Raw genomic sequence first — 140,949 nt, 5'->3', positions numbered from 1 at the left:
ACGGTGAGGCATCTCACTCTGGGGCCACATGAAGGCAGTGAAGGAGACCACAATTACTTGCTGAAGATCCTCTCACCAGGGCTGTAATTGGGCACCGCATGCTACCCAGTTTTAGCCTTAATGACGAATAGCCAGCTCGCCATTGAGTGTACAGAAAACATCCTGGAGCTAAAGGATGACTTTTGAGTCGATTTCTCATAATGTAATCAATAAAATGCATCTTCACAATCCACCAAATTCTCTAGACATAACTAGGAGATATGAATGATGCTTTGCATTAGGCTCTTAGATTGCCACAAAAGAGCAAATGGAATTCTGAGCTTACCACTTATGAAAATCTACAGACAAGAAAAAAATCTTACCTGCACTCCCCAACTGGCACATTCTTCCATGACAGCTCAGTTTTATTTACTCTCTCGAACTGCCTTTAATTTTGGAGAAGTGGTGTCTCGTCGTGTCAAATCTGCGTTTCCTTGAAAACCTACCCTGATTTTGTTTTAAATGTAGGCCCTGAGAAACTCTCAGGGGTGTAAAGTGTACTGCATTGTAGCTCTTGCCACTTACAGCTTGGGGAAACAAAGCCCCACAATTCCATGCTTGTATTTTTTCTCACCTCTTCTGATGAGATCCCAAACCCTAATTCTAAATTTCTTTTTATTTTTTGGTGTTTCCTCCCAGCATTTTATTATGAAAAATTTCAAATCTAAATTGTTTAAGTGCTTACTAAGAAAACCTGAATCCCAGACCAAAAGACTACTGAAAAATACTTAATGAGTCGGAAGGTGTGATTTGTTTCCTCTTCAAAACTATGAGCATGAAAAAATAATTTAGGTCACAGAGTCAAGCACATGGACTTTCCCTAGAAACAGCAAAACCATATTCCCTTGCTGGAGAAAGGGGTTTTCATCACTCCTTTCTTCCTCTCCAGTCACAGCTAAATTGACCAGCAGTGGATACCTGTTAAAAGGGAACCAAGATGTAAGCTGAGCAGAGTGAACCAGATTCCCTCTTGAGAACTTGAATTGTGAGACACAAGGGCTCTGATAATACGATCATAGGGGCAAGAATTATAAGAAAGGTCATGTTCAGTTGGGTTGGGGCTGCCATATTGAGCCATGTGATAAAATCATTTAGGTTTGGGAAGAGATGTTCAGAAGCAGGTATAAAAAGAACTTGCAGAAATAAATGTGGCTAATCACAGAAATTAAGTCTCAGAGGAAGTATCTTATTTCTTGAATTTCCAGTTCTAGTTTCTGTATTACCTTGCTGCATGTATTTGCTATTCTTAAAAGTTCACATTCTTCTCTAGCTTTCATGGGTTTTTATTCCTCATAAGCAATAAACTTAAAAAAAATAGAGCTATATTTTTGGCAGCTAAGGCTGCCAATTCACGTGTAAGGTCAAATAGCTTACTGATTAAGAAATAAAATATTATACAAGAGAGAGGTAAGAACAGGCATTTCTTAGCATAACGGGTACTTCCATTTTTAATGCACTAGGGAACATACAGAAGTCTTCAGTCATATTTCCAACCCTCCACCATTTCCCTGGAGAAGGAAATGGCAACCCTCTCCAGTATTTCTGCCTGCAGAATCCCATGGACAAAGGAGCCTGGCAGGTTACAGTCCATGGGGTAGTACAGAGTCGGACATGACTGAGCGACCAAACAACAACAATCACCATTTCCAGGCAGTTTGATGTTGTGTAGCTTCTAGACCATAGAAATCACATATTTGTGTCTGTATCTAAGGTCCTTTGGATAACACTGTCATAGTTAATTTTGCTATCTGGAGCTATTCAGTCTATTCCTGTGATCTCAACAAAGCTTTTGAGAAAAAGAATTTTTTTTTAAACAATATTATTCAGTTCATTTTCTCAACCTTTGGAAATCCCACAAAGATGGCATGACTTCTCTCAAAAATTTACCAATTCATACTGTCATAGGTCATATTAAGATAAGTGACATTAGAAGAAATTTTGGGCTCAGTCTGAAGAAAACAAGATGAAATATTATCAAGTTTTAAGAAATACTAGTTTTATATTTTTCTCTCCTACTTCCACCTACTGATACATAAAAACCTGTGTCATTTCCTTTGCAACAACCACAGTCTGCTGGTGAACCACTCTTATCTGCATGAGCCCACTACTCTCCGGGGGCTTGGGATGTCCTCTTTCACTTTTTCTTATCAGGACAGCCTGCTTGTTTCATTTCTTCCTGCCCTGTACACCTCTTACATTTTCCCCCTTGATGTTTCTCCATCTTATCTCACTTGTGCCTTACTTGATTAACATCCTCCGTATCCCAAAATGTCCAGGAAAAAGAACTAGACTAAGAGACTGAAGGCACAGGTACCAATCCCAGCTCTGCCGTCCATTAGGTGTGAAATTGTATTCCTTAGGTTTTCATCCATATAATGATGAAAAGTTCAAACAGATGACCTCCAAGAGCCTTCCTAGTTGTCAAGTTCTGTAACTCTGTTCTTTTCTTCCTGTGGAAAAGACTTTCAAAAACATTTCCCTCATTACTATGTCTTTGTATCCCCACCACTAAGCAGTGTTGAGTACTTGGAGGATGTCTAATTGGGTGAGGTTATAAACAAAACAAAAAGACAACCCAAAGAATTGGAGAAAATGTCTGCAAACAATGCAACCAATAGGAATTAATCTCCAAAATTTACAAACAGCTCATACAGCTCAATATATTAAAAAAAAAGCCTCAATCAAAAAATAGGCAGAAGACCTAAATAGACATTGTTCCAAAGAAGACAAACAGGTGGCCAAGCAGCACATGGAAAGATGTTCAACATCACTAATTATTAGAAAAATGCAAATCAAAACTACAATGAGATATTACCTCACAACAGTCAGAGTGGCCACCATCAAAATGTCTACAAAAAATAAATGCTGGAGAGGGCATGGAAAAAAGGGAATTCTCCTATGCAGTTGGTGAGATTGTAAATTGGTATAACCACTATAGAGAACAATATGGAGGTTCCTTAAAAAACTAAAAATAGAGCTACCATATGATCCAGCAATCCCACTCCTGGCATATATCCAGAGAAAAACATGGTTTGAAAGGACACAAGCACCCCCAAGACATGGAAGTAAACGAAATGTCCACCAACAGATGCATGGAGAAAGATGTGGTACTTATGGACAATGGAATATTAGTCATTAAAAAGAATGAAATAATGCCATTTGCAGGATCATGGGTGGATCTGGAGATGATCATACTAAGTGATAAAAGTTAAGAGGAAGACAAATATATGATACTACTTATATGCAGAATCTACAAAGAATGATACAAATGAATTTATTTATAAAATGAGACTTAGAGAATGAACTTATGGTTAGTGGGGGAAAGGATGGAGGTGAGGGATAGGAGTTTGGGATTGACATATACATACTGCTATATTTCAAATAGACAGCCAACAAGGATCTACGGCATAGCACAGGGAACTCTGCTCAATACTCTTTCATAACTGAAATGGGAAAAAAATTTGATAAAGAATAGATATATGTATTTGCAGTAATATAACTGAATCACTTTGTTATACATCTGAAACTAACACAATATTGCTAATCAACCTTACTCCAATATAAAATAAAGATTTAAAAAATAAAAAAATTTATCTTATCAATAAAACATGTACATCAAAACTGTCAATAAGGGGAAACCATGAAAGAACCACCTAAAATAGGACAGCATTACTCTAAGGAGTGAAGAGATTATGCAAAAGATGTTCACTCTTCTATATTGGATAGCTTTCTACCTGTTCAAGTTCACATTCAAAATGAATTAGCCCTGTCTCCTAAGCCTCCAACCGCTCATCATCAGAAGCCACTTCTTACAAAATCTAAAATAAGTCAAGTATATGCTGAGATGAGTATCAGTGAAATCATTACTTGAAAGGCAACGATCATGTGCCCTACAATCATATAAGTGGCTGGAAGGTGACAAGCCAGATAATTAAAGAAAAATGGAGTTATGCTGAGGTCAGCATCAAAAGGCACTCCTTTTCCCCAAAATAAAAACTTTTTTTCCTTGAATATAAAAAATAACACATTTACTGTAGAAAGTTAAACAACATAGAAGAGAAAAAGTAAGAAGGTTAAATGTCTCCTCAAACCTGCTAGGTTGCTATAACAAAATACCACAGACAGGGTAATTTAAACAACAGAAATTTATATTCTCACCATTATGGAGGCTAGTAGAAGCCCAAGATCAAGGAGAGCAGGACAAGTACTGGTAAGAGTAGTCTTCCTGGCTTGCAGACAGCTGCCTTCTAGCTATGTCCTCACATGGCCTCTCCTCTGTGCATGCAAAGAGAGCATTGTGGTGTCTCTTCTTATAAGAACACCAAGAGTTAGGTGTCAGGTTAGGGGTCCCACCCTAATCACCTCATTAAACTTTAATTACCTCCTTGAGGGCTCTGTGGAGAAGGAAATGGCAACCCACTCCAGCGTTCCTGCCTGGAGAATCCTGTGGACGGAGGAGCCTGGCGGGCTGCTGTCTATTGGGTCGCACAGAGTCAGATACGACTGAAGCGACTTCCCAGCAGCAGCAGTGAGCTCTGTCACCAGACAGTCACATTGGGAGTTGGGTTTTAACACAGGAATTCTGGGGGAGACAATTCCATCCATAAAATCCCCCATAAAAGCTTTAAGGATATTTAAATTCACACTACTAAACATAAACCTATATGATCATTTTATGGTTTATCTAATATTCCCTTTTATGGATGTACTATCACTTAAACAATCACGTATTTATAGTTTCCAACTTTTGTGAGCCTATTAAAAATGCTGCGATGAAAAGACAGGTATATGTCTGTGCATGTACATTTGCACTCTTTTCCAATAATCTCCCTGGGATGAATTCCAGGTAAAAGTCACTCTGTAGGAAATAAGGCTTAGAGAATTGGCAGTAAAGATGCTGCTGTTCTAGATACTGTTATTGCTGTGAGTAATCATGTCTTTTGTCTCTGACCTGGGCATCCGAGAACTGTGACAGCCTATCTTGTTGGTTTTGCCAGTAAGGTAGAATCTCAGATGCTCCCCAACTCGTGACACATTTCCTCCACTACTTAGGATAGTGTTCATTACCTTTTGCCAATTATCCACCTCAAACCTCATCAGGCTCAGAGGTTTTAAAACATAGAAACTTAAAAACTATTTGTAATTTTTGTAGGTTTATTGATCTTTACTATGGCTTTTTGGGGGGTAAATACCCATTTTCTATTATGTGTCTTTTTTTTTGTATAAAATTGAAAGCATTACTTGTATATTAAGAATATTCGCATTTTCCTTTTTGCCCCTTTTCCAACATTCAGCATGTCAAAGTGAGGATGTGGTGGGTCATCCTTGGGTGCAAAATTCCAGATTTCTTTGGGTCTTCCAGTTGAAGCCATCCATGATCAACTGTGCTGACAACACAGGAGCCAAAAGTCTGTGTATCATCTCTGTGAAGGGGATCAAGGGATGACAGAATAGACTTCCTGCTGCTGGTGTGGGTGACATGGTGATGGCCACGGTCAAGAAATGCAGACCTGAGCTCAGAAAGAAGGTACCTCCAGCAGTGGCAATTCAACAACAAAAATCATACTGCAGGAAAGATGGTGTGTTTCTTTATTTTGAAGATAGTGCAGATAAAAGCAAGATGGAAGGCTCTGCCATCATGGGGCCAGTTAAAGGAATGTGAAACAGGACTGCATCCAGTGCTGGCATCATTGCATGATTCTGTGGTGTATTTACAAAAAAATAAAAATTACTTGCTCCCACCACCAAAAAAAAAGAGTACTGACATTTTGTTAGGTTCAAAGATACTATTTTATAATATCTAAGTGTTCGTTGTAATTTTTGTAATCCAATCTAAAAATCTTTTTGCATTATGGGTTTTTGTCTTGGCTTCAAAATAAGTTAATATTAACTTGTGCCTTTGCAGAAAGTCAGGTGGACCACAGATTAGCAGGAAGAGTATGACACACACGCACACTCACATACACACACGCACACTCACATACACACACTTTCTGATTTCTTTACCCAATTTGCTAAAACGAGGTGGCTGCACAAAGCTCAGGCAAATGCTTCAAACCTCAACGTGGCTTCCTCTGCCCACACCCCAGAATGTCAGTGGCAGGGGGCAGAGAGCCCAGTGACACTGCCCTGTACATGGTGGGGCTTCACAGTGCTCTTCCACAAACCTTTTATACTTGGAACTTACATCCCTCTTTCATCATAGGAGTTACACAAACAGTTCCTGGGCTTAATTCCATTTAGGAGACTGTTTATCAAACCAGCTCTCTTGCAAAAATATTTGTCTATACCTCTGTCCCTTTCAACCCCCACCCCCTTTTTCTTTTGCAGAATTAAGCTATTTATACACTTTTACCTCTTCAGAAAAATTTAGATTCATTTTTCAAACTCCCTCATCTCACTTTTCACCCCTCATGCCACTAGTATTTTATCTATGATTGCATTAAATACACTATTCAGGGAGAAATGACATCTGAACATATTACACATGGCTGTACATTTTCTTCACAAATTTTCATTCCCCTTACATTTTCCCTTCATGTTATCTCATATTTTTTGGTAACTTTGATCTTTTTAATGTTGATTATTTTATTAGAGCAAGAAAAATAGATAAAAGGTACCCAAATTGGAAACAAGAAGTAAAATTGTCATTACTTGAAGATGACAAGATACTACATGTAGGAATACCTAAAGACTCCACCAAGAAACTGTTGGTGAAGTGAAGTGAAGTCGCTCAGTCATGTCCAACTCTTTGCGACCCCATGGACTGTAGCCTGCCAGGCTCCTCTGTCCATGGGATTTTCCAGGCAATAGTACTGGAGTGGGTTGCCATTTCCTTCTCCAGGGGATCTTCTCAACCCAGGGATTGAACCCAGGTCTCCCACATTGTAGGCATTTACTTTCTTTACTGTCTTTCTTTACTTTCTTTCTTTACTGTCTGAGCCACCAGGGAAGTCCTCAAGAAGACTCCACCAAGAAACTGTTGGTACTAATATATAAATTCAATAAACTTGCAGAATACAAAAATTAATATATATGTAATATTAACATATTATTGTTAATATTATTAATTATTGGAATAATAATTAATAATATTATCAATCCGTATCAAAATTCCAATGGAATTTTTCACAGAAATAGAATAAATAACCGTTAAATGTGCATGAAACCACAAAAGACTCAAAGAGTCAAGGCAATCTTGAGAAAGAGGATAAAGCTGCAGGCATTACATTGCCTGATTTCAATGTATGTTACAAACTTAGAGTAATCGAAACTGTGGTATTGGCATACAGACAGATATGTAGATCAAAAGAAAAGAATAGAAATCCCAGAAACAAACCCACATATATGGTCAATAAATTTACAACAAAAGAACTAAGAATAGACAATGGGGAAAGGCTGTGTGTGTCACTTCACTCATGTCCCACTCTTCGTGATCCTCTGGATTGTAGCCCACCAGGATCCTCTGTCCTTGGGTTTCTCAGGCAAAATACTGGAATGGGCTGCCATGCCCTCTTACACAGGATCTTCCTGCCCCAGAGATTGAACCCAAGTCTCCTGCATCTCCTTGCATTGCAGGTGGATTCTTTACCTGCTGAGTCCCCGGGGAAGCCCCTTCTCAAAAAATGGTGCTAGGAAAACTGGACAGCCACAAGCAAAAGAATGAAACTGTACTGCTAACTTACACCATATACAAAAATCAACTGAGAATGGGTTAAAACTTCAACATAAGACCTAAATCCACAAAACTCCTAGAAGAAAACATAGGCAATAAACCTCTGGACATCAGTCTTGTTTGTGGTTTTTGGCACCAAAGCTGTTTAAGGTAGCCAGATAAAATAAGAGATCAAAAACATTGTTATTAATTTAAGGAACAGGTAACTCTTTAAGTATTTTCCATGCAGTATTTTAAACATACCAATACTAAAAAAAAAATTTTTTTCCTGAAATTCATGTGTAACTGGGCATCCTACATTTTTATTTGCTAAATTTGGCAAGGCTAGCTGCACTGCATGGATCATGCCAAATAATATTGATGACAGCATTATTGTATTATTTCTGGTTTTACTAGGAATGATGCTATAGTGTTTCTCTAAGTACCCCCAGGGGTGCTGATCTTAACATTGTAAGGTCAACAGGGATAGAAATCACTTGTAAGTTTGTAAACTCAATCCCAATCCAGTGTTTCGCATATGTGTTTAATACATACTGACTGGATAAATGATATAGATATATTTCGCTATGCTAGTTAGCCAAGTTTAATAAAGACAAAAGCATACAGCTTAGGTTTTATTATTTTGTAAAACTATGTAGGGATGCTTAACTCAAGTGGCAAACTAGATGCATAAGCAGATGTGAAATAACACAAAAGAGCTCAACAGCAATGAAGAGTTTAGGTTCTAGAGTCATACCATCTGGGTTCATACATCACCCCCAGTTTTTACTGACTGCCTGATTCTGGGCAAGTTTCCTCCTAGCTTTAGATTGCACATTGATAAATGAGAACAATGATAACATCTACCTCAGAGTTAATAAGGATAAACCTGGTAAATTCATAGTAAATAATTAGCACAGTGCCTGGCCTGAAGATTTTAATAAATGCTACCCACTAATAATAGTTATTATTATAGCTACTCTCTATAAACACTCAGCAAGGGCTAAGTACTCTCCTAAACATTTTAAAAGTTATTTTCAGTTTAAACAATAAAATAGCAGCCTTCCCCTTTGAATCCATTCTCTGAAGTAAGAAAAACAAAGTAAGTGATTTCAGTTTTTCAGATGTCTCTAAACTGGTAATAAGAGAAGACCTACACAGTGGAAAATAATGATTCTCAAATTGTGTTCCTGGGACCAGCAGCACCCGTATTACCACGTGTATTAGATTTCAATTGCCTCTGTTAACAAGCACCACAAATTTAATAATTAATATAACACAAATGAGGGACTCTCCTGGTGGTCCAGTCAGGACTTCCCACTCCCCATGCAGGGGGCCCCGGTTGCATCCCTGGTCAGGGAACCAGACCCCACATGCTGGAACTAAGGGTTTCATGCCAAATAAAGATCTCGCAGGCCGCAACTAAAAAAAAAGAAAAAGGAAAAATTCCACATGCCACAACTAAGACCCAGTGCAGCCAAAGAAGTAAATAAATGTTTAAAAAATAAATAACAGAAAGTGTTATCTGTATGTCAGATACCTGGACCCGGCGTGGCTCAGCTGGTTCTCTGCTTGGAGTCTTCGTGAGGCCAGAATCAAGCTGTCATCAGGGCCGCACTTCTTCTAGAAGCTCTAAGGATGAATCCACTTTCAGAGTTATTCAGGTTGTATGGAGAAAGAAATGGCAACCAACTCCAGTAGTCTTGTCTCCGGGAATTCCAAGGACAGAGGACTTGGCGGGCTACAGTCCATGGGATCGAAGAGTCGTTCCGCCTGTGCGACTAACTTTTCACTTTTCAATCAGTTCAGTTCCTTGTCGGACTAAGGCTCCTGTTTCTTGAGCTGTCTGGGGCTTTCTGTTTCTAGAAGCCGACCTCAACCTTGCCTTATAGCCTCCCCCTCCATCTTTGAAACTAGCAGGGGCACGGGGACGGTTTCTCTGCGCTGACCTCGCCTTCCACTTTTAAGGGCTCACGTGATTACACTGGACCCACTCAGAAACTCCAGGACAACCTGCAGTCAGTTGATTAGTAACACCTGAATTCCCTCAGCAAAATCCCTTCACAGGGGTTCCTAGTCTGAAATTTGATTGAGTAAGGAGAGCATGGGATTGGGTGAGACAGCTTTAGAATTCTCCTTTATACCTTGGAACTTTCTGAAATTCAAAAATTCTCTGGCCTCAGCCCACGGTTTGCTGAATCAGGAACTCAGAATGGGGCCCAGCAATCTGTGTTTTAACAAGCCTGTCTGTTGATTCTAATTCATGCACACCTATGTTCAAGAACAACCGTGACAAGTATTAGGGTTGAAGTACATGGTTTGATTTCAAAACTTAAAGTCAAGTAAACCAGTTCTCAGTTTTAAAGTGAATCTCTAGAAGGAACTTATTTTAATAAATTTTTTATAATGTTAATACAGTGACGACATTAACTACATCAGCTATTACTGATTCCAGTTATTTTCAATGTTGATAAGGCAATTTATTTTAACTTCTTAAAGTTGAAATATAGTTGATTCACAATGTTGTGTTAATTTTAGATGTATAGCAAAGTGATTCGGTTTTACATATATATGTGTCAACTTCATTTTTAATGGATACAAATGAAATTTTTATTTCAGTTTTTTGAATGTATCTTCATGAAAAAGAATCTAGTTTGAGGGGAAAAGTTCTCAATTACAGAGGATAATGTGGAATTTCGAACAACTGAGGAATTCCATACAGGAACTTGGAAACCCTTCAACTTTGGATGGTTAGGGGGATCTAAGAAGTATGTTGCAGGCCTCACTCATCTCTTACTAATTATCTGCCTCCTTGATTTGCAGTTTTTTCATTTCTTTTGACTTCTTCTGAAGTCTCAGCTCTAACTCTCAAGTGAAATGAGATTGGTGCAGGGAAGTGGGGTAGTAGGGAGAGGAGAAGGAGAGAAGATAGGAGCTGGCTCCAGAGGATGAGTTTCTGAGTTTCTCAACAGGTCGAATTGTGTGTACCTAGTAGCAGGAGTGTGAGTCGCTCAGTTCTGTCCGACCCTGTGACCCCACGGACTGCAGCCCGCCAGGCTCCTCTGTCCGTGGGATTCTCCAGGCCAGAATACTGGAGTGGGTTTCCATTCACTTCTGCAGAGGATCTTCCTAACCCAGGGATCAAACCTGGGTCCCCTGCATTACAGGCAGTTTCTTTATCTTTTGAGCTACAGGGAAGAACTATGTGTGTAAATACAGTTGGAAAATATAGGTTGGAGGAGAATTATTTCCTCACTAAAATATGCTAAACAAACCCTTTTATCTTATATAACTATATTATTAATAAATGCTCTAGCCTGTCATATAATACACTTTGGTTCAGTGGTTTAGTCATGTCCGACTCTTTGCAACCCCATGGACTGCAGCATACCAGATTTTCCTGTCCTTCACTATCTCCTGGACTTTGCTCAAACTCTGGTCCATTGAGTCAGTGATGCTATCTAACCATCTAATCCTCTGTCCCACTCCAGTACTCTTGCCTGGAAAATCCCATGGACGGAGGAGCCTGGTGGGCTGCAGTGCATGGGGTCACTACCAGTTGGGCACGACTGAGTGACTTCACTTTCACTTTTCACTTTCCTACATTGGAGAAGGAAATGGCAACCCAGTCCAGTGTTCTTGCCTGAAGAATCCCAGGGACAGGGGAGCCTGGTGGGCTGCTGTCTATGGGGTCGCAGAGAGTTGGACATGACTAAAAGCTTGTGGAGGTGATGGAATTCCAGTTGAGCTATTCCAAATCCTGAAAGATGATGCTGTGAAAGTGCTGCACCAATATGCCAGCACATTTGGAAAACTCAGCAGTGGCCACAGGACTGGAAAAGGTCAGTTTTCATTCCAATCCCAAAGAAAGGCAATGCCAAAGAATGCTCAAACTACCACACAATTGCACTCATCTTACACACTAGTAAAGTAATGCTCAAAATTCTCCAAGCCAGGCTTCAGCCATATGTGAACTATGAACTTCCTGATGTTCAAGCTGGTTTTAGAAAAGGCAGAGGAACCAGAGATCAAATTGCCAACATCTGCTGTATCATGGAAAAAGCAAGAGAGTTTCAGAAAAACATCTATTTCTGCTTTATTGACTATGCCAAAGCCTTTGACTGTGTGGATCACAATAAACTGTGGAAAATTCTTCAAGAGATGGGAATACCAGACCACCTGACCTGCCTCTTGAGAAATTTGTATGCAGGTCAGGAAGCAACAGTTAGAACTGGACAAGGAATAACAGACTGGTTCCAAATAGGAAAAGGAGTACGTCAAGGCTATATATTGTCACCCTGCTTATTTAACTTCTATGCAGAGTACATCATGAGAAATGCTGGGCTGGAAGAAGCACAAGCTGGAATCAAGATTGCCGGGAGAAATATCAATAACCTCAGATATGCAGATGACACCACCCTTATGGCAGAAAGTGAAGAGGAACTCAAAAGCCTCTTGATGAAAGTGAAAGTGGAGAATGAAAAAGTTGGCTTAAAGCTCAACATTCAGAAAACGGAGATCATGGCATCTCGTCCCATCACTTCATGGGAAATAGATGGGGAAACAGTGTAAACAGTGTCAGACTTTATTTTTTTGGGCTCCAAAATCACTGTAGATGGTGACTGCAGCCATGAAATTAAAAGACACTTACTCCTTGGAAGAAAAGTTATGACCAACCTAGATAGCATATTGAAAAGCAGAGACATTACTTTGCCACCAAAGGTCCATCTAGTCAAGGTTATGGTTTTTCCTGTGGTCATGTATGGATGTGAGAGTTGGACTGTGAAGGAGGCTGAGCGCCAAAGAATTGATGCTTTTGAACTGTGGTGTTGGAGAAGACTCTTGAGAGTCCCTTGGACTGCAAGGAGATCCAACCAGTCCATTCTGAAGGAGATCAGCCCTGGGATTTCTTTGGAAGGAATGATGCTAAAGCTGAAACTGCAGTACTTTGGCCACCTCATGCGAAGAGTTGACTCATTGGAAAAAACTCTGATGCTGGGAGGGATTGAGGGCAGGAGGAGAAGGGGACAACAGAGGATGAGATGGCTGGATGGCATCACTGAGTCGATGGACATGAGTCTGAGTGAACTCAGGGAGTTGGTGATGGACAGGGAGGCCTGGCGTGCTGCAATTCATGGGGTCGCAAAGAGTCGGACACGACTGAGCAACTGAACTGAACTGAAAGAGACTTAGCAGCAGCAGCAGCAGCATCCTCTGTCACTCCCTTCTCCTCCTGCCCTCAATCTTTCCCAGCATCAGGGTTTTTCCCAGTGAGTTGACTCTTTGCATCAGGTGACCAATACTTGCTGTCCATGAAATTCCGGGGTGTGCAATCACAGTTACCTGCAAACACAGCTACCCACATGGCTCATGGTAAAGAATCTGCCTGTCAATGCAGGAGCCACAGGTTCAATCCCTGGATTTGGAAGACCCCTGGGGAATGAAATGGCAACCTACTCTAGTATTCTTGCCTGGGAAGTCTCAAGGACAGAGGAGCCTGGCAAGCTATAGCCCATAGGGGTCACAAGAATTGGACACAACTTAGTGACTAAATAATAACAACAACAAATTACAGCTATATATTAAACTTGACAGACGAATCATTAGAGAATGTTTCCCTGAATTTCACTTTATACACTTTGAAAAACTCAACCAAAGTCTCAGGGGACTTTGGTCATATAATTGATTTCTTTTATCATATCACACACCATAGGATCCAGGTTCTGGTCATATAATTGATTTCTTTTATCATATCACACACCATAGGATCCAGGTTCTGGATCAAATTCAAAAGTTATCACATTACTAGCCTTTTATGTCTACAAATGTAGTTGAACTAGTTTTTCACAATGGCTAGAGACTAGTTGAATTAATCTATCATAATTGCTAGAGTACTGGAGGTTTTTGTCCCCTTATATTCATATATTAGTTCCTAATGTCCAACGTGATGGGTTTGGGAGGCAGGGCCTTTGGGATGTGATTAGGTCAGGAGGTTGGAGCCCTCTTGAATGGGATTAGTGCCCTTATAAAAGAGACATTATGCATACATTAAGAAGATTGTCACCTATAAACAAGGGATAAAGCTCTCAACAGTCACTGAATCTGTAGGCGCCTTGATCTTTGACTTCGCAAGACTCCAGAACTCGGAAATAAATGTCTATTGTTTATAAGCCACCCAGCCTGTGGTATTCTATTATAGCAGCCTAAATGGACTAAGGCAATAATGTTTGTTCTGTTGTATTTTAAGTTTCTTAAATGCCTCAAACCACTCTCTACCACCAGCCTCAAAAGCTCAAGAAAGCATTCCTGTGAAACTCTCAGCAGAATCCACTCTAACTCAGGCATACATAGTGAGGACTATGGGAATGAGGGGCCTGATACACAATGAAAATTGTTGAAAGACATGATCGAGGAGTGGAGTCCATTCAGTGTTTTAAAAAACATTCCCCCTAAAGCAATCTCACAGCTAAACTTGCCATTTGAAGCGGGTGGGAGGTTGCTTAAAATGATACAAAATGGTCTTTGGTGCTACCCTTTTCCTCTCCCTTGTGCATTCCTGAGGCAGACACAGTTATAGTTCTATTTCAAGCTTAAAAAAAAAAAATAGGCAGATCAACCTCATCCCCTGGTAACAGACCTGGTTTATCACTCCCCCTACTCAGGCATTTACACAGAAGCATGGCCATTAATGCAGCATGTCAGTAAATGGAGACTCTCAGAGTTAAGGGTTAATCAAAATAATTTAGGTGATAGCAGTTGACTCCCGGGAGAATCGGAGTCCTCATCAGAAGCTGGCTGCATTTGAGAGGAAAGAAGAAAAAAATCGTGAAAGCCGTGGCTCTTTCAGCAGAAACCTCCAGGTCTCAGCTGGCACACAGGCTCAATTACCGGCTTTTAGCTTAGTGGAAAGTCAAGCCCCCCCAAGCCCACTGGTGCTCCAGGCATTTTATTGGCTCATTAAATATAGGATTTTGCTTTTCAGCTCCAGCCAAATGTGATGTGCTGTCCACACACAAAGTATGATGAGGACTGGAATAGCTGGCACACACTTCCTTTGCCCCTTCCCGGCGCGCCTCCCTTCCCACCGCCTCCTGAAGGCTTTATGACCATCGCAGGATTCACATGGAAATAAACAGCGAGAGGCTCTGCTCATAAAGACTCCCACCTCAATTCGCTTCTTAAAAGGTGCATTTTCAGCGTGTGTGAGTGAGCTTATGTCACTCAGACATATTTCCTACCCCAAAAGTAGATGACAAATGAGGAAAACAGACCCAGAGGACTTAGATATTACTGGAAAAGCTTCAATTAAACAAACTAAAAAGGCTTAGCATCAGAAATCATTCATGAACAAGAGAAAACACTGAGAAGCTGCTTGAGACAGGAGAAAGTAGAGAAGAGTTTTTGCCTCAATTGTTTATCCTAATGAAGGATGTGCGTGCATAGGGTTGGAATACTAGTTAAAATAAGTTGGTACAATGGAAGTTGGGGAGAGTGAAGAGAGATGTCCTGGAGTCCCTGGTTTCCATCCCAGCAGACCCTGGGGGCCCCCGCCTCTCATACTTCCAGATTTTTCTTTTCTCTTTTCAAAGTAAGCAGCTTAGAAAAACTGAAGAAATATATCTAAAAACAATCTGCAGCACCATTTGTCACACACATAAGCCTACTACATTATTTTTGAAATAGTATTAAAACAATAAACTGATACAGATGAAGTTTCTGTAAAACTGAACACATTATTAATATGGCACTGCTGGTATTTAAAGTGGTGAAACACTTAGCAGAGGAAACCATAGAGCAGCTGGTAATAGGCAATAACAACCAAAAATAAGTTTATACCTTCTAAGTGCACAGAAGAAAAAGTCATATACTGGAATTTATGTAAAAAAGAAATTAGTGAGCCCTGTTAGACCTCATGCTAAATAGTTATCCCTAACAGAGATGAATAAGAAATTGTCTTCAATTACAAACTTCAACCCCTTCCTCTAGTAGCGGAAGACACATTTCCTGAGACACATGCTGGGTATGGCAGTAACATAACACATACACATAGTATGTAACATAGTAACATAGTAACACACAGAGGAGGGAGTAACATAGTAACACATAGAGGAGGGAGAGGAAATGAAGGGGACTCAATCCCATACACACTGGAAGTCTGTGTCGGTTTCTGAGAGTAAGAGAGATAGTCCCAGTGATTCCAGGCTAAAATGGTGGTGTAGGCAATGACCCAAAGGATGAAGTAGCCTCATGTATTTGGAGAGCCAACGGCACCCCACTCCAGTACTCTCGCCTGGAAAATCCCATGGATGAGGAGCCTGGTGGGCTACAGTCCATGGGGTCACTAAGAGTCAGACACGACTGAGCGACTTCACTTTCACTTTTCATTTTCATGCATTGGAGAAGGAAATGGCAACCCACTCCAGTGTTCTTGCCTATGGGGTTGCACAGACTGAAGTGACTTAGCAGCAGCAGCAAATGTAACATGGTATTTCTGGAGGTAGATGGAGTGAGGCAAGAAGAGAGGCCAGGCTGTGGGGGAACTTGTATACCAAAAAGGCTGCTGAGACTTCACCCTGTCCTTGATGGAGGCTCACTGAAGGATTTGGAGAGGAATGACCGAGTTAGGTATGCATTTTACAAAGGTGATTCTGTTGCCAGTGTGGAAAATGAGATGGGTTGGGGTTGGAGGAGCAGCTAGATTGGAGGCAGTGAGACCAAATAGGAGACTACTGCAATAGCCCAGATGAGGAATCACCAAGGTTTGAACTAGGTGAGCACCAGAGGGGACAGAGAGAAGAAGACGAATTCAAAAGATCTGCTCCAGCAGGTCATTGCCATTCACAAGGGAATTATCCCTGCAAACTCCCAGAGAATGAATATGGTGGTGTCTATAGAAGTTCTTGACTTTCTCCCGGAAAATTTGTTTCAAGTTTCCTGTGCTGTGCTCGACAAAACACCATAATGACTTCTAATTATTTTATTAAATCTTTCTTTTCCATTGGAGTAGTTTTTGCACTCAAACTGGAATGTCCACAAGCATTCCTTTCACTTCACTTCTGCACATTAGCTTTACAATACCTTACATTAAATTTTGCCTCAGGATATAATGAAATAACACTTGTAAAGCAGTTGGTACAGTATCTGGGACAGAGGAAGCATTTAGAAAGTATTTAGCAACACAATGTAATTTAAGTCATGCAACTACTTTTTTTTCTTTCAGTTAATGGATATGAACCTCTACCTCAGGTCAGATAGATTTTAAATGAAATTTCAGGATGCGTACAAATATACAAAAATAAGGATTTTGATACAGAGGTATCAAATAGCTTATGTTAAAAACAATATAGTGTTCTAGTAAATAAGGATGCCCAATTGTTAAGTGAAGAGAGTTGAATATATAGCATGATTTTATTTGCATAAGGAAATGGAAAAATTTTGTCTTAAGAAAATATTAAAATTTGCCACTCAAAGTATCTCCTTGTATTTTCAGGAAAAAAAAGTGATGAAAAAATTCAAAATTGTTTCAGGGAAAGTACTCGTGCATTATTTTGGGGATACCATGGTTTATATTGCCCTACAACATTTTTGGAGACTTTTGTTGGCAACATCAGTTCTCATGTTGAGAGTGGTTAAGGATGACGTGCGGTGATTTCTCAGTTGCTGCTGAGGTGTTTTGAGGTCCATGCTCTGTAAACACATGTATTTATGGTGTGCTGTTTTTGTTTCTTAGTTTTTAATCTTTTAAGAGTTTATGTGTCTGCCAAATGTCATTTAATGTCACTGTGGTTCATGCAAACTGCAGATTCTACACCTACTCTACACACAGAGGTTATCACCCACAGTGAAACAAACTGAAAGGGTCACTTCCCCGAGGAGCTGCTTCGCCAGAGGAAAAGCAGCAGCGCACCGCTGTTAACATGGAAGAGCCAAGTCTGAAACGTCCCTCAGGGAGACAGACGATACGAGCAAGAATTCCTTGAGATGCAAATGAACATAAGTGAGAGTAGTACAGTTAAGGTCTTGTTACTGAAAGTACAGTTTTCTAATCAGCACCATCAGCATCACTTTGGAGACTCTAAGAGATACAGAATCTCAGTCCCTACCCCACACCAACTGGATCAGAATCTGCATTTCAACAAGATCACCAGGTGATTTGTGCTCATTTCACATCAAGCAAGGTCATGCTCAAAATCCTTCAAGCTAGGGTTCCACGGTATATGAACTGAGGACTTTCAGATGTACCAGCTGGATTTAGAAAAGACATCCGTTGGATCATAGAAACAGCAAGGGAATTAAAAAAAAAATCTACTTCTGCTCCATTAACTACACTAAAGCCTTTGACTGTGTGGATCACAACAAACTGTGGAAAATTCTTAAAGAAATGGGAATACCAGAGCATTTTACCTATCTCCTGAGAAACCTGTATGCGGGCCAAGAAACAATAGTTAGAACCAGGCATGGGATAACTGACTGGTTCAAAATTGGGAAAGGAGTATGTCAAAGCTGTACATTGTCACCTTGCTTATTTAACCTATATGCAGAGTACATCATGTGAAATGTCAGGCTGGATGAATCACAAGCAGTAATCAAGATTGCTGGGAGAAATATCAACAACCTCAGATAAGCAGAAGATACTACTCTAATGGAAGAAAGTGAAGAGGAACTAGAGTCTCTTGAGGAGCATGAAAGAGGAGAGTGAAAAAGCTAAAACTCAAAATTCAAAAAATGAAGATTATGGCATCCAGTCCCATCACTTCATGGCAAATAGGTGGGGAAAAAGTGCAAACAGTGACAGGCTTTATTTTCTTGGGCTCCAAAATCACTGCAGAGAGTGACTGCAGCCATGAAATTAAGATGCTTGCTCCTTGGAAGAAAAGCTATGACAAAATGACACAACATATTAAAAAGCACACATCACTTTGTTGAGAAAGGCCCATAGTCATAGTTATGGCTTTTCCAGTAGTCATGTAGAGATGTGAGAGTTAGACCATAAAGAAGGCTGAGCACTGAATAATTGATGCTTTCAAATCACGGTGCTGGAGAAGACTCTTGAGAGTCCTTTGGACTGCAAGGAGATCAAACCAGTCCGTCCTAAAGGAAATCAACCCTGAAAATTCATTGGAAGGACTAATACTAAAGCGGAAGCTCCAATACTTTGGCCTCCTGATGCAAAGAGCTGGCTAATTGGAAAAGACCATGACACTGGGAAAGACTGAGGACAGGAAGAGAAGGGGACAACAGAGGATGAGATGGTTGGATGGCATCACTGACTCAATGGATAAGTTTGCGCAAACTCCAAGAGATAGTGAAGGACACGGAAGCCTGGTACACTGCAGTCCATGGGGTCACAAAGAGTCGGATATGACATAGCAACTGAGCAGATGATTTGTGAGCACATTAGCACTTGAGGAAGCATGAGTTTAAATCAGTGGCTTATTTGGTCATCGTCATTAACTTTTTTTTTTTTCGTGGAAAAACATTTTATATATTCTTTTTTTTTTTTTTTAAGCTCACATTATTCCAGCATAACTATTCTATCCACTTGAACGTATACCTCTAATGCTGCTGTTTTTCTTATGGAAAATTCATTTGTATTTTTTTTTTAATGGCCCACTTTTAGGAAACTAATCATCACTTCCATTGAAAGAAGAAAATATTATAAGGGATGGACTTTAAAAGGAACCCAAGAGGGCTGCAAACCACAAAGTCAAAGATTTACTGGGATGCAGAATTGACTTGACTAAGTGAAATGGATATGGAGGCAAATGCAAGAGGAATTGTGAAGAGCAGCACCTTGATTTCTGGCTGAGGCAAGAGGATGGAGGCTGGAACCCTTTCACCAATGAAATATGCAAGGTTTTGGAAGGAAAAACCATATGTTCAATTTTTGGACATGGTGAGGGTTTGTACATTTTCCAGATGGAGATATAAAAAGGCTGCTGGATATAACAGGTCAGACTCAGGAAAGAACTTTGAGTTGATAAGAGGGTAGGGCCCTTATGATAGGCCCAGAGCAGTGTCCTACAGCATCAGGATTAAGGTCTGGTACCTTCACTTTATCTCTATCCAGTACCATCCATTTAATAACCAGGGTCCCTCTGACATCTTCCACAACGTTCATGCAATCCAGGACATGTCAGGACTGATATGATGTATCCAGAACCATATCATCTCTACTCCCCAGCAGTGGAGGGATCAAGTCCTTCTTATGAAGGTTGTGAAAGTCCCTCAGTCATGTCTGACTCTTTTGACCCCATGGACTATATAGCCCATCAAGTTCCTCTGTCCATGGGATTCTCCAGGCAAGAATACTGGAGTGGGTTGCCATTCCCTTCTCCAGGGGATCTTCCTGACCCAGGGATCGAACCTGAGTCTCCCACCTGGCAGGCAGATTACTTCACTGTCTGAACCACCAGGGAAGCCCTCTTATGAAGGCTATCTGGGGGCAACTTTAGGAAATTTGCACCAAAGTGGATTGGATCCATTGAGGAAAAATGCAGGTTTCTTATGTGATCCTAAGCCAGGTGACGACTGGACTTCTTCCTCAAAGCCTTCAGCCTAAAACCAGAGGTAGCTATAGCCACTTCACAGATAGGCGCAAGATGTGCATCTCATAGCTTGTGCACATCATGGTTTTTGAGACATTTCCTGATAACTGCACTGATGCCCTTCCTTCTGAAATAAATACTGACCTTAGACCAAAGCAGAATTTAGCCCTGAAAGGTAAAGTCTGAAAGCTGCAAGTAAGAAAGAAGGTAATGTATTAGATAGTGTTTTCCTAAAGTATGGAATCGTTAAAAAATCTTCAGAGAAAACTTAACTTTCTGTGTGTATTTACTTATAATTTTTGGTTTTTTAAAACCTGACAGTGTAGCAAGGAACGACATTGCTTTAAATTGGTACAATAAATTCGAATCATCTCAAAGAGGAACTATTCAGTGCATTTGGGTTTTTGAATTTTTCAAAAATTTCTCTAGTATACAATATCAAGTACAGAACTCAAGTTTATTGGGATAATTTTTCTTTTATAAATAGCACCACCTCTGGACAACAGGACTGCTGCAGGTGCAGAAGAAAAAGCACATTCATCCTCATTTCCTAATGTTTCTTTAATTAAAGGGGATATTTAAATTCTAAAAATAGACAACCTGATTTAAGCAGGAATGAAATAACACATTTCAGGGAGGAGCTTGTGTTTCAGCTGAGCTTGGCTATTTGGGGGACTGACTGCTTCTTTCTGTGTGGAGGCTATTTTCCAGAATCAGACAAGAGGTGCCTGTGAAAGGTAAATACCATTTCAATGTTAAAGCAGGATCTTTCATTTGGGCCCAGTGTCTTGCCTCTGATGCTCTCTAATCTCATCAAAACCAACACAGGAGGAGAAAGCAATTTAACAAAAAAAAAAATTTAGTGGCCACATGTCTTTTACATAAACTCATGGAAAGTATCCAAGTAACTTAATCATTTTGCCAGGTAGCTTTTCAAGTTACCATCCACTTTCAGTAAACATTCGTAGGAAACGCAAATGAGACCACAGAGATGGGAACGGGGACATGACCATTCACCGGCTTGGAAGAATCTGATCACAATAAAATCAGCTGCCCAGGCAGCTTCTTCTCATATTGGCCACAAAAGAAAATTCTCATGGATTTCACATAATTAATGATTCCGTGAGCTTCCTTCTTTAATGGCAGGCACGGCAAAATATGACTTCAAAGATTCGGTGGAAGAGATTTTATGGCCCTTGCCGATCAGCTGTGTTTACTTCAGACTCCATTTATAGAGCTGCTTGTCAGGAGCTGCTCTGTATCCTTCACATACGGTATTTCATTTGACCCTCATACTGTCCCTAGGAAGTCAAGTTTCATTTCTAGAGATGCCTATCATTTTCTCTTTACTCTCACCTGCTTATAATCATATTTCAGGGAGGGGTTGGCTTTCATATGACAAAATCCTGATCCACCACTCACGGTGGACTTGACCAGAGCCAAACATTTGACAACAGGTAGACTGTGCCAATCAAATTCATGTTGTTAGGAATTCTCAGTTGGATATAGACAAACCAGGTTAGTCTCTGTTGAACATCAGAACTGATAAATGTCTGATGGAGAGGCCATGTTGGATCCGTCTGCAAGTCTTTGGAGAGAATGAGAAATGAGGCAGATGGAGACTGCTTGGCCTTAGAAGAGACTGACTGACTCAGAAGTCACATTGGTGCCTGGCTATATTTCAGTTCCTGGATTCACTTGCTTATGAGGTCTGCCACACTTCCTGTTCTTGGAGGTTCAAGAGACAGTCTGAATCCTTACAATCATTTCTCCTTTCTTCTTAAATTACCTTGAGCAAGTTTCATTCAATACAACACAATGGTCTCTAAGAGAGTATTCTTATTCTCATTTTGTTGTGACTCAGAGAGTCTAAGCAAGACATTGCTCAAGATCAAGCAGATAGTAAAAAGTGGAATTCAACCCCAAGTTTGTGCTTTCACCACAGATTAAATTTAGATCTAAACATTTCAACATACATTGTGTATCATTAAAGTTATTTGAATCTACTAAGCTAGAGCCTCTGTGATTTCAGGGGTTATTACCATGTATTCTTAAGTTTAATATGCAAAAACAAATGCTCACTGGAGGCAGACAGGCATAGAGTTTCTGTACTTTCATCTCCATCGTTAAGTTGAGGGAAGTGAAACTTCCTGCTTTCTAGCTGAGTTGGCCGTCTCTCAAGGACTCTAATTCTAATTGCTTTTGCAGTACCAGTAAGCTAGATGCATCTCCTCTCAAGAAAAAATTCTATTTTCCTCTGGTCAATTTTCTATGCACAATTTATCATCACTAGACCATCCTTATTGTTTAGCTTCATGGACTGTTTCCCAGAAGAAATTGACATTTTTTTTTTTTTTTCTTAACTAGCCATGAACTCAGAGTGACTGGTGTAACTTCTGGACAGCCCAGCTTTAGAGCTGAGCTATAGGCCTTCCTTCATGGAGAATGAAAGCACACTTAAATGATCTTATTACCCTTTCTGAGCTCCCTTCCTGGGACGGGAGGCCTCCCTCTCTATCACCCCATATAACTACTCAGCTCACAAGAATCTGGACTCTGGCCACTCTGATTCAGTGATTATGTGCATGGGTTAGGCTAAGATGTTTTTATTGTTGTTCAAGGTGTTTTTATTGTCGTTCAAGCGAAAAACCATCACTTGCTACAAATCCGTTACTTTTCGTTACTTTAAATTCATTACACTCCAAGTATTATAACTTCAACAAGAATTTTAAAAGAATCATCCAGATTCCCACCACTCTAATACATTACTGCCCTCAGTTTGTCTACATAAAAAATATACAAAGAAATAAGCTCTGTTTGGACACGTGTATACTTTTTACCTAGTTGTACTCATAACAGATGCTACTTTGTATTGAGTTTCCCTTCAGCTAACTAGTCAGGAAGCACTTTTCTCCACTGCTAATTTTTTAAATTATCATTTGAGAGGCCACATCACCTATCAGTTCAGTTCAGTTCAGTTGCTCAGTCGTGTCCGACTCTTTTCGACCCCATGAATCTCAGCACACCAGGCCTCCCTGTCCATCACCAATTCCCGGAGTTCACTCAGACTCACGTCCATCGAGTCAGTGATGCCATCCAGCCATCTCATCTTCTGTCAGCCCCTTCTCCTCCTGCCCCCAACCCCTCCAAGCATTAGAGTCTTTTCCAATGAGTCAACTCTTCGCATGAGGTGGCCAAAGTACTGCAGTTTCAGCTTTAGCATCATTCCTTCCAAAGAAATCCCAGGGCTGATCTCCTTCAGAATGGACTGGTTGGATCTCCTTGCAGTCCAAGGGACTCTCAAGAGTCTTCTCCAACACCACAGTTCAAAAGCATCAATTCTTCCGCTCAGCCTTCTTCACAGTCCAACTCTCACATCCATACATGACCACTGGAAAAACCATAACCTTGACTAGACGGATCTTTGTTGACAAAGTAATGTCTCTGCTTTTCAATATGCTATCTAGGTTGGTCATAACTTTCCTTCCAAGGAGTAAGTGTCTTTTAATTTCATGGCTGTAATCACCATCTGCAGTGATTTTGGAGCCCCAAAAAAGAAAGTCTGACACTGTTTCCACTGTTTCCCCATCTATTTCCCATGAAGTGATGAGACCAGATGCCATGATCTTCATTTTCTGAATATTGAGCTTTAAGCCAACTTTTTCACTCTCCACTTTCACTTTCATCAAGAGGCTTTTGAGTTCCTCTTCACTTTCTGCCATAAGGGTGGTGTCATCTGCATATCTGAGGTTATTGATATTTCTCCTAGCAATCTTGATTCCAGCTTGTGCTTCTTCCAGCCCAGCATTTCTCATGATGTACTGTGCATAGAAGTTAAATAAGCAGGGTGACAATATACAGCCTTGATGTACTCCTTTTCCTATTTGGAACCAGTGTGTTGTTCCACGTCCAGTTCTAACTGTTGCTTCCTGACCTGCACACAGATTTCTCAAGAGGCAGGTCAGGTGGTCTGGTATTCCCATCTCTTTCAGGATTTTCCACATTTATTGTGATCCACACAGTCAAAGGCTTTGACATAGTCAATAAAGCAGAAATAGATGTTTTTCTGAAACTCTCTTGCTTTTTCCATGACCAAGCGGATGTTGGCAATTTGACCTCTGGTTCCTCTGCCTTTTCTAAAACCAGCTTCAACATCAGGAAGTTCACCTATGTCAGATGCTAAAAACTTTCAGTGCTTCCAGTTACTTCTTTAAACAATTCTCAATCTGGTAACTACTTAGCTTTTTAGGTGACAAGCTCATGGTCACATCCTTAGCACGAGTGTTGACAAGTATAGGCCATATGCAATCAAAAACCCAGATGATAACAGGAGGGCCAATGCCAGGATAGGACCAGCTTTGCATCTGCCTGGAAGTGGGTAAATACACACCCATTACTTCTTTGGCAGAAGATTTTGGGAGTTTTCTTCATACCTAATTTAGGGACCCAAAGCAAGAGATAAAGAAGCTCGGGATCAAGGCAACGAGGTCTTTTGTCCTGAGAGTGATGCCAGTCAGTAGGAGACATGCAGTTCCGACAGTAACTTATATCTTTCACGAGCACTTAAAGGTCGTGTGCCTCTGTCTTCGGTGCTAATAGGTCCCAGATGCGTGACAGGGAAATCCAAGATTGCATTTTCTCCCTTCTGACCAGGGCTAAGACTCAAAGGCACCTGAGATACCTCTGGAACTATTAGTGGAGATCTTTGAATTTTTTTTCCTCTAGACCATCACTCAGTGATTCTAGAAGGCTTGTGTGTCTTTTTTGGCTAGTGGAAAAGGCAATGATTTAGGCCTGTAGGAACGTAAATCTGGGCAAGCAAAAACCTACTAATTATCCTAACACACACACACACTTCAAAACAAATCAATTTCCTTGTCAAACACAAAGACATGGAACCATGCAGTAACACAAAAAGCAAAAGGAGTTAAAAGAGAGGTATCGTATGTTTCTCAGGTATTGTATGTGTTTATGCTGACCTTTACTCAGCCTTACCTTTATAAGGGGATTCACTCTTCTTTCTAAGTCAAGTTTCAATGTTGAAAAAAGTAGACTCTCTGCTACTGTGTTACTCAGATGCCAAAAGCTCTGATATACTCAGTGGGCCTATTCTGGGTCTTTCTTGATTCTCAGAGAAGCCTGTCTCTGGTCACCATCGTTCTTCCAGATCACAAGTACTTCTCATCAGGAGCTGCTCTGTTTTGTGATGGTCTCCATTCTATTCCTCCTGAAGCTGCCTGAAATACCCTGTCTTCTCCTGCCTGTTATAGTGGCCACAATGATGTCACTCTCAGTAAGACTAAGACTGAGTAACTCAGCCATAATCAGTAACCTTGTTAAAGATCAGATCATTTTAAACCATAACCAACATAGAGGTAATGCAGTCAATCCATTTTCCCAACAATTCTAAATTAAATATGTATATATTCAACATGTGTGCTAGGGAAGCTTCTAAAGAAGGAAATAGTATTTGCTGAGCCTCAAAATAGTTTTAACCTAGAGGTTTCGTTACAGGTAATCTGTTGAGAGGGCTTCCCTGGTGGCTCAGTGGTAAAGAACCTGCCTACCAACGCAGGAAACTCAGGTTCAATGCCTGGGTTGGGAAGATCCCCTGGAGGAGGAATGGCAACTCACTCCAGTATTCTTGCCTGGGAAATCCTATGGACAGAGGAGCCTGGTGGGCCACAGTCCACGGGGTCACAAAACAGTCAGACGTGACTTAGAGACAAAACAACAACAATTATCTATGGAGAATGATAGACAGCTTTAAAGTTACCCACCTGTGGTAACTTGAAAAACTTGAATTTTAATTAAAAACCTTAATTAAAATGAAAAACTAAGGCGAATGGACTTCCCTCCTCTCTTATTCTCCTTGACCGCTCTGTGGCATTTGGCTTTTTTGTCCACCTTCCCCTCCATCCCTGCCCTGGCTCCGCCGCACCCACAACTATGTCAGCTTTGATCTTGCCACTGCACCTTTACTGCTCCCTGCATGGCTTCTTCCTGTTTCCTTAGGGGGTTCATTCACTCCAAATACCTGCAATTATCATCTGCATGTGGCTTTTTAGGATTAGGTGGGCTGCCGTCTATGGGGTCCGCACAGAGTCGGACACGACTGAAGCTACTTAGCAGCAGCAGCAGCAAGTAATAGAAACCTAAAGTGAATCAGTATAAAAGGGTAAAAGATATTGAAGGATCCCAGGCAAGAATGAAGCTGTGCCTTAGGAAGCCCTGAGAATAGGGACTCAAAAGATGTGACCTTTTCTTCTTTTGCCTGTTTTGTTTTCTTTTTGTGTCTGTTTCATTTTCTTTTGTGCAAACCGAATTTACATCTCTTTCATCACAGAGACCACGGAGACTAGGCTCCAGTGTCTGGATCTCAATTCCAAGTCTCTAAGAAAGGATCTGGATTGGCTCAGCTTAGGCTTGGGTCTTGAATGAATCAATTTTGACTGTGGGTCCAGTCAAGGGAAAGAGTAAGGTGCTCACCTAGGATTGACCAACTATGACTAAGTGGTCATTAGAACACAGTAGCTCCGGTCACCTCCAGACTTAACCTTTTACCTGGGAACAGAAAAATGGGTTCAATATTGTCACATGCTGCCACCTCAAATTCCTCACTCATCCCTGACAGGGCTTCCCTGATAGCTCAGTTGGTAAAGAATCCACCTGCAATGCAGGAGACCGCAGTTTAATTCCCGGGTCATGAAGATCCGCTGAAAATGGGATAGGCTACCCACTCCAGTATTCCTGGGCTTCCCTTGTGGCTCAGCTGGTAAAGAATCCGCCTGCAATGTGGGAGACCTGGGTTTGATCCCTGGGTTGCGAAGATACCCTGGAGAAGAGAACAGCTACCCACTCCAGTATTCTGGCCTGGAGAATTTCAAGCCTGAGAAACCCAAACTATTGGCACTTCCAGGATTATGTTCCTTGACAGTTGTAGGTTAAAATCTCTACAGTTCTCCATAGTTGGTATTTTTTAGGCAGTTAAGTATATTAGTTTATGTTCCCTTTAAATCATGCATTCCTTTGTATCTCCTATGCTTTTCATGACTCCAATATAAAATAAAAATTGAAAAAAGCAAATACTAGAACTGAAAAAATTAATAAATGAATTTCAAAATGTAAAAATATAACATATTAGTTCATAAGATTAATGAGAATAGTAGGGGAAAGTCTCTTTATGATCTGAAATTAACTAATTAATCCCAAGTGAAATGCAAAGCAGGTTGCCAGATAGTCTATTAATTATCAATTGTAATAAAGTAATTATCTCTTCTTATGAGACTGTCACAATTTTGGTGTTAATGACCATATTCTCGGTGACAGTAAAAAGCCAAAGTGGCACCCACCACCTGATGATAACCTTATTTCTTTGTATGTGAAGTTGTTGTACTCCTATTTTCACAAATTACAGAAAGAGAATTGTTTCTATGAACTATTTTCTTGGGAACATAATTTTTAGACTGATCTTGTCATCGAAGATTTATGTTCTATGTAAAGCATTTGCCATATTTCAGTTTGTGAAGAAAATAAACAAAGACTCATTGTTTTACCCTTTTTTCTTCAAAAGGCATCACCCTAACCATACTCACAGATGGGCATGCATAGTCAAGTATAATCATGTTTGCCAGTTAGATCATCCCTCCTAGGGGAGAAACAAAGGTAGAAAGCCAAATGCCATCTGAATATAAAATGTATCTCCTTTTCCAAAGAAATAAGCACTAATCTAACTCAAAATTACATTATAAAGTGGATAATTTTTCATGTACATGTAGGTATCAGCAAATAATCCTTTCTCACAGTCCTCCCAAAGTGTCCAACCATGAGGTCAACTCTCAACACTCATCATATGTCATGTTCCTTGTAATCAGTTGCTAAAAGCTTTCATGGGACAGACAGTTGCTTAGAGAGAGTGAATCTGTGCCACAAAGGATCTGGCCAACATCAAGTCCAGCTCTCACACCACCTGTTTTCTTTGGAATTCCATCTCTGTTTTAAATCTTTCATTCAATGCACATTGGAAAAAAGCACTAAGGAGTGGCAAACCTAATTTGTTGCACTTTTTGTTTTATACCATGGGAAAACAGCTACCCAAACAGATGTGAGCAAAAAGATGTATTTTTAATAGCATGGTGGTTTGTGTTCCTCCCACTTGCTCAACATAGTAACACATCATGAAAAACTTAAGACTGATCCACACTTTCACTGTCTAATGCAAGCATTAAGGGGAGAACAGCCACAGATTTTCATTCATCTTTCTCCTGTTCCCAGCACAGGATGCTGGGAGTCACAAGAGGGAAACACATCAAAGATGAACAAAAAGCATATTGTCAGATGTGCATACAAAAATTAGACATAATTTTGCCCCCCACCCAGGTAAAGTTGCTATAAGTCAATCAGAAGTACTATTTTTCAATTTAAAGTGTTAAGCCACATTACAAGAAATATTATCAGACTGGGCAGTGGAAAAAAATCAAACTACGGTTTGAGAGCCTACCAAAAAGTTCAATTACAAAAAAGAAATCTCCATATAAAGAATACTGTTTTGTATTATAAGCACAAACATTTTTAAGAGCTATTAATTGGGAAAAAATTTACACTACAGAAGTACAAATTGATGTATACTGCCAATTACAAATTGCACTTGCCATCGACCTCTATAAGGATTAAATCGTGAGCCGCTGCAGCTGCTGACCTTCAACACCCGATGAAAGGAGTTCAGGATGGAGATCAAGAATGAGGCATTTGGAAACAAGGCCATTTGCCACAACATGGATGGACCTAGAGTGTCATACTGAGTGAAGTAAGCCAGGCAAAGAAGGAGAAATATATGACATCCCTTATATGTGGAATCTAAAAAGAAATGATACAAATGAATGTACAAAACAGAGACTCACAGACTTAGAAAACAAACTCATGGTTGCTGGGGGAAGGGATAGTTCAGGACTTTGGGGAGGTCATGTACACACTGCTATATTTAAAATGGATGACCAGCAAAAACCTATTGTATATAGCACATGGAACTCTGCTCAATGTTATGTGCCAGCCTGGATGGGAGAGGGGCTTGGGGAAGAATGGAAACATGTATATGTATGGCTGAGTTCCTTTACTGTTCACCTGAAACTATCACATTGTTAGTTGGCTATACCCCAATACAAAATGTTTTTGGTATTAAAAATAATAATAAAATTAAAATAAAAAAAGAATGAGACCTTATGTGCTCTGGGGGAAAAAAATGGCAGAATAGGTCTTCAGATAGGTATTTTCAGGAGATGATTTCTTTTTTCTTTTAGCTTTCAACTCAAACAGCAACCAGGTTTTATTTTTTATATTTTTTGAACTTTTTATTTTGTGTTGGGGTATAGCCAATGAACGATGTTGGGATAGTTTCAGGTGAATAGCGAAGGGACTGAGCCAGACACATACGTGTATCCATTCTCTCCCAAACCCCTCTCCCATCCAGGCTGGCACATAACACTGAGCAGAGTTCCATATGCTATACAATAGATCTCTGTTGGTTATCCATTTTAAATCTAGCAGTATGTACGTGTTCACCCCAAACTTCCTAACTACCCCTTCTCACCCTGCCCGACTCCCCCAACTCCGGCAACCACAGTTCACTTTCTAACTCTGTTGAGTCCAGGAGGAGATTTCTTGAGCCAAACCCTTGTATCCCCTCATATCCAGAAACACACTGAAAGCATCACTTGTGACATTTGCTCCTTGTGATTATCAGCAAGGCTCTACTGTGTGCCTGACTGCACGTACCCGCCTCCACTAAGAGCATATATAATGTTGACTTTCCCCGTCCCTCTGGAAGAGTTTCTCAGAGATATTTGAGATGCTGTCTCCTGGGATACAGTCCTCATTTGGCGTCCAGTAAAACTTAACTCACAACTCTCTCATTGTGCTTTTTTTTTCAGTTGATCATATTTTCATTTCCATAGTCACACATTATTTTTCAATGCATACCACAGGAAAGGGTCAACGATTACCTTTCAACTCTAAAGTCTGCAAAGTACACAGAAAAGCATGACAAAAACCAGAAGCAAAACCACAACAGGAGCGGCTTCAGAAGATCTAGTCTCAGGTCCGTCTTCCCTTCTCCATGGCCGGGCGGCTTTAGCAAGTAACCTCTCTGGGCCCACCTTATCTCAACTCACAGGCAAGACTTTTTCCAGTTCAAAATATTCTGTATTCTAAATCTTTCGTCAGATTCACAAAAGCAGCCTATAGTCTATAGCTATTGTGCTTTCGGCACATTTCTGAATTACAGAATATCTGTTCATAAGCAGTTAGGTATATTATACTACAGATAATATTAACACTACTGTAAATTACATTTATAAGACTTGTTTTGAGGGGCAGAAGAATCGAGGCTGGGATGGATGTTGGTAAAAATCAAATTATGGTTTGAAAGCCTACCAAGAACTTCTAAAGTATTCATGAATAAATTGAATTTTAAATTGTTTTCAAAAATGAAAGAAAAGGAGAAATCAGAGGAGGGAAATCTGATATTGTGGGAAAAGTAGGAACAGCTAACTTTTCTGTGAGAAAATAGTCTCTGAAATACAGTAGTTTAGAGTTAAGTGGAGTTTTAAGTTTTTTGTTTTTGTTTTTTTAATAAGAAGTTATCCACTGAAGTATTTATATTAGATTCACTGAACTATTTATATTAGATCTGTATTCCTTTTTCTCCTTTCTCTCTGCATATTACTCTTATTTGTTCTACCACTCTTTCGAGATTATTTAGGTTTTCCATCACGGTGCTTCTTATGATATTCTTATGGTATTCCTAATCTGAAAATAAAAATACATTACATCTGCTTTTAAGCTCAGAAAGTCAAGTTTCAAATATGAAAATTATTATCAATAATTAAACCAAAACTCATGTAAGAAGCCACTCTGGGACAAGAATTTTGGCCTTTGAGCCCTGAGCCTATTTTTATTTTGATGTATTCCATGTTTATTTTTGCCTCATACTCCATTAAAAAAAAAAAAAGCAGCAGTAAACATGTGATGATCAGCCTTTGCATTTTCACAATTAAGGTACTGTCTTTATGTAAGTTGAACTTTTTCCCCTGGGGCATTAGAGAAATCTCATGTAAGAACTCTCAAGATGCCTTAAATACTAATAATAGATAAGATCATGCCCAGAAAATCTTACTTTCTCTATATCATTTAGATTCACTTGGGAACATGAAGATGAATAATGCTAATCATTGTTTCAGAAAGCACAAAATATTCTAGGCTGTAGTAAAAAAGTATATGGAATGCATAAAAGTGATTTTTTTTTTTAAACACTAGAGAGATGCTTACTGTTTTCACTTGAGGACTCTATAGCAAGCAAACAGAAAACCCCAATAAAATAGAAGGATTTTCGAGAAAAATATCACTGATGAATAGAATTTTAGGAAGCAAGAATTATTCGGCCTGAAGAAAAAAATATAATTTAATACTTAAGTTTATGCCTTAAGATTTATGAGGAGTTTTCTGAGTATAGTTGATCAGGTTCATACACAATAAAAATAAAGTGAAATTAAAAGCACTGGTATGTAGGGGGGCAGGAGGGATAAACTGGGAGACTGGGATTGACATATACACATTACTATACATAAAATAGATAATAAGGACCTACTGTATACCACAAGCAACTGAAGACTCTGTAATGGTCTATGTGGGAAAATCTAAAAACGAGTGGATATATGCATAGCTGATTCATTACATTGTACAAAAGAAACTAACACAACATTGTAAATCAAATATACTCCAATATAAAGTAACAACAACAACAACAGCACTGGTATGTAGGCTAGATATGTTAAATCTCCTCTTTCAGAGATCCCTAAAAGGAACAGATTCTTACATGTCAAAAATCCTACCTGGCTTTGGAATAGAGCAGAAAGACACCCTCAAAATGCTTTCTATGCAATAATAGGACACCAAGTTCAGATGATTTCCAGGAACCTCTAAACTTCAGTTAATGTAATAAGTAAAAGACAAAAAAAAAAAAAAAAAAAGAGAGAGAGAGACACAGAGTATCTGTCTTCCTCACAGGATGCTGTTTCAGTTTAATACAACCAAAATGAATTGTTAATGTATGAAAAAAATGCTAAAATTGTCATGACACGGTCTCCGCTCTTGGTGAGTATAATCCAGCAAGAGAGGCAGTATGAGCGATTCTAATATTAATATAAGCCAGACTGACTGAAATCCTGTAATGGAGGAATGAATCAATAGTGCTATACTCTTCTTCCTGAGGAGAAAATGATTGATTGCAATGTCAAGAGTGGGAAAGGTTTCACAGGAAAAGCAACATCTGAGCTGAACTTGGAGGATAAGAAAGAGCTCAAGAAGAAAGGAGATATAGGGGAAAGGGCATTAGTCTTGGCGTTAACATCCCGGGTTCTGCTCCACATTTGCCCGCACCATTCACTCGCCTAGAGGCATCTCCGGCACAGGAAGGGCCCTGAACACGGGGCTTTGTCCGCCTTGCTGTTGGCTTAGACAGGGAAGAACAGCAAAGGCTACTTACAGATTTTATGTGGGCTGAGCTGTTTTGGCCTACTTGTTCACAGCAATGAGACCAACCCATGAGATTCTGGCCTGAATCCTAGGCTTCATGTTCTACTCCCCAAGTGGGGAGAACCCATGCTTTAGGATAGTAATCCCTGACCTTGCCAACTGCCGAATTCTTCTGGTGGAGGGCCACAGATGGACACCTACCATCCAGTTTTAGCTGTTTTAATTGGGTAAACTCATTGTTTGTCCTTCTTCCAATGTTTCTTTTAGAACTGTACTGGTTGTACTATTTTATCTGTTTTTCATTTAAGGTATTACCTTTAAAAAATTTAACTTTCCATTTTTATTCTCCATTCCTCCCCTCATTTTTTACTTTTAACAGAGAACAAAAAGCAGTAATAAGGGAGCATAATAAGGATAGTCCTACAGCTAGTCCTGCCTCAAACCAGGAAAATTAGTACAACTAACCCATGCACTCCACATTAGCTCAGGATAAATATTTTCAGGGCCCAGGTTTAGATTTCTGAATGGGAGTAAATCTATTTACACATGAATCCAGCCTTCAGGATCCAAATTTTGCATCTGAAAATATGGATATTATACAAATTGTTAAAAACATTAAGATCCAGTAAATAAACAGGGAAAGTAAAAAAAAGACAACATTCACAAAAGACACTATAGGAAAAATGTAGGGAAAAAGTAATTAAATACTATATATATATATATATATATATATATATATGACTATGCCAAAGGCTTTGACTCTGTGGATCACAATAAACTGTGGAAAATTCTGAAAGAGATGGGAATACCAGACCACCTGGCCTGCCTCTTGAGAAACCTATATGTAGGTCAGGAAGCAACAGTTAGAACTGGACATGGAACAACAGACTGGTTCCAAATAGGAAAAGGAGTTCATCAAGGCTGTATATTGTCACCCTGCTTATTTAACTTCTATGCAGAGTACATCATGAGAAACGCTGGGCTGGAAGAAGCACAAGCTGGAATCAAGATTGCCGGGAGAAATATCAATAATCTCAGATATGCAGATGACACCACCCTTATGGCAGAAAGTGAAGAGGAACTAAAAAGTCTCTTGATGAAAGTGAAAGAGGAGAGTGAAAAAGTTGGCTTAAAGCTCAACATTCAGAAAATGAAGATCATGGCATCTGGTCCCATCACTTTATGGCAAATAGATGGGGAAACAGTGGAAACAGTGTCAGACTATTTTTCTGGGCTCTTGTTCCATCACTTCATGGGAAATAGATGAGGAAACAGTGTCAGACTTTCTTTTTTTGGGCTCCAAAATCACTGCAGATGGTGACTGCAGCCATGAAATTAAAAGACGCTTACTCCTTGGAAGGAAAGTTATGACCAACCTAGATAGCATATTCAAAAGCAGAGACATTACTTTGCCAACAAAAGTTTGTCTAGTCAAGGCTATGGTTTTTCCAGTGGCCATGTATGGATGTGAGAGTTGGACTGTGAAGAAAGCTGAGTGCTGAAGAATTGATGCTTTTGAACTGTGGTGTTGGAGAAGACTCTTGAGAGTCCCTTGGACTGCAAGGAGATCCAACCAGTCCATTCTAAAGGAGATCAGTCCTGGGTGTTCATTGGAAGGACTGATGCTAAAGCTGAAACTCCAGTACTTTGGCCACCTCATGCGAAGAGCTGACTCATTTGAAAAGACCCTGATGCTGGGAGGGATGGGGGCAGGAGGAGAAGGGGACGACAGAGGATAAGATGGCTGGATGGCATCACCGACTCGATGCACGAGTTCGAGTAAACTCTGGGAGTAGGTGATGGACAAGGAGGCCTGGCGTGCTGCAATTCATGGGGTTGCAAAGAGTCGGACACAACTGAGCAACTGAACTGAACTGAACTGATATATATTTATTTATATAAAACTATCATAGTAGCAACAACAACAAAATATCCTATCCTAGAAAGGATAGTAAAGAAGAAACTAAAAATCTCAAATACAGCTGCTGGCAATGTAAGTGGAAAAACTTTCATGAGAATATATTTTTGCAAAAAATGTTCCTTATTCTATGATGCCATCTAATAGAATTTATACTAAGAAAATGAGCTCAAAGAAGGAAAACCTGGCAATTGACTGGACTACTGTAGAAATCTCATAAAGGGGTCTTCCTGTTTCCATCCTTGTGCTACATGAACCCTCGACCCTCTCCACCACCCAGCACAATCTGTTTTCAACTTAGCAGTGGCAGCAACCCAGTCCTCCACTCAGGACTCTCCTGTGGCTCCTTATTCATAACCAGAGGCCAAGTCTCCTGTTGGCTGACAAGGCCATGCAAGGCCCTCCCTGCTGCCTCTTCTGTCACTCTGCACTCACTCTCCCCTCCAGCCACACAGCCTCCTTGCTGTCCCTCCAAGTTGGTCACACTCCTACCTTAGGGCCTTTGTCCTGAGGGTCTCCTTTGCCTCAGTTCTGTTCCCGCAGAGACCCACCCCGATTTTGCTTCTCAACCCTTTTCCTGGCTTTCATCTTCCTAAGATGCCTGTCTTTGACTTCCTCAGTTCAAAACTCTAATTCACATTCCTAGCCCTGAATAAATGGCACCCCACTCCAGTACTCTTGCCTGGAGAATCCCATGGACCGAGGAGCCTGGTAGGCTACAGTCCATGGGGTTGCTAAGAGTTGGACACGACTGAGCAACTTCACTTTCACTTTTCACTTTCATGCAATGGAGAAGGAAATGGCAACCCACTCCCGTATTCTTGCCTGGAGAATCCCAGGGACAGAGAAGCCTGTTGGGCTGCCATCTATGGGGTCGCACAGAGTCAGATATGACTGACACGACTTAGCAGCAGCAGCAGCCCTGAATAAAAGCTGGATTTCTGATTCTCCCTTCCCTCATTCTCTTCTATATATTATAGAATTACTTACAATATTTATGCTCTTTCTTTCCCACACAGAATACAAGATCCACAAGGGCAGGGATTTTTGTCAGTTTTGCACTGATATATCCTAAAAACTTGGGCTAGTACATGGCCCTTACACATAGAGAGTCAATAAATAACTGTTGAATGAGTGAAGTTTAAAATAGCAAAAAGGAGGAAGCACGTCTGAAAACAGAGGGTTGGCTAATCAAAATCACAGTAATGGGATGCATTCTGGACGGATGTCATCAAATTCCTGAATCTTTCTGCATTGATTGGACCCATTCAAACCAGGTACTTTAAAAAGAGGACAGAGCCCTTTCTGTGTCAGGGATTCTGAATAGAGAAGAGGAAGCACTGGCGGCTTCCCTCGCGGGCTATGAGGACACCTGGAGAGCCTTGGTGCTCAGGAAAAGGACAGCTGCGCTTTGGACCTGACAAGAGAGAGCTCAATATTTTTTGACTGAAGGAAAGAACAGCTTATGCCTTCTGTCCTGGCTGCACTGGGCTCCTGGCTCCTTTTAAGGTGGGGAATAACCTGAGAAGTGGAGTTTGTTTCCAACAAATAGGTTGAATGTCAGCTAGGCCACAGAAACCCTGACCCCTGACTGACAAGGACTCGCATGTTTCGCGGAGCTCTCCTGTCTCCTGCTCCCACCACTGTTTTCTCTCCTCCCATCAGAGCAGAGCCAACTCTTTGCTGACTCCTACAGGCTGTAGCATCAGGAAGCTGCTTCACTCTCACTGTGTCTTAGGAAGCCAGAAGCCAGGTGTGGGGCTGTGGGCCAATTATTATGGACTCTAGTAACTTTCACTTCAGTTCAGTTGCTCAGTCGTGTCCGACTCTTTGAGACCTCATGAATCGCAGCACGCCAGGCCTCCCTGTCCATCACCAACTCCCGGAATTCATTAAGACTCATGTCCATCAAGTCAGTGATGCCATCCAGCCATCTCATCCTCTGTCATCCCCTTCTCCTCCTGCCCCCAATCCCTCCCAGCATCAGTCTTTTCCAATGAGTCAACTCTTCGCATGAGGTGGCCAAAGTACTGGAGTTTCAGCTTTAGCATCATTCCTTTTAGAATGGACTGGTTGGATCTCCTTGCAGTCCAAGGGACTCTCAGGAGTCTTCTCCAGCACCACAGTTCAAAAGCATCAATTCTTCGGTGCTCAGCTTTCTTCACAGTCCAACTCTCACATCCATACATGACCACTGGAAAAACCATTGCCTTGACTAGATGGACCTTTGTTGGCAAAGTAATGTCCCTGCTTTTCAATATGCTATCTAGGTTGGTCATAACTTTTCTTCCAAGGAGTAAGTGTCTTTTAATTTCATGGCTGCAGTCACCATCTGCAGTGATTTTGGAGCCCCCCAAAATAAAGTCTGACACTGTTTCCACTGTTTCCCATGAAATGATGGGACCAGATGCCATGATCTTCATTTTCTGAATGTTGAGCTTTAAGCCAACTTTTTCACTCTCCACTTTCACTCTCATCAAGAGGCTTTTTAGTTCCTCTTCACTTTCTGGCATAAGGGTGGTGTCATCTGCATATCTGAGTTTATTGATATTTCTCCCAGCAATTTTTATTCCAGCTTGTGCTTCTTCCAGCCCAGCATTTCTCATGATGTACTCTGCATAGAAGTTAAATAAGCAGGGTGACAATATACAGCCTTGACATACTCCTTTTCCTATTTGGAACCAGTCTGTTGTTCCATGTCCAGTTTTAACTGTTGCTTCCTGACCTGCATACAGGTTTCTCAAGAGGCATGTCAGGTGGTTTGGTATTCCCATCTCTTGAAGAATTTTCCACAGTTTATTGTGCTCCGCACAGTCAAAGGCTTTGGCATAGTCAATAAAGCAGAAATAGATATTTTTCTGGAACTCTCTTGCTTTTTCGATGATCCAGCAGATGTTGGCAACTGGATCTCTGGTTCCTCTGTCTTTTCTAAAACCAGCTTGAACATCAGGAAGTTCATGGTTCACGTATTGCTGAAGCCTGGCTTGGAGAATTTTGAGAATTACTTTACTAGCATGTGAGATGAGTGCAATTGTGCAGTAGTTTGAGCATTCTTTGGGATTGCCTTTCTTTGGGATTGGAATGAAAACTGACCTTTTCCAGTCCTGTGGCCACTGCTGAGTTTCCCAAATTTGCTGGCATATTGAGGGCAGAACTTTCACAGCATCATCTTGCAGGATTAGAAATAGCTCAACTGGAATTCCATCACCTCCACTAGCTTTGTTTGTAGTGATGCTTTGTAAGGCCCCTTTGACTTCACATTCCAGATGTCTGGCTCTAGGTTAGTGATCACACCATTATGATTATCTTGGTCGTGAAGATCTTTTTTTGTACAGTTCTTCCGTTTATTCCTGCCATCTCTTCTTAATATCTCCTGCTTCTGTTAGGTCCCTACATTTTCTGTCCTTTATCGAGCCCATCTTTGCATGAAATGTTCCCTTGGTATCTCTAATTTTCTTGAAGAGATCTCTAGTCTTTCCCGTTCTGTTGTTTTCCTCTATTTCTTTGCATTGGTTGCTGAGGAAGGCTTTCTTACCTCTTCTTGCTATTCTTTGGAACTCTGCATTCAGATGCTTATATCTTTCCTCTTCTCCTTTGCTTTTCGCTTCTCTTCTTTTCACAGATATTTGTAAGGCCTCCTCAGACAGCCATTTTGCTTTTTTGCATTTCTTTTCCATGGGGATGGTCTTGATCCCTGTCTCCTGTACCATGTCATGAACCTCCGTCCATAGTTCATCAGGCACTCTATCTATCAGATCTAGTCCCTTAAATTTATTTCTCACTTCCACTGTATAATCATAAGGGATTTGATTTAGGTCATACATGAATGGTCTAGTGGTTTTCCCTACTTTCTTCAATTTAAGTCTGAATTTGGCAATAAGGAACTAGTAACTTTGGTAACTTATAAATCTTAAAAACTTATAGATTTTTCTGATTTGAAATGGAAAATATTTTCATATATTTAATACTAATATTAAATATTACTATATTTAGTATTTAATACTAAACTTCATATAACTTGTATTCCCTTTCATTTTTTTCCTAACAGGAGGTTGTGATAATATTATACATGAGTCTACTATGAAGGCAGACACCTAGTTTTCCTTCTGCTCTTTCTTAGGGTGAAGATAACCTCAAACAGAACATTAACATGAAGAAATTCCCAGTGTGATCTATCCCTGTATCATCTAAACCAATGAGCTTAACATTTTAGAAGACTGATGGGGGTACGGAAAACAAGGTTATGGCCTCACCCCCAGAAATTCTGATTTAACAGATTTTAGGGAAAGTCAGAAATCTGTACTTTAAGAAGTATTCTAAGTGATTTCAGAGCAAGTGTTTCACAGACCCCAGTGGCAAACACCAATATACACCTTGGACAGAATATAGTAAGGAGGCTGAAAAGAGCATACCTGACCCAAGAATTTAAAGACGTGATCCACCGTATAATAAGATGGCAACAATAAGTAATAAAAATAAATCAGCAGTCACAAAAGACATCTGTACCTATGACAAGGCAGTGATTTATTCCCAGAAGCAAATCATCAAATGCTGCTATTGGTGAGCAAACAAAGTGCTAAAAATGCATGTAGTCCTTGATGGAGGACTGGATTCTATGAAATTCAGTGAGTTTCCTCTGCAGAATAACGGAGCAATATGAAATGTATCATATATAAAATGATTCAGTCTGTAAGTGAAAAAAAAAGCTCATAAAAAGTTTCAGATATTTGCAATAATAGGTAGTTTGAGAAAAATAAATCTTGGACAGTTCATCCCTTGATTTTTTTCATATCCATGGAACTGGCTGTGGGTGTTACCTAAAATCCCATCCATGGGTCGGTTTGGGTTTCCTAATTTGTTTTAGGCACTTTTAAAAATGAATCATTCTTTTTCTACCCCTTCATATCCCTGCAGGAGTTTTCCTTTATAAGTATATAGTGTAAAATCTATTCAGGTTAAAGTTAGTTCCTTGAGAATGGGCTGGCAAAAACCAGATATGTCTGGAAAATACTCTCAAACAGCATGAAACAGATGTTCACTGAAATGTAATTGTCACTGTAATAACAATGACTATGTGGCAATGTAGATTCTTATAAGAAAAGATAAAATTCAAAATGATGTATTTAAGATTATAACTACATAAAATCCTATACTATGAAGGCAACTGTGATTAACTGTACTGTGGTGAGCAAGACTCACTGACCAAGTAGCATCTAAGTACCACTGACCACCAGGAGAAGGGGAGCTGAACGCAAGGTGTGAGTTACTCTACAAGAGGCCCACCAGACATGGCTTCTTCTCCAACTCTTAGGAGATTAATATGCTACATGTTACAAGCCAATAATCTATTCTTTGATAATTCAGGTTATTCTTTAGCACAGACCCTCTTCACAATTGAAAATTTGTATTTAACTTACAGTTTGCTCTCTGTATATGTGGTTCCTCTGTATCTGCAGTTCACACCCATGGATTAAACCAAGTATCAGAGCAGATCATGTAGTATTTACTACTTAAAAAGGGTGCATAAAACTGGATCCACACAATTCAAACTCATGCTGTTCAAGGGACTGTATCAATGGTTGTTCCCTGTATCTCTCTGTATGTATTATTATTTCCTTAACTTAAATCAAGTTGTTATAACATACAAAATTAAAAACAATAGATTCTCGCTTTACATTCTTTGATGTCCATCAGAGGTTTACACATTTCCAAAGACATCTCAAGTGAACTATTCACTTGGGCTAATCACTTAAACTCATCTATAAAACAGGCATGCTCTGGGTTTTGCCCATATCACAAGGTGGCTGTAGGTGGCAAGCAGCATGCACAGCAGGATGGAAAAGCCATAGCATTCAGAGCCATGCATGAATTCTACTTCTGGCTCTGAAACTTACTAGCTGTGCAACCTCAGTCAAGTCATTGAACTTCTCGGAGCCACAATGTGAAGTGGGCAGTCTCTACCTTATAGGGCATATGCATGCACAACATACAGCAGATGCTCAAGAAAAGCTACCTATTATCGTAGTGGTGCCATGTAAACCATAAAACATATTATGTAAATGCCATGTGTTCATAGTGATAATAGAAAGAAAGAGGAGAAAAATATAAAAACAGAACTGGCAATAGAAGCACAGTACTGGGAGTGTGAAAAGTACAAGATGTGCTTGGAGAGGAGTAACATGACATAGCTGAAAGATAGCGCTCTGGATTTTTATTCTCAAGAATGCAAAAGGCCACTAAAGGCATTTTGAGAAAAGTCTAACATTAAGGCAGTATCTATGCTTTAGGAAAATACTTTTTGGGAATGTGGAAAATGATCTGGAGGAAGAAAAGCCAGGGGCAGGACAACAACTTGGTTAAGAGACAAGAGGGCATGAAATTGGGCTGGAACAAGGGGAATGAGGCAGGGCACTGGGTCTGGAGGTGAAGAGCTAGATGGCTGTTATAATGGTCCAAGTGAAATGAAGGGGTAATGGGTATGTTGAGGGTGTAAAGTAATAAAAGAGGATAAAGAAACATTTAGATGGTCTTCTTGAGTAAAGAAAGGAGAAAAGTGAAAGTGTGAAGGTGGTAGCTGCTCAGCTGTGTTCGACTCGCTGTGACCCCATGCACTGTAGCCGTTGGACTCCTCTGTCCATGGAATTCTCCAGGCAAGAATACTGAAGTGGGTTGCCATTCCCTTTTCCAGGGGGTCTTCCCAAACCAGGGATCAAACTCAGGTCTCCGGCACTGCAGGCAGATTCTTTAGATTCTTCACCATCTGAGCCACCAGGAAAGCCCATTCAATATGGTATCAAGGTCCTGCGTGGGTGACTAGGAGAATGTTAATTCAAGAACAAGGGAGGATGAGTTTAGTTTCGTACAAGAGGAATCAAAGGTATTGAAAGAGATGTCCAATAGACGCCAGGACAAAGACCTGAGTTTCTTATGTAGACTTGGGAGTCATCACCATAGAGATGAGAAGTAAATCTGACAGGACTCAATGAGAATCAGAGTTTAGAATTTACAAAGTAATTATAGGAAAGAGTCTTAATAAATGTAAACACATTTACACAGGACTAAGAGGACAGCGGTTGGCTAAATAAGTCTCTATGGTGGACTCTTTTAAAAAGACATAACACTGTATAAAAATGAGAACCATTGTATCTACAAAAATCTTATTAGTTTACTACATTTATCCTTTTTACATTAACCCTTATAAATAAAAGCTAATAAAACCATTGGGTTCCTTCATGCATATAAATTAGGATTGGCCAAAACTCAGTGTTTCTCTGTTTATAATAGCTGGGACATGGAAGCAACATAGATGTCTATCAGCAGACAAATGGATAAGGACATTGTGGTACATATATACACAATGGAATATTACTCAGCTATAAAAAAGAAGGCATTTGAGTCAGTTCTAATGAGGTGGATGAAACTACAGCCTATTATATACAGAGTGAAGTAAGTCAGAAAGAGAAACACCAATATGGAATTTAGAAAGATGGTAACAATGACCCTATATGCAAGACAGCAAAAGAGACACAGATGTAAAAAACAGACTTTTGGATGATGTGGGAGAAGACAAAGGCAGGATGATATGAGAGAATAGCATTGAAACATGTATATTACCATAGGTCAAACAGATGACCAGTGCAAGTTTGATGCATGAAGCAGGGCACTCAAAGCTGGTGCACTGGGACAACGCAGTGGGAGAGGGGTTCAGGAGGGGGGACACCTGTACACCCGAGGCAGATTCACGGTGATGTATGGCTAAACCACCACAGTATTGTAAAGTAATTAGCCTCCAAATAAAATAAACTAATTAAAAAAAAAACTCAGTGCCTCTAAACTTCTGCTATGAAATTCAACAAAATCTTTTCATATCAATAAATATTCAAAGGCGACTAATTCAAAAATGTCAATGTTTATTTACACCTTGCATATTGCAAAAAGCTTGAAGAAAAAAAAAGAAGTTTCAACAGGAAGTTAATTAGCAAATTCTGCCTGTTTCTAGCACTTGGGGGAGGTTGAATCTTGGCGTTCTTAGAGACTGGAATCCTGATGGCAGGTCTTCAGATGTTCTAATCACTTGCCAAGGAAGTGCCATACTTGATCTGTATTTAAAATGGGGAAGCAGGGTGTTGGGGAAGGGGTGAAGAGGGAGGGAGGAGGGAAGAAAGGAGAAGACAAATTAAATTTAGACTTTCCAGAAGTATTCAGACAGATAAAAACAATCAGAACTTAGGGTGACACATTTCTATACTTAAAGTCACTCACCTTTAAACTCTTGTTCTAAGTTCTCTCATTTGGCTCAGGTCTGATATTCTAGAGACTCCCACTTTATTTTATACATCTTGCTGGGTTCTTTAGTCTTTACTGATTAATACTGAGGTTAAGTATCCTAGCTACAGCATGAAAGGTCTAGGCAAACCCTGTACTGTAAAATGTGACTGCCTGTCAAATAGCCCAGATGGGACAGTATTGCAAAGAAACAATGTTACTTCCCCCTATACGGAATAGAGCTTGCCTCCCCATGAAATTATTATCTATAGATTTGCTCCTTTCTAGACATCTTAGAACTTGGACCCACAGTAAATAGTTCTAATTTTTTCCTCCAAACTTGCAAGTTGAGTATTCTAATATTTTATATTAAAACAAAAAGACAAAAAACCTTGCAATATTTTAAAAGACAGATGATACATACATATTTTGAAATTTTTACTACGGAACATTTTTCTTTCTCACAACAGCTTTAAATAACGGTAATTTTAAAATTCTATTTTTAATTCTACTTTAAATTTTGATTTTAACATCTTCAGTTAAAATGAGTGGGGACTTCCCTGGTGGTTCAGTGGTTAAGTATCCGCCTTCCCAGTGCAGGGGACACAGGTTCTATCCCTGGTCGGGACCAGGGGAGCTAAGATCCCACACGCTGCAGGGCACCCAAGCCCACACGCTGCCTACACATCATAGCAAAATCCCGCGTGCCGCAACCAAGACCCGATGCAGCCAAGTAAACAAAGAGTAAGAATATAAAATGAGTGGTTCATTAAAATAATGATAGATAATAAATAAAATTTCACCAACGCGGACATTAGAAGTCTTAAAATTTATCCGAACTAGCTGGATAACTTCACCAACAAAGTCACTGCACAAACTACTTTCCAGACTAAAAGTAATAAACATGTATTGTCTGAAATTAGAAAATAACTGATTTCATCTGAAAGTTTTAATAACTATTTTAAAATGTACTTTACTTAGTTTATATCATTTTTAATCTATTGTATTGTTTTGGGTCTCCACTACTGTAAACAAATAAATTTACATATCTAGCTCCTTAAGAACCAACATATACCATACCTTCTTCATTACTTCCTTTATTCAATGAAAATGAAACCTGAAAGACAAGAACAGAGTCTCTGTTATAACAAATGTTTAGATGTGCAAACCATACTCAGAATTAAAAAAAAAAACAAAACATAAAATTATAGAAAAAAGTTTACACACAATGGTTCTCTAACCTAAAAAAAGTGAATACTCCTCTTTACCTTTTTATTATTATTGCCTATTCTTTTAAATAAACAAACCATAGGCTTAAGAGTCAAATAAGATAAAAAGCATTCTTAAAATTATTTTCTCTCATTAACCCATGGGAACTACTGAGAATATGAAGAGACATTTTCTTTCAGTTGCTTCCCTGGCTGGGGCTTTAGAATAAAAATCCGACACACACGTTCATGGACGTGCATGCACATGTGCAAAGAAGCACACACAGCTAAATTTAGCTATTTAGACAGCTAAATAGTGTGTGTGCTTCTTTGTCAAGCACACATGTGCATGAGTGCTAGAGTATTTAAATTAATTTTTCTATTTTGATGACTGTGCCAAGATTCTTAGAATAGATATAATCTGTGGTAGACAAGATTGAAAGAAAAGTTTTTCTGAGATATAAGATTTTTTCCTAATTATGAATACATTTTTAAAGTTTGTTTGTTTTTTTTTCTCAAACTTTATTGGGAGATCTATTACTCACAGAAAAGAATGCAGAAAGCTCCAAAATATTAGAATAAAATCTATGTAACCATCACCCAAGTCAAGAAATGGAACATGCCAGGCACTTCCCCAATCATAGGCTCTTCTCCCTGAGGAATAACCACCACTCTGATTTCATAACACAGTTTTCAGATTTCAAGTTTAATCATCAAGTTCTAATTCTCTCAATCTGCTCAGCCTCGGGGGGAAAGAGGCTGATATTTGAGGTCAGTGGCAAATGTACCAAAGGAACCATGTACCACACACCTGAGTATTCAACCTAAAAAGCATTACAGAAAAGAAATGAACAAACTATTCTAACTAAAACATTTATCATTACATTTAAAAGATAATTCTAAGAACTTTTTATTTGTTTACTCTTAAAATAAATTTCTTGGTTGGTAGAATATATTCAGAATGTATAAAGCCCCATTTTGTCAAAGAAAACGAACCATAACACTCAGAGACAATAACTATGAAAGTCTGGGAATAAAGTTTTTTCACATTTTTCTATAATAATATTAATATATGCCAAAAGGGAGAGCAACATTAAATTGATTCTTAAACATAACACTTACAGAAAATGGAAGAACAGCAACAACAAAAATGCACAGAGCTACACTGTAAAGTGACCTAATCCCAACCCTCACTCCCAGGAGTCATCATCACTACATTTGCCTTGTAAGAAATAAAGGGAGGATTTTCAGTTACTTCCTTCTCCTAATTTCTCTATAGGGGATGAATGTGGGCACCCTCTACTCATCGAAGATAAATTCTCCAGGAAAATGAATTGCTTTATGAGTGAGTGAGTGAAAGCTGCTTAGTCATGTCCAACTCCTTGTGACCCTATGGACTATACAGTCCATGGAATTCTCCAGGCCAGAACACTGGATTGGGTAGCTTTTCCCTTCTCCAGGGGACCTTCCCAACCCAGGGATTGAACCCAGGTCTCCCGCATTGCAGGCAGATTCTTTACCAACTGAGCCACAATATGCACCCATTCTAAACATGCGATCTCCTCTCCTTTCCGGCTCCAAAAATATTTCTCACGAATAATCATTTCTTTAATTTCTTTCAGACAAATCTAGTGTTTTCATTACCGAAATATTACTCTTTTAATCAACCAAAGAAGGCTTACTCTGGCCTCTGTCCTATTCATGTATAAACTTCATGTTAAATTAATATAACTTTAATACAACTGCTTTTTACTCCTTCCGATAGTCCCACTGGATCCTTGTGAAAGCATTTTCACCTGTAGGTTACATTTGTTCAAATTAATAAACATGATACACTCAACCAACATAAAATCTTGCTTTACTACATGATATGAGAATTGATATTCTTTTACTCTATTAGAAGGATTCAAAATTAAAAAGAAAAAAGCTTCTGGTTTTTCATTCAAGTGCAGTAGGGTTTCAGTTGAATGACATTACCTTGGGTATTCTCTCCTGGCATTTTGTTTCCATGGTTCATAAAGCAATTACTCTATATTCATGTTTTTCTTCTTACAGTTTTATTGAGATATAACTGAGATGCAGCATTGTATAAGTTTAAGGTGTACAGTATAATGATTTAATCTACATCATGAAATGATTACCACAATATGTTTAGTGAACATCCATCATTATCATACAGATACAAAATTAAATAATTTTTTCTCAAGATTTACTTTTTTAAAAGATTTTTTTATACAGACCATTTTTACAGTCTTTATTGAATTTAATACAATATTGCTTCTATTTTATGGTTTTGTTCCCTTTGGCCATGAGGCATGTGGGATCTTAGCCCCCCAACCAGGGATCAAACCCATACACCCTGCAATGGAAGAAGTCTTAATCACTGAACTACCAGGGGAGTTCCAGGATTTACCCTCTTAACAACTTTCACATATAACATATAGCACTATTAACTATATTTATCATGCTTTACATTATATCTCTAGTACTTACTTCTAACTGGAGGTTTGTACCTTTTGCTGCCTTCATTTAATTCTTCCTCCTCTCACTTTCCACCTCTGGCAACCACAAATCTGATCTCTTTTTCTATGAGTGATGAATGACCTACCACACTATGTTAGTTCCTGGCACACAATATAGTGATTTGGTATTTCTATACATTACAAAATAGTCACCACGATTAATCTAGTTACCATTTTTCATCACACAAAGATATTACAATGATACTGACCATATTCCCCTTGTTGTACACTTCATCCCATGATTCACCTATTTGGTAACTGGAAGTACATTCACTTTGTTTTCACAATTTCTTTTCTGATTTATGAGTCTATAAAACATGACCAGTTCTTATTTATCCATAAACAAAATGTAAGAGTATTTTAAGTTTGTCTAAGTTTAATAAATGTTCTCTTCCTTTCATGAACATATACAATTGGCTAAAATTCTATTTTACTTTCACCTTCTTTGTTGATCTTTGAGTGGTAATGCAGTGAAGCTTTTAAGCAAAAAAGGAAAATGAAGAAGGAGATATAAGGTGACTAGAATCGGATCTGGATTTATCAAGAAAATACCTTATTTAAAGTTTTTTTAATAGTGAACTGCCACAAAGATGCTTATTTTCAGAATCACAAGAGAGATCTGTATGGCATGAATATTGTGGTGTGACCTCATTAGGAAAATCACACCCACAAAAAGTCTCCCCTCTAAAGGGAAACACAATCCTCTTTGATAGAGATGTAAAGTGAGTGCCCACAGAGGGAAGGTCTCTTGCAGAGGCAGTCCAAGCAGTCCAGATAAGAGAACCTCCCAGTCAGACTGACTTCAGAACTTAGTTCTGAGTTGGCTTGATTTCAACAACCAGACGCCAAGGATGGTCATCTTGTTCTGAGATGTGCAAGGAAACTGTGGCTGCCATCCTCAGTAGCTCTAAGCAGAGATGAAGGGCATGCCCAAAGGAGATCATCTGAGAAGCACGCAGCTAAAAGTCCTATCCAACAACTCTAATGAACTGCAACATTATTCTGCTGGTTATCACTCCTCATATTTGAAACTATTTAACAATATTCACTCACTGGTAATTTCCTGTTAGGCCACAGAACCCCAAAATACACACTTCTAAACTACCTGGTCTATCGATTATCTTTGTTGTGGACTTCAAGAAAAACCTAAATATGGCTTTGATGTGAATTTTTTTTTAAAAAAAGACTCACACTCACATGAGACACTTGATGATGGATTTATAAAGTCCTTCATCTGGATTCATCCTTGATTTAGAATGTAAATACAAACATGCAATTTATAAGACTGCTGGTAAACTTTAGTGATGAGAGACAGCTGGAGTATATATTGATGGCGTTAAATGCCATTGGAACTCCTTCTAAGGCCCTGGTCTCCTGAATGCACTGCTCTTTACAATTCAGCTAAGAAGTCTTTACCTCAAATATAAAATGACCATCCAAAATTTCACACAGCACTGTGGACATACTGATTTACTGAATAAATAAGATCTACCCAAGGTAGTCAGAATAATACTTTTAATTAAACTTGAAATTTCCCCTCACTTTTTTCCTTCAATGCACTCCTCTCCATGTCTCCATGCACATCAGCATTGTCATCTCCTAGCTTGCTGTGCTCCAGATTTGCACTCCGGAAACAGCTTACAGTGGAAGTCTGGTCAGGCGAAGGTGAAAACAAGTCAGACTGAGACAGCCAAGACTTCCCTGGGAGGTGTTCTATCCTCCCAGTTTTAGACGTCTTTCCCCTTTTGGGAAGTTTTCCATCACTGCTGTGATCTAAAGGTCCACAGTATCACAGGACTGGGTCCCTGCAGCTAGGCAGGAGTATGGTTACTGATTCTCTTTGGCCTGAATTGCAGACTCTAACAGCTTTAAATCTCTGTGGCCACCGGGCTGCGTAGGATCTGAGGCTAGGCCAGGATCCCACTGCAGTGGGTCTGGTTCTCTCAGTCCTATGTGCACTGAGATTGTGTGCAGAATCTCACAAAGTTGAAACTTTGGTGTTTTTTCCTTCCAGTAAAGTAACTATAATCAGCTCATACCAAGTTCTTACCAAATAACCTAATTCAAACTTCTCCCAACTTTGCATGCTGCCCAGAGGGTGTCCATTTCCAGAGAGAGCAGAATACAAGGAAAGTACTTGAACAGAAAGAAGTGTGTGGGAGAATTTTAGGGCAAGAAATTCCCAGACAGGATAAATGGTTAAGTACTACACTGAGTTGTTATGTTGTGCACATTAACTCACTCTTTCTCCTAATCCTTTCTGCTAAGTCTCTGAAAAAAGACTACTTTTCATACAATAATGTAAACTAGGTTGACTCTTCCACTGCTCATGCATTAATGGAATGGGATACCTCATGAAGAAGTGCTCTCTTCATCACTGGAAGTAGTGAAGAGGCTGGAATACTCAAAAAATATTCAAGAAGGGGCTTCTCTCCGTGGTCAAATTAGTTCAACAATACTATTAATACAATAGGGACAATAAACCCCAATATTTAATTAATACTTTCTAGCTGCTCTCCATTTTACCTGGACTACCTAATTCAGTTCTCCACAACAGCCCTCAGTACAAGGAAGATACTATTATTAGTTCCTTATTTTATAAATAAGGAAACCAAGGCATAAATAAGTTAAGCAATTTGTTTCCAACTGTGAATAGGAGTTGGGATTTGGATGCAGACAATCTGATTCCAGAAAACAATTTTTTTTCCTTGAAGTTTTGCTGAACCAAAACTGACATGGGATAAACTGCACACATTTATAGTGTACGGTTTGATAAGTTTTGACATGTACACACACACACATACTCATGAAACCATTGACACTATTAAGATAATAATCATAGTCACTATCAATCCCAAGTCCCTTCCATCCCTGTAAGTGATTGTAATCCCTCCAACCAATCACCTGTTCTGTGTCAGTATACATTAGTGTCTGCAAATTCTAAAATTATAAATGGTATAATACATGTATATCTGCCTTTTTCTATTCCATATAATTTTTCTTTAATTCAGCCATGTCATAGCATGTATCAGTAATTCATTTCTTTTTATGGCTGAGTATTTCCTCATACGAATATACCACAATTTATTTCTATTGATAGAAATATGGTTTGTTTCCAATTTTTGTCTATTACAAATAAAGCCACCATAAATAAGTCTCTGTATGAACAAAGACTTCCATTTCTATTGGGGAAATATCTAATTAAGAGTGAAGTGGCTAGATCATATGGTAGGTATATGTTTAACTTTCTAAGAAAATGCCAAACTGTTTCCCAAAGTAGTTTTACCATTTTGCATCCCAACAAGCAGGGTGTGGGATCTCCAGTTTGGTTTTTGGTTTGCAGATACACATCCTCCCAATGACTGGTAAAGTTGAGCATCATCTCCTGTTTTCAGCATACCTTCTTTGGCAAAGTAGCCATTCGTATGTTTTGCAGTTTTTGTGGTGGGAGGGTGATGTTTTGTTTTCTTATTATTCAATTATGAGGATTCTTTAAGTTCTAGATACAAGTCCCTTTATCAGGCATACAACTTTCAAACATTTTCTTGCAGCACGTAGCTTATTTTCATTCTCCTAAGACTGTCATTTACAGAAAAAAAATTAATTTTTATGAAGTTCAACTTAACATTTAAACAAAACAGATTGTACTTGGAGTGCAAGGAGATCCAACCAGTCCATTCTAAAGGAAATCAACCCTGAATATTCACTGGAAAGACTGATGCTGAAGCTGAAACTTCAACACTTTGGCTACCTCATGCACAGAACTGACTCATTTGAAAAGACCCTGATGCTGGGAAAGATTGAGGGCAGGAGGAGAAGGGCACGACAGAGGGTCAGATACTTGGATGGCATAATCGACTCAATGGACATGGGTTTGGGTGGACTCCAGGAGTTGGTGATGGACAGGGAGGCCTGGCATGCTGCAGTTCATGGGGTTGCAAAGAGTCAGACACGACTGAGCAACTGAACTGAATTGAACTGAAGTTAGTGTTATATCTAAGAAATCTTGCCTAACTAACCCAAGGTCAAAATTGGTTTAGTTTTCTGTTTTAAATTTTGTCCTAGGATACACTTTAGAGAATTACAATACATAGTGCAATGTATGGATTAAAGTGTGTGTTTTTCCCCCATATGGAATAATCAACTGTTCACGAACTATTTGTTGAAAAGATTATTACTTCAAAAATCAGTTATCTACATATATGTAGGTCTATCTGTGGACTTGTTTTCAGTGATCTCTTCTGTAGTTTTACACCATTACTACACTCTTTTCATTACTGTAGTTGTGTAAAATGACTGTAAGTCAGGTAGAATTAGTATTCTAACCTTGTTCTCACAAAGTTATTGAGTCTAATTCTAGGTCCTTAGTATTTACATACATGGGTTTGCTGATTTCTACAAAAAAAGTGTATTGAAATCTGATTGATACTGCATTAAACCTGCAGATCAATTAAAGAATTGACATCATAACAATATTGAGTCTTCCAAATGATGAACATGAAATATTTTCCCATTTATTTAGTTCTACATCTATGGGCTATATGTGATAGTTTTCAGGGTTCAGGATCTTCATATATTTTTTTTCCAGATTTATTCTGAAGTGTTTCACATTTTTGAAGCCATTATAAATAATGTATTTATTTTTAGTTTCTAATTTTTCTTGCTAATACATAAAAACACAACTGTTTACTGTATACTGAGCCTGTATCCTGCAACCTTGCTAAAATCACTTATTATAATAGCTTTTAGGTTCATTTTATTGAATATTCAATATAGACATTCATGCATTTCCCTTTACAACCTGTATGCCTTTCCTTCTTTTTAATGCCTTACTGTACTGGCTAGAACCTTTGGTAAATGCTGAATAAAAGTAGCAGGAGTCAAGGCTCAGAGTTGTGTTTACAGAAAGATATTTTAAGTACAGATTTAATTTGTTTACACCTATTTCTTCTTCAGTTAGCTTTGGTATTTTATGTATTTCAAGGAATCTGTCCAGTTTCATCCAAATTCTGAAATTAACTGATGCAAAGTTTTTCTAATATTTCTCTACTGTTCTCCTGCTGCTGCTGCTGCTGCTGCTGCTAAGTCACTTCAGTCGTGTCCGACTCTGTGCGACCCCATAGATGGCAGACCACCAGGCTCCTCTGTCCCTGGGATTCTCCAGGCAAGAACACTGGAGTGGGTTGCCATTTCCTTCTCCAATGCATGAAAGTGAAAAGTGAAAGTGAAGTCACTCAGTCGTGTCTGACTCCTAGCGACCCCATGGACTGCCCTGCACCAGGCTCCTCCGTCCATGGGATTTTCCAGGCAAGAGTACTGGAGTGGGGTGCCATTTGACTGTTCTCCTATTATCTCCCAAATCAGTAGTGATGTCACTCGTCTCATTCCTGACATTAAAGATTTGTCTTCTCTTTTCTTTCCTGATCATTCTGGCTAAAGGTTTATCAATTTTGCTGGTCTTCACAAAGAATAAAGTTTTGGTTTCATTATTTTTTTTTCTGGGCATTCAAATTCTGTTAATTATTAAATACTACAAAAACACAGAAAATGTAAAGACCATTATAACAAATATCTATTCTCTGGATTTTTTTTAGAGTTAACATTTTGTTATTTCAGAAACTTTATAACTGAAGTCTCTTTTTCTCCCTATTCATCAAAAATAAAAACCTTATTTATTTTTATTCCTTCTCAGAAGTAACTTCTCCTAACCACTAGGAGGAACACTGGCTGAAACCAGTATTTATTGTTCTTATTTATGTTTTAAAAATGTGAAAAACATGTCTGTTTATATTCACTAAAAATCTATCGTGCTACTTGGAGTGTTTTAAAATTTATTTCAACAATACACACAATGTTGCAAACATTTTTTTCACCCAACACTACACTTTCAGATTTTATCCATGTGGAGTTACATAGTTTTATTTCACACATTTTACCTATGGTATAGTATTCCACTGTATAAGTATACTACAGTTTATCTACCCAGTTTTCTATTGACAGGCATTTGTTCAGTTTCCAACTTGCCCATGTCTGATTATAAAAAGACAGGTATTAGTGTCTCTATAGAATGTATATCTAGAAAGGTAACTTCAGAGTAGTGGGTTATAAGCACCTTCAACCATACTAGAAATTACTTAACTGCTTTTCAAGGTAGTTATACTAATTTATACTCCCGCAAGCGCATCAACTAGTATGAGAGGTCTCCTTTCCACATGTTTAAAAACACTTAAAAATGCTGGCCAATCTGATAACCATGAAATCGCACTGTGTCTTAAGTTTGATTTCACTGATCACTGCAGAAATAGAGCAAATTTTCACATGTTTTCTGGTAACGTAAATACCCTCTCTTGTGAGTTGCCCATTCATACTGCTTGCCCATTTCCCCCCTACTGGGTTATTTTCTTCCTGTTGATTTGAATAAATTGTTAATCCTTTTGTCACATCATGCAAAGATCTCCCAATCAGTGGCATATCTTTTAACTTATTCTGTGGTATCTTTAATTGTTTACAGATTAAAAAAACTTTGTTTAAATTTATCAGTCTTCTTTAGGTTATCCCTGCCCCTTTAATATTTCATATAAACTTTAGGATTATCTTACCAAGTTCAGTGAAAATCCTATTGGAATTCTTATAAAAACAGATTGACTTCTTTAATTAACATGGGAGATACTGTCATTTTCATAACTAAGTATTCTCTTGAACTGTTGATAAGTCTATTTGGGTTGTCTGTTTGTTCTTGATTTAACGTAGTTATTTATATTTTAAACAAGACTGGCAATTCATCTATGTTTAGAAAGGTATTGCCAAAAGCAACTTGGAGTATTCCTTTCTGATCACCTATAAACCTCCTATGTCTGTAATGTCTTTGTTTTAATTTTGGATATTGTTATTTATGTCTTCTCTCTTTCACAGTCCTTCCTATAATGGTGGTTTAGTCGCTAAGTTGTGTTCGACTCTTGTGACTCAGTGGACTGTAGCCCCCCAGGCTCCTCTGTCCATGAGATTCTCCAGGTAAGAATATTGGAATGGGTTGCCATTTCCTTCTCTGGGGGCTCTTCCCCACCCAGGGATTGAACCCGGGTCTCCTGCACTGCAGGCGGACTCCTGACCGACTGAGCCACCAGGGAATTAAGTCTGTCCATGTTGTCAGCTCTATATGACGAAAACCCAGCTGCTGTTTTAACAGATCCTTTCCATATCTCCTTGTTTTCTATTTCATTAAATATTTGCTCTACCCTATATAACTTTCTTTCCGATAATGTGAAAAGACAGGAAAAAAACAGAAATTCTTGAGTTGAACATTTAGCCTCTCAACTTTCTTTCTTTATTTCTGCTGTATATTTAAAAAAACTGTTTTTGCAGCATCATGCAAGTTTTGACACAGAGTGATTTAGTTATTCATTTTAAATATTTTATAATTTGTTACAATTCATTTTTTTGGCATGACATATAGTAGTGTTTTTAGTTTCCAAACAACAAGGATTTTGGATTTTTTTCTTTTAATATTTTTTAACTGATTGGTAACTGTGTTATACTACTGACAGAGAACGTGGTTTGCATTACCTCAACTCCTTAGCATTTTTTTTCCAACTCTTTTTGTGGCCTAAGGAGATCAGCCCTGGGATTTCTTTGGAAGGAATGATGCTAAAGCTGAAACTCCAGTACTTTGGCCACCTCATGTGAAGAGTTGACTCATTGGAAAAGACTCTGATGCTGGGAGAGATTGGGGGCAAGAGGAGAAGGGGACGACAGAGGATGAGATGGCTGGATGGCATCACTGACTTGATGGACGTGAGTCTGAGTGAACTCCAGGAGTTGGTGATGGACAGGGAGGCCTGGCGTGCTGCGATTCATGGGGTCGCAAAGAGTCGGACACGACTGAGCAACTGATCTGATCTGATCAGACTCATTTAACATCTTCAAATCTATCTTAAGATAATATTACCTAAGTTGATTAACCTGTAAGAATGAGTTCGCTTATTTTAAGCCCACTAATAAACCTTGGGGTTATAGTTTGTTTCCATATAGGCCCAGGATTGATGTGGTATGAATATGATCAAATTTGATGGATGACTGTGATGTCTTAAGTTGCTCTGAGCAAGCAAAGGACAAATAAAAGTCGACAGTCCTTTGAAGTCAGTGCAACATTCAGTATATAGCAATAGAGAGATATGGGAATCTATACCTAAGCAATGCTGATTCAAACATCTCAATGTGGTTTTGAAGATATAAAGTGAAAGTCGCTCAGTCATGTCTGACTCTACGACCCCATGGACTATACACAGTCCATGGAATTCTCCAGGCCAGAATACTGGAGCGGGTAGCCATTCCCTTCTCCAGGGGGTCTTCCCAACCCAGGGATCGAACCCATTGAAGGCGGATTCTTTACCAGCTGAGGTGGATTCTTTACCAGCTGAGCCACCATGGAAGCCCAAGAATACTGGAGTGGGTACCCTATCCCTTTTCCAGGGGATCTTTCCAACCCAGGAATCAAACTGGGGTCTCCTGCATTGCAGGCAGATTCTTTACCAGCTGAGCTACCAGGGAAGAGATAAAATGCCAAGTCAAAATGCTCTGACTACAAAAAATTTCATTATTACAAGCTGATAAAATCCTCTTGACTAAATGTTACCTAATCTGAGCTCCAAAATCACTAATGAGGCTGCTAAAAGAGCAATTCTTTGACTTACAAATTTTTAGTGGTGAAATCCCATATACAGTAATTTTCACTAGAGCTGATGAAGGACTGCTTTCTCTGCATTTTTATTTTCTACTACAGCTTTCTCAGTGAAAAATCAGCATAGCACCTTCTTCATCATTATGAAACAGAGCAAAGCTACCAAACCATATAATTAAATCTGGATGTTAATGTTTCTGAATTCTAATCTTGTCCCCCATATCTAACTACCTAGATCATATCCATGTTCTCCAATTATTTTAAGAGGACTTTCCCTACTAAAATGTTAGGAATTTTTTTTTTTTTTTTTTTAAGATGTAAGACAGAAACTTTCATCTTGCAGCTAACTTCAAAACAAGTCTGTTATACCTAGCATTTATAAATTTGAAACTAAAAAGGAATAGTCTTTTTTCTTTTTTTAGCTGCACGTGGGATCTAGTTTCCTGACCAGGGATCAAACTCCGGTCTCCTGCATTGGGAGTGTGGTGTCTTAGCCACTGGACCACCAGTGAAGTCCCATAAAGTGGAATGGTCTTAATCTGAGATTAAGGGGAGACTACATGAATAAAGATAAAAAGTTATTAACTTGTTTTCCTCTATTTTTTTCTTAAAGAATAATAAATGAGAACTAAGTTCAGAATGTAATTGACACAGATACAAAGCTGAAAACTTGGAGAAAATAAACTGACATCGTAGCGTGCATGATTATCAGGGCTCTCCTGAACCTTCCTTGCCTCCCTGGAGCCCATTCTTGCCAACACAGCCGGAGTGATCTTGTTAAAATCTAAGTCAGATCATATCATTATATCATACCTTTGCTCAAAACCTTTCAATGGTTCCATCTTATTCAGAATAAGAAATGAAATTCTTAAAATAATCTTTACAGGGTGTTTTCCACAAGGTCTTTCATAATAATTTGCCTCCATTTTCACCCTAGACCAAACATTTTTGATCTCAGCTCCTCCTTTCTCCCCTAGACTCCCCTACTCCACCAGTCACTGTGGTTTCTTGGGTGTTTCGTGAACACATCAAGCACCCACTTGCCTCATGGCCTTCGGTCTGCGGTGTGGAATGCTCTTTGTTCAGACAGTCACATGGCATAGTCCCTGACCATCTACAAATCTAGATTCAGGTCAGTTCTCGGTTCATGCGGCTATCCCCCACTGCTTCCTAGGCACTACAGTGCCCGCCCCACCCCCGACTCCAGGCACTGTATCCCCTCTTCCCTGGCTCATTTTTAATCACTGCATTTATCACATTCAGAAACACTTTATATTTCACTTGAGTATTTATTATCCATCACTGCAACTAGAATGTTAGCTATACGAGGACAGGTTTTTGTATCTTCTCTGTAATACTGCATCTCCAGTACCTAAAATCTAACCACACATAGTAGGCAATAATTAAACAGCTGATTAATTAGTGAAAAACAATTCAAAGCAGCCATTGTGAGTAAACATTTTTGTTGGTCCTGAAGTAAAGAGCTAAACTCACTAGTTTTCTATCTGATAATTAGTTTAAGGAAAAAACCCCAGAAACCTTTAATTTATAGATGGGATTTCTAGCCTAAGATCACTCCTGAACATGCTTTACACAGCAATATTACTTGATTATCTGAATTTGAATTTTCTTATTTAGTGGTCTCCAAGTCAAGTATTACTTTACTAATAAATTCAGTTGCCTCAAGGCAGCATTATCACTAAGACCTGTAAAAACCTGAAGATATTCTCCTTAGAGAAGGAAAGTTTGTGAGGTAACCAAACTAAATGGAAAAAAAAAGGAAAAGAAACTTTTTTTTTTCTTGAGACAAAATGCACCCATGCCAGCAGCCAGTCACAATTTAGACACTGAGTGGATAACTTGTGAGGACAGGTTAGTGCAGAGGAGCACTAATGGATTTAAACAATAATAAACTGGTGAAAAATAGTATCATATGAAATTAGTTACATGGTTAATGTACTTCAGAAAACAGAACAACAGTAACAAGTTTGAAATCTAAATTCCTTGGATACAAAATAATTTTAATGTTAGTTTTTAATGTTATCCTCCCCAAAAGATATGATACATTTCACTGATAGATTTTTCAGAATTTCTGTTAGACTTCCCCATGACATTTACTAGAATAAAGGATGCTTTGGACATCTGTTGCTTACCGATTCAACTAATGATCTTGCTTCCTCTTGAGAGCAATGGAAAGGGCTATCACATACCTGCACATTTGTGCTGGAGAGGAAAAGAGAATATAACTGTTAGGATAAAAAAGGAGCAATTACCAAAAATAAAACCAATTCTCAAACACTTTACATTTAAGTGTATGATCCCAGCCAATAGTTACAGAGTCTCCAGATCTCACTTGGTAACACACACTCTCTCTCTCGCCCCTCTAATCCCACCTCAAAAGGAGACAAGGGATCTTCTAATGTAGAATGCTACAGCACTGTAGGAATGTGATTAAGATACCCTAAAAAAGAACCTGCATGAATATAAATTAGGACAAATGAGAGTCTTGTACATTCCTTCAGGCAAAGTTAGAGAGTGTTCCACAGCATTGCACTCTTCAGAACTTGAAAAAAAAACCAAATGATAGTATACAAATGTAAATACTACTCTGGTATATGTAAAAGGCATTCCACTACCCTTCACCGTTACTGAAGAAAAGAGAAACAAATTTGACCCACAGATCGAGGATCATAAGGAAGAATTTTCCTTTAAGTGAGGTGGTAAACACTGTAGAGGCTCAGACAGGTATGAAAGGCTGAGCTCAGAGTGGTGAGAGGAAGCCACATGACACCAAGACTGAGCTTCTGTGCAGGTACGCAAGTGCAGCAAGGCACGGACAGCAGCTCCTCCCACGGTCAGAGAAGGTTCTGTGAGGCCAGAGCCTTCAAACACAGTGCGGACCAGCCTACTCTCTCCACAAGTATGCCACCCACCACGTCTTCCTTACTTCCCAGATGAAAGCATAGGCATTACTCCCGTCAAACTTTTTAAGTCTGATTTTTAAAAAAATTTCATCAAAGAAATCAGATTAAAGTGGATCCAGAAAAAGGTAGTAGAGAAGGGAGTTAAAACCAAATTAATTTTTTCAAAATTGAAGAAATAAATGATTAGCAGATCCCTAAGGGAGATAATTAATAGATGAAACACACACACACATACATACACAGGCTCCCCAAGTAGATCTTAGGCATACACATTATCAAATTTATTTTGGCGATGGCTTTGTGAAATATTCTGGGACATATATGATAAAAAGATCTGTCTAGCTATTTATCTTTTAAACTACATATGTCTATAATCAGATACTGGATACACAGTGATTATGAAAGTGGTCATTTTGCTTTGTACTCAGACTCAGTGTGGAATTTGTTTTCATTCCTTGCATGAATGTTGATGTTTGATGAAAGCTGGCATTATCATCTTTAAGAATAAACTACTCTCTTCTCCACAGCCCTTGTTTAAGTAAGCTAAAAACTGAAAAAGGTAAGGTCTTATAAGTGAGATATTTCTCTAAAGAAAATCTAAATTTAAAAGGAACAAGGCAAAAAAACAGACACTGCAAAGTCTTAAGTGCTACTCCTCTGAAGAAAGCATGGTGTATAATGAATATGCTATACATAAGGTCTTACGTATATACACATGGCATCCAGTCCTATTCACTTCATGGCAAACAGATGGGTAAAATGTGGAAACAGTGTCATTTTCTTGGGCTCCAAAATCAATGCAGACAGTGACTGCAGCCACAAAATTAAAAGATGCTTACTCCTTGGAAGAATAGCTGTGACAAACCTAGACAGTATATTAAAAAGCAGAGATACCACTTTGCCGACAAAGGTCTGTCTAGTCAAAGCTATGGTTTTTCCAGTAGTCATGTGCAGGTGGGAGAGTTGGACCATAAAGAAGGCTGATCACCAAAGAATTGATGCTTTTGAACTGTTGTACTGGGGAAGACTCCTGAGAGTTCCTTAGACAGCAAGGAGATCAAATCAGTCAATTCTAAAGGAAATAAATAATGAATATTCACTGGAAAAACTGATGCTGAAGCTCCAGTACTTTGGCCACCTGATGTGAAGAGCTGATTCATGGGAAAAGACCCTGATGCTGGGAAAGACTGAGGGCAAGAGGAGAAGGAGGTGACAGAGGATGAGATGGTTGGATGGCATCACTGACTCAATGGACATGAGTCTGAGCAAATTCAGGGAGACAGTGAAGGACAGAGAAGCCTGGCATGCTGCAGTTCATGGGGTCACAAAGAGTCGGGCACAACTTAGCAACTGAACAACAACACCACAAGGTTTTTAACATTATAACTACACCAAAGGGAAACATTCAGTGGGGATTCTGGGAAAACGATGATGAGAGAAAAGGGAGTCTTCTGTAAAAATGGCTGTCAGATAAAATACAGAAAATCCAGTTAAGTCTGAAATTCAGATAAACAGCAAGTTATTTTTTGTATAAATATGCCCCAAGTATTACATGAGACATTTAAAGTCTGAAATTTAGATTTGAGTGGGTATCCTATATTTTTATCTGTTAAACCTGATAACCTATTTCTAAAGTAAACTTCTACTCCCACAACAAAGCAAAGCCATCAACAGAAATGTTAGGCAAGAAAAAATATTTAAGCCAGTACTGTAAATTTTAAAAACCGAGTAAGTTAAAAAATATCCCCAATAAAATATCTCGACAAGTAACCAGTAAAACCTAGGAAAGTCAATAGGCTTTGCCATTTTTCACCCTGGACAAATTATTAGCATGGCTGTTTTAGGCATGAAATGGAAGGTATATACAAATGGACTTAGGAGACTCTTGCATAATATATAACACACAAAAGAGGAGAGATAAGAAGTAACAAAGCCCCTTGTAACTATTGCTGCAATAGTAACCACAACAATAACAACAACAATAATAATAGCATTTTATTGCTACAAATAGTGCCACCTTCCTCACTAATAACCTTCTAGTTAATGAAGAATAAAACCTGGGTTGCGATATGCTTTCCTCAGGATTTACTTTGGATGTTTGAAGGTATGATAAAAGGCAAGTTATCAAGAAATATTTTTATTTCCTCTGAACTGGCCCTTATATAAAAATTTATACTGATTCATATTTATTGATTGATTAAAAAAATTATTCTTATACCAACATATTTAGGACATTTTTAAATGCTGGGGCCACAATACTGAACCATGGAACCTCCCTGGACATTAAAATATTCAGGGTTCTTTCTAGCTATGTCTATGCCCTACGGGAGGAAAAGCAGTACAATCCCTTCAAGGAAAGATGACTAAACTGATGGTGCTTACTATAAATGAGATTAAAAATAAAGATGCAGGGGAACTTCCTTGGCAGTCCAGTGGTTAAGGGCCACAGGTTTGACTGCTGGCTGAGAAACTAAGATCCCACATGCTATGTAGTGCAGCCAAAAATCATCATCATCATCACAAGGAAGAATGTGCTGCTTTCCTTTTAATAGTAAGACATTCAATATTTTGCTCTAAATTTATAATCATTGTATAGCCTTTGCTGACTACATCATTTGCTGACCAAAACAAGCAGACATACTAGCCCAAAAGATCAACAACATCAAAATTTCTGTGCACAACAAACCAAATTTCACTTACAAATAATAAAAAAATTAACAGATACATAATAAGGAAAATTAGTGATTAAATAAAAAGAAACAGAAAGAGAAAATTACCTGCAAATAATAAAAAATATCTAAAAGATGAAATTTACAGGACCAACAATATGGAATTTTAGTGAAGAGAAAATTATTTTCTTCAAGACAATCAAATCAGACAAAGGCCCACACTCATCCCCAAGGACACGGTCCAAGATTCAGACTGGTCAAGGTTTTTCTTTCTAAAGCAAAACAGTCAAGGACAAAGGAGAGAGAAGATTTAAAGAGATACGAATGACGATGATGATTTGGGACCATAACCTCCAGAGTTCATTGAAGAAAACTAGCATTGATGTAAATCTACATAAAGCTAAAAGAACTGGAGCTATATATGGACTAAATGTATCTTTCTCTGGAAAGGTAGAAACAGCTTCAAGACTTAAATAATTTGAAACAATATATATACATATATATGAAAAAACATATATACATATATTGAAAATGTCATATAAATATTTATATAATTTTTTCATTCAGTAAGCATGTTCAAACTACCTACTATGTGCCAAGTCCTATCACTTGGGCTAAAATACAAACTCAATTTAGACCATAAAAAAAGTAATAAAACGGACTCCAAGTTCTACCTAGATGTGTGGAAAGCAGCGATATGAGAACACAGTGAGGGTATAGTTAATCATGCACATAACAAATGAAACCACTTTGCAGAAGTAACATCTCAACTGCTTTTTTTGACGACTGAGCAGGCATTCATGGAGGAAAGACAATGAAAGAGGAGGAAAAGAACATGAGGCTGGAAAAGTCGGTTTAGACACAATGTTTAATACAGAGAAGAGCTGGATTAGATCCTATAATTGAAGAGAGTCGCAAGAAGATTTTAAGCACAAAAATGACGATCACATCTGTATTTTTCAAAGATAAATCTAATGGTATGTCTTGTAAAGATGATGTTAAACAGAGTAGCTACAATATAAAACAATTATAAGTAAAGAAATTAAAGCAGTTTTATAATTAGAAGGGCAGCTGAGAATCAGTCAAAACTTGAAAAATCTGGATCAGAATAATGATCAGTGACATAAAACAAACTGGTGAAATGAAGAGTTCAGTCCTGATTTCTTAAGAATAAAGTAGATATATAAATCGTGATTAAAGAGAATCTGAGAAGAGTTGAAGAGTAATAAAACCAAATGACAAAAACTGTATTTTTCCTCCAGAGAATTTCAAGTTGCTTTCAGTAAAAACAGCAATAACTTAATTATCCCTGCTAAAAAAACTATGCAGCTTCCAGAGTAAACAGTAAGCAGTGGGGAAAAAGAATAAAAACAACAACAATAAAACTTATTTGGAAAAAGAGAATTAAGTAATTTAGTAAATGCAGGGCTCCTAGAAACAGAAGAGTTACTACTGGACTTAAAACACAACATATATTTTTTTACTTTAAAATATTATCCAACAATCACTCCAACATGTATTTACTGAGTGGCTATTACATGCCAGGCATGTAGAATATAAATATGAATATTTATGAAGAATATAAAGAAGAATACGGCATCTTTATTCATTCATCTACGTTTGAGGAAATTATACTCCAGAGGAGACAAATTCATAAAACAAGCAGTTAATGAATAAATGCAGTGATAAGACTATACAGCAGGGCAAGGAATAGCACTTTAGCTAGGTATAATGGCACCTTAGTGAGCACAAGGCTAGGATGAGGGAAAGTTTCCCAGAGAAAGCGAAGTCAAAACAAAGTCTTAACAGATGAGTAAGCCAGCCAGTTTAAGAAGTGAGAAGAAAATCATGGCAAAGGAGACAAAATGAGAAATGCCCCAGAGATCAATAAAAGCACGGAGTTGTGAGGAGTGACAGGTGGTTCTAAGTTACTGGAACATGAAATAAAAGGCAAAAAGTGATGGGAAATGAGGCTGCGTGGCAAGAGGGACCAATTGTCTGTTCTCTGAAAAATTTAGATTTATAGTTTTTAAGCAAATGGCTCATCAGAAGCCAGAGAGCTTCTAAAACATACTGATACTTAGATCCTTCTCCTCAAAGATCCTAATTCACCAGATTTAAAGAAGAGGACAACAAACTTGAGCTTTCTGATGGTTTCCCTAGGTAACTGCGCTGTACTATATACACTGTGTGAGAGAACTACTGTGATAAACACTGCCTTCAGTTCAGACTTAAACCTATTTACATGGAGAGAACAGGTAAAAAAGGAAGGTGGGAAGGTTTGGTAATCGAAGGCAATGGGACCCCACTCCAGTACTCTTGCCTGGAAAATCCCATGGGTGGAGGACCCTGGTGGGCTGCAGTCCATGGGGTCATGAAGAGTTGGAGATGACTGAGCAACTTCACTTTCACTTTTCACTTTAATGCACTGGAGAAGGAAATGGCAAGCCACTCCAGTGTTCTTGCCTGGAGAATCCCAGGGACAGGGGAGCCTGGTGGGCTGCCGTCTATGGGGTCACACAGAGTCGGACACGAATGAAGCAACTTAGCAGCAGCAGCAGCAACACAGTACACTGTAAGGAACTGAATTCAGTTCAGTCGCTCAGTTGTGTCTGACTCTACGACTCCATGAACTGTGGCACGCCAGGCCTCCCTGTCCATCACCAACTCCCAGAGTCCACACAAACCCATGTCCATCGAGTCGGTGATGCCATCCAGCCATCTCATCCTCTGTCGTCCCCTTCTCCTGCCCTCAATCTTTCCCAGCATCAGGGTCTTTTCAAATGAGTCAGGTCTTTACATCAGGTGGTCAAAGTATTGGAGTTTCAGCTTCAACATCAGTCCTTCCAATGAACACCCAGGACTGATCTCCTTTAGGAAGGACTGGTTGGATCTCCTTGCAGTCCAAGGGACTCTCAAGAGTCTTCTCCAACACCACAGTTCAAAAGCATCAATTCTTCGGTGCTCAGCCTTCTTCACAGTCCAACTCTCACGTCCATACATGACCGCTGGAAAAACCATCGCCTTGACTAGATGGACCTTTGTTGACAAAGTAATGTCTCTGTGTTTTAATATGCTGTCTAGGTTGGTCATAACTTTCCTTCCAAGGAGTAAGCGTCTTTTGATTTCACGGCTGCAGTCACAATTTTGGAGCCCAGAAAAATAAAGTCAGCCACTGTTTCCACTGTTTCCCCATCTATTTCCCATGAAGTGATGGGACCGGATGCCATGATCTTTGTTTTCTGAATGTTGAGCTTTAAGCCAACTTTTTCACTCTCCACTTTCACTTTCATCAAGAGTCTCTTTAGTTCTTCTTCACTTTCTGCCATAAGGGTAGTGTCATCTGCATATCTGAGGTTATTGATATTTCTCCCGGCAATCTCAATTCCAGCTTGTGCTTCTTCCAGTCCAGTGTTTCTCATGATGTACTCTGCATAGAAGTTAAATAAGCAGGGTGACAATATACAGCCTTGACGAACTCCTTTTCCTATTTGGAACCAGTCTGTTGTTCCATGTCTAGTTCTAACTGTTGCTTCCTGACCTGCATACAAATTTCTCAAGAGGCAGATCAGGTGGTCTGGTATTCCCATCTCTTTCAGAATTTTCCACAGTTTATTGTGATCCACACAGTCAAAGGATTTGGCATAGTCAATAAAGCAGAAATAGATGCTTTTCTGGAACTCTCTTGCTTTTTCGATGATCCAGCGGATGTTGGCAATTTGATCTCTGGTTCCTCTGCCTTTTCTAAAACCAGCTTGAACATCAGGAAGTTCACGGTTCACGTACTGCTGAAGCCTGGCTTGGAGAATTTTGAGCATGACTTTACTAGCGTGTGAGATGAGTGCAACTGTGCGGTAGTTTGAGCATTCTTTGGCATTGCCTTTCTTTGGGATTGAAATGAAAACTGACCTTTTCCAGTCCTGTGGCCACTGCTGAGTTTTCCAAATTTGCTGGCATATTGAGTGCAGCAGGCAAATACCTCTTTGAACAATCAGAAACCCCTCTTTTTAGAATGTGTGTGTGTGCATGCACACGTGCGTGTTTGAACAATCAGAAGCCCCTCTTTTTAGAGGATGTGCGTGTATGTGTGTGTCTCTGTGCTCAGTCGTATTCGACTCTTAGCAAACCCACGGACTGTAGGCCACCAGGCTCCTCTGTCCATGGGATTCTCCAGACAAGAATATTGGAGTGGATTGCCATTTCCTCCTTCAGGGGATCTTCCCAACCCAGGGATTAAACTCATGTCTCTTGTATCCCCTGCATTGGCAGGCAGATTCTTTACCACAAGCGCCACCTGGGAGCCCATCAGATTAATAAATGACTTAGGATATCTGCCCAGAAAGAAGAATTCAGCCTATTAGTTACTAGGATAGCAATGGCTAGATGACATTTAATTTATACGCAGTTTTCTTGTTAATAAACTGCAATATTTATGTTAGAAACAATTAACTTTTAAAACTACGCTGAAAAAAAAGAGTGTTCTACAAAATAAAAATGGAAGAAGATGAAGTCCACAGTGTCATGCTAGAAACTGAATTTGATGACACAGAAGCAGCCTAAATATCCATCACCAGAGGATATGGGTAAAGATATGGTACATATATACAATGGAATATTACTCAGCCACAGAAAAAATGAAATAATGCCATTTGTCATATTATGGATGGACCAGTAGAGACTGTCATACTGAGTGGAGTGTCAGACAAGAAAAAATATCATATGATATTCCTTATATATGGAATTTAAAAAATGATAGAATAAAACTTATTTACAAAACAGAAACAGTCACAGATGTAGAAAAAAAACTTCTGGTTACCAGCAGGGAAAGGTGGAGTTGAGGGGAGGGAGGTATAAACTGGGAGACTGGTATTGACGTAGACACATTACTATATATAAAGTAGACAACTAATTAAGGACCTATTGTAAAACATACAGAACTCTTCTCAGTACTCTGCAATGACCTAAAAGGGAAAAGAATCTAAAAAAGGAAGGATATATACATACAACTGATATATTCTGATGTAGAGCAGAAACTAATGTAATATTGTAAATCATCTATAATTAAAATTTTTTAAAAAGAGAGCAATAGAATCTGAAGCTATAATGCCCAAGCATTTACAGGTAAGCCTCTGAACTTGAATTAAACATTCCCTGAGACTGACTAATTCTTTATCCCATATTACTTTGGTCTAATGATTTCCTTTTTTTTTTTTTAATGATTTCCCTCTTGATTCCCAGACTTTGGGCTCCAAGAGCACAAGGAGTAGATTCACTGTACTCCAGCACAGTACCTGGCAGGAGCCCCTCAATCAGTACTTACTGAAAGAATAAATGGCTTCCCATTTTCTGATTCAAAGAGGACAATGAACTTGGGTAGGTTTCTGCTTGCCAGAAAGACTGTATTTTTGCTTGTTAGTTAGGCTTACCAAGAGTCAGTTGTTTTCATGTTCAAATCTTTTATGTCAGTTGCCTTTGTTATTATAACTTCATGATTTAAGCTATATGATACTCCCTGATGAAGGGAATGTGGAAACAGAATTATTTCTATGGACACCAAGTAGGCTCTAAAACTACTGAGGCTGCAAACACTGTCAAGGCTCTGCTGTCGGTGATCAGTCACTAGGTCGTGTCCAACTCTTTGTGACCCCATGGACTGTAGCCCACCAGGCTCCTCTGTCCATGGGATTTTTCCGGGCAAGAATACTGGAGTGGGTTGTCATTTCCTTCTCCAGGGGATCTTCCTGACACAGAGACTGAACTCACATCTCGTGCATTGCCAGGTGGTTCTTTACCACTGAGCTACTATAAAAACTTGGGTGTTAAATTAGGTGTGGGTAAGACAACCCAGCTATAAGGGCTTCCCTCATAGCTCAGTCAGTAAAGAATCTGCCTGAAATGTAGGAGACCTGGATTCGATTCCTGGGTTGGGAAGATCCCCTGGAGGAGGAAATGGCAATCCACTCCAGTATTCTTGTTTGGAAAATCCCATGGATAGAGGAGCCTGGTGGGCTACAGTCCATGGGGTCCCAAGAGTCAAACACAACTTAGCAACTAAACCATCACCAAGACAAGTGTAAAAGGTTAGATAAAAAGAATCCTAAGAATGTACAAAGGTTTTTAAGTATAAGGAGTATAAAGATTGCAGGATCTGATCTTCATTCTCCATTATATAGTCTATTATATTATTCTATTATATAGTCTACATGGAATCCCTACAGAAAAAGTCTTAGCCTTATATCCACAGATTGATAAATAAACATACATTTAAATGTTTTAAACTAAAATAAAATGTTTGAATTACACATCTTATGTTTGTTTGATTCCCCTTAATAATTATCTGGTGACCCAGATCATGTTGGATAAGAGGCTTTTTTTACTCTTACCAAGAAATGATGTGGTACATATAACATATATTAAATAATCATATGTCTGCATGTTGAAAAATCACTGTTTTTTGCTCTACCTTTGCATATATCACAATTCATTGTGAGTAAATGCTTGTTTGCTTGACAATATTCCCTACTAAACTATAAATCCCTTGAGAAAAGCGATCATGTCAATTTCTAATTTCACAGTGCCCAGTACTTGGCAATGCTTTCCAAATAGGTGCTCTTTAAACACTTTTTAAGTGAAAAAAAAAAAAAATGCAATTCTGTTTAAAAGAAACAAACAAAAGATCTGAGTAGTATTATATGGCTCTTTAGTACCAATTAATAATAAAAATTAACACTACATAGAAAAGACAAATTCTTACCAATTTATGGCCCCACCATCACACTTGTCCATGAGCAAGGCTCTCCAGCATTCGTGAGCAGATTTAATGACTTCAAGAGCAAAAGCCTGTTAAAAACCAAAAACAGACATAGCAATCACATCATTATACTATTAATAACTTGGAACTAGTCATAGGATGACAGTTAATTATTAAGAACATGAGCTCTAAAGTCAGGCAAACCTAAGTGTAAGTTCTCATATCCTTATTTACCAGCTGTGTGACTTTGTGCAGATTATTCAAACTCATTGTTTTAATTTCTTCTTCTTTAAGATGGAATGTAATGAAAATCAACTAAATCAGGAGCTGGCGCACTTGGGCCTTTGGGTCAAATCCAGCCTGCCACATGCTTTTGTAAATAAAGCTTTACTGAGCACAGCCATGTCCATCCATGCATTTGTGCACAGCCCCTGACTGCACTGGAAGAGCTGAGTAGTTGTGACAGAGAACACATCTGTTCTTACAGAAAAAGAAAAAGTTGCCAACCCCTGATTTAAATCATAGCATTGCTGAAAGAATAAATAAGACTTGCATGTAAATCGATTAGCCTACTATCTGGATTGTACATAAGCACAAACTTAATAATTTCATCATCAACAATGCTGCAAGTAGTTTAACTGAATAATCATTTTAGGCTATCCACTGTCTGAAGGTAATAAACCTCAACATTTAAAAAATTTTTTTCTTAGCATGAATTCATATAGTGTCTAAAAATGAAAACTCAACAACAGACACATATCTAGTAAGACCATTTAAGGAAAACTTGCTTAATTTTTTCAAAGAAGAACATTTTTATTTTTTCCCCCAAAATGTTGCTAAATTTCCTTAAGCAGAGTCCTTATGTATTAACTAAATCATACTCGCTCCTCTCTTTTTCAGTGACAACTAAACACATTATGATGTGAAGAAAATGATGCAAATATACTTCTGAGAAGAAAACTTTCCCTCAGGTCTGCTGTTGCCTGAGATGAAGGAGATGGCTTAATGCTTGGTGAGGTGGTGCAGGAGAGACTCCTAAGGTATGTGACAAAAAGTCAATTTGTTATTTAGAAAATACATGGAAAGATTTTTAACTATATTATTCAGATAATTTTGATTATTAAAACAGATTCCAGTACTTGCTTTAAGCAGTCAGCATGAAAAAAAAAAATCTAGATTACAGCCTAGAGTCATCTTTTCAACCATGTTGCTGCTGCTGCTACTGCTGCTAAGTCGCTTCAGTCGTGTCCGACTCTGTGGGACCCCATAGACGGCAGACCATCAGGCTCCCCCACCCCTGGGATTCTCCAGGCAAGAACACTGGAGTGGGTTGCCATTTCCTTCTCCAGTGCATGAAAGTGAAAAGTGAAAGTGAAGTCGCTCAGTCGCGTCCGACTCTGTGCGACCCCATGGACTTCCGCTTACCAGGCTCCTCCGTCCATGGGATTTTCCAGGCAAGAGTACTGGAGTGGGGTGCCATTGCCTTCTCCGTTCAACCATGTTGAAGAGATATAATTCAATTTTCCTGGGTTAGGCTCAATATATTAAACAGCAGTGATAAAAAGCAATGCATAAAATGATTATTTTCTGAAGGGATGCATAAATGACCCAGTCTTCATTTAGAAAAAAATTAATGGTTTTTGAAATCAAACCCCCCAAATTCTCAAACTACCTCATTCTTTTATAAATTCATGGAATGACTTAGCAGTCCGACCCCAAGGCAATAAGGGGCCACAAAGGTACACATAGGTTTGAAATGTGTATTGTTTCAAACATAAAATACAACACACATTTTACAGGAAAAAGAAAAAAATAATTTATTTTATAAATTTTTAGTATTTTATTTTTATGTGAGAGATCACAGCCTAGTAGTTTTATATCCATATTTAATAAATCCTAGACTGAGCGCCGAAGAATTGATGCTTTTGAACTGTGGTGTTGGAGAAGACTCTTGAGAGTCCCTTGGACTGCAAGGAGATCCAACCAGTCCATTCTGAAGGAGATCAGCCCTGAGATTTCTTTGGAAGGAATGATGCGAAAGCTGAAACTGCAGTACTTTGGCCACCTGTTGTGAAGAGTTGACTCATTGGAAAAGACTCTGATGCTGGGAGGGATTGGGGGCAGGAGGAGAAGGGGACGACAGAAGATGAGATGGCTGGATGGCATCACTGACTCGATGGACGTGAGTCTCATTGAACTCCGGGAGTTGGTGACGGACAGGGAGGCCTGGTGTGCTGCGATTCATGGGATCGCAAAGAGTCGGACACGACTGAGCAACTGGACTGAACTGAACTGAACTGAGACAAAGCCCTCAAGATCTTAAGGGTTAATATACATTTTCAAAATACTGCGTTCAGCAATAAGCTCTTGTATAACAAAATACTTACTGTAATTTTGAAGTTTTGATGACCATAGCTTACTTTACTTACAAAACACACTGTATTTATTAGTACCCAGTTAAAGGCGATGGCACCCCACTCCAGTACCCTTGCCTGGAAAATCCCATGGATGGAGGAGCCTGGTGGGCTGCAGTCCATGGGGTCGCTAAGAGTCGGACACGACTGAGAGACTTCACTTTCACACTTTCACTTAAAGGCTGGATTATAATGTGAAACTTATATAGTGGAAATACGTTTAAAAGTAGTAAAAATAAATAAATAAAAGAAGTAGTCTAATAGTTTTAGACTTTAATTCAGGTCCATTTTCTCCATTTGTGTCATATTAGAGCCACTTTTTGGTAACTTTTTAGTTTTCTAATATAAAAACCCTCTGACAGTAAGATAATTTTTACTTTCTTAACTGTTAAGTAGCTGAATTCAGTCATGATAGAATGAACACTTAGGAGGGAAGCCCCTTTGGATTTGCATTAATGGTAAGTAACTCCCTCCTCTCCAGAACAGTAAAATGAAAGATTTTTATTCATTTACAATTTATAGAGTTAGACTGATCATGGAAATCTTTTATTTTCTAAGATGAAGGATATATTGATAGATAAATGGATGGATACAGGTATTTATCAGTCTTACTGATTTAGAGCTCCTAAAACTTTTTAAAAAATAAAAATAATGTCCTTAAACATGAAAGTCAGTAAACAGTCCTTCTATTATCATACTATCCACAAATATTCACATAAGAAATCCCCCAAAGTGAAAGAAATGTAGTACAAGTATCACAGGCACATTTTAAAATAAAGATGATCAACTTCACCTTGTTCTTGAATTCTCCATTAAAAGCAAACTGGTTTTCCGGTTTTCCTTCTGGTATCTTATAAAATCTAAACCAATTAAGGGTAGCTTCTAAGTAACCAGGTTTGTACTTCTTAACATCCTCAATATCTGCAAGTGAAGAAACAAAAATACTTTTCATTAAAAATAGAAATCCACTCCTTTAAGTGGTAGAGCATTGGACTGAGGGAGTTAGTCCGATTCTGCTGCAGAATCACCAACATGTATCATATCACCTCTGAAGTTCCATTTTTTTCATATGTAAACTGCTACACCTTTATTGTACAAACATTTCTTGAGCACCTTCAGATACCATGTTAGGTATAGGGGATAAGTTGGTGAAGGCAACAAAGATCTTTTCCTCAAGGAGATCAAAGTTTTAATTAAAAGCATAACCAAAAATGCACAGGCAGATAAACAGCAAATTGCATTAAAGTGAGATATACTTAGGACAGCTGTCATTCTGAAGATAATGCGGGGTTTAGAGTAGGAAGAGTTACAACATCAGGATCTGTATTCCGTATGTACTAAGCTAAAGGACACTGAAGGTAGACTGGGGAGGGCATGCCCATAATAGAAAACACGGCAGCTGCATGAGAGGGTTGCATGGACTCCTACATCAAATATTTAGGAAGTTTCTCATTATACATCAGACACTGTTGTAAGCCACGAAACAGAACAGTAATCAGAAACAAGTCCCTGCCCACAAGAGTACACAGAAGTAAGAGATAAGACACAAATACAAAATTTAAGGGGTGAAAAGTCTGATAAAGAAAAATAAATCAGAGTAAGAAAGACAGAGAATGTGGTCAGGGCAATTTTAAATAGAATGAAACATGAATGGTTCAGAGTTTTATTTCAAATTAATGATGGTTTATAGGGTTTATCTTCAAATTCTAATACCATGTAAACACCTTAACCATTCCATTTTGAGGACATTCATTTAAATATTAATATAATTGGAAATATTACTGCATTAGTAATAGACCTCCTCCCGCAAAAGAGGCCCCCAAGAAATGTATCATTTCCAAAGGTATCAGTTCAAAAAGCCTGAGAGGCATAAGCCCTCTCCCTCCTCCAGTGCTGCCGCCTCCTTCTGCGGTTCCTAGTGCTGCCTGTGTGCTTGTTCTGTGCGGACCTGGTACCTCTCTTGTGAGGCGGGGCTGAGGATGCTCCCGGTGCTTGCCATGGCAAACGAAAAACCCCAAGCATGAGTCAAGACTGAGAACAACGATCATATTAATTTGAAATTGGTGGGGCAGGTTGGTTCTGTGGTGTAGTTTAAAATTAAGAGGCATACACCACTTAGTAAACTAATGAAAGCCTATTGTGAACAACAGGGTTTGTCAAGGAGACAGATCAGATCTCAATTTGATGCGCATCCAATCAAGGAGACAGACACACCTGCACAGTTGGAAGATGCAGATACCATTAATGTATTTCAGCAGCAGACAGGAGGTGTCAACTAAAAAGGGAACTTTAAATTTTACTCCTGGTAGCTCAGCTGGTAAAGAATCCGCCTGCAATGCAAGAGACCCCGGTTCTATTCCTGGGTCAGGAAGATCCTCTAGAGAAGGGATAGACTACCCACTCCAGTATTCATGGGCTTCCCTGGTGGTTCAGCTGGTAAAGAATTCTGCCTGCAGTGTGGGAGACCTGGGTTCGATCCCTGGGTTGGGAATATCTCCTGGAGAAGGGAAAGGCAACCCACTCCAGTATTCGGGCCTGGAGAATTCCATGGACTGTGTAGTCCATGGGTTCACAAAGAGTCAGACAGGACTGAGCAAGTGACTTTCATTTTCACACTTCACTTCAGAATTCTGTTCCTCCAGATCAAGAAGACATTTTCAACTAGAAAACTATAATTTGGTTCCACCACATTCTGACTACTACAATATAGTTTCTCTATTCTTTCATTTTCCCCTTCCCCATTCCTTTATTGTACATGAAGCAACTAGTGTATGTGCACAGCAAGCATATTGCACTGAATGGCCAATGGTATGTTCTGATTGACATCAAAGGTAGATGGGATGGGGGAAAAAAGCAATTCTTAGAAAATACCCCTTTTTCTCCATTAGTGGCATGCTCATCAGCTCTTATCTTTATATTCCACTAATTTATTTTGCTCTGTTTAACAAAAAAAGAACAGCATAAAAATTCTTGCATATCTTAGGAAAAAAAGTATGAGAAATATCTAGATAAAACTGGAAGTCTTTACCTCCAGTAGACTGTGGCTTAACAGAAATTTAGCATAGTTCTTTATTCACAATATGTTATGGCAAATGACACACTAATAGCACTTGAAAAATTAGAAAGCTATAAATAAACCAGGAGATGACACCATGCATAGGGATAATTTAACGATCACTCAGTTTCAGATCTGCTCATCCAAGCCTTGTGGGAATCCCCACTCACTAGGCATGACGGGAAAAGGTATGAGTTGAACAGACAGAAATTATCCTTTTCCTTTTTATGCTTGCCCGTGCCTTTATGTAAAAATTGAGCAAGAGTGACATGTCTCTAAAGGCCAGGTGTTTCACATAAGTGAAATAAGTGTAGTAAGGCAGAAACCATAGGAATGGCAGAGACTATGGCAAACGACTGAGTATGCTGCCTAAAGGCACTCACATTTAAAATTTTAAAATATGCCAATGGGCCACATTATCTAAAATAATAATTCTGCAGCAAACTGCAGAAATGCTACAACTAACTAAGAGGAAAAAGAATCCCTTGAAACTGAACACAGACTACACCAGCTCTATTAATCAGAATGAGTACATATTAATTGACAGAAGATGTTTAAAACAGTGAATTCCAAAGATTAAGATCACATTATTTTAGCACTGTACACTGTATACCAGGTCACAGAGCTCTTTGTTACGGCCCCAATAGCACATTCAATAGATTTCACCTAATTAAATTCTGATTTTTTCCCTTTATCTTACAAAAACGTTCCTGCCAAAGTGAGTTTGTATTGACCATTTTCCTACATTCTATCTCTATTTTTGCAAAAAACAAAAAAATCTCTGTAAATTAACTGAACTCCTCCAAATCACTGTTTTCTTACTGGCAGGAAAAAAATATCTTTTAGACTATGGAAGGTGAGCAACCAGAAATGCACTTTAATCAATGTCCAAAATGAATAATTTTCTATTACTTACTCTTGTCTGGAGAATCCCATGGACAAAGGAGCCTGGTGGGCTACAGTCCATGGGGTCGCAAAGAGCCAGACATGACTGAGCGACTGACATACACACATACGCACACACACACACAAATCTGATTTATGGTATCATTATACCTTGCCCAATCTGCCACTTTTTGTCCCACTGCATAAACCTTTTTTTTAATAACTGCTTTTTAACACACTGACTTCAAATAAGAAAGGAAAAGCTAAGTTATTCAGTATGCACCTCAGTTTGCAAGGTTTTCCCTTCAGAAGTTATAAAGGGGATCTGTTAAGAAATGACATCAATAACAAAAAACCTGAACATTTAATAATGCCAATAAGAAGTAGAACTCTCAAAATATAAGTCAAACTTTTCCATTCTCAATTAATTATACCCTGGAGCAAAAACAGCTGCATTTTCAAAAAAACCAAAACGTTTAAAATAAGTAATTTAAACATTTTAAAATCTCAATAGCAAATGCTTCCAGCCAAGACTTTACATACAATACTAAGTCAGTTCAATGAATTACTCTTCCAAAAAATATGAAAAATTCCACCTAAGACTATAAACTGATTTACAGTTCTTTAAAGATTTTTATATAAATAACCTCATTTGTTCCTCATAAAACTCCTGAGAGTTGTGAAGAGTAAGTAAATTTGTATTAAATGTAAGAAACTACAGCTAAGAAAATGTAAAATTTGGGTAAAATGCTTTCAACTCATTCATGGTAGAACTAGTATTATACAAATACAAGTCTTCTAATTCCATGAATCCTAGCTTTTCTTCTATATTGCACATTAATAATATGTCACAGGTTTATTTATATTATTTTTAAGTATAGATGTATTTTTATTTTGGTTTTATTATGGTAAAATATCCATAACATAAAATTTACCATTTTTAAGTGTTTGTTTCAGTGGCATTAAGTACATCCACAGTGTTGCACAACCATCTATTAGCCATTTTCATAAATTTTTAAAATATATGTTCATTGTAAGAAAAGCAGCAATTCTCTGGTGGTCATCTACTTCCACTCTTGGAATTAATTTTATATGAAAGTTTCTACTATAAATAATTATATAATTTATTTTCAAGATGAACTAATCCAAAAATAAAAAAATACTCTAGAAGTGCTCCTTTATATAATCAAGCTAAGCTTATTTCGGTTCTCTTTTTAACTACAAATCAAACTCTTTTAATTGAGATCTACTCAATCAATTCCCTGGACGATTAACAAAGACTCTCTACTTCTGTAGCATATTCTGCCTGATGTTGCCAGTAGTCAGTCTGCTGAGTCTAGCAGACAACCCTAGAATGAGGCCTGCACTTCGCTCCCATGAGTTAAATTTTAGCTTTGCCAAGCATCAGGTGTATTTATTTCCAAATATTTATGCCAACGATGTCTAGTGTTATAATTATGAAATTTAATAAAATGTTATATAAGTCAGTGACTTTATCAGTACAAAAATGAGATTTTGTTTCTATAAAATTACTGTGAATGTTTTTGAAGGAAATCAATAAAAGAGACTGTTAAAAAACATCTGCTGTCAAAATAGGCCTGGGTAAGTTAAAGATGAAACAAAGACGTAAAAATCTACAATTATGTGTCAGTCACTCTGCAAATGAGGTGGGGAGAGGATTTTAGATATGAGAGGTCAAGGACAGCTTCTAACAAAAAGTATTTTAGTAAATTCTTAGATGAAGTGTGGGAGTGACTCATTCAAACATCCAGAAAAGGAGTCCTGGGAGGAAGACTAGGTACCAATATTCTAAGGTATGAGTGTGCACTGAATGCTTGAGGAAGACGGTAAGAAAGCCCTGATTTAGAGCAGAGTTGAGAGTGTCAGGAGATGAGATTAGAGAAGCAGTAACGTAGGACTCCAGGGGTCACACTACGGACCTGACTTTGGGATGAGACACCGTACAGGATTCTGGGCAGAGGAGTATGTGTTTTCAGGAAGAATTCTAATTGTCTTTTAGGGAAAAGACTGTGCAGAGGAAGAAGGGGAAGCAGGAAATCCAACATGAGGCTACTGAGTGTACATGCAGGTGAAATATGAGGAGGGAGGGCTTTGATAATTGTAGCTGTAGGAAGGTGATGACAAATGGTCAGTTTTGGATTAATTTTAGAAAGCAGAACTGAGATGAATCACTAATGAAAGAAAAAACAAAAAATAACAAAACCCAGTAAAAATCAGAAATGAAGTGAAGTGAAGTCGCTTAGTCGTGTTTGACTCTTTGCGACCCCATGGACAGTAGACTACCAGGCTCCACCGTCCATGGGATTTTCCAGGCAAGAATACTGGAGTGGGCTGCCACTTCCTTCTCCAGGGGATCTTTCCAACCCAGGGATCAAACCCAGGTCTCCTGCATTGCAGACAGACGCTTTACCATCTGAGACACCAGGGAAGCCCCAAAAATCAGACTTACATAATATTTAAAGAATCAAAGAGCTAAAATGGACTAGTCTGTAACATTAAGTAGCAATTCAAATTATAATACAGCTAAAAGCAGTCACCTAAATAGGTATTACCCTGTTTTTAAAAATTTTCGTAATAGGTGTCTTAAGTTCTGACAAATAGTGTACAGCCATGATTTACGCTATAAACGAGCTGTTTCCAAATTTGAAAGTTTAATTAACAAAGATTATATGGAATCTCCCTAATGGAATTTTTATTTTAAAACTAAAAATATATGATTAAACCACCCTTACGGCAGAAAATGAAGAAGAACTAAAAAGACTCTTGATGAAAATGAAAGAGGAGAGTGGAAAAGTTGGCTTAAAGCTCAACATTCAGAAAACTAAGATTATGGCATCTGGTCCCATCACTTAATGGGAAATACATGGGGAAACAGTGGAAACAATGTCAGACTTTATTTTTTTAGGCTCCAAAATCACTGCAGATGATGATTGCAGCCATGAAATTAAAAGACGCTTACTCCTTGGAAGGAAAGTTATGACCAACTTAGATAGCATATTCAAAAGCAGAGACATTACTTTGCCAACAAAGGTCCGTCTAGTCAAGGCTATGGTTTTTCCAGTGGCCATGTATGGATGTGAGAGTTGGACTGTGAAGAAAGCTGAGTGCAGAAAAATTGATGCTTTTGAACTGTGATGTTGGAGAAGACTCTTGAGAGTCCCTTAGACTGCAAGGAGATCCAACCAGTCCTTCCTAAAGGAGATCAGTCCTGGGTGTTCATTGGAAGGACTGATGCTAAAGCTGAAACTCCAATACTTTGGCCACCTCATGTGAAGAGTTGACTCATTGGAAAAGACTCTGATCCTGGGAGGGATTGGGGGTGGGAGGAGAAGGGGATGACAGAGGATGAGATGGCTGGATGGCATCACCGACTCGATGGACATGAGTCTGAGTGAACTCTGGGAGTTGGTGACGGACAGGGAGGCCTGGCGTGCTGCGATTCATGGGGTTGCAAAGAGTCAGACATGACTGAGTGACTGAACTGAACTGAATTAAATTAGCCCATTTAAGTTCACTGATCCTAAAATGTCGATGTTCACTCTTGCCATCTCCTGTTTGACCACCTCCAATTTACCTTGATTCACGACCTAGGACTCCAGATTCCTATACAAATTGTTCTTTACAGCATCAGACTTGACTTTCACCAATAGACACATCCACAACTGGGTATGGTTTCCACTTTGGCTCAGGCTCTTCATTCTTTCTGGAGTGATTTCTCTGCTATTCTCCAGTAGCATATTGGATACCTACTGATCTGAGGGTTCATCTTTCAGTGTCCTATCTCTTTGCCTTTTCATACTGTTCATGGGGTTCTCAAGGCAAGAAGCTGAAGTAGTTTGCCATTCCCTTCTCCACTTAGGGGCTTCCCTTGTGGCTCAGCTGGTAAAGAATCCACGTGCAATACGGGAAACCTGGGTTCAATCCCTGGGTTGGGAAGATCCCCTGGAGAAGGGAAAGGCTACGCATTTCAGTATTCTGGTCCGGAGAATTCCATGGACTGTATAGTCCATGGGGTCGCAAAGAGTCAGACACGACTGAGTGACTTTCACTTTTTCCACTTAGGCATAGACATGAATAATATAAATAAGCACTAAAAATAACATATTCATAAAATTCTTCTATAAACATACTATTTTTCCTTATGGTAAAGACCAGTCCTCAAATGAATTTGTAACTAACTTCTTACTTAATTCGGAGAAGGCAATGGCAACCCACTTCAGTACTCTTGCCTGGAAAATCCCATGGATGGAGGAGCCTGGTAGGCCGCAGTCCATGGGGTCGCTAAGAGTCGGACACAACTGAGCGACTTCACTTTCACTTTTCACTTTCTTGCATTGGAGAAGGAAATGGCAACCCACTCCAGTGTTCTTGCCTGGAGAATCCCAGGGACAGGGGAGCCTGGTCGGCTGCCATCTATGGGGTTACACAGAGTTGGACATGACTGAAGTGACTTAGCAGCAGCAGCAACTTTCCAAAGCATTTTGCTTTACAAAAAATAGAAACATCTGACAAAGATCAGGCAAAGAATTCATGTTTCAACAAATTCACTCAAGTTAACCCACAGCAAGATAGATAAACTATAAAAAAGGAAAACTCAAAATACTCAAAAACAAAAAAGCACCCTGCTGACTCAATATGGAACAAAAATACCTGTCAGGTAAAAGCAGGATAATCATATGATTTATTGTATGTATTGGAATATCTGCTAGAGTTAATCAAGAGAAAAAGCAGTCAATCCTGAGAGAACCAATACAAACAAGGATTTTAAAGTAGTTATTATGAATATACTCCAGGACTTTCAGGAATATATGAAAGTTCACAATGCATGAACACGTGGAAATCTCAGATGAGGAATAAAAACTATGAAACTTTCAAAAAAAGAAGAGGACAGTCGGAAATGAAAAATGATGAATTTCATAGCAGAACTTGGATATGTCAGAAAAATCAGGCAAGTAGAAGACAGAACAATGGAAATTATGCAGTCTGGAGAACAGTAAGCAAGAAAGACCGAAAAGACATGAAGAGAGTTTCAGCGACCTGTGAAACAAAGAGTGGTCTAAATATAATAGATACAAAAATTAAATCAAAATCAATTAAAGATCTGAAACCACAAACTTCTCAGAAGAAAACACAGGCTGCAACCTCACTGACATCAGCCTTAATAATATTTTTGTGGATCTGACTCCAAAGGCAAGGAGCCTAACAAAAGCAGAAATAAACAAATGGGACTACACCAACCTAAACAGCTTTTCTGAGCAGCAAAGGAAACCATTATTAAAATGAAAAGGTAACCTACCTTTGAATGGGAGAAGATATTTGCTAGTTGTATATCTGATGATGGACTAACATCCAAAATATATCAAGAACTCATTACAATAACAATACAACAACAAAAAACCCCAATTCAAAAATGGGCAGAAGATCTAAACAGACATTTTTCCAAAGACATACAGATGGTCAACAGGCATATGGAAAGATGTTCAACATCACTATCAGGGAAGTGCAGATCAAAGCTACAATGAGACTCCACCTCACAGCTGCTATAATGGCTATTCTCAAAACGACAAGGAGTAACAAATGTTGGGGAGAGTGTAGAGAAAAGGGAGCCATTGTAAACTGCTGGGAGGATTGCAAACTGGTGCAGTCACTATGGAAAACTGTATGGAGACTTCTGAAAAATATGGAGGCCAGGGACATGTGTGGCGAGACGAACATCATCAAATTTGGTTAGGTGATTCCATCTCCTAACTGAACATGTATCAGAACCGTCATCAATTATTCTAGTTCCAAGACTGGATTATCTAGCCAGCAATGAAGGATAGATTAACAGAACGGTTTTCAACTAGAAAGAATCCATAAAATCACTCAGGGAGATTTATCAAACTATATATCATGCACACCTCTAACTTCCCACCCACATCCCCATATGGAGAACTGTACCTCCATGAAAAAGATAAAAGAAAATGAAAATGCTGTTTCTCTAGCATTATTTTCACAAACGACAACATGAAGTGAGGAAAGCATTATAATCAGATGAGGATTTTTGTTTCTATTTTTAGACAAAAGCCAGTAACTCAAATGTAATGCCATATCTCCTTACATTACTTAAAAAAAATAAAGATAATAGATAATGTGCTTATGTTTGAGATTTATCAAACTATATATCATGCACACCTCTAACTTCCCACCCACATCCCCATATGGAGAACTGCACCTCCATGAAAAAGATAAAAGAAAATGAAAATGCTGTTTCTCTAGCATTATTTTCACAAACGACAACATGAAGTGAGGAAAGCATTATAATCAGATGAGGATTTTTGTTTCTATTTTTAGACAAAAGCCAGTAACTCAAATGTAATGCCATATCTCCTTACATTACTTAAAAAAAATAAAGATAATAGATAATGTGCTTATGTTTGAAGTTCTGCCCAAAGAGAGTAAAAAAGAAAGGAGGAGGAGGAGGAGGAGGAGGAGGATGCTGCTTTCACAGGCCCAAACATGTGCGTGACCGGCCTCTAAACAAAGTCCACAGGAAGCAGAACATATGTTTCTAATGACATTTTATAAACATTCATAAGAAATAATAATTGCCTCCTGTAATACTCACTGTATTTTCCACATCAAAAACAGAGGTTCCAGCTCAGAGAACAGTTTTGTTATACTTACTCGGGATCTCTCAAAGGTTCTCACGTTTTCCACACTGGTCTACATATCTTATCAATGTCTGTACTAAAAATATATACTAACATCATGAAAAAATGGAAATTAATACACTTCAAAATAAGTTAAAACCAATCACAGCATTTCTACACAAAAGACTATCTGTACTGTATCAAGAAACTCTTGGAAAAGACTTGGTAGATTTATTTCCCAAAATATAAATATTCATTGTCATTTCATGAGAAATTTTACATGACCAACAAAATGAAAACCATCCGAGTGCCTTGTATGTAGTAATCCAAATGTTTTTCTAACCTAATTTTAATTGGAAGCACATAATCCAGTGGCTAAGAGCTTAGACTTTGGGTCAGCCAGCCCTTCACTGAAGTTTCAGCTCCACCACTTAAAGCGTCCCTAAAGTTCCTAAAAACGTGCCAATGTCCCCAAGAAATCTATCTCATGATCCTATAAGTGTTTCATTAAGCACTAACACTGAAGATTATTGATGTCTTACGACAGGCTAAAAATAATGGATTGAAATATTCCTAAAACAACCAAAATTTAGAGAAGAAAAACTCTAGGGACCATTTACTGACTAGAGGATCAACCCCACAACATTAGAGATGAAGAATGCGTCAGGAGGTTAGGTGACCTTTCTAAGGTCTGATAACTAATACATACAAGGCAGGGTTTTAGAATTAAGGTCTCCTCTACTCCTCACATCATAGGACTATAACTGAAGCCTGAAAAAACACTGGGAGAGGTCAAGGTTCAAAAAAAAAGGCTAAAGATTCCCAGTAATTTAATTCTATTCCTTTTTTTTTAACTCTATTCTTAATTACAGTACATTTTACTCAATTTGTTCCTATTCCTCAACCACTTCCTCCCACACTCCATCCCGACCCACCCAGGCCCTATTAAGCAATACCTATTAATGAAATCAAAAGAATGAAGATCAAAAGAGCCATCTTTTTTACTAGGACTTCTAATCATAATTATCCCACTGATGTTTCAATTATTTAAGAGCAAGTGGTCAGCACTCCCAGAACACCAAGGCCACAGATACTTTTATGAGGGGCGATGTGATGCAGTGGTGAAGAGCATGGGCTCTGGAGTGCAACTGGATTCCAGTGGCTCCCATAAGCCTTTAGAGAAGTCACCAACTGACCCCTGCCCCCAACAACCAATTTCTCAGTTTCCTAATTTGAAAAAAAAAAGAGAGAGACAGGGGACACCAGCACATCTTGACTGAACTTAGGCAAACATTAAGCAGATATTGCAAAGAAGCATTCAGCATAGTTACCAGACATACAGTATTTGTTCCAGAAGTGTTAGAGCTTTGAGGATGACAATGGTGACATGCCAGCCCCTGTCTGCACCAAGTACATGTGCAGGAAAGCAAATGCAACTCCATCCTTTCAGGTTACAGAGGTTAACATGAATATTTTCCCCTAAGATTACTATGTTGTGCCCTATTTTTTCCCTAAATGACAAGATTAGCTTGTTTTTCAGGAATTAAGCAAATCAAATATCAGTTAATTTGGCTTATTTTTAAAATAATAATTGAAGGGGCACTAGAAGTATTTAGTTAACACATGAAAATTTAAGTCAAATATATTTGGCCTTTAAAGAAAATGAGCTTCCCTGGTGGCTCAGAAGGTAAAGAATCTGCCTGCAATGCAGGAGACCCATTCAATCCCTGGGTTGGGAAGATCCCCAGGAGAAGGAAATGGCAACCCACTCCAGTGTTCTCGCCTGCAGAACTCCATGGACAGAGGAGCCTGGCAGGCTACAGTTCATGGGATCGCAAAGAGTTGGACACAACTGAGTGACTAACACTTTCTTTCTATGAAAGAAAAGAAAAGAAACTACATAGTTTGACTTTCAAATTTCTTTAAATGTAAGGTGAAATTATACAAATATGAAATAAAGATAAATTTTGATAATTTCAGGACAAGTGTAATGCTGGCCTTTGAAAAAGTCTCAACTGCCTCTTTTAAATAATCCCTTATTACTCATATGATTTATTCATCCCAGAATGTATCTACATTAATATAATTGTGCTGCTTATCAATTTTTGAAAACTTTAACATCATTGCACAGGCAGTATTTATTACAGGACAATAGATAGCAGTTTTCATTTAATACCAAAGAAAATAAATTTTTATTACTCTGCAAGTTGACATAGCCTCCAGGCTTAAAATATCTCCTCATGACATTACTTTACCTGACATGAGGTCCTTAGGCATCATTGGCAGTTCTGAAGAGGTTCAAACATCTGTTTGGTGAGTATATGAACCTTGACATTATAGGAACTGCTTGCTTTAACCAAAGAAATGACATATGCCCTAGGATTGCAATTTCAATCTTCTTAAAAAGCTCTGAACTTGGTTATTTCATAACCAAGAACTATTATCCCTAACAGCCAAGGCATTCTCTACTAACAACTTAACTGCCCTACATAAGGAGTCTTATTAACTCTTACAAATTAAGGTACCATTAGGAGCATTAGGGGCTGGAACCTAATTACAGGGCATTAAACAGTCTTGGTGCTCATCAAGTGTTAATGACCCAGTCAAAGTGCCCAATTTTCTACCAAACAGTATAAGGAATTTGTTTGCAAGTGTTATTTAGACTTTTTTTAGATTTTCAAAGTGGCTACTCCAATTCTGAAGGAGGTCAGCCCTGGGATTTCTTTGGAAGTAATGATGCTAAAGCTGAAATTCCAGTACTTTGGCCACCTCATGCAAAGAGTTGACTCATTGGAAAAGACTCTGATGCTGGGAGGGATTGGGGGCAGGAAGAGAAGGGTACGACAGAGGATGAGATGGCTGGATGGTATCACTGACTCGGTGGATGTGAGTCTGAATGAACTCCGGGAGTTGGTGATGGACAGGGAGGCATGGCGTGCTGCGATTCATGGGGTTGCAAAGAGTCGGACACGACTGAGCAACTGAACTGAACTGAACTCCAATTTCAGGAGGCAAAACTTGAAGATTTAAATATTAATGTTAAAATAACAAATATAGCTAGCAACCAGTTTCTAACTGAAATGTGCTTTCTTATGCAACGACACTTTTAGTTCAGTCAAGTCAAAGTTTAAAAACCTATACACATTAAAACAAGATATTACAGTCTACTGAAGTCTGTACATGTTCATTAGGATAAAAGAAGTTATTACCTAACAAATAAAACAACACCAGAACTTCCTTGCAAAAAACATAAATGTGTTCAGATTAATATGGAAAAAAAAGAGAGAGATAAAGTGTACTGTCTATAAATTGTCTTTGTTTTCAAATAAGAAAAAATAGGTACTGACCATGTAAAAAACAGTTTCTTTTCTTAAGGTAGTAGAAATGAATAGCAGGGACTTATTTTTTAAGTAACAATTTCTAAGTAACAATTTTTTTGTTACTTTCTAAGTAACAATTAAAATATACAGGAAATATTAAAAAAATTTCTCTACACATTTCTACATTGCACACATCTTCAGAAAACTACTGATTTTTAAAAAAATTTCCAGATAGTTACCCTTCCTTACATGGTTTTAACCCTTCTTCATATTGAATAAAAATGCCAAGTATAGATGACAATGTTTAAAACTGTTAAAAAATCATACTCCTTTGTGATAGAAATTTCAACTCATATACAGTAACTTATACTTAAGTTTACTACATTAGATAATTTAAGAGTATTTAAGTATAAGTTGACCAACAAAACAAAATAAACTATTTCTGACATGTTTGGACTCTGACATGTATGAGCTCAATTTTCCCAGGCATCTTCTGTAAAAATTTTTGGAAAGGTACACCATTCAAAAAATGAAAATAAAAAGAGAATATGAAAGAATCTAAGAAAGAATAGGACCAATAACCCAGAAAGGCAATGAAAAGAAACCCCATGATGACAGCTATGCAGCAGGCCTGTCCAAGATCAGTCATTCAATAAACAGCATGATAAATGAAGTGAATGACACTCATATAATATTGTAAATGCCATTTGGTAGTTTTCAACTATCAGATTTAAGAGACAAAACATGATAAACATCTATGGTGAAAGAACAGAACCTACACATTATAAATGCTGACACTAGAGAACTCATAGTATAGCTGAGAGAAGCTGGGAGGCAAGGGGCAGAGAAGGAAAGAAGGGTAGAAACCTCAATGTCCTGGTTTTACACTGGGCAGCCACGAGTTACTGTTCAAAATTAATGAAGCAATAAATATAGTTTGAAGTGTAATACCTAGAGCTATTAAGTAACAGAAGAAGAAATGTGGTAACAAAATTGAGAAATGTATAAGATGTTAAATTTCTAATCTTTCAAAGCAGCAACTTGAAAGAAAAGAATCAGAGGTATGAGGCACATTGATTACAGAAGAGAAGCTACCAATCGAGAATTAAAAACATATGGGGAAGGAGATACCAGAAGTAAGACTGGGGGTGGGGGTGGGAAAGGGAACATTACTTTTCATTTTATGTATCTTTTTTATACTTCTGAGCTTTTATTTCTAAATATATGACTATTTTTATAATTTTTTTTAAAAAAGTCATCTAAAATCATGTGTTTGTGATTTTAGAAGGAAAGGGACATATAATAAAATGTTTAAAAGTTACCTGGTTTAAGATTAAATACTGTTGATTTATTTTCAAAGATTTACAGTCGATAGAAAATAGCATCAAACTTTTAACATCTATTCGCTAGTATTTATTTAATCATATGAATCCAAACATACATTCTTATGGTGCTACATTTAAACCATGAGTTGTTACAAGAGACATTTCCCCTAATCTCAAAATCATGAAGCTGATTCCTTTATTTCTGAGGTCCCCTCACCCTTGCCAAGGTTCTATTTTTAACCTGTAACATTATATAAAATAAGCCATGTACTTACAATACTTAAACTTCTCCTGAATTATAAGTTATGTATCTTTAGAAGATGAATTATTGTGATACAAGATAGAGCTATTAAATATTGTGATCAAGTCATATAATCTGATTTTGTAAAAATTTCTTCACAAATTTAGGAAGCTTTCAACCCCTGTGTTAGCGAGCATCTCTCAGTTCTCATCCCTTCCGATTCTCCTCTTTAGAGCTGCTAATGAAAACACAGACAACACAGCAGGCTAAGTAGTGAAGGAAAAAGTAAGGTTAGGAATGATCTCTGTCCATTAATATTTGCATTCTAACCTTTAGGAAACTCTAGGAGTAACATACTTATCTTATGTAATTTGGTTTCAAAACTGCTAGTTACAAATACTGTAAAAATTACACAAACATGAACTGCTCAGTATAGTATGGTAGATAGATAGCAGACTTTTTTTTTTTTTTCTAATTTTATTTTATTTTTAAACTTTACATAATTGTATTAGTTTTGCCAAATATCAAAATGAATCCGCCACAGGTATACATGTGTTCCCTATCCCGAACCCTCCTCCCTCCTCCCTCCCCATACCATCCCTCTGGGCCGTCCCAGTGCACCATCCCCAAGCATCCAGCATCGTGCATCGAACCTGGACTGGCAACTCGTTTCCTACATGATATTTTACATGTTTCATTGCCATTCTCCCAAATTTTCCCACCCTCTCCCTCTCCCACAGAGTCCATAAGACTGTTCTATACATCAGTGTCTCTTTTGCTGTCTCGTACACAGGGTTATTGTTACCATCTTTCTAAATTCCATATATATGCGTTAGTATACTGTATTTATGTTTTTCCTTCTGGCTTACCTCATTCTGTATAATAGGCTCCAGTTTCATCCACCTCATTAGAACTGATTCAAATGTACTCTTTTTAATGGCTGAGTAATACTCCATTGTGTATATGTACCACAGCTTTCTTATCCATTCATCTGCTGATGGACATCTAGGTTGCTTCCATGTCTTGGCTATTATAAACAGTGCTGCGATGAACATTGGGGTACACGTGTCTCTTTCCCTTCTGGTTTCCTCAGTGTGTATGCCCAGCAGTGGGATTGCTGGATCATAAGGCAGTTTTATTTCCAGTTTTTTAAGGAATCTCCACACTGTTCTCCATAGTGGCTGTACTAGTTTGCATTCCCACCAACAGTGTAAGAGGGTTCCCTTTTCTCCACACCCTCTCCAGCATTTATTATTTGTAGACTTTTGGATCGCAGCCATTCTGACTGGTGTGAAATGGTACCTCATAGTGGTTTTGATTTGCATTTCTCTGATAATGAGTGATGTTGAGCATCTTTTCATGTGTTTGTTAGCCATCTGTATGTCTTCTTTGGAGAAATGTCTATTTAGTTCTTTGGCCCATTTTTTGATTGGGTCATTTATTTTTCTGGAATTGAGCTGTAGGAGTTGCTTGTATATTTTTGAGATTAGTTGTTTGTCGGTTGCTTCATTTGCTATTATTTTCTCCCATTCTGAAGGCTGTCTTTTCACCTTGCTGATAGTTTCCTTTGATGTGCAGAAGCTTTTAAGGTTAATTAGGTCCCATTTGTTTATTTTTGCTTTTATTTCCAATATTCTGGGAGGTGGGTCATAGAGGATCCTGCTGTGATGTATGTCGGAAAGTGTTTTGCCTATGTTCTCCTCTAGGAGTTTTATAGTTTCTGGTCTTACGTTTAGATCTTTAATCCATTTTGAGTTTATTTTTGTGTATGGTGTTAGAAAGTGGTCCAGTTTCATTCTTTTACAAGTGGTTGACCAGATTTCCCAGCACCACTTGTTAAAGAGATTGTCTTTAATCCATTGTATATTCTTGCCTTCTTTGTCAAAGATAAGGTGTCCATAGGTGCGTGGATTTATCTCTGGGCTTTCTATTTTATTCCATTGATCAATATTTCTGTCTTTGTGCCAGTACCATACTGTCTTGATAACTGTGGCTTTGTAGTAGAGCCTGAAGTCAGGTAGGTTGATTCCTCCAGTTCCATTCTTCTTTCTCAAGATCGCTTTGGCTATTCGAGGTTTTTTGTACTTCCATACAAATTGTGAAATTATTTGTTCTAGCTCTGTGAAGAATACTGTTGGTAGCTTGATAGGGATTGCGTTGAATCTATAAATTGCTTTGGGTAGTATACTCATTTTCACTATATTGATTCTTCCAATCCATGAACATGGTATATTTCTCCATCTATTAGTGTCCTCTTTGATTTCTTTCACCAGTGTTTTATAGTTTTCTATATATAGGTCTTTAGTTTCTTTAGGTAGATATATTCCTAAGTATTTTATTCTTTCCGTTGCAATGGTGAATGGAATTGTTTCCTTAATTTCTCTGTTTTCTCATTATTAGTGTATAGGAATGCAAGGGATTTCTGTGTGTTGATTTTATATCCTGCAACTTTACTATAGTCATTGATTTCTTCTAGTAATTTTCTGGTGGAATCTTTAGGGTTTTCTATGTAGAGGATCATGTCATCTGCAAATAATGAGAGTTTTACTTCTTCTTTTCCAATTTGGATTCCTTTTATTTCTTTTTCTGCTCTGATTGCTGTGGCCAAAACTTCCAAAACTATGTTGAATAGTAATGGTGAAAGTGGGCACCCTTGTCTTGTTCCTGACTTTAGAGGAAATGCTTTCAACTTTTCACCATTGAGGATAATGTTTGCTGTGGGTTTGTCATATATAGCTTTTATTATGTTGAGGTATGTTCCTTCTATTCCTGCTTTCTGGAGAGTTTTTATCATAAATGGATGTTGAATTTTGTCAAAGGCTTTCTCTGCATCTATTGAGATAATCATATGGTTTTTATTTTTCAATTTGTTAATGTGGTGTATTACATTGATTGATTTGCGGATATTGAAGAATCCTTGCATCCCTGAGATAAAGCCCACTTGATCATGGTGTATGATCTTTTTAATGTGTTGTTGGATTCTGATTGCTAGAATTTTGTTAAGGATTTTTGCATCTATGTTCATCAGTGATATTGGCCTGTAGTTTTCTTTTTTTGTGGTATCTTTGTCAGGTTTTGGTATTAGGGTGATGGTGGCCTCATAGAATGAGTTTGGAAGTTTACCTTCCTCTGCAATTTTCTGGAAGAGTTTGAGCAGGATAGGTGTTAGCTCTTCTCTAAATTTTTGGTAGAATTCAGCTGTGAAGCCGTCTGGACCGGGGCTTTTGTTTGCTGGAAGATTTTTGATTACAGTTTCAATTTCCATGCTTGTGATGGGTCTGTTAAGATTTTCTATTTCTTCCTGGTCCAGTTTTGGAAAGTTGTACTTTTCTAAGAATTTGTCCATTTCTTCCACGTTGTCCATTTTATTGGCATATAATTGTTGATAGTAGTCTCTTATGATCCTTTGTATTTCTGTGTTGTCTGTTGTGATCTCTCCATTTTCGTTTCTAATTTTGTTGATTTGATTTTTCTCCCTTTGTTTCTTGATGAGTCTGGCTAATGGTTTGTCAATTTTATTTATCCTTTCAAAGAACCAGCTTTTGGTTTTGTTGATTTTTGCTATGGTCTCTTTTGTTTCTTTTGCATTTATTTCTGCTCTAATTTTTAAGATTTCTTTCCTTCTACTAACCCTGGGGTTCTTCATTTCTTCCTTTTCTAGTTGCTTTAGGTGTAGAGTTAGGTTATTTATTTGACTTTTTTCTTGTTTCTTGAGGTGTGCCTGTATTGCTATGAACTTTCCCCTTAGGACTGCTTTTACCGTGTCCCACAGGTTTTGGGTTGTTGTGTTTTCATTTTCATTCGTTTCTATGCAAATTTTGATTTCTTTTTTGATTTCTTCTGTGATTTGTTGGTTATTCAGCAGCGTGTTGTTCAGCCTCCATATGTTGGAATTTTTAATAGTTTTTCTCCTGTAATTGAGATCTAATCTTACTGCATTGTGGTCAGAAAAAATGCTTGGAATGATTTCTATTTTTTTGAATTTACCAAGGCTAGCTTTATGGCCCAGGATGTGATCTATCCTGGAGAAGGTTCCATGTGCGCTTGAGAAAAAGGTGAAATTCATTGTTTTGGGATGAAATGTCCTATAGATATCAATTAGGTCTAACTGGTCTATTGTATCGTTTAAAGTTTGTGTTTCCTTGTTAATTTTCTGTTTAGTTGATCTATCCAAAGGTGTAAGTGGGGTATTAAAGTCTCCCACTATTATTGTGTTATTGTTAATTTCTCCTTTCATGGATAGCAGACTTTATAATCAGACTAAAATGAGTTCAAATCATGGTTCTACTACTTAGTAAAAGTGCAAACTTGGGTAAATTATTTAAATCCTTTGAGAGTCTTCTAAATTAAGAATAATAACCAGTGTTTGCCTATGTTAGGGAATTTAAGATGTTAAATCACATCTCTAACAGTATTGGGTAAAGACTAGTTTCCTTAGACTCTCAGCCTCTCCAGTTTAAAGGGACATTCGTCAGCACATTTTGTGACTTTAGTGTGCCACATCACAAGTGAATTAGCTGAATGATTTGTTTTTGCTGGCTGTTTCATCATTATATTATCAAGTCTCATTAGAGGAGAAGCTAATGTATTAAAAAAAACTCTTAAGCTGGTTATTTACTCTTGTTGCATATACATACACACATATATATGCATACATATACATATATATATGAGAAATATGATAATAAAGAAACTCAGGGTAAAATAATTAGATAAGAAATATATATGGTTTAATATGGGCTCAGTCTCATATTTTAATTGTACTTTTCATGTTTTAGTTTTGGCCCTGAGGTTATATGTAGTTTACCCTATCAGACCCCTTCCTTTCTCAATTGCAAGCAAGATGGCATAAAATTTCTCTTGCTCCATGTTCAAGAAAAGATTTTAAATGCAGATAAATTAGGAGAAAAAATGTGTTAATGAGTTTCAGTCAATTCAGAAATGGTATACTTTCCAGTTTAGATAAGAATTGAGGCCTAGAAAAAAACAGGATCCTGAATAAGGATGAAACCAAAAGGAGAAAGGTTAGAAAAACAGGGGGAAAAATTGGTGAAAGAACAATAATAGTGGCCACATATTCAACACTTGATGTGACAGCCAGATTCTTTAAGTAAATCATCTCTTATACTGTGAACAACCTCACAAGTAGGTATAATTACCTCCACTGATAGATGAGCAAACTGATATTCAGAAAGATTAAATGATTTATCCAAAGTCACTTGGGTAGGAAGTAGCACAGCCAGAATGAAAACTGAAGTCTGTCTGACTCCAAGGAAAGTCAACTCTTCACCACACAAACTATTTTGGGAATTTAAATTTCCAGGACATCAAAATTTTGCTAGAGGGCAGTTATCTTTCCCTTCAATTGTACAAGAGAAAACAAAAACTAGGTATAAGAACAGTTTATGTCCTTGATGGCTTCCCTAGTCACTTCCCTGGTGACTCAGATGGTAAAGAATCTGCCTGCAATGTGGTAGAGCAGGGTTCAATCCCTGCGTTGGGAAGATCCCCTGGGAAGGAAATGGCAACCCATTCCACGATGCTTGCTTGGAGAATTCCATGGACAGAGGAGTCTGCTGAGCCATAGTTCATGGGGTAATAGACACGACTGAGTGACTAACACAACCAACATGTCCCTGATGAACACCCGCCCCCCCCACTTTATTTTCTCCTGTTATTCAAATGAACAAAATAGGGATTTAAGAAAGGAGGAAGGGTGAGAGGGACAGAGGTGAGGGGGAAGGAAAGCCATCCAATGTACTTTCTTAGTGTGAACTACCATGTTTGTCTGCATCCTTTTCTTTCTCCTGTTCCTCCCAGCAGTATGGCACAACTCAGACACAATCATACTGAACTGCCCTTCATAGTCCATGGAGAGAGAATTAGAAAAAAGCATATAAATTTAACTCCCAAATACATACATTGTGCTTTACACAAGCCCCTTTTAAATTCTAAGAATTCCAATGACACACTGATCTACTTCTGTTTCTGGAGAGTTACAGACTTACCATGAAATTTTGAGGCTTCAGGATCATTCACATTGATAGCAATTAATTTCCAATCTGTTTCACCCTGATCAATAAGAGCCAAAACTCCAAGGATCTTCACATGAACAACTTCTCCACGAGAAAGAACCTTTAAAGAAAAAAGAAATTCAGAATCTGCAAGGCTTTGGAGAAGTTTACTCATATATTATAAAAATTCATATGAAAAATTAAAAGCACTACAGACTGAAACTTAATAAAGCTTTAATAATTAAAATCATTATAAACTCAATCATAAAGCTTTTTATGATATACTTTTTAGAATAGATATCTTAATCCCTTTTTAGAAACTGAAATTATGTATAGATCTTAAAATTTAATGTAGCAGGCCCAGAAACTCATACTAAACAGGAAATAAAGCCACGTACATCATGTTATAGTATAAATCTGGCTTACACGGCTTGGGGGTAAAAAGAGACATGAGAATTCTTTGAAACTCCTTAACAGTACCTTTTTTGCAAGCTATATTTATCAGTTACTAATGAAAAGTAAATTTTTACCATATCTGAATGCAGCCTTAAGATAATGAATGACAATCAAAGAATTATGAATATGTTAAAGATACAGACAGAGCAGATTTCACAAAATGTGTTAAAAGATTTTAAGAGAAATCAAGAAATAGCATGATGTTGAAGCAGATGTTCCTTGTGCTAAAGAAAGTTATTTCAGTGGTTCCTTTAAGTTGCCAACACCAAGTTTATATGCATGCATTCCTTCTATAGCCTTTTATTTTTAAAGGTTTATTTGGCTATAGAATTTCACTGTAAACTGAAATCTCAACACATGCTTCAGAATAATTCCTTCAAGATTTAAAATGCAGTTTTACAACTGGAAATCAAGGTATGCAAATTAAAGTCACTGTTGTGTCTTGAAATTATTTGAGAGAAAAAAGCAGATCTTAAACCATAAAGTCAAATACATCTTTTCCCAAACATTTGCAAAATGAATCTAAAATCTTAATATAACCTGCATGAAGCTGAATCAGTTTATCCAACAGATTAAGTGAAATGAAGTGAAGCCGCTCCGTCCTGTCCAACTCTTTGCGACCCCATGGACTATAGCCTATCAGGCTCTTCCGTCCATGGGATTTTCCAGGCAAGAGTGCTGGAGTGGACTGCCATTTCCTTCTCCACCAACAGATTAATGTGACCGTGTAAACGAAACTGAAATACCACTTTTAGGAGAACATACACAACTATATTGACCAGATTCTCACATGTTTGCTGCTGCTGCTGCTAAGTCGCTTCAGTCGTGTCCAACTCTGTGCGACCCCATAGATGGAAGCCCACCAGGCTCCCCGTCCCTGGGATTCTCCAGGCAATAACACTGGAGTGGGTTGTATACAAAAAGAAAGCGCCTCCTTTCTTAGAGGTTTGCAATCGTCTTGGAGAGACTTACATACCTCGTGCCAGGAGGTCCTTTATAAAACAAAAATGTTCAGTTATCACATAACCATCAAGGAAAGGTAACTACACTGGCTAACCCAGTGATAAACTAGAGCACTGGTTCTCAACCAGAGGCAATTTTGCTCTCTAGAGGACATTTGGCAATGTCTGGGACACATTTGGTTGTCACAACTTGGTGGGTATTATTAGCATCTAGTGACAAGAGGCCAGGGATGCTGCTCAGGATAGTCTCCTGTAACAGAAACATCCACCCAAACTGTCAATAGTGCCACAGCTGAGTAGACTCTGGGGCAGGGGTGCCTATCAGAATTACTGGAAACCAGAAAATTCTGCAAGAGATAGGCATACCAGATCACCTGACCTGCCTCTTGAGAAACCTGTATGCAGGTCAGGAAGCAAAGTTAGAACTGGACATGGAACAACAGACTGGTTCCAAATAGGAAAAGGAGTATGTCAAGGCTGTATATTGTCACCCTGCTTGTTTAACTTATATGCAGAGCACATCATGAGAAACGCTGGGCTGGAGGAAGCACAAGCTGGAATCAAGATCGCCGGGTGAAATATCCATAACCTCAGATATGCAGATGACACCACCCTTATGGCAGAAAGTGAAGAACTAAAGAGCCTCTTATGAAAGTGAAAGAGGAGAGTGAAAAAGTTGGCTTAAAGCTCAACATTCAGAAAACTAAGATCATGGATTCCAGTCCCATCACTTTATGGCAGATAGATGGGGAAACAGTGGAAACAGTGGCTGACTTTATTTTTCTGGGCTCCAAAATCACTTCAGATGGTGACTGCAGCAATGAACTTAAAAGACATTTACTCCTTGGAAGGAAAGTTATGACCAACCTAGACAGCATATTAAAAAGCAGAGACATTACTTTGTCAACAAAGTTCCATCTAGTCAAGGCTATGGTTTTTCCAGTGGTCATGTATGGATGTGAGAGTTGGACTATAAAGAAAGCTGAGCACCGAAGAATTGATGCTTTTGAACTGTGGTGTTGGAGAAGACTCTTGAGAGTCCCTTGGACTGCAAGGAGATCCAACCAGTCCATCCTAAAGGAGACCAGTCCTGGGTGTTCATTGGAAGGACTGATGCTAAAGCTGAAACTCCAATACTTTGGCCACCTCATGTGAAGAGTTGACTCATTGGAGAAGACCCTGATTCTGGGAGGGATTGGGGTCAGGAGGAGAAGGGGACGACAGGATGAGATGGCTGGATGGCATCACCGACTCGATGGACATGGATTTGGGTGGATACCAGGAGTTGGTGATGGACAGGGAAGGCCTGGAGTGCCTCGGTTCATGGGGTGGCAAAGAGTCAGACGTGACTGAGCGACTGAACTGAACTGAACTGATATAGTTTTTAAAGGCACATTTTAAATTGTTTTATATTTATCCATAAAAATCAATTTACTTTGAAATTTCATATAATATAACTTTGAGACTTTTATGGTTATAAGGACAAGCAGGAAGCATGTCTGGGCATTATCAAGTTTCATCAGAATGATAAATGCCCTTTGATTTCACAAGCAACAGAAGGGGAGTAGACAAAACACTGTCTTGCTATATATAACACATTTAAAATCTGAAAAGAAAATTCTCTCAATCAAAACAAAAACTCAGGATAAGATGCTTAACGACAAATGGTAAAATTCTAATGAAGATCCCACAATTCAACAAATTTTGCAGCACACATAACAGTAGACATCAAATGAATAATACTTCTCAAAGAACTTATCCTTAAAAATGTCTGTATCTGTGATTCTAAGTCTAGTATCAACTTCCAGGACTCTGCTCCTTTCCCTTTGCCCATTTACAAATAAGGTGTGAAAAGAGGCTTTTTTTCTATGCTCTTCCTCACAGGTGCTTTAAGAACTAGCCAGGCACAGCCAGGCGCAAGATAAAGGAGGACAGCCTCAACACCAGGTCCTCCCTGATGGCTCAGAGGGTAAAGCATCTGCCTGCAGTGCAGGAGACCTGGGTTCGATTCCTGGATCAGGAAGATCCCCTGGAGAAGGGAATGGCAAACCACTCCAGTATTCTTGCCTGGAGAATCCCATGGACAGAGAAGCCTGGTGGGCTACAGTCCATGAGGTTGCAAAGACCTGGACATGACTAAAGCCACTTAGCAGGCACACAGTCTCAACCAAGGTCCACTGTTTAGATGGTGATTAAGTAATTCATGTTTACTAAATATTATTTCACGTCTCATTAACTAAAGGAATAAATTGCTTTGGATATAAGATGAGACCTATTTTCTCAGTTCCATTATAAAACTCTCCATCTACTCTGCAAGGAAATTAATGTACACAGCAGATACTGTTACTAATTCCTTGGGAATCATACAGTTGACCTTGTTTCAAAATGAATTTACATTCTGCAACAAGAATACAGGTATGCCTCAAAATTTTACACAGAACTAGACTAGGGTTATCATAGACTGTTCTAGCCATTATACAAAAATATTTCAAAAGATAGGATTTTTAAGTCACAAGTATGCGGGAGTGAATTGCTCCCCCATTCTTAGAGGTGACTGAGGTCAATTACTTCACACAAGCCACAAAGTACTTCAGGACTTGGTTTCTCAACAGTAACGTGGAGATCATATCGCATATTCTTTGATGTAAAGAAAAAGAACAAAGGAAACAAAAGACACATGAACTATAACATAAGAGGTCTTCTGCTGCTGCTGCTGCTAAGTCACTTCAGTCGTGTCCGACTCTGTGCGACCCCATAGACGGCAGCCCACCAGGCTCCCCCGTCCCTGGGATTCTCCAGGCAAGAACACTGGAGTGGGTTGCCATTTCCTTCTCCAATGCATGAAAGTGAAAAGTGAAAGTGAAGTCGCTCAGTCGTGTCCGACTCTTAGCGACCCCATGGACTGCAGCCTACCAGGCTCCTCCATCCATGGGATTTTCCAGGCAAGAGTACTGGAGTGGGGTGCCATTGCCTTCTCCTAAGAGGTCTTCTACAGATGTTAATTTTCTCTCTGGGCTCTACACGTATCTGCTCACACCTGTCAACTGCTAACTCCTGGGAATCTGCAATCAACAGAATATGACAATGACCCACAGTGAAACGTCTATGTGGATTTATATGAAGAATGAGGTAAAACTTCAACTGGACCCAATCAATATGAAAAACCACAGAAAGTAAAACTGCTTAAAACCTGTTATCCTGTGTATTAGGTATATACTGCAGTGTAACAAATTATTATAAATCTAAAGCCTTAAATAGTGTAAATTTATTATCTCACAGTTTCCATATATCATGAGTCCAGGTACAACAATTCTATATTCCCTGGTTATATGCATATGTATATGCATAAACACATATGGTATATACTATATATTATATAGTATATAATACTACATATATTATATATAATAATATATACATTGGACTGCAAGGAGATCAAACCAGTCAATTCTAAAGGAAATCAACCCTGAATATTCATTGCAAGGACTGATGCTGAAGCTGAAGCTCCAATACTTTGGCCACTGGATACAAAGAGCTGACTCATTGGAAAGACCCTGATGTTGGAAAAGATGGAAGGCAAAAGGAGAAGGGGGCCACAGAGGATGACAAGGTTAGATAGCATCACCAACTCAATAGACATGAACTTGAGCAAACTCCAGGAGATACTGAAGGACAGGGAAGCCTGGAATGCGGCCATCTAATGGGCTTGCAAAGAGGCAGACACAACTTAGTGACTGAACAACAACAGTCAGCATATTTTTCAGTGGTAAGGAACTAAACACCTATTATGTACCAAGCATTCTATGTAAAACACAAAGGCATGCTTTCAAGATTAATTATGTACACTTTAAAAAAATAACTTACATTTAAGACCTTTAATTTTATTTTAGATATTTAATGACTTTGACAAGTTTATTTAAAAGCCTGTACATCAAGTCTTTTTAGATCCCTTTGTTTAGTCAATAACAAATTAGAGATAATAAATCAATTTACCAGGTATATAGATTTGCATGATTTTCAGTTACCAATCTCATTAATTATAGGTTCACTGTCAAATTTTTACATCAGTGAAAATAAGATATTTTCATTTAATCTTTTCACTCACTAAATATCTGCATAGGAATTTAAATTAACAACTTGCATCTTATACAAGCCAAGTGGCCCCAAGGATTATACCTTCAGAGTAACAGTTTTCTAGGAAACCCCCTACACTGTTGGTAGGAATGTAAATCGGTGCAGCCACTATGGAGGTTTAGCAAAAAACTGAAAATAGAATTGCCATATAATTCAGCAATCCCAATCCTGGGCATATATCCAGACAGAACTATAATTAAAAAAAAAATACATGCACCCCTATATTCATAGCAGCATTATTCACAACAGCCAGACATAGAAAACCTAAATGCCCACTGATGGATGAATGGATAAAGAAGATATGGCACATATATACAATGGAATATTACTTAGCCATAAAAAGAATGAAATAATGCCATCTGCAATAACATGGATGGACATAGAGATGATCATACTAAATAAAGTTAAGTCAGAAAGAGAAAGACAAATACCATACAATTTCTCCTATGTGTGCATGCGTGCTAAGTCACTTCAGTTATGTCAAGCTCTTTGCAATCCCATTGACTATAGCCCACCAGTCTTCTCTGTCCATAGGATTCTCCAGGCGAGAATACTAGAGGAGGCTGTCACGCCCTCCTCCAGGGGATCTTCCCTACCCAGGGATCAAAGCCGAGTCTCCTGCAGAGGAATTCTGGGATCAACAGATGCAAATTATTATATATCCTATAAATGAATAAACAACAAGGTGCCACTATATAGCACAGGGAACTATATTCAATATCCTGTGACAAACCATAGAGGAAAAAATATGAAAAAGAATGTGTGTGTGTGTGTGTGTGTGTGTATACACACATATATATAAAACTGAATCACTTTGCTCCAAGAGGAAATTAACACAATACTGTAAATCAACTACATCTCAATAAAATAAATTTTCAACAAAAGAAGAAGAGTTTTCTACTATATAACCTTTCTATCAAGGTAATGTTACTTAATTTAGCAACTCTTCTTATTACAAAAGAAGACACAGGGAAATGACCAAAGTAATATAACAGAGCATCTATTATAAGATAGAAGAGAGGAGGTACTCGTTAAAATAGTTATATTCTTCCTTCTAATCTATGCATTTTATATATCCTTTACTATCCCTCTGGAGAGAAAATGTCCAAAAAAATTTCTCAACTATAGCTTAATCTGAACTAAAGCAAACAATCTGGCCATTTTTCTGCTGGAGAGACAGAGGAACTATTGAATCACACACACACCAACGAACTCTAGTCCCTGTCCATCCTTATCTGGGTATAAAACTAGAAATCAAGATTGGATGCAGATCTCTCCTGCAGGAAAGCAGAAAGGGACAGGGGGAAGGAAGAGAAGACAGAGGGAGAGGGCAGACAGAAGAGTATAAGGAAGGAAAAAAGAAGTGGAAAAACAGAAGAAGAAAAAGCGAAAGAGGGCACAGAAAATCTAAGCGGATGAAGAGGAGGAAACAGGAGTAAGAAAGGAGAATAAGGAAGAAGAGGAGAAAGAGGAAAGAAGAGAATAACAAAGCATCACAGCACATAAACAAGCAACAAAGAAGCAGAGGAAACTACTTACTAAAACAACAGTCTGGACGCCTGAAAGTGCTAATATGAATTTCCAAAGATAACTGATTTGATCTTAGCTAGAAGAATACAGCTCAAGCAGTGACCGCACTTGGCATGTCTTTCATTAGGCACATGCTCTGTGCCAGACACTGAATTAAACACTGCAATGGTGGCTCTTCTCTTCCGAGAGCTCACAGCCATCTGAGAGGAGACAATGAGGCAAACAACACAGACAGTTAGTACCACGGAACCACAGACCAAAGAGCTAGTATGTTAGTCTATGGCGGGTAACGGGAGACTTCCGAGAAGTGATACTAGAGCTGAGATCCAAAGGATGAGCAGGGGGATGTGCAGCGAAACGAAGGGGGAAGTAAGACAAAGTGAAGGAAGAAGAGTGTTCCATTCTGCAGAGGGAACAGTTTGTATGAAGGCCTGTATTGAGTGAGGGCAGACACCTTAACGGGAATTGAAAGGGTAGTACAGCTACAGGGCAGCGTGCAAACAAGGAGCGGCGGGAGAGAAAGTCAGAAAGCAGGGGACAAGGCCTAAACAAGGACACAGCAGGAGAACAGTCTGCTATGAATGATGGTGGGGAAAATAAGACTCAGCAAGGAAACTGGGCCGTGGCAGGAATAATTCAAGTGCAATATAATTGAGGACTAGACAAAGCTAGCTCCAGTGATAATGCAAAAGAAAGAGATTTAAAGGCCATTTAGGTCACAGAGTCAGTACCTCAAGACTAATGAGATGAAGAGAAGCAAAGGATGATCTGTAAGATTTCTCAGTTTCTGTCTCAAGAATCTGGAGGCAAGTAGGGAAGGAAGACAGGTGTCCTTCACTGAGAGGAGTAACGTGGAGAGGAGGAAATGAGGAATTCAGTTTGGGACACAAGTGTGAGATGCCTGGGAGACAGTCAAGTGTAAATGCAGATAGCTGAGAATGTGGGTCTGAGTTGGAGATAGTAATTTGAGAGCAAAACCACAAACGGTTGGGACTGGATCACCAAGGAAGTCCTCACATGAGAAAAAGAGCTGAACAATGGCACAATTCTCAAGCTAAGCAATGCTTAAGGAGCAGGCAGAAGAAAAGCAGCCTACAAAAGAAACCAAGGAGGAATTAGAGGATATCCAAGTCACTCTGATACAACTGATGTCAAGCAAAGAGACTGATAGAAGAAGGAAGATGAGGTTAAAGGCATAAAATTCCAAGGTAAATTCAAGTCATACAAAACATATGAAATGGGCAGGTTGGATTTGGTTAAAAGAAAGCTACCGATGATCTTTGTAAGAGCGGTTTCATTGAAATAATGGGGGGATGAAAACAATTTTAAACTGACTGAAGATTAAGTGGGAAGGAGGAGACAGAGATGAGTGTTTGCTCTTTTTACAGGTCTTCTTATGAAAAGGAATATGGAAGGAAGTCAATGAAGAAAAGTGAAAGTGAAAGTCACTCAGTTGTGTCCGACTCTTTGCGACCCCATGGACTATACAGTCCCTGGAATTCTCCAGGCCAGAATACTGGAGTGGGTAGCCTTTCCCTTCTGCAGGGGCTCTTCCCAACCCAGGGATTGAACTCAAGTCTCCCACATTACAGGCGGATTCTTTACCAGCTGAGCTATCAGGGAAGCCCTTAATAAAGAAAGGGCAGTTGTAAATACAGAACAGAGAAGAGTCAAGAAAACAGTGTCATTCAAATGGCAGGAAGGGACAGGATTGAGAACCCAGGGGAAGTCCTGGTCTCAGTAACAGAAGGAAGGGAAGGAGGAGTGTTTACAGGCACATCTGTTTGAGAGCCTAAGGGGAGAGTAAAGGGATGCTTATCTGCGGGTTTCTAGGAGCTCTACAAAATTAAAGACAACATGCTCTGCTGAGAGTGAGAACCAAGTACAAGGAGTTTAACAGAGAACAATAAATACTGGCGATAAAGGCAGCAGAAAACAGGAGAAAGAATGTGAGCGAAGACACACAGAATTCTGCAGGCAGTAGTAACCTATGAGAGTGGAAGTTTTGCTTGTCCCCAGTAACCTGGAAGCAGGCACACAAGAAAAGCACCAGCTAGTTCTCATCAGCATTGTACATTCTGCCTGGATAACGGGCAAGGACGACGAAGCAGGACTTAGCAAACTCATTCTGTAAGAGGACAGACAGCAAATACTTGAGACTGCAGCATCTCTTCCAACCTCCTCAACTGCAGTGGTGCTTCGAAAGCAGCGCAGACAACATGTACATGAAAGGCCGGAGCTGTGTTCTTTATAAAAACTGGGGGCAAGCTGGATTTGACTAGCCATGGGCTAGGGTTTACCAACACACAGTTTAAGAGAAGGAAGTAAAGATACAAAAAAGGACTGGTGGCTCAGACAGTAAAGTGTCTGCCTGCAATGCGGGAGACCCGGGTTCAATCCCTGGGTCAGGAAGATACCCTGGGGAAGGAAATGGCAATCCACTCCAGTACTCTTGCTTAGAAAATTCCATGGACTGAGGAGCCTGGTAGGCTACAGTCCATGGGGTCACAAAGAGTCGGACATGAGCGAGTGACTTCACTTATGAGAGGGATAAACAGGCAAGAACTTTGAAGAGTTGAAGAACTGGTGCCTTCTGAAAAGAACTGAAATTTTATGGCATGACTAAAGTAGAACATATGTTAGAACAACACTCTATGAAACAAACCTTTGAGCCTATTTCACAAACATCAATAGGATCATTATCTCCACAGCAGTCTGTGCTCTTATCTTTTCGATGGGGATCTTCCCAAGTCTAAAAAACAGAAGTAGGGGTGGAATATAGGTTAATACTCTCTATAATCTCTCCACATCATCATGAAGTTTTACAGATAGTCATAACCCAAGGAAAAAATTCTCAGAAATTAAATAGGCTCAATGCCAACATGGCAATACATTCTTAAGCATCATAATAATTAAAACAGATTTATACTATTTCCTCCCATCTGTCTCTCACTTGTCTGTATAATCACATCTGAAAGTGGGTGGTATTTCCAAACACACTCTTCTTGCAAGTTTAGTCATTGTCTTTACAATATTGTATTAGTTTTGCCAAATATAAGTTTAAAAAAAAAAAAAAGTTTAGTCATTGTCTAAATTCATGCTCACTTTTATTTGGAGCTTCACTTCCGATGTTCCTGCTGTCTGTGCCCTTGTTTCTACAAAATGTCTGAATTGCTGCCTCCATTTTTGCTTTCTTTGACATGGTAAGAGCATTGGGTCTTGCTTTACAGATTTGAAAATAAACTTCCTATACTTTAAATGACTTCTAATAGAACAAACCCAGTTTTCCCTTCATAAACTAAAGAACAAGAGAGTATCTACCAAAGAAAAGAAAAATTCATTTTTGTCTCATTTCATTCCATTTAAAAGATCCTCCACCTTTTCATCAAATCTCAAGAATTTGACAAAAGCATGAAAAGATGTCAACTCTTTAGTTTTCTGAAGAGATTACACCTTGTTGCCTACAAACTATATACATGGGCATTTTTATAAATGAACAGCATGCTACTGCTGCTGCTGCTAAGTCGCTTCAGTCATGTCCGACTCTGTGCGACCCCAGAGATGGCAGCCCACCAGGCTCCCCCATCCCTGGGATTCTCCTGGCAAGAACACTGGAGTGGGTTGCCATTTCCTTCTCCAATGCATGAAAGTGAAAAGTGAAAGTGAAGTTGTTCAGTTGTGTCCGACTCCTAGCAATCCCATGGACTGCAGCCCACCAGGCTCCTCTGTCCATGGGATTTTCCATGCAAGAGTACTGGAGTGGGGTGCCATTGCCTTCTCCAATGAACAGCATAACAGAAATTTATTATCAAGTTTAAGGATCCCTTATGCACCATCCTTCCTCAAAACCCTCATAATTAGCTGATTCTGAACAGAACTGTAGAAGTTCCCTGAAATGAATTCTCTCAGATTTATAAGATAGGCAGAAAACATCATCTCAAGAATCTTATCTAGAATTTCAGATTATCTAAGCCTGGCTCCTCTAATTTTACAGAGATAATTAAAAAGGAATGCTACTTAGAGCTAAACCCTATCAGTTCAGTTCAGTTCAGTCCCTCAGTTGTGTGGGACTCTTTGCAACCCCATGAATTGCAGCACACCAGGCCTCCCTGTCCATCACCAACTCCCGGAGTTCACTCAGACTCACGTCCATCGAGTCTGTGACACCATCCAGCCATCTCATCCTCTGTCGTACTCTTCTCCTCCTGCCCCCAATCCCTCCCAGGATCAGAGTCTTTTCCAATGAATCAACTCTTCGCATGAGGCGGCCAAAGTACTGGAGTTTCAGCTTTAGCATCATTCCTTCCCAAGAAATCCCAGAGCTGATCTCCTTCAGAATGGACTGGTTGGATCTCCTTGCAGTCCTAGGGACTCTCAAGAGTCTTCTCCAACACCACAGTTCAAAAGCATCAATTCTTCAGTGCTCAGCCTTCTTCACAGTCCAACTCTCACATCCATACACGACCACAGGAAAAACCATAGCCTTGACTAGATGAACCTTTGTTGGCAAAGTAACGTCTCTGCTTTTGAATATGCTATCTAGGTTGGTCATAACTTTCCTTCCAAGGAGTAAGCGTCTTTTAATTTCATGGGTGCAGTCAGCATCTGTAGTGATTTTGGAGCCCAGAAAAATAAAGTCTGACACTGTTTCCCCATCTATTTCCCATGAAGTGATGGGACCAGACGCCATGATCTTCGTTTTCTGAATGTTGAGCTTTAAGCCAACTTTTTCACTCTCCTCTTTCACTTTCATCAAGAGGCTTTTGACTTCCTCTTCACTTTCTACCATAAGGGTAGTGTCATCTGCATATCTGAGGTTATTGATATTTCTCCCGGCAATCTTGATTCCAGCTTGTGCTTCTTCCAGTCCAGCATTTCTCATGATGTACTCTGCATAAAAGTTAAATAAACAGGGTGACAATATGCAGCCTTGACGAACTCCTTTTCCTATTTGGAACCAGTCTGTTGTTCCATGTCCAGTTCTAACTGTTGCTTCCTGACCTGCATACAAATTTCTCAAGAGGCAGGTCAGGTGGTCTGGTATTCCCATCTCTTTCAGAATTTTCCACAGTTTATTGTGATCCACACAGTCAAAGGCTTTGGCATAGTCAATAAAGCAGAAATAGATGTTTTTCTGGAACTCTCTTGCTTTTTCCATGATCCAGCGGATGTTGGCAATTTGATCTCTGGTTCCTCTGCCTTTTCTAAAACCAGCTTGAACATCAGGAAGTTCACCGTTCATGTATTGCTGAAGACTGGCTTGGAGAATTTTGAGCATTACTTTACTAGCGTCTGAGATGAGTGCAATTGTGCGGTAGTTTGAGCATTCTTTGGCATTGCCTTTCTTTGGGATTGGAATGAAAACTGACCTTTTCCAGTCCTGTGGCCACTGCTGAGTTTTCCAAATTTGCTGGCATACTGAGTGCAGCACTTTCATAGCATCATCTTGCAGGATTTGAAATAGCTCAACTGGAATTCCATCACCTCCACTAGCTTTGTTCGTAGTGATGCTTTCTAAGGCCCACTTGACTTCACATTCCAGGATGTCTGGCTCTAGGTCAGTGATCACACCATCGTGATTATCTGGATAGTGAAGATCTTTTTTGTACAGTTCTTCTGTGTATTCTTGCCATCTCTTCTTAATATCTTCTGCTTCTGTTAGGTCCATACCATTTCTGTCCTTTATCGAGCTCATCTTTGCATGAAATGTCCCTTTGGTATCTATGATTTTCTTGAAGAGATCCCTAGTCTTTCCCATTCTGTTGTTTTCCTCTATTTCTTTGCATTGATCACTGAAGAAGGCTTTCTTATCTCTTCTTGCTATTCTTTGGAACTCTGCATTCAGATGTTTATATCTTTCCTTTTCTCCTTTGCTTTTCACTTCTCTTCTTTTCACAGCTATTTGTAAGGCCTCCCCAGACAGCCATTTTGATTTTTTGCATTTCTTTTCTATGGGAATGGTCTTGATCCCTGTCTCCTGTACAATGTCATGAACCTCATTCCATAGTTCATCAGGCACTCTATCTATCAGATCTAGGCCCTTAAATCTATTTCTCACTTCCACTGTATGATCATAAGGATTTGATTTAGGTCATACCTGAATGGTCTAGTGGTTTTCCCTACTTTCTTCAATTTCAGTCTGAATTTGGCAATAAGGAGTTCATGGTCTGAGCCACAGTCAGCTCCTGGTCTTGTTTTTGCTGACCGTATAGAGCTTCTCCATCTTTGGCTGCAAAGAATATAATCAATCTGATTTCGGTGTTGACCATCTGGTGATGTCCATGTATAGTCTTCTCTTGTGTTGTTGGAAGAGGGTGTTTGTTATGACCAGTGCATTTTCTTGGCAAAACTCTATTAGTCTTTGCCCTGCTTCATTCCGTATTCCAAGGCCAAATTTGCTTGTTACTCCAGGTGTTTCTTGACTTCCTACTTTTGCATTCCAGTCCCCTATAATGAAAAGGACATCTTTTCTGGGTGTTAGTTCTAAAAGGTCTTGTAGGTCTTCATAGAACCGTTCAACTTCAGCTTCTTCAGGGTTACTGGTTGGGGCATAGACTTGGATTACTGTGATATTGAATGGTTTGCCTTGGAAACGAACAGAGATCATTCTGTCGTTTTTGAGATTGTACTGCATTTCAGACTCTTTTGTTGACCATGATGGCCACTCCATTTCTTCTGAGGGATTCCTGCCCACAGTAGTAGATATAATGGTCATCTGAGTTAAATTCACCCATTCCAGTCCATTTCAGTTCGGTGATTCCTAGAATGTCAACATTCACTCTTGCCATCTCTTGTTTGACCACTTCCAATTTGCCTTGATTCATGGACCTAACATTCCAGGTTCCTATGCAATATTGCTCTTTACAGCATCGGACTTTGCTTCTATCACCAGTCACATCCACAACTGGGTATTGTTTTTGCTTTGGCTCCATCCCTTCATTCTTTCTGGAGTTATTTCTCCACTGATCTCCAGTAGCATATTGGGCACCTAATGACCTGGGGAGTTCCTCTTTCAGTATCCTATCATTTTGCCTTTTCATACTGTTCATGGGGTTCTCAAGGCAAGAATACTGAAGTGGTTTGCCATTCCCTTCTCCAGTGGACCACATTCTGTCAGAGCTCTCCACCATGACCCATCCATCTTGGGTTGCCCCAGGGGCATGGCTTAGTTTCATTGAGTTAGACAAGGCTGTGGTCCTAGTGTGATTAGATTGACTAGTGTTCTGTGAGTATGGTTTCATTTGTGTTTGCCCTCTGATGCTCTCTTGCAACACCTACCGTCTTACTTAGGTTTCTCTTACCTTGGGCATGGGGTATCTCTTCAAGGCTGCTCCAGCAAAGCACAGCCATTGCTCCTTACCTTGGACGAGGGGTATCTTCTCACCCCTCGTCCAAGGTAAGGAGCAATGGGTATCTTCTCATTCTCAGAAGGGAGCAAATGTGATAAGCTAGAAGTCACTCTAGCCTGAAGGACAATACCTAGATTCTAGTCCTATTTTAGCCACAAACTACCTAGGCCAAAACATTCAGACCTCAGTATCCTCACCTATAAAAAGAAAGTCTTCAATAAGACAGTTGCTAGATACATCCTATCTCTGAATTCTATGATTGTTAGTGGTCCTTCATAATCTGCATAAATACTACCAGTAACCAGGAAGCTCACAAATTAATGAAATAACTTAACCCACTGTGTTCAGAGTTAATTTTTCTACAAAAGTCCTTCTTCGTATTGACACAAAAACTGTCTTCATTCTCTTCAGAAACTCCAATTACATTTTTTACCTATCAATTTAGTTCTTTCTATTGAGGAAATAAATACATACAGGCAAAATTCTTAACCTATAACAACGCTGTCAATTTTAGGGCCAGTTCTTCATGATCTCCCTCACCAGAAAAAATACCATACTGGTTCTTTCTATTTCTAGTTCCGCATTCAGTGCTCTGTATCTTCAGGGCTTGGTTTTTTACTACAAAAAGAGAGTCATACTAAACGATTTCTAACTTAACTTGAAAATACAGTATAATTTCAAGCAATCACCAGAAGAAATCTTGACCAATTTAAAACTTTAATCACACTCTCTAGTGGAGTTTTAAGTGTCTAGGCTTAAAACTAGGCAGAGAAACAACTTGAAAAGCAGTCAAGCTAGCAAAGAAATATCCAGAAGATGAAATCCCTATTCTTAATATTTGTTTCACAAAACTGACAAGGGCGAGCATCCAGACTTTAGAAATAACTTCTACAACTAAGTATGAGAAAGCAAAACAATACAAAATGGGTCAAAGTCAGGAAAAGGTAATTCTTAGAGGAAACATGAATGACTTATAAATATATGAAAAGATAACCAATCTGATCAGAGAAATACAAATTAGAACCAAAATGAGTCACTATTTCAAAAACTTAAAAAATCTGATAACATTAAATACTCATAATTATGTAAGAAGCCTGAAACGCTACTACTGGGAGGAGTGCATATTGTTACAACTTCTTTTGTAAACCATTTGGGAATATCTAGTAAAATAAACTCAGAACTTAGCAATGTGACTTATAGATATATACCCAGTAGTAGTATGTATGTATACATATTATGTACACAGAAAAATTTTAGCACAGATTCATGAAAAGCTTTAAAAAAGTTTAAAAATCTCTCAGGAATACAAATGTTAAACTAATACAAAGCATAGCTATAAAGCTATGAAAAAAACCTCAATATACACAGATTACTGATCTAACCTAAAACAAGTCTACTCATCCTCATGCAGGTACCTGAGATCATTACTTTACAATCTTATAAATATTAACCAATACATCAGTAATCACCATGCTCTGGTCCTTAAGTCTTGCCAAAATATCACTGAATGGTACAGAACTGAGTATACAGACTTCTTGAGTACTACTTCCTGATCAAGCAGAACTCCTATCTCCAAGTCAAGTAAGATCTGCTCAACCTCTACTGGTACTTCACCAGCTTCAATTTGGAGCAAAAGCTATTTCACTAGTAGCAGCTAATATCAGTGGCAACAGTGTCATCACTGAGATAATACCACCAAACACTCATTGAGGGCTTAACCTTGTTTTTGGTCATCTCATTCGAATTCCACAATAGCGTTGTGGGGTAGATGGCAGGGTGACACAGATGAACAAATAGGCCTGGTTACATTTAGTCACTGGTTTCAGGTTATAAAGCTAAGAAGTAGTACTAAATGCAACTTGGGGTCAATGAACCAAATTATAATGAAGTTCAAATAATAACACAATGATATACCAGTAAGACTGAAGAAATTTTGAATTTAGTGATTCTAGTCCTTTGACATTATTTAGATGAGTCTTCTAAATATTTACACAGAAAGTTACAACACTTGAATAATATGTGGGAAATATGAACAATTAGGGGAAGACAAACAAAGATGATTTTTGCCCAGTCCAAACTCAAACTTTGAGGAAGTCATCATCGCCAGTGCAGGAGAAGTTATCAGCAGGGTTACACAGTCTAGGCAGATGAAGGTCTGCAACAACGAGAGCGCACTGACGACTACATGGAGAGGCTTCTGCTTAAACAGTATTCTGCTGCTTCAGTGTTCTTCCAAGCATGGTTGGCTTGATAACTGCTCTGAACAAATTCCCCACTGTTACAAGATGTATCACAAGAGAACAGCAAAACCCACACATGCCTACGAACCATATGCAATACACACCATGCATTCATGGATTCACTTATCCCCCAAATATTTACTGATCACCTAACTCGGTGCCAGACGCTAACCAGGGCAGTTGAAAGACAACAGCAAACAAAACAAACAGAATCCCTGCCCTCATGAGACTACATTCTAACTAGAACACATTTACAATAAACTTAACAACTAAATTATATATTGGAGAAGGAAATGGCAACCCACTCCAGTATTCTTGCCTGGAGAATCCCATGGACAGAGGAGCCTGGCAGGTTACATACAGTCCGTGAGGTCTCAAGAGTCGGACATGACTTAGCGACTAAACCACCACAAATTATATAGCGTGTCAGAAGTTGACAGGTGTAATGGAAAAGGGGAAAAAAAAAGTATGGAAGAACGATGGGAGTACACTGGGTTAAAACAGTAAAGGATGTTAGAGGCAGACATCATGAAGGAGGCAACTGATGAGCAAACACTGAAGGAAGGAGGGCGTTGTGTACATTGGGAAAATATATCCAGAGCCGGGGACACAGTGAGTGTGAAAGCTTGAGGCAGGAGTACGCCTAGAGCCTCAGAGGAATCATGAGGAGGTCAGTGTTGGGGTTAGGGAGCAGGAGGAGGAGCAGAAGGAGAAGCTGGACATGAGATCAAAAACATAAATGCGCCAGGGGCTGGCTTTCAATTTAATAGGCTCACTCTGTCTTAACGTTGACAAGGATGCAAAAAAAATATTGGGTACATTTGTTGTTATTTAGTCACTAAGTTGTGTATGACTCTTTTGTGACAGCCTACCAGGCTCCTCTGTCCATGAAATTTCCATGAAATTTCAGAAAGAATACTACAGTGGGTTTCCATTTCCTTCTCCAGGGGCTCTTTGCCACCCAGGGATCAAACCCGCATCTCCTGCATTGGCAGGTGAGTTCTTCACTGCTCAGACAGTTGGGTACATTACCTTGTCCATAAACAACTGGCTTAATTTCAACTTTATATAAACATGAATCAATGTAGTTATTTTTGCTTGGTGTTAACTTCTGTGCAATCTATTTTTCTGCTGAGGACTCTCTCACACACACACCACCACCACCACCACCACCATCAGTTTAGGTTTAAAAAGAGAGTAAAGATCTCTGGTTAAAAATGGCAGAGAGAATACAGGTCTATTTCCTCTTCCTCACTTCCATCCTATCCACAGTGGCCTCCTTTCTGAGACACACGAGCCCTCCTTCCACCTCTAGACTTTTATACCTCATGTTTCTTGATGAGTTCCTCTAAATGGCCTGGGATGGCACTCACTTTCTAAGATGCCACCATCTCACTTTCTCCTGGTCTCCTGTTAGAAAATAGCTCCACGCTGAGGTCTTCCTCCCAACTGCAACAATTTCCACACACCCTAGACCCATTTCCTATTTGATTATTCTCCAACACACTTACCACCATCTGACATACTATACGTTCTTACTTTTTTTTTTGTCTGTCTCTTAGAATAAAAGTTCCATACGAATTTTTGTCACTGATATCGCTGCTCTACCTCCAGTACTTAGAACATTGTCTGGCAAACATCAGTTACTCAAAAAATGGGTCCTGAAGAAATGAACAGCTCTGTGAAGGAAGAGCTGGTGTGAAAATGACAAGGGAAACTTGAGACACTGAAGATGCTGCTGTGGTGGGAGGGAAGTGAGGAGGAAACAGGCTGCAGAGTAAGGCTGGCTAAGTAGGACCAGACCATAAAAGGGTTGAGGAGCTATGTTAGGAATGTTTCATTTTATCCTTTCAGCAATAGGAAGGCATTAAAAGGTTCTCATATGGACAAAAATGGTATTTTTGGATACTAGGTGGAGTATGAAATTTCAGTAGGCAGTGGTGAATGCAGGGGACATTAAGAACCAAGATTAAGAGTCTAATTTCTGTTCTAGCTGGAGAACTATTGCACCTCACAGACTAATATAATAGCATGGAAGAGCACCTTGAACATTCAAACACATCCAGAGGAATACAAAAATACGTCATAACTTTAAATAGATAAACTACAAAAGATGAGTTAATTAGAATCTATTATGCTCCACTGTAGCCACTAATTTAGTTGTTGATCATCCCACCTCCAGGAGACTATAAATGCTTTAAAAAAAAAAAACAAAAACAACCAGATAATAGTAAAAGTACCAGTGGTAACAACAATGTGATCACTGTCCACTAGGCATTATTCTAACATGAACATACAATAACTCATTTAACCTCAACAGGACCACATGCAGTATCTTATCATCTCTCTGTTACAGATGAAGAAAATGAGGTCCAGAAAAACAAAAGAACTTGCCCAAGTCACATTACTAGTAGGTGGCAAGCTGGCTCTAAAATCAACATTCTTATCACTTATGCTGCACTAATCTTATATTTATATCTCATTTTTCTGTGTCTACCCAACACCTAAATACAGTCTAGCACATAAATCCTTAATAAATGTTTAATGAAATAAACAAATAGATGAACTTTAGTTTATCCTCTGCTTACTCTACTTTTCCCCTGAAGAAGGAAATGGCAATCCACTCCAGTATTCTTTCCTGGGGAATCCCAAGGACAGAGGAGCCTGGAGGGCTACAGTCTGTGGGGTCGCAAAGAGTTGGACACGACTGATCAATTAAATAACAACTACTCTACTTTTCAAAGGTCTATTTTTGTCTTCCTTTAATTCAGTGGCTTGTTAGGCCCTCTCCTCATCTCTCCATCTTCTGCAGACAGTATCCCCTAAGCTTAACAAAAAGGTTCTCACCCTTTCACTGCCAGGTCAAACAGAATGTCTACTTAGGCACCTGGGAAGTCAGAAATCCTGTGGTCTTAGTTTCAACAAACATCCTCATTCTTAGCACACCATTTTAGAAGCGCCTGTTTTAACCAAGAATGTATCCATGTGGGTGGTCTAACTGCCATCAAAGGCAGTCTGACTCTTTAGAAAACAATTTTCTTTTTTCTTTTCCTGCAACTGTTTATTCTACATGGGCAGCTGGTTTTTCTTTTTTTTTTTTTTTTGAGTTAGATAAAACAAGAACCCCTTTTCTCAGATATTTCCCAAATAGAATCTTGGAATTTCACACAAAATATTAAAATTAATAAACAAAATTAAAATATAAAAATATCCAGATAGACAGATGCTCTAAAGGTTTTTGTAAACATAAAGGCAGATGCTTCTTTATGTCTCCAAACCTAGACTTCTGATTCTGCATATTCTGAGTGTTACTCACTAAATTATCTGGAAGGAGTTACCACTTCCTAGGAATGAGGAAACATAAGAAAAAAAACAAAAAAGGAGAAAAAAGGAAGAAAAGCAAATAGCAAGTGTTACTCTCTAATCGGAATGCTGCTTTACCATCACTTAGCCATTGTTTTCATTGCTTCCTACTGAAAAGTCATAAATTCTTAACAGTATATAATTAAGTTGCCTTATTCAATTCACAATGAGTTCTGAAAGAGGTAACAATTTAATAGGTTCATCTGTTAAAGTTTAAAAAATAAAATTCATGCTGTCATGTATGAATGTATATACAAGTATAACTTGTCATATCCAAAAAAATGACTGCAGATAAAGGAGATAAAATATTTTCCACTGACTCTTAATAGCCAAGCTCAGAAAAAGAAATGTGTTCAAAATGCCAAATGTGAGTATTCTAAATACCTAACTCTGAGAATCTGAGTACAGACATATATACAGTTTGAAAAAAAATTTATTGATACAATAAAATTCCACATTAAAAAAATTTTAAATTTACAAATCTCTCACTGACATGTCCTCAATTTAAATTCAAGTAGTTCACAGGATTTACAAGGCAATTTTTTCAGAAGACAGAGAAGTTTTACCATTATAACAAAAATGTTACCTGAGGGAGGGCACCATAATTCCATATATAACCCTTGTGAGGAAAGATATTTGCCACATAGCGAAGCTTGCCATCCTTTACATCTTGTTTAATGGGATTCAGTGGTTCCTTCGTGGCAATCTAAGCAGGTTGTGGGAGAAAAGGGGTGTGGGACATAAAATGGTTAATCCTATATTCAAACAGGATTTTTAAATCTGCCATTATCAGACTAAATATTCGTATTCCAACTTATTGATCAAAGATAACTTTAAAAATAAGTTAAGCTGGTTCTTATTTCTAATTTACTGTTTTGTATTAAACTGGAAAGGAAACGTCAGATAATATATTTTGGCACTCTATTACTTATGAACTCATTATTTTTAACACAAATAATAAATATTATTGAAATGGCAAGAAGCTAAGGATTAATCAACTTGCTTTTTGTTACTACTTGGGTTTTCTACCATCAATCTTATAATAAAGATTTTTCACTAAGTGATTTCATTTCAAAGTTACCTTTCAATCAAACATATTCAAATTGCCATGCCAAAAAAAAAAAAAACTATCCTACAAAAGTAAACAAAAAATAACTGAAGCCATGTTTGAATGAATAAACACTGCTTAAATTAGGTAAGATCTCATAGGTTCTTGATCCTACACCCAAGTGAGGTAGAGAGTAGCCAAGAACAATAAAACATTGTACCAAAAGCAAGATGAGCAAAAGAAGAATTTAATTATTTTTTCCTATTAAAATATTAACCAAAAAACCTACTATTTTATATTTAGAGAAATAATTCTCCAAATATAGAATCTGCAAAACATATACTGATAAAACTATCTTAACTTAAACATGTAAAATAATACCTACCTTCACATCCAAAGTTGCAGAAAACTTAGATAACGAAACAAAGTACCATAAATTAAATTTCACTCAGAAATAGGGACCTTACTTAACTGAAGATGAAACAATAAAATTCTGAAAAGCAAAAAGGAAGTTCTTGATAGGTTCACACCTATCAAGAAAAATCAAGAAAAAATCATTAATTTTAAAAACTAACCAGGGGAATACTAGATGCTCTTAGAAAGTACTCAGAAATCAAGAGTTGGCCAGAAAAACACTTTAACTCCTCGAAGAATTAAGTCCTTAGGAACCAAAATTGTCAGCCCCAAATATGCTGCAATTGTGTCTATGAACAAAATACATCTCAGAACCTATTTAAGAAAACCTTAAAAGTATTTGCTATTTTCAAAGACACAGGAGTCAAGGAAAATTAAATAAATATGTGTATAACAAAATAGAGAGGCAAAAAAGAATATATTCTCTTTAAAGTGTAAATTCAGCTTGGAATAATATTTTCTTTTTTGAAAATAGATTCAAAGTAAGTTTGCAAGAATATTTTCCATTGTCCATTATAAAGAAACTTGTCAACCATCCCAAATTCAAAATATTATGACAAACAACTTGAAACAAAATTTTATATCATTATTAATTATTCCATTTGATGCTAATAGGATATTTCATACCTCCATTTTAGCATTTGTCCACCGAGGTACTTCCACAACCATGTTAAACACATTCTGCAATATAAAAAACAACAAAGAAAACATTTTTTTAATGTTGTCATCTTTTATTTTTTCACTTATCTCCTGCATGAGAATGTTTTATTTTTTTCCTACAAAAAATGTAAAAAGTCTGCATCATATGTCTGCCTATGCCTTAAATTCCTACTAAAAAATTAGAGAAGTTGGTTAAAATATAACAGAATTTAAGCCTGATTATGTTACTTGACCACTACTGCACAGGTGTTAGAAGTTGCTACATTTCTGGAAATACCTTTGCAAGGTAGGGACAGAATCAGAATGGAGCCAAGAAACGTGTTTCAATTACTTTCCAACTAAAACAAAAGTGAGCACTGAGTGTCTCACTTTTCCAGTCTGCAAAGTAAGTGTGATAATCTCTGTCCTCATCCCACACAAAGTTGTGAAGACCAATTATGTGCTTTAAATGAAAATACACAGACAATTAAGAAGTAAAATATTTTGAAAATCATAAAAAAATATTTAAATCCAAGTTATTTCTATCATAATGTAAAATTGAGGCCATCAGTATAGGTAGTTATAAAGCTTACAAAGAGTTACATAGCTTAGCTTACATTATCTAATGATCTCAGATTCCCTAAAGTTACAAAAGAACCACTGCTTCTTTTTACCATTTCTGAACTTGTAGCGTACTTAACAAAGGAAACTCTAGATCAGTGGTGACTAAAAATAATTTTCTACAGTAATGGCCTTACAAAGAAAAAGCCTTAGGGATTCCCTGGTGGTTCAGTGGTAAAGAATTTGCCTGCCAATGCAGGAGACGTGGATTTGATCCCTAGGCTGGGAAGATCTCATCTACCAAGGAGCAAATAAGCCCATGCCCCACAAATACTGAGCCCGTGTGCCACAAATACTGAGCCTGTGCTCTGGAGCCCAGGAACTGCAACTACTGAAGCCCATGCACCCTAAAGCCTGTGCCCCACAACAAAAGGAGCCACCACAATGAGAGGCCTGAGCACCTCAGCTAGAGAGGGCCCAAGCAACAGAAGACGTAGCGCAGCCAAAAATAAACAAAATTATTTTATAAAAAGAGAGAGAAAAGGTCTATGTTTAAAGTTGGCTTGCTTCCCATCCTGATATCAGTAACTAACAACTTATCAAAGCAACGGTTTAAAACAGTCTTCATCCAAGTGTGGTCATGGACCAGGGCTAAGCTGCAAGTTGACTGTTACCAACTTGTTACCGGCTCCTTTAGAAACATTTATAACAATTTGACCAAGTAATTTTTATGACTGTCAGACCTATTAATAAGTATTTGGAACTTGAATTAAGTTTTTCTAATAGTTCATTTTGATTGTAATTTTTTAAAGTATCAATATCAGTTCACAAAAGATTAGAAATAAACCAAAAAACTATCTTTTACCACAGATCATTTGAGAAGCAGTGATTAAATATAGTTATTCTCAACTATGCCACACAGTAAAATCACCTGGAGAGCTGGAATTGATTTTTTTTTTTTTTTAAGAGATTTCTAGAGCCCCCATCTCCTACATATTTGAATTCAGTGGTTCTGTGGTGAAGCCAGGGCATTGCTTATTTCTAAAAGCTCTCTAAGCAATTTTAATATGCAGCCAGAGTTGAGAACCTCTGGTTTAAAGCACTGCTAAACAATATCTGGGGTTTTCTTAGTGAAACAGGAATGCTGTTAACTTAAAGAATGCCATTTACACAATTAAATATAAATCAAGCCAAAGAAATAATGATGGTTTTTAAGTTCTTCTAGATGAGACTGAAGTTTACCACGACAAAACTGCACACTCATAATGAGATAAAGAACAAAGTTGAGAATGCACTCTCAACAACTGCTCCTGAGAAATACGCCTCATATCTATCTTAGCAGCCTTATATACAGGCCTGCTGTTATGTTTCATTTTCTATGCTCTTTCATGAGGTACCCCAGCACCTGTTTAAATATGTCTGAAGTAGCTGTTAAAAAGAAAAACCTAAGTAAACGGCAGATGTTCACATAATTTATTCATCCCTGAAAGTCTGGCTATAAGAGAAGAAATGCATGCAGATGAATACTCAGAGGTGACAGAGAAGACAAAGCTGGTGCCAATCCTTTTACAGAATGACACCCACCAAAACCTCTCACAGAGACTTGAATTACGCCAGGAGAACAATGGATCAGGTTTGAATTTTAAGCCTGCAAACTACACTCTTCCTCATCATTTGCTCCTGATCTCTAGGAGTGTACTTCCAGTCTGCTTTTCTTCTCTCGGGCTAAAATGCACATGACCTGTAATTTTTTAAAGCCAATGTCAGTCTGTTTATTCTAAGATTAATGTTAATTACAAACCAAAAGTAGCCTGCTGAAATTTATTAGAAAATCACAAAGACACAAGGGGACATGTTTCAAATTCAGAATGTTGGGTTAGGGACATTTACCTCTTCCTTCAGTTCTTTTTTCTATTTTTTTCCCTTCTATTTTTATTGCAGGGAAAAAAAAAAGGATGAAAAAGCAGTCAGTAGATTTTATATGTGTGTATGCTCAGTGCTGTGTGACTCTCTGCAACACCATGGACTGCAGCCTGCCAGGCTCCTCTGTCCATGGGAATTCCCAGGCAAGAGTACTGGAGTGGGTTGCCATTTCCTTCTCCAGGGGATCTTCTCGACCCCAGGAGTGGAACCCTTGTCGCTTGTGTCTCCTGCATTGGCAGGCAGATTCTCTAACACTGCATTATCTATATTCTTGGGGTGTAAAAAGAAAGGAAATAACCCTTCTATCCTTGTTCTAACCCTTAAAATATCAAATAAACTTGAATTTGACATTAAAGCTAAGGCAACAAATGCAAAAATAAACAAGTGGGAACATACTCAAGTAAAAAGCTCTGCGCAGCAAAGGTAACAATTAACAAAATGAAAAGGCAACCTATGGAATGGAAGAAAACAGTTGCAAGTCATATATCTGTTAAAGGGTTAATAAGCAAAATATATAAAGAAATCATGTAATTTAATAGTGAAAAACCAATCCATCAAAAAAAAAAAAAAGGGCACAGGTCTTAAATACTTTTCCAAAGAAGACAAACAGATGGCCAACATTACTAATCATCAAGAGAAAGAAAGCAAATCGAACTCACAATAAGATACCAGGTCATGCCCATTAGAATGATTATCATGAAAAAAGATAAGAAATAACAGTCCTGGCGAGGATGCAGAGAAAAGGAACCCCTGTGCGCTGTTGGTAGAAATGTAAACTGGCGCAGCCACAATGGAACATAGTATGGAGTTTCCTCAAAAAACTGAACATAGAACTACCACATAACCCAGCAATTCCACTTTTGTATATATATCCAAAAAAAAGGAAAACAGGATACCGAGGAGATACTTATACTCCTAAGCCCGTTATAGCATTACTCACAATAGCCAAGACCCAGAAACAACCTCAGTGCCTGTCAACAAATGGACAAATACATTTTTTATATATACAAGAGAATAGTATCCAAGCATGAGAAAGGACAACATCTTGCCCTTGGTGACAGGATGGGTGAACCTGGAAGGTATTATGCTCAGTGAAAGAAGTCAGACAGAAAAAGACACATACTGCATGCACCACTTCCAGGTAGAATCTGAAAAGTTTTAAAAAGCCAAATTCATAGAAAGAGAGTAGGAAAGTAGTTGCCACGGCCTGAGGGGTGGGGGAAATAGAAAAGAATTAAAAAAAAAAAAATCTCAAATCAAAAATCAGGTAGTCACCAACACAAACTATGTTCTAAAAATTAAAGTTTAAGTTGGTTTCCCTGGTGGCTCAGATGGTAAAGAATCTGCCTGCAATGCGGCAGACCTGGGTCCGATCTGGGAAGATCCCTTGGAGGAGGGCATGGCAACGCACTCCAGTATTCTTGCCTGGAGAATCCCATGGACAGAGGAGCCTGGCGGGCTACAGTCCATGGGGTCATATAGATTCCGACACAACTGACTCACTAAGCACTACTACTATATATACGCAGTAAACATTTTTGCCACTGAAACAACTGTTTTCAGGTTAACACTCACAGTCTCTAGGAACCCATAAAGACTTGAGCCCCTGGATGTCTATTTATCCATTATGGAGAGCAATGACTCTCAAACTTCCGAGCGTACAGGATGCCCTGGGACACTTGTTTTGGGCACACTGGGAAAGAATCCACTAGCCAATGCAAGAGACACAAGAGACAAAGGTTCGATTTCTAAGTCTGAAAGAGTCCCTGGAGAAAGAAATGGCAACCCACTCCAGTATTTTTGCCTCAGAAATCCCATGGACAGAGGAGCCTAGAGGGCTATAGTCCAGGGGTCACAAAGAGTCGGACACAACTGAGTGACTGAGCACAGAACACTTAAATGTGAAGACTACCCAGTCCGCATGAATTTAGTAGATATGGAATGGACCAGGAATCTGAAATATTAACAAGTGCCCTAAGCAGTTCCAATGCAGATGGTTTAGGACCATCTGACAAACATCAGTTTAGTAAAATACAAGATGGGGGGCAGGAAAAGCTGATGGGAATTAAACAGCCCCACAGCTATGCTTGGAAGTAGATTCAAAGGCTGGGGTCAAAAGTTTCAGCCAGACGAGACTAGAGGGCAATAAGGTTAGGAAGGAAAAAGAAGGCTAAGAGGCAGGAAATGTTTCCTGGAATCAGCAAGATAAAAAGGAATCAAGAGAAAGAAATGGGAAGACAGATATCAGTTAAATGTTCTGGTCCTAAGTCAAAAACAATTAAAAGTTTGACAGTCATATATTTAAAGATGGATTTAGAATGTATTTATTTTAGCATATAGTTGGAATATAGCATATATTCCTGGATCCTAGAATAGTCAGATTTATAAACAGAAAGTAGCACAGTGGTTACCAGGGGCTGCGTGGACGTGGGCTGGAGAGCTATTGCTTAATGGGTCCAGAGTTTCAGTTTGAAAAAATGAAAAAGTTCTGGAGATGGATAGCGGTGATGATTGTATAACATGGTACAGAATTTAATGTTGCTGAACTGTACACTTAAAAAGTGTACAATAAATAATAAGGTAAATGTCATGTTACATATATTTTACCATAAGGGAATAAAGTAAAATGATAATATTGTCCCTAGCTGCCTTAAAGAGAGACTAGAATAAAAACATCAGGATGCATTCATAAGTTCTGTGACGGAAAATAATTCAGCATCACTTTACAAATGCAGACTACCATCAGGGTCTTTAAAAGACAATATAAGTGATACACACAAATAAAAACCTTTAGATATACCTCATATTCATCATTTCGTGCTCTTTTTGTAGGAATGCCATTTTCCTATAAAAGAAAAGATGGTTATTAGAGAAATGCAATTCAAAAATACAATGAGGTACCATCTCACACTGGTCAGAATGGCCATCATAATAAAGCCTACAAATAATAAATGCTGGAGAGGGTGTGGAGAAAAGGGATCCCTCTGACACTACTGGTGGGAATGGAAACTGGTGCAGCTATTTTGGTGAACAACACGGAGATTCCTTGAAAGAGCTACCAATGATCCAGCAATCCCATTCCTGGGCATATATTCTGGAAAGACAAAAACTCTAATTTGAAAAGATACTTGGACCCCAATGCTCATAGCAGCACTATTTATAATAGCCAAGACATGGAAGCAATCTATATTCACTGACGGATGAGTGGATAAAGAAGATGTTTTATATACATATAATGGAATATTACTCAGTCATAAAAAAGAACGAAATAATGTCATTTGCAGCAACATGGATAGAAATAGAGATTAACATGCTAAGTGAAGTATGACAGACAAAGACAAATATCATAAACTATCATTTATATGTGAAATCTTAAAAAATGATACAGAAGAACTTATTTACAAAAACAGAAATATTAATAGACTCACATAGAAAACAAACATGATTAACAAAGGGGAAGGCAGGGAGGGATGAATTGGGAATTTGGGATTAACAGATACACACTACTGGATATAAAATAGATAAACAGCAAGGACCTACTTGCTGTATAGCACACGGAACTATATTCAATATCTTGTAATAGCCTATAATGGTAAAGAACCTGAAAAGAATATGTGTGTGTGTATATATATATATATATAATATAAAACTGAATCACTTTGCTATATACCTGAATCACTGTAAATGAACTACACTTCAATTTTTAAAAGATGCTATTTTTGACTCTAATATTTCATGAACAAATACAGCTGTATTGACCGTACAGCAATAAAAATATGCCTATCGTATAAACATTCCACCAGAGGTTTCCAGAAACCTGATTCAACAGAGAATCCACCAAATACCCAGTGCAGTTTTCTCTCAGCATTTACACCCCCAGTGCATGAGCATCAAAAACTCATGCAGTTTTCAGCGCTTCATAAAACAAATTATTAGAAAAGCTAAATCTCTTTCAAGTATATTTTCCTAGTTTTTACAAAATAAGCAAAGGCTCAGTTCAGTCTTTAAGGAAAGACTGGCAGTTTCCAGTAACCATGCTTAAAACAGTCATTTCATTGTTGAAATGAAACTCCAGGGAGTGTGACTAACAAGCCATGAAAGTACTCGGCTGCGCCGCCTGCCTGTGATTTCCACCAAGGTGTGATTACCAAGTCTCCATCAAGCACTTTTAAATTAAAAGAGCATTATTCGGCGGGTTGGGAAGAAAAATTACACCATTCACAAATGCTCACACATTATATGTAACTTCTACACACCGAAACAGCTAATGAAGGAAACAAACAGAAAAACAATTATTCCAAGTCAGCCCTGAAACATCATTTCTTTTCCTAAAATACCACCACCCAAAGTATAAGGTGCAAGAGTTCTCTAATCATTATGTCTGGGAACAAGGGAAGCCTATTTACACAGCCACTGTATGTACCAATCTCCACGGCCCAGAATTCATTCGCACAACCTGTTTCACTTTGTTCTGCCGTTATCAATTTTTCATAAGCCCAAATCTCATGTTCCCCCAAACCCATCCTCCTAAGGCAGAGTATTATTACTCAGAGGGATGTAGGAAGCCCATTCTTTGTTCCACTTACACCCCGACCTACTACACAATTCCTCCATATAATATTGTTATCACTGCTACTGCTATGAGGTATAGAGACTGTCACAGTGCACCACTCCCCGCTAAGCAGCACCAGCAGTCACTCTTCACTACTCTCCTCTAGTTTTCTAGCACCTTACAGTATTTGATTGTCTTGTTTATTTTCAGGTTGTTAGTCTCCTCTGGCTGAGAGGGAACTATATTCACCTATTTCACCACTGCAACTCTAGTGCTCGAAATACTGTCTGACTCATAGTAACCATGCAATAACTGTTTACTGAATGAATAAATTAATTAACAAATAAATAGATGAATGCACCCTCTTTAAGCCAAAATCAAAGAGAGTGGTTGGGAGATGTGAGATACCTAGGTTGGACAGCTCACTGGCCAAAACAAGACATGGACACACACACACACACACACACACTCAGAGACACACACAGTACTGTAGAGTTCTCTATGCTCTCTCACCGGTTCCTTTCTCTCTCCAGATTACATGACTCCTTGTCCTGTAGCTGAATACTACTCAGAAGTAGTGAGCTAGAAGGATTACACAAGAGCAGCTAAGATACAGACTTTGTAGAGGATGCTGCTGAACGTCCTCTTCCTTGGCTGTCTCTGGGATAATTATTTATGGAAAATTTTATAGACGTTATAGGAAATGATTATAGTTTTAAATGTGTTTGTAAATAATAGTTTAGAATAAAATACCTTTCCTTTTGCTTACTGGATCAAGTCACCATTGCCTACTGTCTACTTGACTTCACACCTGCTATTATTTAAAATAAAACCCGAAGAAACGTTTAAAAAAAAAAAAATGACAGTCTGTGGAGTTACAGTCCTACGTTCAAGTCTCATCTCCACAACAGACCATGTTTGTGACCATGGGCAAGGCACTTCACCTCATTAGCAAAATAAAAATGGTAACAGTAGCCCTGGACATACTGAAATAATGCAAGTCAAGCTCTGAGCACAGTGCCTGGCTAAGCACGAGGGGCACTCGGTAACTCTCGGCTCTCATTGGCCCCCGTTATCATTGTTATGGACAGTCCAACCCTGTGAAGCCCCGGGAGGCAGCATACATCCTATTCCCATGTTCCATAATCTGACTGTGACACCTGGCAGTCGGCCCCTGAGGTAACACTGGAAAGGTCAAACCAGACTTGCAGCTGCAGCAGCTTCCCACTTTTTCCCTGGCCTCTGCTCCACACTGATCCCACCACAGTTCTGGAAAACCCAACCCCACTAACCAGCCCCACAGAATCTCATCCTGGAATATAGTTCTGGTCACTGAAAAACGTGGTAATGAAATAAGCCAGTTAACTTCTCAGATCTTACTGAAAGAACTGCCAAGACTGAGGTGACTACTAACATCCACCACCAACGATGCCATCTCGCCAACTAGTCAGGAGAGCCCCAGGAATGCACCAATATTCTGAGTCCCTCCTAGTTCCATCTTCAGCAGATTTCCCTCCAACCTGACTTACGTCCCTTCTACCCTCCCACCTCTCAAGTAATTTTAGGTTCTAAAAGAATAGCTATTCAAAGACTACCATTTTTCCAACTGTATCTTTCTAGCATCAATCTGGTAGAGTAGTTAAAGAGCATGAACTCTGTGGTCAGAAATGCTAAATCAAATCCTTGTTCCGCCACTCACCAGCTATGTGACCTTAGACAAAGTATCCAAGTCAAGGACGCTTCAGCTCCAGTGTCCTTGGAGATGATAATAGCAATTTATAAGGATTAAATAAAATGGCATATGTTGACATGGTGGCTAGCAAACAGCAGATAATCCACAAATGTTACTATCTTATTATTACTAATACCACTACTATTCTTATGAAAAATAAGCCTCTTGTTAACCTTCCAAATTCTTAACCTTAAATTTTTATTTGCTACCAAATTCTAAGCCTCATAGACTACTAACACTTCTTTCTTCCCAAGTCCTCCCGGAAGAAACCCATTCTTATCCAAATTCTAATTCATGAAGAAGGCTTATAATCCTGTTACAAAGATAACTGATGCTAATTCTCCTCTGCCCTTCTCTACCGCCAACCAAAACATTTCTTTTTGAAATGCTTCCAAAAAGCATCTTATGGTGATACTAGAAGTAGATATTTTCATGCCCCAAACAAGTTAAAACAATACCTCTTCAGAGTCCACCTTCAGAGGAATATCATGAAAGGGGGAAATGTAGTGACCAGCTACATTCTCTGCAAAGGAAAACAAACAAAAACACAGAATTAAAGCAGTGAACGAGCTTCTTCTTTAGAGCAACTGTACTCTTACCCACTTTTAAATTTTGAACAAGCTGATAATGTTTTTTCAAAATTAACTTTAACTCCCAATTTAAGGTTTAATTCAACTTTTAAAACTTGCTCCAGTCTGATGACCAAAGAGAAAAATGATAGCCCTCTCTTATCTTTGGGGGATGCCTTCCAAGACCCCAGTGGGTGCCTGAAAATGTTGACACTACCAAACCCCACATAGCTTTTGTTTTGTTTTGTTTTTCTGTACACACCTACATATGATAAAGTTTAATTTACAAGTTAGGCACAGTAAGAGAATATTCAAATTGCCAGCATCATTACGCTTTGGAGCCATTATTAAGTAAGGGTTACCTGAACACAAGGTCTGACAACCAAGACATCTACCTACTAAGGCTGGACAAAGGAATGGCTCAGGCCCAGGAGAGGGACAGAGCAGGACAGCACCAGACTTCACCATGCTACTCAGAACACAGTGGCACGTAATTTAACACTTAATCGTGAAAAGCAAAACCACAAATAAGGGGGACTGCTGCACACCAAATCAACTATATCTGGGCTGCTGAAACCATTCACTTACCCCTGTGGCTTAAATATCCAAAGTAAAAAGTCTAAATTAGACTAAAACTCCAAATATGAAAAAAATCTGACTTTTGAAAAGAGGCTCATGAATAGGTGAACTGGGTTAAAACTGACGTCAATTTTCCCAAGAAAAACCTAACAACATAATTCCTCATTTCCACCTACAACCCACATGAAACAAAGGATTAAAAGTCCTACCAAAATAAAAGAAACAAGTCATTTGTTCCACTCAGTGATAAGGATGCTAATATTAAGATAAGCTTAAAACAAAAACAAACTTCAATAACTGAAACTATTTTATCCTCATTGCATACTGAAATATATATGTAAAATAACTTTAAAAGTATATATTATTTAAATAAAATATGAATGCATACTTTTATTGGAATGTGTGTTTCCAAAAGCTGGGCTTAATATAGCCATAGAAAATCTTCACTTTGTAATTTCCAAAGTCAAGGTATGTACTACTTCTGGCCTGCTACTTCTTTGGTATAATTTTCAAATTTAGACTTTAAAAATATTTTAATAAATAAAGTGAGGACTGGCTAACACTCCAGTAGCAACAAGTATACAGAACACCCAAATCTTGGTTTCTAAGTACCATTCTCCAGTGAGAACAACTAGGATTTCTTGAAGAAGGGGCTTATTCTACGCCCAGGGCAATGAAAATACAAGATGAGCTTGGAATATCCTGGAGTACCAGAAAGTGACCAAGTGCTCAAAAAAACAAAAAGTTACGGGTATGTCAATGGGGAAGGAAATGGCAACCCGCTCCAGTATTCTTGTCTGGAGAATTCCATGGACAAAAGAGCCTGGCAGGCTACAAAGAGTCAGACATGACTGAGCGACGATCACTCACTCACAGGCACGTCAAAGGGGAAAGGAGCCAACCTGAAAGAGCTCCCAAAGGCCAAAGCTAAAGCAAGTTGAGCAACAAAATAAATAACAGTTACGGGCAAACCTTGGAGACACTGCGGGCTTGGTTCCAGACCACTGTTAGTAAGGCGAATATCGCAATGAGGAAAGTCACGCAAATTTTTGGTTTCCTAATGTACATAAAAGTTATGTTTACACTACATTTAGTCTATTAAGTGTGCAATAGCATTATATCTAAAAAAGCAATTTATACATTTAAAAAATACTTTATTGCTAAAAAAAAAAATAGCTAACCATCATCTGAGTCTTCAATGAATCGTACTGGTAACGCCAAAGATCATCAATCACATATCACCATAGCAAATATTGTAATAATGAAAGTTTTAAATATTTCGAGAACTATCAAAACGTGACACAGAGACACCAAATAGTAAATGCTTCTGTGAAACTGACACTGACAGCCTTGCACGACACAGTGCTGCCACAAAACTATTTGTAAAACGTTCAGTATCTTCAAAGTACAACAAAGTGAGGTATGCCTGTAATGCATTATAATCCAAAGTATACAATAAATATACATGATCCATAGTAATACAAATAAATGATTGTATAAATAAATAAAAATGATAGAAGAGACTAATCTTCCTTCAGAAAAAATCCTAAACAATATATATAGATGTTTCCCCCAACAAAAAAAATAAAGCTTACCCTATTCCCCAAGTGTGGACTAGACTTAGTGACTTGCTTCCAAAGAACAGAGTGTGGAAGGGGAAAAACATTTCCATGGAGAAACCTGATGATCAGTATCCTTAACCAAATGATCAAGGTTAATATCACCAGTGGACAAGTCGTGTTCATAGCATGGATCCCCTGATACACCGGGATAAAGGTACTTCATATCTGCCATGTTCTTCCCCCAAACCCATAATTCCAGTCTCATTATCAACAAGATATTGGACACACCCAAACTGAGGGACATTCTCAAAATACCTAACCAATACTCTTCAGAAGTCTCAAGGTCATCAAGAAACAAACTTATGAAAGGAATGACTGAGAAGGTGTCAGCAACATCCGCTGGATCATGGAAAAAGCAAGAGAGTTCCAGAAAAACATCTATTTCTGCTTTATTGACTATGCCAAAGCCTTTGACTGTGTGGATCACAACAAACTGTGGAAAATTCTGAAAGAGATGAGAATACCAGACCACCTGATCTGCCTCTTGAGAAACCTGTATGGAGGTCAGGAAGCAACAGTTAGAACTGGACATGGAACAACAGACTGGTTCCAAATAGGAAAAGGAGTACGTCGAGGCTGTATATTGTCACCCTGCTTATTTAACTTCTCTGCAGAGTACATCATGAGAAACGCTGGACTGGAAGAAACACAAGCTGGAATCAAGATTGCCGGGAGAAATATCAATAACCTCAGATATGCAGATGATACCACCCTTATGGCAGAAACTGAAGAGGAACTAAAAAGCCTCTTGATGAAAATGAAAGTGGAGAGTGAAAAAGTTGGCTTAAAGCTCAACATTTAGAAAACGAAGATTATGGCATTCGGTCCCATCACTTCATGGGAAATAGATGGGGAAACAGTGGAAACAGTGTCAGACTTTATTTTTGGGGGCTCCAAAATCACTGCAGATGGTGACTGCAGCCATGAAATTAAACGACGCTTACTCCTCGGAAGGAAAGTTATAACCAACCTAGATAGCATATTCAAAAGCAGAGACATTACTTTTCCAACAAAGGTCCGTCTAGTCAAGGCTATGGTTTTTCCAGTGGTCATGTATGGATGTGAGAGTTGGACTGTGAAGAAGGCTGAGTGCAGAAGAATTGATGCTTTTGAACTGTGGTGTTGGAGAAGACTCTTGAGAGTCCCTTGGACTGCAAGGAGATCCAACCAGTCCATTCTGAAGGAGATCAGCCCTGGGATTTCTTTGGAAGGAATGATGCTAAAGCTGAAACTTCAGTACTTTGGCCACCTCATGCGAAGAGTTGACTCATTGGAAAAGACTCTGATGCTGGGAGGGATTGAGGGCAGGAGGAGAAGGGGATGACAGAGGATGAGATGGCTGGATGGCATCACTGACTCAATGGATGTGGGTCTGGGTGAACTCCGGGAGTTGGTGATGGACAGGGAGGCCTGGCGTGCTGCGATTCATGGGGTCGCAAAGAGTTGGACACGACTGAGCGACTGAACTGACTGATGGAAATATAATGTCTAAGAGGAATGTGGTACCCTGAACTGGATCTTGGGACAGAAAAATGATATTATGGAAAAATCAGTGACACCAAAATAAAATGTGGAATTAGTTAATAATATGTATCAATGTTGGTTTCTTAGCTTTGACAAATGCACAGTGGTAATGAAAGATGTTAATGTTAGGGAACATGGTAAGATATATACTGAAATTCTGTACAATTGCTGCAACCTTGTCCAATCTAAAATTATTCCAAAATAAAGTTTATTTAAACAAATGAACAAACACAAACAATGGCTTCTGTCCAATAAAATTAGAAATATACAACTTAACAATGGCCCACACTCCACCAAAATTTCATTTCCTCATCTCATGCTGTGTGGGTTTTCCTTACCACTTATCACTAAAGTTCCTGAAGAAAGAAGACCTTTTGTTGTTGTGTTTCTGTTTGTTCTATTAGGCTCTCTACTGGATCCTCAGAACCCAGAAAAGTTCCCAGCACTTAGTAGGCATTCAGTTAATATGTGCTGAGCAAATATCTCTATTTCATTTTCCTGTACAAGCTTCTAATATAATTTACCCTCTCCCACCCTAGCAACAAAGTGACTTATGTATGACCCGATGCACAAACTATGATAAATATAAGAAAAAGCACACAAGTTGCAAAGGATATAAAACTCTCCCTGAACTGAACTGAAGATCTATAAAGCTTTTTTCCATCAGTTAAAAAGGATGCACCTTAAAAAAAAACTTCTCTTTCACATACCACTTCAAATTTCAAATTCTCTGCCTGATTTTAAAGACATCTATGAGCAACACAAAGAACAGGAAACAATACCTATAGCTGATTCATGTTGAGGTTTGACAGAAAACAACAAAATTCTATAAAGCAATTATCCTTCAATAAAAAAAAATTAAAAAAAAACAGAAAACAAAACTATCAGTTTGCTGCAAGATTATTTTCTTTTCTATACATAACAAAGTTACTTAAGTGGGTCACATTTACATATTTTCTATTAAAATAAAACATAGTGGTGGGGAATTGAACACAGTACAGCAACTTTGGAAAATAGTCTGACAGTTTCTTATAAATGTATGATCCAGAAATAAGGAAAAATGAAAACTTATGCTCAAACAAAAACTTCTCAGTGTATGTTTATAGTGGCTTTACTCAATAATCACAAAAACTGGAGGCAACTCAAATATCCAACTGGTAAACAGATAAACAAACTATTAAACCCACACAATGGCATTTTACTCAATAGTCCAGCAGCAGCAGCAGCCATTAGTCCATAATAAAAAATGAACTACAAAAGAAAATGAAAAAAATCTATAATGCAATTACGCTAAGTGAAAGAAGCTAGATTCAAACAACTCCACTAAGATAACATTCTGGAAAAGGCAAAACTATAGGGATTAAAAACCAGACCAGAGGTTGCCAGAGGTTGAGGGGAGAGGGTGGAGTTGACTTAAAAGAGGAGCCGGGAGAAAATCTGGGGGAGTGACAGACTGTTCTGCACCATCACTGTGCTGGTGTTTAAAAGAGTCTGTATTTCTACTAAAGCTCAGAACTGTTCACACAAAAAAGAAGGCAGTTTAGAAAACTATAGTACATTTTAAGGTATAAACAGGAGCACTTACTGCAAATAACAATCACCCAGCTGGGGTTCTTAGCACATTACTACGTTGCTACATTTGCAACCTATCACTGATGGAAATTAACAACCACCGCAGCTCTAAGAATTCAGGAAGTCCTACAAACCAGGAAAGTTTGTTACTAAACTTAATGAAGTACAGGAAACTTGAAAGAACAGCTGGGCTACCTGGAATTAAGACTAAATGATACCTCTAGCACACTGACTTGGTGTGAAGTTTACCTAAAGCTCTTGTTAACTGGGGACAAGTCTCAACAAATATTAAGAAGAGAAGTATGTGCTACTCAAGTATGAGGGCAAATAGGACTAGACTGTGATCATTAAAAGCTAAAGATCTGTGAGAAGTGTTCTTTGACATCTATCACTTCAAAATGGGGTCTAAATATATTCAAACACTAAGGCAGTGCCAATACATACATTAAAATAATGTTCTAATTGCCATTTTGGAAGGCAGAAAGAATATACAGGTAAATGAATGGTTTGACTCAGATAACCAAACCTACTAGAAGCCATTTGGGTCATGAAATAGTTTAAATAAAAACATAATAATAAAGAAAAAAATGAAAAACGTCTGGGAAAATAAAATAAGGCCTTAGATCTCTGATAATTATAATGCTTTGATGGGCATAATACTAATAAATTTGTACAAGAGCAATGAATACAGAGGGCAAGAGTCTGCCTTGTAGTTGCTGAGTTTGATAAAGTCACTCGATTTCTCTGACACTTTTCTCAATTTCCTGTAATTAAGTAATATACAATTTAGTATGCAAAAAGCAATGTATTAGATGTCATAATACAAAAGTGCTAAAATGTGAGCAATGCCTACAGCTAAGTTAGTGTGCACTACACACTATCAGGATCAGCATCATCCTACAAACTGAGAGACAAAGAAGTCCTCTTGGCACAATCGGAGAGCAAATCACTGACCTAACATACAAAGAAAGGATAAGAATCCATCAGAAGTGTTCTAAAGTCAGTACTATAAGTATATTAGGCTTCACTTAAACACATTCAGTTCAGTTCAGTCGCTCAGTCGTATCCAACTCTTGTGACACCATGGACTGCAGAACGCCAGGCTTCCCTGTCCATCACCAACTCCTGAAGTCTACTCAAACTCATGTTCATCGAGTCAGTGATGCCATCCAATCATCTCATCCTCTGTTGTCCCTTTCTCCTCCCGCCTTCAATCTTTCAATCATCAGGGTCCTTTCAAACAAGTCAGTTCTTCGCATCAGGTGGCCAAAGTATTGGAGTTTCAGCTTCAGCATCAGCCCTTTCAATGAACATTGAGGACTGATTTCCTTTAGGATAGACTGGTTGGATCTCCTTGCAGTCCAAGGGACTCCAAGAGTCTTCTCCAACACCAAATTCAAAGGCATCAATTCTTCTGCACTCAGCTTTCTTTAAAGTCCAACTCTCACATCCATACATGACTACTGGAAAAACCATAGCTTTGACTAGATGGACCTTTGTTGGCAAACTAATGTCTCTGCTTTTTAATATGCTGTCTAGGTTGGTCATTGCTTTTCCTCCAAGGAGCAAGCATCTTTCATGGCTGCAGTCACCATCTGCAGTGACTCTGGAGCCCAAGAAAATAAAGTCTCTCACTGTTTGCATTGTTTCCCCATCTATTTGCCATGAAGTGATGCAACCGGATCCCATGACCTTAGTTTTCTGAATGTTGAGTTCTAAGCAACATGAAATGCATTAAGATTCTTAAACACATCAAGATTCTCTAAAGGTGGGTTTAAAGATAGGTTCTGGTATCCCCTGCTTTTCAAAAGTTTGGTTTAAGCCACTTCACTTTTATAAAAGACCTACATTAGTGCCTGTTTTTGCTAACAACAACAACAAAAAATCCAAAGAGGATTTTAACTTTTACAAAAAAAAAAGAAATGAAAGCAGCATTCAGTGTGTTTTCAGCAGCTGTTAATGGAGGCATCAAGCAGCCCTGAACAGTGAGTGTGGCCAGGCAAGCTCCTTTCCTGGGAACTACACTCAGCATCTCAGCAGCAAGTTGCCAGAGCTCTGAACTACGTCCATGAGCACCTATGCTTTCTCTCCATTTATCTTGTGCATTCATTAGCAAGAGGTCTCCTAAGGTATTGCTTCTTTAAAACATTTCAGCTGATGGATAATTTCATAGGACCACTCCACTTATAGATAGAGAAACCTGTGCTATCTATCCTGCTGCTGCTGCTGCTGCTGCTGCTGCTGCTGCTGCTGCTGCTGCTGCTGCTGCTAAGTCACTTCAGTTGTGTCCGACTCTGTGCAACCCCATAGATGGCAGCCCAGCAGGCTCCTCCATCCCTGGGATCCTCCAGGCAAGAACACTGGAGTGGGTTGCCATTTCCTTCTCCAATGCATGCATGCATGCTAAGTCACTTCAGTCGTGTCCGACTCCTAGCGACCCCATGGACTGCAGCCTACCAGGCTCCTCCGTCCATGGGATTTTCCAGGCAAGAGTACTGGAGTGGGGTGCCATTGCCTCCTCTCTGATCCAGTCTAAAATGAATGGGGTAATCCATATTATACCTCTGAGCCGTGGACAGACTTGGTACACACAGCAAGCACTGTGGCAGCGCATGCCACCTTTTCAAGACAGAACTGAAGCACACATCAGAAACAGCCCTTTCTTAGAGGCTCAGAATAAAGTAGTGATAATCTTAGGTTAGAACTTCATTATCTGCAGCTCAGACTGGTTGTTTCTTTAGAACTATAACCAAATTGTTGCCAATTTACTTTTTCAAATACTGTAATATATTCATATAGTTTTTAATTTACAATATTAGAATATTATCTACTGATTTCAGCTCTGAAAGGTAAGTTTAGTTCATCTGACTGCAACCTAATTCCTTTAAATTCTCTATTGGCCAATACTTTACAGCTTTACTCTTTGCTTCATCAAAACATAAACAGCATTTCTTGACTCAACTAACAAGGCTTTTTCTCTTTCTTCATTCTTTTTCCTTATTTTTTATCTTCTGCACTTACATTTTTTCACTTCAAAGCTGATAAAATGTTCTATAATCCTATTGAGTTTTCCATGCTTTCCCTGTTAGTGTATTTCCTAAAGATCAGAAAAGCCTCGATTGCTTGTTAAGCAGATCTCATACCTAGTTAATCAGAATCATAAGGAGAGAAATCTGGATATTTATATTATTAGTAAGCATACGAGTCAGGCAAGTTTAAGAAGCATTGCTAGATGCTGATTTTTGGCCAAGTAGAATCTTACAGATAATTTCCGTTTCTGTTCAACTTCTATTTTGTGTTGTGTTTCTAATTTTCTTCCTTAGTCAGTCATAATCATATCTATCAATTATTCAAATGTCTCACAGCTTCCACAGAAACTATGGAATTCTCTAACCAAATAGCTCCCTTTGGAAATCATACTTTCTGTTGCAATCTGGATTGGATGCTTTCTTGGCATCTTGAGACTCTGCTTTGTTGATTTCCAACTTAGATCTGTTTTCTGGATTCCATGCTTTCAGCTTTGTTTTACCTGTTTTGCAAGAGCATATTCCTAACTTGTGTAGTGTAAGAAAGGACGCAGGGGAGGTAAGTCTCCAAAGTCCTTAAATGCCTGAAGTGTCTTAACTCAGCCTACACCCTGGATTAATGGTTGCCAGGGTAAATTCTAGAAGGAAAACGATCTCAGAATTTTGGAAGCGTTACTCCAGTCTGAGCTTTCAGGGCTGCTCGTAGTCAGATACCAGTTTGTTCTTGGTCCTCTGCAGGTGGCCTGTTCTCCCCCCCTTCCCCTTCTCCCAACCCCAGGAATTTTCAGGGTCTTCTTTATAAAAGCCTCTGTTTTCTGAGTTTTCACAGTAAACAGTCAGGGACTCAGAGCACTTGAGTACTTAAATTCTTAGATCTCTTTCACTATTCCTTTGAAAATTCTTCATTTTGTCTGTTGTTTCCTTCTGGGACTCATAGATTCCAAATGTTAAGACTTCCTAGAGTAAATCTCTATGTCCCTTCTACCTTTTTTTTTATCCCCCCCGCTGCTGTCTCTTTGACATTTTGTTCTACTTTCTGGTAGATTTCTTTACCGTATGTTCTAACTTCTCTGCATCAGCTTTCCAGGACTGCCCTAACAATTACTACACACTTGGTGGCTTAAAATAACAGAACACCAATTTACCCACTTCCCTTCTATCAACTTTTGTGTCTTAATCAGATTTTAATCTCCAAAAGCTCTTGTTCTTTGACTGCCTTTTCTTCATAGCCTCCTTTTCCTTCTTAATGGGTGCAATCACTTGCTGAAATCTCAGTGGATACCTGTGTGACTCTGAAAAATTCTGGTTCTCTTTTCTTTTTTCCCATTTAGTTTATAAGGTTTTCTTAAAATCATTCATTCAGTAAATACTTACTGAACACACACAGTATACTGAGCACTGTTTTAGGTACTAGATATACAAAGTCCTTGCTTTTGTGGAATTTATATTCTGGTCAGGGGTTGGTGCATAGAAGCAATGAATATACTTTTAACTTGATCAGGTATTGGGCAAGAAAAGAATGGCGGAAGGAGATAATATTTTATATGGAAATGCCAGGGAAGCGGAATGAAGCAAGGAAGAGGGTCAAGCAGAAAATCTAGGGAGGCACACTGCATGAGGAGCAAGCACAGAGGTGCTGAGGCGAGAAAACACAGGGCATCTGGAGACACTCGGAGGCCAGGAAGACTGGAGCACGATGATCAGAAAGAAGAGAGGTAAGCAAAGGCTTCAGTGATGAAGCCCAGGATCAGCTCACACAGGACCTTGCAACAGTAAGAGCAGAACCTGGCATGATCAGACTTATGTGTCATGACTTCTGGTGGAAAGCAGGCTTCAGGGGACAGTGGTGGAGCAGGGTGAAGAACCAGGGGGCCCCTGCAATCGGTCAAGTGAAGGATGTTGGTGACGTGGATACAGGAGCACAGGTGGCAGCAGAGATGAGTGTCTTCTGGATACATTTCAAAAGCTGGACTGAAAGGACAGACTAGTAACTAGATACAGGGTAAGACTGGCCACAACAATGGTTCCTAAGTTACTGGTCATAAGTGTGAAGGCCGAAATAGTTGGGTAGCGGTGAGGGACAGGGAGTTCTGTTTTCTACACATTAACTTTAGGTTAACTTCTGGGACATTTCAGTGGAAATACAGAGTACATTTACCGCATGTGTAAATCTTGAGCTCAAGAAGAGACTAGGCCTAACATTACAAATCTGGGAGCCAACATTACAAATCTGGGAGGCAGGGATATCTCGATGGATGGGATCATCTACATCAAAAGCAACAACAGAAACTCTGGCCCACAGGCCAAATACAGCACAAGGGCTGTCCTCACTTTTATAAACAGCCTTTTGCTGGAACATAGCCATACCTTTACTCGCTGGTTGCTTTTGCCCCACAACACAGAGTTTGTGAGGGACCACCGGTCTTGCAAAACCTAAACTATTTACTATTTGGCCCTTTTCAGAAAGGGCTTGCCAACCCCTGCCCTAGAGAGAGAAAAGATAGATATATGTGCAAAGTACTGAGTCCTGGGCCATTTCAAAGGTTAGAGTTCAGATCAGAGAATCCAGCAAAGGAAACTGCTGATGGAGAAGCTATCAAAAGAAGATAAAAGAAAGTGTTGTCCCAGGAAGGGAAAAAAAAAAAAATTCAAGGCAGAAAGAGGGTTAGACTGTAAAAATACTGTTGAGAATTCACCTGGGAGGAGAATTTTCAGTTGATCATTAATTTGCCACATGAAGGTCACCTTTCGACAAAGCAGTTTGGTAGATAACAGTAGCAGTGAGGAAAACCTGTCTGAAGGTGATCCCTGACAAGCTGGTCTATAGTTAAGAATAAAAGACTAGGAAAGGCGATGTGTGTGGGAGAGGCTTGGCGAAGGGCCAGCTTCCTGTGAAGATGTGCGCTTAAGCAGCTGGCTGTGACACTGGCACATCCCCGAGTCAGAGGGACAGCAACGCCATCAGGCTGTCCTACCGATCTCCAAACACGTCCTTCAACCTCTGGGGAAGGAATCAGTCCCTGGCCTAAGCCCCAGGCCTGCACAGTAAACATCCATGTGCCTGCCATTCCATAATACAACTTACACGGCTCCTCCTGTGTCAAGCTCCACATCTCTCTCTCTCTCACACTCTCTCTCAGACCCTGAGGTTCTGCAAAGCAGCTCAGCTTCCTCTGAAACTACAGACCCTTAGCACACAGACTTAAGTTGGGACTTCCTCTGTGCCTCTTCACCAATAACCACACCTCCATCTGCTTTTCTTCCTTTATAAATATTCTGAAATCACCAGCTTTAATGGCTCCTTCTTATTTGTTGTTTCAGGGTTATCTTTTTTTATCCACCTACTATCACTTTTGGATATTTATGAGGAGAGAGAAAAACAATGGGAGTCACCCCCACCACCTTGTTGTGGTATTTCACTTTGTCAAAAATCAGACTACATACCTACTAGGCATTAGCTAACAAATTCTATCAGGCCCATCAACATATATTCAGTTCAGTTCAGTCGCTCAGTCATGTCCGACTCTTTATGACCCCATGAATTGAAGCACGCCAGGCCTCCCTGTCCATCACTAATTCCCGGAGTTCACCCAGACTCACGTCCATCGAGTCAGTGATGCCATCCAGCCATCTCATCCTCTGTCGTCCCCTTCTCCTCCTGCCCCCAATCCCTCCCAGTATCAGAGTCTTTTCCAATGAGTCAACTCTTCGCATGAGGTGGCCAAAGTATTGGAGTTTCAGCTTCAACATCAGTCCTTCCAATGAACACTCAGGACTGATCTCCTTTAAAATGGACTGGTTGGATCTCCTTGCAGTCCAAGGGACTCTCAAGAGTCTTCTACAACGCCACAGTTCAAAAGCATCAATTCTTCGGCGCTCAGCTTTCTTCACAGTCCAACTCTCACATCCATACATGACCACTGGAAATATATTAGATGTTGCCAAACAATGTCAAAATTTTACCTTCAACTGGACTGAAATGAGATTTCATTCTGTCACTTTGTAAGTTATCTACATGTTTTTCTCTTAGAATAGCAAGTTGTTTCAGAATGAAAGTTCATTTAAATCAGCAAGTGATAAAATCAAATGAACTGCAAAACCTGTATCTGATTATATGTATCATATACATCAAATAGCTACATGTAGGCCAAGTACCAACATACTATCACATATGATTACTAAAACCATTTATAGACATTCTTACTGGAAGCTGTGGCAATGACAAAACCAAATAAATACAATTAATGTTTCTATATCCACACGATAACCATTATGTTCTATTACGTTAATTCAAGTTCTATGATATAGGCAAAATTAAAAAAAAAAAGGTTATAAGAACTCATATATTTAAGAATCAAAACACACCTTTTGTGTAGTACTCATTGTAAATTTTATTAAGTCCAGATGTGGGGTACATTCAATGGCAGATTGCTCCTACTATTCAAATGATGTACGTTAAGAAAACATTTAATAATTTCAACATAAACATATGCTTACTATAAATGATAAAACAAATTCATTGTTTAAAACCTGCATGATTCATTCTCATGCTAAATAAAAGCAACTGGAATTATCTATGGCATTATTTCTCTAAGTGAACCAGTCACCTTGCTTGCTTGCTTGCTTGCTAAGTTGCTTCAGTCGTGTCCGACTCTGTGAGATCCCATAGATGGCAGCCCACCAGGCTCCCCCGTCCCTGGGATTCTCCAGGCAAGAACACTGGAGTGGGTTGCCATTTCCTTCTCCAATGCATGAAAGTGAAAAGTGAAAGTGAAGTCGCTCAGTCGTGTCCGACTCTTAGCGACCCCATGGACTGCAGCCTACCAGGCTCCTCCATCCACGGGGCTTTCCAGGCAAGAGTGCTGGAGTGGGGTGCCATCGCCTTCTCTGGAACCAGTCACCTACCCCACAGTAACAAAAATCCAAATTATGAAAAGCATAGTTTCTCCTCATCCTTTCAGAAAACTTAAAAAATTTAAAATAATGAATTATAAGTTATGAACAAAAGAAACACATGGAGACTACCAAATGAATACTGGCATACAATGTTATGTCTCTAGTCCTATATGAACAAGTCTTACTTCATTATGATTTCACAACTAATTCAAAAGATCACAGGTCATCAGTACCCATTAAAACTCCTGAGACTTGGAATTAATAAATTGGGACACAGTCAAAGTATCCAATTCTATCCATATCCCACTGTTCTCATCCTTTATAAAATCTAACAAGAATTTTGGTCTAGTGTCTTAAAGTCAAAAGGGAAAAAGAAATAATATGTATTTTTAAACATTAACCGTGTACCAAGCAGGAGACACTAATAATCTTTACATATATGGTATCGTTTAGCTGCCACAGCAATTCTATAAAATCATCAGTGTTATTCCCATTTTACAGATGGAGAAATTGAGCTAAAGGAAGCAATTCTATAAATCATCAGTGCCATTCCCATTTTACAGATGGAGAAATTGAGCTAAAGGAAATCAAGTGATGCCAAGCCTACAACCTATTTTTTTTTCCATTTTACAAAATTTTTAATTAGAGGATAATTACTTTACAATATTGTGATGGTTTCTGCCATAAATCAACATGAGCTGGCCATAGGTATACATACTTCCCCTCCCTCTTGAACCTCCCTCCCGTCTCCCTCCCCATCCCGCCCCTCTACAACCCAAGTCTTTTGACTATTAATCTAGAACTCAATGCTTCCCAAATAGAATTCTATGAAACTCCAGAGTTACTAAAATGTCAACAAATGTTCTGAGAAACAGGGGCTTTGGGATTCAAAAGTTTGGGACAAGTTACGTTACATAAAAATTTCCAAGAACTTTAATATGCACACGGTGACTCCCCAAGGTAATAAAATGCGAAGTGGTTTGCTAATTTAATAAACCATGAAGCTCTTCCTTTAAAGAAAATCTAATAACACACCATGGGATGCTTGTGCTCAACTAAGCAGTTTGGGAAATGACTAATTCCGATCTCCTCTTTCCATGGTTCAATAAAATGATGTAGTGAGAGGTTCAATTACTCACACAAGTCCCCACAAAAAGTAAATTACAGGGCCAAGAGGCCTCATGATTACCACCAGGATGCTCTTCCCCATCACCTTGTCTCACTTCAATACTATTCCTACAAGGTTTAACACCAATTAAAAGGGAAAAACCAAGTACTGCATCTATCATTTATTCTAATTCTTCTGAATGGTGGTAAAGAGAACCATTTACAGAAATGAAATTGAAAAAAGCCTACCTCCCAACTTCACTAGTATTACAGAGGCTTGGGAAATATTTGGAAATGTGGGAAATGATTTCACTGCTAAACAATACTAAACAACATTTTTCAAAAAAAGCGGTATACTGATGCTCTTCTTTGAAGGGAGAGAACTGCACCATATTACTGCTCACGGATACTGCCAGAGTACAAATATCCAATTTATTTATCTTTATAAAGAGTAAATTGCTCACTGTTTCCCGCATACCACCTAACACTGAAGGGGCTTCATTTCACTTTGTCCTACCCCTTCCAGCAAACTATAAACTGTCCTGGGTCAAGGCCGCCATCTGGCGTTTAATTGAGGAATTGTTCAACCCAACAATCTCGATGGCTATCTCACCGCCTGGCCTCTCCTCCAAACTACTTCCTTCCAATTTTTGCCCATCAACCTCAGTAAAATCATTTTTCTTCTTTTCTGTCAATTATTTCAATTGAATGAGATATAAATATATTTTATATTTATATAAAATATATTTTGTGGCATTCCAGCTATAGAAAAGTCATGAGTCTGAAACACGAAGCAACTAAAAAAACCACACCACAGCAAGAGGTCAATAGAGCCTCAGAAATGCCTAACAGATAATGTTAGGAGTGTCTCTTAGTCATCCCCTCCAGGGAATACTGGCACTAAGGAGGGCCTTGAAGAGCACTGGTAAGTCAACTGCTTTCTTTCACAGCTACAGACACTGGCCATGTAAAAGATGACGCCACGGCCTGCCAACAGCATACAGCGAGTTATTGTAGAGCCAGAATCAAGGCCTAGGACTCTCCATTCCAAAGTCCGTGCTCAGCAGGCTACACCACATGCTCCAGGATCCTCAAGGCTGTTTTTTTCTCAGCCAACATTCAAATAAAATATTTTTTAGTGTTTTTATATTTTCCTTAACTAATTATATCGATATTATGAAACTCTTGGGCCCATAACTAAAATTTTCTCAGTGCCACATCTACCAGGTCCAGCACACACTTCATAATTTATTACTCTATTTATAACAAATCTAAAATACTTTCACCATTTTAGGAGTTAGCTTCTATCTACTTTGAAATCTGCCAATCTGTTAACACTGTTATTATGGAAAGCTATTCCTCAAACCATCGTGTTGTAACGTTTTACAACAATCCATCAGAAATTTGGGTCTTCCTGTTAATGGTTCCTCTCTACTTCATTGCTGCTGCTGCTAAGTTGCTTCAGTCGTGTCCAACTCTGTGTGACCCCAGAGATGGCAGCCCACCAGGATCCCCCGTCCCTGGGATTCTCCAGGCAAGAAAACTGGAGTGGGGTGCCAGTTCCTTCTCCAGTGCATGATAGTGAAAAGTGAAAGTGAAGTCGCTCAGTTGTGTCTAACTCTATGTGACCCCATGGACTGCAGCCTACCAGGCTCCTCCATCCATGGGATTTTCCAGGTGAGAGTACTGGAGTGGGGTGCCATTGCCTTCTCTGCTCTACTTCATTAGCCTTGACCAAATAAGGATGGGAAAGAATATGGAGAAAAGTTTAAAGAAAACGGGAATTTTAGTATCAGCTGCCTTATGACCACGTGCCTGTGTGCTCAGTTGCTCAGTCCTGACCGACTCCTTGCGATTCCATAGACTGTAGTTCACCAGACTCCTCTGTCCATGGGATTCTCCAGGTAAGAACACTGGAGTGGGTTGCCATTTCCTGCTCCAGGGCATCTTCCAACCCAAAGATAGTAACCACAAAACTATGCAAATTGAGTCTTCTCTCCTATAAAATATGCCTCCACCCTAGGCTCAAGTCGGAGAAGGCGATGGCATCCCACTCCAGTACTCTTGCCTGGAAAATCCCATGGACGGAGGAGCCTGGTAGGCTGCAGTCCATGGGGTCGCTAAGAGTCGGACACGACTGAGCGACTTCACTTTCACTTTTCACTTTCATGCTTTGGAGAAGGAAATGGCAACCCACTCCAGTGTTCTTGCCTGGAGAATCCCAGGGACAGAGGAGCCTGGTGGGCTGCTGTCTCTGGGGTCGCACAGAGTCGGACACGACTGAAGCGACTTAGCAGCAGCAGCAGCAGCAGCAGCAAGGCAAAGCCGACTTTAGAAAAAACAAAAAAAGGTACTATTCCCCTTGGGGCTCTCAGATCAGTGAGGGATGACAGCAACTCAACCAACCTCGCTGCTTCACATCCTAGCTAACCTGCACAGTGAAACATACAGGTGCAAAAAAAAAAAAAAAAAAAATGAGACTAAGGGAGACCTGGGTCTTTCCCATTTTAGCTGGCCAGGTCAAGGTCCTAGGTCGCTTCGCCCTCTGGATTTGCTCAATTTGGGGAGGAGAAGGGGTTACTTCGGAACCAACGAGGTCCTTGATCGTGGATCACATTCAAGGTGCAAACTCGCAAGTATAAATTCAGGCTGCTGAGTGAGCCTTCATCAGAGCCCCGCCCCATAAAGAACGGCTGGACCAAGCATCTCCGAAGTCCCGCCTGCCTCTCCAATCGCCAGCGGCCCTAGCCGGAGGAGCTTTGTTACGCCCACCCGGAGGGCGGGCTGACCCAGGAACTCCGTTCACCACAGTTGAATCCGGATCGCCGGCGGGGGCCGGGCTAACGGCTGCGGGCCAGGGCAGGTGACGCCGGTCCCGGCTCAGGGTGACCCAGCGCGGCCCCGCCTGTCGCCCTGCGTCTCTGCGCTCCGTGACTGGGGACCTGGCGGCTCCCTTCACAGGCAGCTCCCGCAGCTCGGCGCGGGCCCCCGCGTGAGGGAACGTGGCCTGGACGGCGCGGCGACCGCGCTGTGCCCGCCGGATGCAGGGATGGAGGCCATGCTCCCATCCCCAACCTCCGGTGCGACGCGCGGCGGGCCTCCCGCGAGCTACTTACTGAAAAAGAGGCGGTAATCGGGAGAGTGGGGCTGGCCGCGCTCCTCCGTGCGGTACAGGGCCATGGTCCGACGCGGCCCGGGCCCTGCACTGGCTCCCCGCAGCAGGCGGGCGGAGGCAGCGGCGGCGGCGCCCACGGGCCAGGCCCAGCTGGTGCGCAGCAGTGGCAGCAGCGCGCGCATGGCGTAGACACTGGTTCGGCTTCGCGCGGGTGGTGCCGGGGGACCCGCCCGGCCGCGCGCCGGCGCCCCCTACCGCCCGGAGTGGGCACTCCCAGGCGGAGGTTTGGAACCCCGCCCCCGCCACGCTGGCGGTGGAGACTGCTCCTAGAAATTAGAGCGCCTGGCAAATTGGCAGGATTGCACAAGGGTACCCGCAGCGAGACCGAGGTTCAAGGCCCACCACCCTTGAGGAGCTCACTGCCAC

General features: G+C 39.0%; 1 protein-coding gene and 1 pseudogene across 3 annotated transcripts; one reads left to right on the top strand and one right to left on the bottom strand.

Annotated features, from left to right (window-relative positions):
* Nucleotides 1-42,580: 42,580 nt before the first annotated feature.
* Nucleotides 42,581-140,735, bottom strand: PPA2 (inorganic pyrophosphatase 2). 3 transcript variants are annotated; one of them, XM_019962026.2, is made up of 12 exons: nt 140,525-140,735; nt 122,972-123,036; nt 119,030-119,074; nt 113,734-113,787; nt 112,231-112,350; nt 101,358-101,444; nt 91,605-91,731; nt 70,911-71,038; nt 67,707-67,792; nt 57,513-57,582; nt 44,033-44,069; nt 42,581-42,786 (listed from the first exon to the last, which is right to left on the bottom strand). In XM_019962026.2, exons 1-12 carry the CDS (start codon nt 140,703-140,705, stop codon nt 42,758-42,760), a joined length of 1,029 nt encoding a protein of 342 aa, XP_019817585.2. In that variant the 5' UTR covers nt 140,706-140,735; the 3' UTR covers nt 42,581-42,757. The 3 variants fall into 3 exon arrangements, with proteins under 3 accessions (XP_019817585.2, XP_070647223.1, XP_070647222.1); XM_070791122.1 differs by lacking the exon at nt 101,358-101,444; XM_070791121.1 differs by lacking the exon at nt 119,030-119,074.
* On the top strand, nt 72,115-72,396 carry LOC109559946 (small ubiquitin-related modifier 2 pseudogene; annotated as a pseudogene).
* Nucleotides 140,736-140,949: the final 214 nt, after the last annotated feature.

The sequence above is a fragment of the Bos indicus genome, chromosome 6 (assembly GCF_029378745.1).
Source record: "Bos indicus isolate NIAB-ARS_2022 breed Sahiwal x Tharparkar chromosome 6, NIAB-ARS_B.indTharparkar_mat_pri_1.0, whole genome shotgun sequence".
NCBI lineage: Eukaryota > Metazoa > Chordata > Mammalia > Artiodactyla > Bovidae > Bos > Bos indicus.
The sequence above is the reverse complement of the archived record's forward strand: the minus strand, read 5'-3'. Positions and strand labels throughout refer to the sequence as shown.

Excerpts from the sequence above, each read along its gene's own strand:
- PPA2 (XM_019962026.2), bottom strand. The coding sequence starts at position 140,705 with ATGCGCGCGCTGCTGCCACTGCTGCGCACCAGCTGGGCCTGGCCCGTG. Across the intron at positions 71,039-91,604 it reads TGAAGCCTCAAAATTTCATG|ATATTGAGGATGTTAAGAAG; the intron begins GTAAGTCTGTAA and ends CTTCACTTGCAG. Across the intron at positions 67,793-70,910 it reads ATGGAGAATTCAAGAACAAG|GCTTTTGCTCTTGAAGTCAT; the intron begins GTGAAGTTGATC and ends GGTTTTTAACAG.